The 131,219-nt window shown below is 56.6% G+C and overlaps 11 protein-coding genes across 29 annotated transcripts in view; 9 read left to right on the top strand and 2 right to left on the bottom strand.

Annotated features, from left to right (window-relative positions):
* Positions 1–12,101, bottom strand: part of BRSK1 (BR serine/threonine kinase 1) — a 15,876-nt gene extending 3,775 nt beyond the window's left edge. The window contains exons 1-16 of the mRNA XM_053914920.1: positions 11,519–12,101; positions 9,471–9,565; positions 9,265–9,350; positions 7,147–7,287; positions 4,741–4,857; positions 4,626–4,659; positions 4,472–4,540; positions 4,057–4,203; positions 3,591–3,622; positions 3,133–3,303; positions 2,338–2,435; positions 1,993–2,152; positions 1,715–1,775; positions 940–1,309; positions 453–501; positions 227–350 (exon numbers count right to left, since the gene is read on the bottom strand). Coding sequence (XP_053770895.1) covers positions 227–350; positions 453–501; positions 940–1,309; positions 1,715–1,775; positions 1,993–2,152; positions 2,338–2,435; positions 3,133–3,303; positions 3,591–3,622; positions 4,057–4,203; positions 4,472–4,540; positions 4,626–4,659; positions 4,741–4,857; positions 7,147–7,287; positions 9,265–9,350; positions 9,471–9,565; positions 11,519–11,654 — 1,890 coding nt within the window. The 5' untranslated portion in view covers positions 11,655–12,101. The remainder of the gene's footprint in view (positions 1–226; positions 351–452; positions 502–939; positions 1,310–1,714; positions 1,776–1,992; positions 2,153–2,337; positions 2,436–3,132; positions 3,304–3,590; positions 3,623–4,056; positions 4,204–4,471; positions 4,541–4,625; positions 4,660–4,740; positions 4,858–7,146; positions 7,288–9,264; positions 9,351–9,470; positions 9,566–11,518) is intronic.
* Positions 12,102–15,866: 3,765 nt separating this feature from the next.
* HSPBP1 (HSPA (Hsp70) binding protein 1) lies at positions 15,867–26,796 on the top strand. 3 transcript variants are annotated; one of them, XM_024570142.4, is made up of 8 exons: positions 15,867–16,072; positions 16,497–16,703; positions 18,868–19,072; positions 20,638–20,862; positions 23,628–23,783; positions 23,897–23,993; positions 24,463–24,574; positions 26,466–26,796. In XM_024570142.4, exons 2-8 carry the CDS (start codon positions 16,500–16,502, stop codon positions 26,538–26,540), a joined length of 1,074 nt encoding a protein of 357 aa, XP_024425910.1. In that variant the 5' UTR covers positions 15,867–16,072; positions 16,497–16,499; the 3' UTR covers positions 26,541–26,796. The 3 variants fall into 3 exon arrangements, with proteins under 3 accessions (XP_024425910.1, XP_045059436.1, XP_024425908.1); XM_045203501.3 differs by having other exon boundaries at positions 15,868–16,072; positions 16,404–16,703; XM_024570140.4 differs by having other exon boundaries at positions 15,869–16,072; positions 16,407–16,703.
* A 4,523-nt stretch (positions 26,797–31,319) lies between these two features.
* PPP6R1 (protein phosphatase 6 regulatory subunit 1) lies at positions 31,320–48,034 on the top strand. 2 transcript variants are annotated; one of them, XM_045203500.3, is made up of 24 exons: positions 31,320–31,448; positions 36,249–36,481; positions 38,075–38,261; positions 38,340–38,477; positions 38,567–38,632; positions 39,893–40,005; positions 40,098–40,211; positions 40,604–40,766; positions 40,860–41,012; positions 41,117–41,269; positions 41,795–41,859; positions 41,942–42,057; positions 42,141–42,226; positions 42,309–42,398; positions 42,481–42,578; positions 43,569–43,626; positions 43,715–43,893; positions 45,899–46,035; positions 46,122–46,290; positions 46,395–46,465; positions 46,573–46,654; positions 46,816–46,926; positions 47,022–47,093; positions 47,171–48,034. In XM_045203500.3, coding segments are annotated over exons 1-24 (2,679 nt in total). In that variant the 5' UTR covers positions 31,320–31,424; the 3' UTR covers positions 47,172–48,034. The 2 variants fall into 2 exon arrangements, with proteins under 2 accessions (XP_045059435.2, XP_024426162.2); XM_024570394.4 differs by lacking the exon at positions 47,171–48,034 and having other exon boundaries at positions 41,117–41,251; positions 47,022–47,094.
* A 125-nt stretch (positions 48,035–48,159) lies between these two features.
* TMEM86B (transmembrane protein 86B) lies at positions 48,160–53,400 on the top strand. 3 transcript variants are annotated; one of them, XM_045203503.2, is made up of 3 exons: positions 48,160–48,914; positions 49,282–49,417; positions 49,977–53,400. In XM_045203503.2, exons 1-3 carry the CDS (start codon positions 48,864–48,866, stop codon positions 50,357–50,359), a joined length of 570 nt encoding a protein of 189 aa, XP_045059438.2. In that variant the 5' UTR covers positions 48,160–48,863; the 3' UTR covers positions 50,360–53,400. The 3 variants fall into 3 exon arrangements, with proteins under 3 accessions (XP_045059438.2, XP_024425767.2, XP_045059437.2); XM_024569999.4 differs by having other exon boundaries at positions 49,177–49,417; positions 49,977–53,396; XM_045203502.3 differs by having other exon boundaries at positions 49,180–49,417; positions 49,977–53,395.
* A 788-nt stretch (positions 53,401–54,188) lies between these two features.
* On the top strand, positions 54,189–63,784 carry PTPRH (protein tyrosine phosphatase receptor type H). Of its 2 annotated transcripts, XM_024570473.4 has the most exons (16): positions 54,285–54,438; positions 55,162–55,198; positions 55,364–55,627; positions 55,972–56,241; positions 56,918–57,214; positions 57,543–57,809; positions 58,958–59,036; positions 59,370–59,402; positions 59,644–59,734; positions 60,141–60,231; positions 60,451–60,527; positions 60,614–60,748; positions 61,060–61,182; positions 61,381–61,541; positions 62,952–63,087; positions 63,205–63,784. In XM_024570473.4, exons 1-16 carry the CDS (start codon positions 54,388–54,390, stop codon positions 63,322–63,324), a joined length of 2,232 nt encoding a protein of 743 aa, XP_024426241.2. In that variant the 5' UTR covers positions 54,285–54,387; the 3' UTR covers positions 63,325–63,784. The 2 variants fall into 2 exon arrangements, with proteins under 2 accessions (XP_045059881.2, XP_024426241.2); XM_045203946.2 differs by lacking the exon at positions 55,162–55,198 and having other exon boundaries at positions 54,189–54,438.
* A 439-nt stretch (positions 63,785–64,223) lies between these two features.
* On the top strand, positions 64,224–71,042 carry SYT5 (synaptotagmin 5). Of its 4 annotated transcripts, none has more exons than XM_045203552.3 (9): positions 64,224–64,754; positions 65,807–65,930; positions 66,518–66,690; positions 68,229–68,348; positions 68,441–68,608; positions 68,952–69,119; positions 69,400–69,514; positions 69,785–69,918; positions 70,489–71,042. In XM_045203552.3, the coding sequence occupies exons 2-9, from the start codon at positions 65,852–65,854 to the stop codon at positions 70,687–70,689; spliced, it is 1,158 nt and encodes a 385-aa protein (XP_045059487.1). In that variant the 5' UTR covers positions 64,224–64,754; positions 65,807–65,851; the 3' UTR covers positions 70,690–71,042. The 4 variants fall into 4 exon arrangements, with proteins under 4 accessions (XP_045059487.1, XP_024426096.1, XP_045059486.1 ...); XM_024570328.4 differs by having other exon boundaries at positions 64,227–64,754; positions 65,828–65,930; XM_045203551.3 differs by having other exon boundaries at positions 64,231–64,754; positions 69,397–69,514.
* Positions 71,043–72,791: 1,749 nt separating this feature from the next.
* Positions 72,792–78,949, top strand: DNAAF3 (dynein axonemal assembly factor 3). Of its 4 annotated transcripts, none has more exons than XM_024570379.3 (12): positions 72,792–72,878; positions 72,993–73,081; positions 73,369–73,511; positions 73,881–73,974; positions 75,387–75,544; positions 75,861–76,043; positions 76,163–76,288; positions 76,396–76,518; positions 76,769–76,904; positions 77,775–77,886; positions 78,072–78,146; positions 78,228–78,949. In XM_024570379.3, exons 2-12 carry the CDS (start codon positions 72,997–72,999, stop codon positions 78,619–78,621), a joined length of 1,629 nt encoding a protein of 542 aa, XP_024426147.2. In that variant the 5' UTR covers positions 72,792–72,878; positions 72,993–72,996; the 3' UTR covers positions 78,622–78,949. The 4 variants fall into 4 exon arrangements, with proteins under 4 accessions (XP_024426147.2, XP_024426145.2, XP_045059870.2 ...); XM_024570377.3 differs by having other exon boundaries at positions 77,772–77,886; XM_045203935.2 differs by having other exon boundaries at positions 75,387–75,571.
* Positions 78,950–79,430: 481 nt separating this feature from the next.
* TNNI3 (troponin I3, cardiac type) lies at positions 79,431–82,678 on the top strand. The gene is made up of 8 exons (XM_024570472.3): positions 79,431–79,581; positions 79,846–79,858; positions 80,002–80,079; positions 80,523–80,564; positions 80,871–81,002; positions 81,395–81,484; positions 81,991–82,167; positions 82,554–82,678. Exons 1-8 carry the CDS (start codon positions 79,571–79,573, stop codon positions 82,635–82,637), a joined length of 627 nt encoding a protein of 208 aa, XP_024426240.1. The 5' UTR covers positions 79,431–79,570; the 3' UTR covers positions 82,638–82,678.
* Positions 82,679–84,269: 1,591 nt separating this feature from the next.
* TNNT1 (troponin T1, slow skeletal type) lies at positions 84,270–93,630 on the top strand. 2 transcript variants are annotated; one of them, XM_045203898.3, is made up of 14 exons: positions 84,270–84,307; positions 85,393–85,435; positions 85,541–85,554; positions 85,869–85,910; positions 86,127–86,171; positions 86,933–86,954; positions 88,932–88,992; positions 89,257–89,373; positions 89,576–89,653; positions 91,561–91,674; positions 91,965–92,074; positions 92,988–93,078; positions 93,189–93,229; positions 93,490–93,630. In XM_045203898.3, exons 2-14 carry the CDS (start codon positions 85,404–85,406, stop codon positions 93,533–93,535), a joined length of 813 nt encoding a protein of 270 aa, XP_045059833.1. In that variant the 5' UTR covers positions 84,270–84,307; positions 85,393–85,403; the 3' UTR covers positions 93,536–93,630. The 2 variants fall into 2 exon arrangements, with proteins under 2 accessions (XP_045059833.1, XP_053771028.1); XM_053915053.2 differs by lacking the exon at positions 86,127–86,171 and having other exon boundaries at positions 84,271–84,307.
* A 4,509-nt stretch (positions 93,631–98,139) lies between these two features.
* Positions 98,140–115,295, top strand: PPP1R12C (protein phosphatase 1 regulatory subunit 12C). 4 transcript variants are annotated; one of them, XM_024570621.4, is made up of 22 exons: positions 98,140–98,602; positions 102,158–102,288; positions 102,376–102,494; positions 107,119–107,278; positions 109,636–109,780; positions 109,872–109,946; positions 110,658–110,731; positions 110,809–110,942; positions 111,047–111,120; positions 111,368–111,526; positions 111,602–111,669; positions 112,268–112,402; positions 112,620–112,710; positions 112,824–112,907; positions 112,991–113,051; positions 113,197–113,282; positions 113,402–113,442; positions 113,526–113,619; positions 113,829–113,933; positions 114,291–114,341; positions 114,530–114,580; positions 114,658–115,295. In XM_024570621.4, the coding sequence occupies exons 1-22, from the start codon at positions 98,282–98,284 to the stop codon at positions 114,742–114,744; spliced, it is 2,346 nt and encodes a 781-aa protein (XP_024426389.2). In that variant the 5' UTR covers positions 98,140–98,281; the 3' UTR covers positions 114,745–115,295. The 4 variants fall into 4 exon arrangements, with proteins under 4 accessions (XP_024426389.2, XP_053770892.1, XP_053770890.1 ...); XM_053914917.2 differs by having other exon boundaries at positions 98,141–98,602; positions 113,200–113,282; XM_053914915.2 differs by having other exon boundaries at positions 98,141–98,602; positions 111,044–111,120.
* Positions 115,296–115,953: 658 nt separating this feature from the next.
* On the bottom strand, positions 115,954–128,239 carry EPS8L1 (EPS8 signaling adaptor L1). Of its 3 annotated transcripts, none has more exons than XM_045203856.3 (20): positions 128,219–128,239; positions 127,552–127,606; positions 125,800–125,840; positions 125,592–125,650; positions 124,837–124,998; positions 124,396–124,545; positions 123,852–123,934; positions 123,394–123,655; positions 123,024–123,150; positions 122,742–122,830; positions 122,567–122,641; positions 122,312–122,460; positions 121,535–121,676; positions 121,387–121,415; positions 119,356–119,488; positions 119,134–119,265; positions 118,846–118,954; positions 118,520–118,694; positions 117,983–118,115; positions 115,954–117,895 (listed from the first exon to the last, which is right to left on the bottom strand). In XM_045203856.3, exons 2-20 carry the CDS (start codon positions 127,566–127,568, stop codon positions 117,809–117,811), a joined length of 2,154 nt encoding a protein of 717 aa, XP_045059791.2. In that variant the 5' UTR covers positions 127,569–127,606; positions 128,219–128,239; the 3' UTR covers positions 115,954–117,808. The 3 variants fall into 3 exon arrangements, with proteins under 3 accessions (XP_045059791.2, XP_024426431.3, XP_045059790.2); XM_024570663.4 differs by lacking the exon at positions 128,219–128,239 and adding an exon at positions 128,102–128,205; XM_045203855.3 differs by lacking the exon at positions 128,219–128,239 and adding an exon at positions 127,828–127,849.
* Positions 128,240–131,219: the final 2,980 nt, after the last annotated feature.

The raw sequence follows: 131,219 nt of genomic DNA, 5'->3' as shown, positions 1-131,219 counted from the left end.
AACTGTAACTCAGGATCCTATTTTACCACTTCCAGGCCCCAAGGCACAACAAATCTCTCCTGCCTCCCTACTGTTGCAATGACCAAACCCAAACTCTGGCTGGAAAACTACTAATCCCATGAACCCCGAGAGGAAGTCAGGCCCGTGCCCAGGTGGTGAATCCTGGGGGCTTCTGTGAACTGTCTTTCTGTGGTGGCCAGGGGGTGTGCGGACCCAGGCCCCATACCGACAGGAAGGCATGGACGATGTCCGCTTTGATACTACTGAGCGGTTTGTCCTTTAGCACGAGGAATATTTGTTCTTCTTTGTCCAGGGAGATGAAGTTCCCAAACCAGGAGCGTTTTGCCAGCCTGAGCAGGAGGGAATGGTTGGGGAGGAGGGTCAGGAGGGGGCTAAGAGAACGAACCCCCCCCACCCTCCATCCCGTCTCTTCCTTTCCCTGTGGCACTCACTCTGGAGAGGACTCTGGTGTCAAGCTGGACATCTCCTCGGCGGTGGGGACTGGGGAGGGGAGAGCATGGTCGACACTAGCCCATCAGACTCGTCAGCAGCACACAGGTCAGCCGTCGCATCCAACCATGGGGTCCAGACCCAGTGTCTATTCACCCAGCCCAGGAGCTAAGCCCCAAATGGCAAGCAGCCTAATAATCCTCCGAGGGACGCTAACCCCCTGTTAGGTCACGCCCTCTGGGGGTGGTGCTTGCTTGTCATGAATCAATAGGAAGGAGAGCCAAAATATGAATGGGCGTGCCCTTTAGAGCTCACTTCATCTCTACCCAACAACTGCATCTCTGCTCACGACCCCATCTTATCCTATGATGTGGGAATCCGGGACCCTGCCCCTTGCTCTGAAGACCCAGATTTTAGCTCCCAGCCGCTTTCCTCCATTAGGACCCAGAAGTCTACCTCCCAGCCCCTGCGCCCCTATGGACCCCGTACCCTGCATCTTGCGCCGGTGAAAGCGTGGGGAGCCCAGGAAGCTGTTGCGGATGGAATTGAGACGACTCCTCCAGGCGGCTCCCCCGACGCCACCGCCAGGGCTTGGGGGCGGCGTTGTCCCCGGGGTCCCAGTGGGGCTGGCCCGGGGCGTGTGCAGAGGCGAGTGCAAGGGGGTCCCCCCGGAGGAGCGCGGGGAGCCTGGAGGGCCAGGCAGGGGCGTGGAGCGGGCACTGGGAGGTGGGGGCTGCTCCCCGGCGCCCCCGCCTCTGGGGCCCCGAGAAGGCAGCGTCTGCGTTTTGGAAGTCGGTGAGCCCCCTCCCCGAGCCTCATCTCCAGCCCCAGGCTCCGGGGAGAAAGAAAAGACCGGACTCTGCAAAGGAGTGGAGGAAGGTGAGAATGGACTACAACTCCCAGGAGGCTCTAGGCGCCCCACTGGCACACACTTAGGCAGGTGAACCCCGAGGCATGTTGGACCTTGTAGTCCTATTATCTCCCACCGCTATAGTTAACGGAGCAGGGACTTTTCCTATCATGTTTATCTCTGTAACCAGCTGAGACTGGTGCATTGTAGGCGCTCAATTAGCGTCTGTTAAATGAGTAAACCCTTCAGACACACTGAAAACCCAACCCTATGGAGGTGGAAATGGCCAATGTACTAAAATACTAATATGGCTTTGGGTCTTGACGGAAATTGGAGTTTCTGCCGCTCGATCTTTGCTGCACAGGTTCTTCACCCCCTTTACCCCTTCTCCGCTCATTGGGAGTCTGGCCTTACCCTCGGGCTGCTCAGAGGGCTGGAGGACAGGCCGGTGGAGGCTCCACTGACACTCCGGGATCTGTTTCCAGGACAAATGTTTAAAAATCAGGAAGGATGGTTTAAAGGCTCAGGGGTCCTCTCCCTTCCACACTCCTTCAAGATGAGGAAATAAGGCCCAGAGAGGGCAGGTGACTTGGACCAATCACACAGTACGGTGGAGGTGGCGTTGGGGTTAAAACCTTGAACTCCCTCCCCACCCAGGCCTGGGGATCCCACTGTAGGGGCAGGGTTCCCACCTCTGACTGTGCTGGGCCATCTCCAGGGCCCGTCGGGTGGGTACAGGGGAGCCGCCACCACCGGCATCAGTGATGCTCAGGACTTCCATGGACTTCCGCTCTGGCCGCCGCTTCCCATGACGGCTCAGCATGGGGGAGTCCACACGCTTCCGAGGGGGGTCTGGAGGCAGATCGAAAGACTGATTTGTACAGCTCTACGTGGCACTCGGACAGACGAGGAAACTGAGGCTCAAGTAAAGAGGGGTTTTGACCAAGGCCACAGAGCAAATCAGTTCTGCAGCTCTCCCCCTGCCCCCCTGGCCCGTCGGAAATCCAGGGCCTGGACTCTCAGCCCTGCCTTCTCACCAACATCATTCCGGGGAGGCAGGTCCTGGTCCTCACAGCTGGGGTACCGTTCCTTCCGATCCAAAAGCAGGTAATATATCATCTTTTCTTGGTTCTCCCTATGGAGGGTAGGAGATGGTGGGGGTCAGAGGTCAGGTCCCAGAGGTGGGCTCATCCCCACCTTGCAGCTGTGGCTCTCTGGGAGCTTGCTTAGTCCATCCAGTATCTCTATATACAGTTCCATATTCCTAGGTTCCTTTGTCTTGGTGTGCATCTCAGTCTCATTTTACTAAAAAATAATAATATCTAACATTTGAACACTTACTCTATGTAAGTACTAGGGGAGGCACCGTCTAAATCTGTCTCAGTATCCCTGACTGGTGTGGCTCAGTGGGTTGAGCGTCCTCCCAAAACCAAAAGGTTGCAGGTTCAATTCCCAGTCAGGGCACATGCCTGTGCTACCCTGTTGACGGTGAGTTGGAGGTGTGTGAGAGGCAACTGATCGACCTCTCTCACATCAGCGTTTCTCTCCCTCTCTTCCCCTATCTCTAAAAATAAGTAAATAAAATCTTTAAAAAAAGAGTTAAGTCTGTCTCATGCTAATACTTTTCTGTAGGGTTTCTGCCTTTTCTCTGCTGGTCCTACTGCCCCCTTGTGGTTCCTCCGGAAACAGCTCCACGGGGGAAGGTTAAGCTACAGAGTCTGGAGGGTCTGCACGTGCAGGAGGCTAGGCACCCCCCCCCCCCCCCCCCCGGAACAACTGCAGTTCGCCTGTCCTGGGCGGGGAGTGTGTGTTAGCGGCGCGGGGTGTCTTACTCCTCGCTCCGCAGCTCACGGTGCAGCCGCTCCCGGTCCCTGAAACAGCCCAGGGAAGCCATGCTCTCTAGGACGTCGGGGTCCAGCTCTCCGTTTGATGGCAGGCTCCGCATGGCCACCCGGCGGCCTGGGGCTGGCTCCAAGCATGGGTCCGGCTCATGTTTCCCGCCCCTGGGGAGGGGAAGAAATATCATAGGGAACCCAGACTCAAACCCTCGCCTTCATTTGAGCCCCAGGGGTCCTGGGTCCCAACCTGCACCTTTCTGGGGAACGCAGGAGTCTAGGCCCCCACCCTCCCTCAAATCCAGACATCAAAGTACCTAACCCAGCTTCATTCAGGAACCTCAGCATCCAACCCCCTAGCGAGCTCTGGCTCTCCTGCTTTGGGGCCCTTTGATATTTGGGCCCCACTCTCTTCCTCCCCCAGGCACCCAGGTGTCCAGTTCCCCTATACTCACAGATACCAGGGATGTTTCTGAATTTGCTCCAGCTGTGAGGGGGTGGGTCGTAGAGAAGCAGAAATGAGGTCGTAGGATCACAGTTGGCCACAATGAAAGTTGATGGGGTGATGTTGGGGTGTGGGGGGGGGTGGTCACCAAGAGCTGGATGGCGGTTCATGTCTCCCCCAAGTGGCCATTGAGCGTATTGCCTTGCAATCGCGCAATCCGAAGACTGAGGACCCACCAGCTCAGGGGCATCCGGGCGGGCGGGCAAGCCTGCGCATGCACCCCCCCGCTTTTTTTTTTTTTTTTGGTCGTGGTATGTTTCCAGGATAGTGGGCTCACCCAGGGACTCCCCTCCTAGCTGTCACCCCAGGGATCGACAGGCCCTTCCTGGAAACCCATCCTCAAGACTCCCCGAGGGCTTCTGCCCTCGCCTCCCAGTGTCCCTTGCCCTGTCCCCATCCCGGTCCTCCCAACTCACACTAAGCCTTTTCTCAGGCTCCACTTCAATCATGCCCCTCAGCAGGCTCTGGCAGTCTGGAGGAATGAAGTGGGGCATGTGGAAGACACCCCGTTTCACCTTCTCCAGCAGCTGGCGGAGGTTGTCATCATCGAAGGGTAGAGCCCCCTGGGGGACAAATGACCAGCCACGGTCCCAAGCCCTCCTAGGGCTCCTGGCCTCCCATCCCACTCGGGCACCCCCTGGACCATCCCACTCTTCTGTGGCCGAATAGTTAGCTCCGGGATCTTGGCCCGCTGGTGGATACCCTGCACATCTTCCTGGTATCAGTTAAATATTGGCGAGACAAGCCCTGGGGTGAAGATGGAACGTCCTGTGCTCTGTTCCCACCAGGCAGGATTGTTTTCGAAACGGGGCAGAAGTTAGGGCACCTTACCACCAGCAGGGCGAAGAGGATGACGCCGCAGCTCCACATGTCAGCCCGGCGCCCGTCATACTTTTCCCCCTGGAAGAGGGCAGAACCAGCTGTGACGTTCACCTCCCCACCAGCTTGACTCCACCCCGCTCTCCTCTACCTGCTCCACACTCACCTTAATCACCTCTGGACACGCATAGTGGGGGGACCTGAGGGAGAGAGATGACGTGAGCCTCTGTGACAGGCTTCTCACCCTTCCCCGGGACTCAGGACACGGTGCCTGGACTCACCCACAGCTGGTCTCCAGGAGGCTGTCTCCCACCTGCAGGGACGCCATGCCGAAGTCTGCGATGCGGATGTTGTTCTTCTCATCCAAAAGCAGGTTCTCGGGCTTCAGGTCTCTGTGGCTGAGACAGGCAGGAGGGGCTCAGGCCTCCAGGAGGCCTAGGCCCCCATTCGCCATCTTTCAAAGGGAGACACGTCTGGAAACTTTGATAGACAATTTCACACATGTCCCAAAATGGAGAGAAGAATACAGGGAAACCTCCCTGGCTGGTGTGGCTCAGTAGATTGAGCACCGGCATGCAAACCAAAGGGTCACTGGTTCAATTCCCAGTCAAGGCACATGCCTGAGTTGCAGGCCAGGTCCCCAGTAGGGGGTGCAAAAGAAGCAACCACACACTGATGTTTCTCTCCCTCTCTTTCTCCCTCCCCCACCTCACCTTTAAGGAAATCTTTAAGGAAATAAAATAAAATCTTTAAGGAAAAATCCCGCATTATCAACTCTGGGAGCATCTCTCATCCACACCCCTACATACACTCTCCTTCTCCCACTGGATTATTTTGTGGGAGATCCCAGATGTCATATTATTTTATCCACGAGTATTTGAATATGTATGAAGTGAGAGTTTTTGAGGTAAGCAGGGCTGATACTGGGCTGGCTCTTTAAATATTAAAATATTTCCTTACTGAATAACAAAAATAAAATACAGCCATCCCAAGCTCGTCACTGATTCCTCCCTTGGGACCCACTCATCATATTCCCTGGGCCAAGCTCCTCAAGATTTAAGGGTTAATGTCTGAGGGGAGGTGACGCCCAAGGATTCCACAGCTTCTGTTGGAAGTGGTCAGTAACTGGGTCATGCTGGTTGTTAAATATACAGACTATCTCCCCCTAGAGGTCAGTGTTTTTAATGTCAGGGTTAATGACCCAGTCTTGCCAATAGGGAGGTGTGTTGACAATTTAAATGGGCTCACTTTGTGTCTCTCAGCTTTACCCCCAAATCTGAACCCCTTCACCCTGATCCCCACCCCACCTTCAATCCCCACCCCAGAGAAGGTGAGGTGCAAACAGATGATGTTGAAAGACGAGGTGAAAGCACCCATTTTGCACTGGAATTAATCATAAAAATGTTGCATATCTAATATTCTGTTTTGAGAGTTGAAGGTAAGTCAGTGAAGAAAGGAGAATCTTTTCATATGTGAGTTCATAGGCCAAAGAAATGGACCTCAACCCTTACCTTACACCATATACAAACACTAATTGTGGAAATGGGTCCCAGGCCTAGCTGCAAGAGCTAAAACAACACAATTTCTAGAATAAAACAGAGGCGAAAACCTTAGCGATGCTGAGCTGGGCAAAGATGTCTCAAATGGGACAGAAAAAGCATCAACCATAATAGAAAAAAATCAACAAATTGGAGTTCATCAAAATTTAAAATACTGCTTTTCACAAGACACTGTTATAAAAATGCAAAAGTATGTCATAGATAGGAAGAAAATACTTGAAAAATATACATCTGATAACGGATTTGTCCCTCGAATAAATAACTCTTACAACTTAATAATCAAAAGACAGGTAACTCAATTAATAATGGGCAAAGAACCTGCATAGACATTTCTCTGAAATGGCCAATAAACACATGGACAAATGTTTGACATCATCAGCTCTCCAGGGTAAGTTAAAACCACAGTGAGCCCTGTCTAGGTAGCTCAGTTGGATAGCAATACACCAAGGTTGCAGGTTCAATCCCCAGTCAGGGCACATGGAAAAATCAACCAATGAATGAATAAGTGGGACAACAGATCAATATTTCTCTCTCTCCCTTCCTCTCTGTCTAAAAAAATCAATAAATAAAAAAATTAAAAACACAATGAGATCCTACTTCATACCCACTAGGATGCTATTGTCAAAAAGTCAGATAATAACAAATGTTGGCAAGGATGTAGAGAGATGGGAACCCTCATCAGCTGCTGGTGGGGTTGTTGACTGGTGCAGCCACTTTGAAAAATGGTCTTATACCTCCTCAAAAGGCTAAACACAGAGTCAGCACGTTACCCAATAATTCTACCCCTAGGTACGTACCCAAGAGAACTGAAAACATAAGTACACACCAAAACCTGTACATGAATGCCCACATTATTCGTAATAGTCCCAAAGGAGAAAGAACCAAAATGTCCATCAAGTGGTGAATGGATGAACAAATATGGTCAATCCACACTACGGAACATTACTCAGCCACGAAAAGGAACGAAGCACTGCCACCTGCTACAACATGGATGAACCTTGAAAACCTTTTGCTAAGTGAAAGAAGTCAGTCTTAAAAGGCTGCACACAGTAGGATTCTATTTCTATGAAACACCCCAAAAGGTGAACCCACAGAGACTGGAAGCAGATTAGTGGTTGTGGTCCGCACCAGATGGAGTAGCTGTGGCAGAAGTCCAGCGCAGACACGATCTGGCGGAAGAACTTCCGGGCCTCCTTGGGGGTTAGTCTTCCCTTCTTTACCAGGTAGTCAAACAACTCACCTCCAGAGACATGCTCCAGAACCAGGTACCTGAGGGACATGGAGGAGGCAGAGGGCTGGAAGGGGCATGTGGAGGACCAAAGAGCCTGCCTGGTCTCCGTCTTCCATCAGTCCCTTGACCCCAACACAAGACTTCAATCCCACTGGCCCCTGGAGGCAGAGAATCCCAATTCCTGTGAGTCCTTGGGAGGAACCTCCAATTTCCATGGGTCCCTGGGAGGAAGGGCTTCCAATTCCCATCAACCCTGGGTAGAGATACCAGTTCCCACCAGCCACTGGGAAGTAGAAACGCAATTCCCATCAGCCCTGAGTAGCAGAGAGACACCCAAGTCAACTTGAGTGATCAACACTTTGACTTAGAGTTGTCCTGAGAAAATAAGGCAATCAGAGATCCCCATTCTCCTAGACCCCTAGGAAATAAAGACCCCTATTTCCATGAGCCTCTGGAAAGCTGAAATTCTGATTCTCATTGGTTCCCGGGCTACACATAGCGGAATTCTTCTCTATTCTCAGGCACCACTTCACCTGTCAATATCTATGAGGCAAAGTCTGCAATTAGCCCCTGGGAGGTAAAGACTCCAATTCCCATCAGCCCCCGAGTGGAAGAGACCCTAATTCCCACCTGCCTTTGGGAAGCCAACACTCAGTTGCCATCAGCCCTGGGCAGCAAACACCCTTATGCCACCCTGAGGAGTATTAACACCCTGACTCCTAGTTGTTTCAGGAGTTAAGGCAACTCCTTTTGCACCAGGAGGGCAAAGACACCCCCCCACACACCCTCCAATTATCATAGGATTCTGAGAAATAAAGACTCCTCCACCCTCCACACCCATTAGCCCCTGGAAAGCCAAGTCTGTTGTTCCCGGAAGCATCTGGGATGTAGAAACTCAAATTATCACTAATTCTTGGCAATAATGATGGCAGTGTGCAACAATCTAAGTCAGCATCTGTGAAGGAAAAGACTACAATTCCCATTAGCCCCAAGTGGAAAAAAAACTCCCAATTCCCATAAGGCTCTGGGACCTAGACTCTACCTCCCATCAGCCACCTGGATTCTAAAAACTCCAAATCCCATGAGGCTCTGGGAGTGTATAACTGTCACTCCCATCAGGCCCTGTGAAACAAAAGCACATTTCTATGCGCCCTTGGAAGGATGAGCCTCCTGTGGGAAGCAGAACTCCCTCTGAGTGGGAGTGATTGCACCTGCAGCCACAGCAACACCTGGGGAAGCCACAGGACTACAATTCCCATGATCACCTGGGGTCACAGCAGCTCCCAGCCTGGGAAACCCACCCCAGGATCTGATGGGTGTTGGAGCCAGTTCATCCTGGGGACTGTGTGGTGGCACAGGGGAAGGGGTGGGCAGTGGGGCTCTTCCTCTCCTGCAGCCCAGCTGTCCCTTGGGTCACCAGAGTCCAGACAAAGGCCTATTGTCTGAAGCCTGGACAGCTGGACCCCACCCCCCTTCCTGGGGGGGTAATTGACTTTGAGATAGGGACTCCAAACTCCTAAGGAGTCCCGTTGTTGGGGTGCTCAGTCAGCACTTAGAGTTACATTGGGGGCGGAGGGGTCCACTGATGCTGCTGAACAGGGGTTTGGGGGGAGGCAGGGGTCCTTGGACCCCATTGCCTTAGCAAATGGGGGAATCTACTCTTAGCAAGTTGGGTCTAGCTGAGTGCTTCCACATTATCCAGGAGACAGTGTCCCCTGCAGCTTGATGGGGTCAGCCTCTGTCCCCCACTCAGGGTGGCTCAGGCTTGGCAGTCCTATTGCTGGGGCATATTCCACCCTCACCACCCAGCCAGGTCAGCGTGGGAACAACCAGGGTTCAATGTGTGTGTGTATGTGTGTGGGTCCCTGTGCAATAGGGAAGGGACTGGGCCTTCAGTGGCCCAGCCAAGAGACCTCAAGTTTCCCCAAGCCCCTCCAGGCCTTGTTTCCAGAAGGGTCCCACCTGAGGAACTTGGGGAGGGTGCATGGGAGGGCCGGGTGTCTATAAATACCTACAAATATTTCTTGTTCTCGTAGACGTCGTGGAGCTTGAGGACGTGCGGGTGCTCGATGAGCTTCAGGATGGCGATCTCCCGCTCCACCTGGGGGGTAGAGGGGTGGTGGTGACAGTGATGGTGTCAGGAACGGAGGTCAGAAAGGCCTCTCTCCCTCCCACCCTGTTCCCAAAGGGCCTCCCTCCCCTGAAATACACACACACACACCTTCATCAGCACCGATTCTGACAGCTTCTCCCGGTTCACGATCTTGATAGCGACCTTCTGGCCCGTGATGCAGTGGACCCCAAGTTTAACCAGCCCTGGGGAGCAGAATTTAAAATGTGGGATGTTCACTGATGGTGTGGCTCAATGGGTTGAGTGCCAGCCTGCAAACCCAAGGGTCACAGGTTGGATTCCCGGTCAGGGCACATGCCTGGGTTTCAGGTTCAGTCCCTGGTTGGGGGCATGCAAGAGGCAACCCATTGATGTTTCTCTTGCACATTGATGTTTCTCTCCCCCTTTCTCCCTGCCTCTTCCTCTCTCTAAAAATATAAATAAAATCTTTCTTTTTTAAAAACAGATTTTATTTATTTATATTTAGAGAGAGGGGAAGGGAGGGAGAAAGAGAGGGAGAGAAACATCGATATGTGGTTGCCTCTTGCATGACCCCCACAGGGGACCTAGTCTGCAACCCAGGTATGTGGCCTGACTGGGAATCGAACCAGCGACCCTTTCGTTAGCAGATCAGTGCTCAATCCACTGAGACACACTGGCCAGGGCATAAAGAAAATCTTTTTTTAAAATGTGGGGTGTGCTCTCAGAGCACCCTCCCAGTTCTGCTCCTAAGCCCCCCTTGCCACCTCCTTTCCCTCTTCCCCTGCTGGCTGCTCCACAGGGGCCTGGATCACCCCAACCTCAACTCCTGTGAGCCATCAGCTGCCATGACCACAACAGAGCTGTCTCCCCACTCCCTGGTGCCCAATTCTGTCCCTCTGGACTGTCCTTCCACCCACAGCTGCCCTTGATTCTCACCCCAATTCTCTGTGTAAGTTCACCTCTCCACTGGGCCGCCATAGTTTGGTCTCCCTCATCAGCCTTTTCAACCCTCTCTCCTTCAACCCATCACTTCCTTGAATTCTCTGTGCTTCAGTCTTCTGGAGACTCCATGTCTCCCCAGGAATAGAATTTCATGTTTGCTCCCTTTCCATGCCATCCTCTCCACTTGCTCCCAAACCCTCACCTTGCAATCTCTTTCTTTCATCTACTGTTCATTGCAACTGTAGCTGGGAGCATGCAAACTGCAAGGGTATACCCACTCCTCAAGGAAACCCCAAGGCCACATCCAGGAGTCCTGTCCCCAGCCCCTCCTCCCCCCAGACCCAGGTGTCCAGGCCCCCAGCCCCTCCTCCCTCAGACCCAGGAGTCCTGGTTCCTGGCTGCCTCCTCTGTCAGACCCCAGGCCCAGGGCCCCTTCCTCCCCATAACTCTGGAATTCAGGTCAGCAACACCTTCACACACTGATAACTAGGATCTGGCAGCCTGACTCTCCCCACCTACCTCACACCCTGGCCCCTCAGTTTCCTAGATACCCTAGACCCATCCCCCAGACACAGGTGTTCAGTTCCCACCCCCACCCGGAAGGAAAGAGGCCATGGCTGGTGGCCAGGGTTTAGCAACAGCAAAGGATGACCCCTCCACAGCACTGCCGGGCGCTTTGCCTCTCTCCTCCACCTTCCACCTCTCTGTCCCTGGTCCCCACACGGAGCCAGCATGCTGGAGAAGGGGGAGGATTCTGTGCACACCATCACCCCAGCCTCACTCCCTGTCACCCCGCGGCCCTCTGAGGCCAGAGGGCAGTGCAGAGGGAAGCCGCTTCCGCGGGGGAGCACCCCCGTCCGGCAGGTCACCCCGGCCTGCGGCTGTACTGCACCAAGTCCCTCCGCTCCCAATACCGCGGTCCCTGCTGCAGGCTGGCCTCCCTTCCCCACAGCGGCCACAGCCCTCCAACCTCTGCCCCTGCTGGGAGGGAGCCCTTGGGCCGCGTCACCCTCCAGGAGTCCAGGCCCCTAGCCCCCTTCTCCCCAGGACCCCAGAGTCTGAGACCGCTCTCCACCCTCCATCCTGGGGACCAGGCAGGCTGGACCCCAAGTCCCTTCTGTGTAGAGAGACCCAGGGGTCTGGGCAACCAGCCCCTGCCCTTTGAACACCCGAGTCCCGCCCTCTGCCCCCAGCTCCCCCTGCCCCCGCCCCAAGTGTCCCCTCCCCTGGCTCACCTGTCTGTCCTTTGCCCAGCGTCTTCTCCAGCCGATAGGGGCCCACATACTGGGCGTGCTGGGGTGGGTGTGGGTGTGGGTGCGGGAGGTGGTAGGCGGGGGAGCCCCCGCCTCCCTCCTTGGCCCCGGACGACATGGTGCCCTTGGTCCCGGCCCGACCGGCACCCCGGCCGCCCCCCCTACGGCCGGTCGCCCCGTCTCTCCGGTGGGGGCCGGCGACCGCTCCGTCCCGGCCCCCCCGGCTGCCCCCCACTTCTCCGGGGGTCCCCAGGGGGCTGGGCTGGGCCCCCCCCAGTCGGCGGGCCGCGGAGCTGGGGGAGGGGGGGCGGGCCCGGGGGGGTCAGGCCCCGGGAGTCAGCATGGCCCGGGGGGGCTGCGTGGCCCCCCCTCCCCAGCCCTTCCCTGGCCGGCCCCCCCTTCCTGCGCCTCCCCCCGCCGGGGGGGTCTGAGGTGCGGGCGGGCGGATGCTGCAGGCCGAGGTCCCCCCCGCCCCCCCACGCGCCCTCTCTCCTCCGCCTCCTCCTCCTCTCCGCCTCCCCCCGCCACCTCGTCCTTTCTCTCCGGCAAGCTGACATCACCATCCGGGGACTCCGGGCCCTTCCCCAAAGTTAACCCTTTCAGAGGGGGTGGGGAGCGGGGCAGGGGGCGGGCCTGGGAGCCGGAGGGAGGGCGAGGAGGTGGGAGGATGCAGGGAGGGAGGGAGGGATGCAGGAGCAGAGAGGATGGAGAGATGCCGAGCAGAGACGGGCAGGCATGTAATTGCACAAAGGGAGATGAAGTCGCACGCAGAGACAGAGATGGCAGCGACAGAGCTGGGGACAACCAGGGCCGGGCTGGGGCAGCACGGAGACTGGCAGGGATGGCGAGAAACGGAAGAGAAGGAAGGAATGGAGAGCAGAGAAGCAAGAGGATGGGGAGTTGTAGGAAAGCAGAGAAAGGACCAGGTGGAGAGTCAGAGATGTGGAGAGCCAGAAGGTGAGAGAAAGCCAGTCTGAGAGGGGACGGAGAAATAGACAGGTGGAGGGAGACGTTCAGAAAACAGCTGGAGAGAAAGAGGGAGATGTAGAAAGGCCTGCAGAAAGAGGGGAACAAAAGACAGGGGTGGACAGGTAAACAGGTGGAGGGCCAGATGCTGGGGAGCATGGGGATAGTCTGAGGGGCAGAGGCAGGGAGAAGGGAGGAATTTTGGGAATTGCTGACCAGACTCAAATCTGTTCCCCCAGCCCCCTGAGCCCACCCACCAGGGTCTCCTTTCTGACCCATATGCACCCACAGCCCATGGCAGGTGTTTTCAAATCAGCTTGGTTCCAACCTCCATTTAGGATACTCTGTGTTCCTACAGAGAATCTTCCAGAACCCCCTGAGGGTCCTGTGTAGTTTTTGGACCCATGTGTATTCTCTGTGCCCACCACAGGGTTCCCTAGATCCTCATGTGGGCCCCAATATAATTGTATGTCCTCTCTATAGCACATTTGTGGATCTGCTCATCTGGATTTCCACGCCATTCAGGACTCCCTTATATCAGGTACCCAAAGCTGTGAGGCACCCATGTAATCCCCAGGTCCGCTCCAGAGTGTACCCAGGTGCCTCCAGTCTCCTAGTCAGGCACCTTCGTTCCATGAACCACCACTGAGTGTCAAATCTGAGCCAGGCAAGGTTATATGTGCTGAGGGCCAACAAAGACACCCCCCCACACACACCATATGGTGCTCCCATTCTAATGGATGAGGCAAATCCATAAAACAAGGTAAACAAGCAGCGGAGCCCTGGCTGGTGTGTGGCTCAGTGGATGGAGCACCAGCCTACAAACTGAAGGGTTACCAGTTCAATTCCCTGTTAGGGTACATGCCTGGGTTGTGGGCCAGGCCCCCATTTAGGGGCAAACAATAGGCAACCAACTGATGTTTCTCTCCCTCTCTTTCTCCCTCCCTTCTCCTCTCTCTGAAAACAAATAAGTAAAATCTTTAACTAAAAATACAAAAGAAGATAAACAAGCAAAATATGTGGTCTGTCAGATGGTCGTGATCAGTGCTGAAGAGACTGAAGCAGGGAAGGGGGACAGGAAGTGTTTGCCGAGTGTGGTATTTTAGATACAGTGCTAACAGGAAACAGGAAGTGTGAAGGCTCTGGTTGGAATTGTACTTGCTGGGTTGTAGGAACATTGAAGGGGTCAGTGTGGCTGAAGGGGATGGGGGTGGGGCATGAGACCAAAAGAGGTAAGGAAACAGATCTTACAGGATCTCAGAAGTCCTGGTTGACTCCTGGTATTCTGTAACTATTAATAGGGTCCATTTTCATTCTCGTGTTAGAATTACATGATCGCCCTACTTAGGGGTCATTGTAAAGGCTATGGCTTTTATTTTATTTATTTATTCTTAAAGATTTTATTTCTTTTCAGAGAGAGAGGAAGGGAGGGAGAAAGAGAGTGAGAGAAACATCAATCCGTTGCCTCTCACACGCCCCCAACTGGGGACCTGGCCTGCAGCCCAGGCAAGTGCCCTGACTGGGAATGGGACAAGTGATATCTCAGTTCACAGCATGATGCCCAATACACTGAGCCGCACCAGTCAGGCCATAAAGGCTATGGCTTTTATACAGTACCTGGGACCACCATTTAGGCCACCATCATATACACCTATATTCACATGTGTGTGTACATGCACACACATATAATGTTATATACAACTACATGTTACATGTGCATATATACTATACAATATTATGTATAATTTTATATGTAAATATATATTATAGATAGACTTGTGCATAGGTATATATAGCTATGGTAGGCTATATATGGTAGGTCTCCCAAAGATGTCACATCCACATTGCCAGAACCTGTGAATACATCACCTTACATGGCAAAAGAGACTTTGCAGGTGTCATATGAATTGAGATGATCCTGGTTACCTGAGTGGGCCCTAAATGTAATCACAAGACCCCTTAGGAGAGGGAGGGAGGAGGTTCAGAGTTGGAGGAGGTGGGACTACAGCAGCAGAAGCTAAAGTGATGTGGCCACAGTCTGAGGAATGCAGGGGGTCTCTACAGGCTGGACAAGGCAAGAAAACAGATTCTTGCCCTGGCTGGTGTAGCTCAGTGGAATGCACGTGGGCTTTGAACCAAAGGGCCATTGGTTCGATTCCCAGTCAGGGCCCATGCCTGGGTTGCGGGCCAGGTCCCTGGTGGGGGGCATTCGAGAGGCAACCACACATTGATGTTTCTCTCTCTCTCTTTCTCCTTCCCTTCCCCTCTCTCTAAAAATAAATAAATAAAATCTTTTTTAAAAAAGAGAGGTTCTCTCCTGGAGCCTCTGGAAGGAACAAAATCCTGCTGACACCTTGATTTTAGCCCAGTACAAATCCACAAGTCCGAAACCCACTTAGGACTTCTGACCTCCAGATCTGTAAGATAATAAATCTGCATTGTTTTAAGCCACCAAGTTTTTTGGTAATTTGTTCATAGTAGGCATAGAAAATGAATACAATAGAGTACCCATGGGCCCAGATCCCTGTCTCATGGTTATCCTCCACAGTGCTACAAACGCACACACTCACGCACAGGGCTTATATGTTTGTTTTCCCATCTTTGCCCAAAATATCACTCTGCACACCCCAGGCCCAGCAGCTGAATACATCTGGGACTGTGGCTCCAACTAAAGCTGACTACCACCTTTTCCTGGAGGAGGGCGCTCATAGAAGACTGGAACTAGGGTTCCTTAAGCCCAGCTCAAACACCTCTGCAGACGAAGCCTGCAGGAACACATTCCCAGCCCTGAGCTTTGAATCTGGTGCGCGGAGGTTGTGAGCTTCCCAAACAACCTTGCCTGGGCATTCTGCTTCAAGAATCCCCCTCCTCTGCACCTGGTAGGACCAAAGGAAGATTCTACGAAACAAAGTGGGGTGATGAGAGAGGTCTGTACAGGAACTTGGAGAACGGGTAAAAGGGGAAACTGAGGCTAAGGGAAGGGGTGCGGTGAGCCAAGGGCTGTGTAGGTCGGATATTAGGAATGAGAACCCAGGGTTCCAGTAAATGATGGGGTGGAGGCTCAGATGAAGGGGAAAAGGCCGGCAGGTGAGGGACCAGCTAGCACAACCTGCGACCGCGTGGGGCGGGGCCAGAAGAGGGCGGGATCGTGTAAGGGGCGGGGCCTAACCGGGAGCGGCCGGCGCCAGGGCTCGGGGGCGGGGCTTAGCTGGGAGAGGCCGAAAGGCCTAGAACAGGGGAGGGACCTCAGGTGGTGGAAAGGGGCAGAGTGTAGAAGAAGGCAGGGAATATGGGTGTGGGCGGGGTCCGTTGGAGGCGGGGCCAGACCTGGGAGGGGAGGGGCGCACGTGAGGGGCGGGGCCTACCGTTTATCCCGCAGGGTGGGAAGGGCTTAAGTGTCGGGTTTAAGAGCCGGGCAAACCCCTCAGCGCCAGCTACGAAATTGGATGGGTGCGCCGGAAATTTCCGGGAGGGACCTCTACGTATTTCCGGTCAAGATGGCGGCGCCCAGTAGAGTCAGGTGGGGACGACTGTGTCTTCGTTAGCTCCGGCGCCTGGAGGCCGGGGGAGGTGAGGTCCACCGCGTTCTTGGCTCCCTTCTTTGGGGAGGAGAGAGGGTATTCGTTGACTTGACCCAAGTAGGGGCTTGTTGCCTTGAGGCGGGATAGTGTTGCTAAGAGACGGGGATGCAAGCACTAGCGATAGGGGAGGGAGGGGTTGCTGGGTTGCTAGGGAGGGTGGGTGGGGCCTGTTGCTAGGTAGGAAGGCGGGGCTTGAGACTTTGGGGAAGGGTCCGGTTGTTTTGAAGGAAGGAAAGGGGGTCGTAGTTAAGGTGCGTGTGGGCAGAGTGGTTCGGTGTCATGGTGGGGTGCCGAACTCCCCTAAAACGCCACCTTCTCAGCAGAACCCCAGAATCGACCCGCCAGGACGCCAGAGCTACTTCCGCGGTGACCACCTCGTACCCCCAACACATTCTCCCCTTCTTCATAAACAGCCCATGGCGGATCAAGGCTCGGGGGGCAGCCGCCTACCCCTGGCACTGCCCTCAGCCTCCCAGAGTTGCTCGTCAGGGGGCAGCGGCTCCTCCGCTGGGGGCTCGGGCAATCCCCCGCCTCCGCGCAACCTCCAAGGCCTGCTGCAGATGGCCATCTCGGCGGGCTCTGAGGATCCAGACCCCCCTCCAGAACCTATGAGTGAGGAGGTAAAGGGTGGGGCGCAAGAAGCTGGGTGAGGGGTGTGGGCACAGCTACATCTTGGGAAGCATGGTTTGGGGCACTAGAAGCTGGAGTTGTCCTAGGTGGGTGGTGGCAGTCCAGGTGTGAGGGCTCAGTAGGCTATAATTTGCGCCAGGTGGAGTTATTGTAGAGCGAATGAAGGTCAACTCTCAGAACTGTCTGAGGGGGCAGATCCGTGGGTCCCTTTCTGGGAAGCAGAGTAGCCCCGTGGTAGAAAGAAAAGCAAGAGCTTTCTAAAGACAGAGGAGACTGAATTCCACGTTGTCCAGCTGTGTGATCTTGGGTGTATCACTTAGTCTCTCTGAGCCTGAAGTTCCTCATTTGCAAGTTGATGATAAGAATAATAACGGCACTTTCTAGGGTAGTTCTGAAATTCTAGTTTAGGCAGGGCTCCACACAGCATCCGGCACATAGGCGGCGCTCCGGAAGGCAGCTGGGCGTTCATTCTTAAGAGCACAGACTCTGTGGACAGAGTGCTTAGGTCTGACCACAGGCTTTTTGATGGCCGACTGTGTGATCTTGGGCAAGTCACCACCTTTCTGTGCTTCCGTTTTCACATCTGTGAAGTGGATAACAATAATACTGTATAGGGTGGTTTTGCAGATTAATAGCAATATTTGTAATAAAGGACATTTCGTTAATGATAGTGATTACAGTACAGGTGTACCTCGTTGTATTGCACTTCGTGGATGCTGCCTTTTTTACAAACTGAAGGCAAGACCCTCCCCCCACCAGCAAAAATATTAGGACTCACTTTATTGTGATACTTGCTCTATCGCTGTGGTCTGGAGCTGAACCCACAGTCTCTGAGGTTTGACTGTATACAAAAACCTGTGCTCATGTAGTTACATCTATAGGACAATGAAATGAAAAACAGACATAGAGCTCTGGCTGGTGTGGCTTAGTGGATTAAGCATCAGCCTTTGAACCAAAAGGTCACTGGTTCAATTCCCAGTCAGGGCACATGCCTGGGTTGTGGGCCAGGTCCCCAGCTGGGGGCATGTGAGAAGCAACCAGTTGATGTATCTCTCACACATTGATGTTTCTCTCCATCTCTTTCTCCCTTTCTCTCCTCCCTTTAAAAATAAATAAATAAAATCTTAAAAGAAAAGAAAACAGGTATAGAAAGATTAGCTTCTTGCCCAAATTTATCCCAGACAGTGACTACAGAGCTCTCCTGTGAGCAGTTAACACAAGGACTGACAAAAAAAAAAAAAAGGAAAGAAAGAAAAAGTTCCAGCAGCCAGTTCTCAGCTCTCACTATACTTGATGGAATAACAGCATTTGATTGCTTCCCCCTCCTTGATCTCTTTCTGTATTTGGCTTCTAGAGCAACATAGTGTCCTGGTCCTCATCCGCCTCACTGGCCCTTCCTCGTTCCTCAGCCTCTGAACGATGGAGGCCCCAGGACTCTTCTCTGTTTTGCCCTCACATCCTGTGTGACCTCATGTCCTGTTGAGCCTTTACTCTGACGCAAACGTGTATCTCTTGGCCAGCGGTTCTCCCCGGGGGTGGTTTTATTCACCAGGAGACGTTTGGCAGGGTGTGGAGACATTCTTGGTTGTTGCACACGGGTGGCTGGTGCTACTGGCATTTAGCTGGTGGCAATCAGGGATGCTGATCAACCTCCGACAGGGCATGGACAGCCCCCACCACAGAACTGCCCGCTCAAAGTGTCAGTAGAGCCGAGACTAAGAAACCCAGATGCAGACCGGACCTCCTCTCTGAGCTTCAGGCAGCCTGATGTCCATATTTTCCCTTGGGTGTATAGTAGATCCCTTAAAAATAACATGTTAAAAAACAGGCTCTTATCTCCTCCTGCAGCCCCACACCTGCTACTCTGCCGTCCTCATCCCCATCTTCCAGTGACAAAAACCAAGGAGTCCTGCAGTCTCTCCGTCCCCCACCCCATCGCCTCTCTTCCCGTAGATTTAGTGACTAGACAACAGTCTGTCAGTAGAAATGAAGCCCAACAGATATGTGTTGATGGAAGGAAGAGTCAGCTCTCAGACATTGGCAGTTACTATTAGTGACTTAAAAAAAGGGAAAAGAAAAATGACTTATTCATGAATTAATTTTTTGACTCAAATTCATGATTGATTGATTAATCCACCCTACCTTGTCCCCCAGAGGCGCCAGTGGCTGCAGGAGGCCATGTCGGCCGCCTGCCGGGGCCAGCGGGAGGAGGTGGAGCAGATGAAGAACTGCCTCCGAGTGCTGTCCCAGCCCGTGCCCTCCCCCGCGGGTGAGGCTGACCTGGCCATCGATCAGCAGGAGCGCGAGGCGGCCCTGGAGCTGTTGGCCGACTTGTGTGAAAACATGGACAACGCTGCAGGTACAGCCTGGCTGCCCCTCAGCCTCGGGGGCCTGCCCCTGCTGCCTCCTGGTCCCCCTCTCTCCTGGCTTCTTCTCAGTTCACGCCCTCATGAACTGAGGCTCTACCCTCATCCTTTGTCTTGGCTTCCTCTCTCCAATCTCCCAGCCTCCAGCAGCATGGAGTGGTGAGGGTGAGGGGTGGGAAACAACCCTGGGCATGCAGGGCCTTGCAGGCTGGGGTGGGCACTGGGGGCCTCTGATGTTAAATGCCGCAGAGCCTATAGGAGGAGGAGATGGCACTTCCATTTGGAGGGGCGTCATATAGTCATTGAGGGCATGGGTTTGGCTCTTCCGGACGTTCATGTACAGGGAATCGCAGAACATGCGACCTGCTTCACCGAGTGTGATGTTTTCAAGGTCCTTCCCTGTTGTAGCCTATGTCAAACTTTATTCTTTTTTCTTTTTTTAAGATTTTATTTATTTATTTTTAGAGAGAGGGGAAGGGAAGGAGAAAGAAGGAGAGAGAAACATCAATGTGTGGTGGTTGCTTCTTGCACGCCCCCTACTGGGGACCTGGCCCACAACCCAGGCGTGTGCCCTGACTGGGAATTGAACTGGCAACACTTTGGTTTGCAGGCCGGCACTCAATCCACTGAGCCACACCAGTGGGGGCCTTTCGAACTTTATTCCTTTTGTGGCTAATTCTCCAATGTACACATAGAACACACACTGTGTACATTCTCCAGCTCACAGGCACCTGGGTCGCGTTCCCCTTTGGTGGTTCTGAGTGATGCCGCTCAGAACATGGGTGTACAAATGTGCCTGAGTCCCTGCCTTTGGTGCTTCTGGGTATATGTGTAGGAGTGGTCATTTGGTGACTCTGCGTTTAACTTTTTCACCAACACCACTTTATTTGCATGAACAGACGGTGGGCCGGGGTTTGTTGACCGTGGTGTAGTGTGTGGTTCTCCCACAGGAGAAGCGCTGACTGTCACAAAGACTGTGGGGTCCATGCTGGCATGTCATGGGTGGGAACCTGGGACCCTAATCCCCCCCCAAATACATTGTTGAGACATGCTGACCTTGCAGGGACCCCTGGCTGGGTGCTGGAGGGAGCCAGTGACTGTTGGCAGGTCCCCCAGGAGTCGGCTTGCCCTTCCAGCCTCACCTGGTGTGTTTACTAGTCTGCTCTCGCTGCCATAAAAAGGACCACAGACTGGGCAGCTTAAACAACAGGCACCGATTTTCTCCCAGTCCCAGAGGCTGGAAATCCAAAATGAAGCAGGGCTGGCTGCTTCTGAGGCTTCTCTCCATGGCTTTCACATGGCTGTCCCCTCCCTGTGTCCTCACATGGTCATCCCTCTGTGTCTCTCTGTGTCCTAATCACTCCTTATAAGGGTACCAGTCATTGAATTGGGGCCAATCCTATGATGTCATGTCACCTGAATTGCCTGTTTTAAGGCCCCCTCTCCAGATACAGCACATTCTGAAGCACTGAGGGGTTAGGGCTTCAACATATGAATTCAGACGGCACACAGCTCAGCCCATAACACTGGCCTCTCCCCTCCGCTCTCTGCGGCACAGACTTCTGCCAGCTGTCGGGCATGCACCTGTTGGTGGGACGGTACCTGGAGGCGGGGCCCGCGGAGCTGCGATGGCGAGCAGCACAGCTCATCGGTACGTGCAGCCAGAATGTGGCAGCCATCCAGGAGCAGGTGCTGGGCCTGGGCGCCCTGCGCAAGCTGCTGCGGCTGCTGGACCGGGACCCCTGTGACACGGTGCGCGTCAAAGCCCTCTTCGCCATCTCCTGTGAGTGTCCTGGGGGCTGCTGGGGAGGGGCCTGGGTTCCCAGGGGCTGGAGCTGGCCACAGAGGTGGGCCCTGTAGGGATATGCTTGGGAGCAGAGGGAGAGGGGCCTCGTTTGTTCATTTACCTCCAGTTCCTGTCGGGGATCTGTGCCGGGTGCTAGGAACAGGGTGCTGAGCACACCAACCCCCCGCTCATTAGAGAACCAGATCCTGATGACACAGGAACGTCGCTTGGCTCGAGCGCTCGGTGCCCATCAGGTTCTCATCAAGCCTTGGCCCTGCTGGCATTGCTGGTTGTGGGGAGTCCAGGCTGTTGTTGAGCAGCACCCCCGCCTCCACCCGTTAGAGATACCAGCAGCTCTCACCCATGCTGCCTCCTGGGACACAGGTACAAGGCAGGCACGGGACGATGCCAACATCTACAGGCATCTGCTCTGGGTCAGGCCCTGTGCAGGGCTTAACATGTTTAGTCCTCACACACACCCTCTGAGTCCATGTACAGGAGAGGCCAGGCCAGGGGCCTAAGTGCCAGCCCAGAGCACCCTGCCAGGACATGCGGAGCTGGGGTTCAAACCAAGCCATATTCACTAGGTCCCTCCTCTGTCTGCGTGTGCCCTGCTGGGAGCCCCTGTATGACTGTTCTGTTTTTTTTCTTTCTTAACAGCTTTATTGAGATATAATTCACAGGCCATACAATTTATCCTTTTTTTAAAAAAAGGATTTTATTTATTTATTTTTAGAGAGAGAGGAAAGGAAGAAGAAAGGGAGAGAAACATCAGTGTGTGGTTTCCTCTCATGCCCCCGGGGACCTGACCCACAACCCAGGCATGTGCCCTGACTGGGAATCGAACCTGCAACCCTTTGGTGCACAGGCCCGCACTTAATCCACTGAGCCACAGCAGCCAGGGCCAATTTATCCTTTCTGAGTGTATGATTTAGTACTTTCAGTATATTTACAAGGTTATGCAGCCATCACCACTGCCTGATTCCAGAACATTTCTTCACCCCCAAAAGAAACCCTGTACCTATTAGCAGTCCCTCCGCTCGCCCCTCCCACTAGCCTCTAGGAGCCACCGATCTGCTTGTTGTCTCTGTGGACTTGATGGTCCTTGACGTTTCCTGTAAATGGAACCACACATGTGCCTTGTGCGACTGGCTCCTCTCACTCGACCTCAGTTTTCAAGGATCATCTGTGTTTATGGCAGGTACCAGGGCTTCATGCCTTCATATGGCCGAATCATATTCCACTTGTGGATGGACCACGTTTAGTTCATCCCTTCACCAGTTAAACATCAGGGTGGTTTCTGCCCTGTGGCCCTTGTGAGTAAGGCTGCTGTGAATAGGGGCGGACAAGTTTTGGGGTGGACATTTGTTGTGATTTTTTCTTGGGTGTATACACCTAGGGACAGGATTGCGGGGCCACATGGCAGCTCGGTGTTTGTTTGAAGCTCGAGGAAAACCCGTCTCCTCTGCTCATAGCACTGTGACAGTGGTCGTGCGGGGTGTCCTGCAGTTGCATTCTGGCACTGACTCTCTGGATTCCGCGCAGACCTCTCAGACTGAGGTCTGCCCCACGAGACCACATCTACTTCAGATACCAGTCGCAAGTCCAGGCCTCCCGTACTCCTGAGGGGCCCACAACCCCCTTCCTCAGGTTCCATAATTTGCTAGAATGCCTCACAGAGGTCTGGGAAATAGTGACTTACGTTTGCTGGTTTATTAAAAAAAGATGTGATAACGGACACAGATGAATGGTCTGATGAAGAGGTACGTAAGGCAAGGTCTGGAAGGGTCCTGAGCACAGGAGCTTCTGTCCCTGTGGCGTTTGGGTGTGTCACCCTCCTGGCACATGGATGTGTGCACTAACCTAGAAGGTCTTCGAAGCCCGTCATGTAGGGATTTTGTGGAGGCTTCGGCATGCAGGCTGGATGGGTCACTGATTCCATTTGCAGACCATCTCCCTTCTCTGGAGGGTGGGGGGCGTGGCTGAAGTTTGTTTCTAATCATGGATTGGTCTTTCTGGTGACTAGCCCCCACCCAGGAGCCCACGCAGAGTCACATCATTAGAAGAAAGGATGATCCTATCACCAGGAAGTCCAAGGGATTTAGGAACTCCGTGTTAGGAGTGGGGGACAGAGACCGAATATTTATCATGTCATCTGGGAGAAGAATGGGGAGGGGTTGGATAGGAGGAGAGTCTGGGAGGGAGGAAGGAATTTCTGGCATGGGTGAGGGAAGGAATCTTGGAGGAGGTGGCACTTGGAAAGTCACATTCAAAACTGGGGAAACGGATGGACAGACAGACCAGGGGCAACTTGGCCACAAAGGGCAGACAGAGGGATTTGTTGCTCCAGAGGTGCCAAGAGCCAGAGCTGGGTGGGGGAAGGATGGGGCAGAGTTTTCTTCAAATAGCTTGCATTAATCGTATCTCAAAATGAGCCCTGTGGCTCAGTGGATTGAGCGCCAGCCAGTGGACCAAAAGCTTGCTAGTTCTATTCCCGGTCAGGGCACATGCCTGAGTTGCGGTCCAGGTCCCTAGTTGGGGTCGTGCCAGAGGCAGCTGATCAGTGCTTCTCTCGCACACGGATGTTTCTTTCATTCTCTTTCTCCCTCCTCACCCCTCTCTCTAAAAATAAATAAATAAAATCTAAAAAATAAAAAAGATAATGCATGTGAAGCACAGGCCCATAAAAATTGATGGTGGTGATGATGGTGGTGGTGATGGTGACCATGACCTTTAGGCCCACCCTTTCTCCCCTCCCTTAGGCCTGGTCCGGGAGCAGGAGGCTGGGTTGCTACAGTTCCTCCGGCTGGACGGCTTCTCTGTGTTGATGCGGGCCATGCAGCAGCAGGTGCAAAAGCTCAAGGTGAAGTCAGCTTTCCTGCTGCAGAACCTGCTGGTGGGCCACCCGGAACACAAAGGTGGGGCCTCTGGGACAGTGAGCCTGGGGTGGTCCTGAAGGACGGGGTGGGGGAAGGGGTGCAGAGAGCAGGGATGGGGAATGCCCCTATGACCCCCGAGGCTCTTCCCTCAGAGACCCTATGCTCCATGGGGATGGTCCAACAGCTGGTGGCCCTCGTCCGGACAGAACACAGCCCCTTCCACGAGCACGTGCTGGGAGCTCTGTGCAGGTGCGCTGGGCCCCAAGGGAATGAATTCTGGGGTTGGGAATGGCATCACTAGGCTCCAGCCTCCTCTTTCCTGGGACCCTGGAGTCTGGGGCTTCCCCCTGGGGAATACTGGCCCTTTCTGAGCCTCAGTTTCCTCCCCTGTAAGGGCAGGGACGCAGCAGCCCACGGAGGAGGGGGAGAGGCTCTCTTTGACATCCCCACCCCACACAAGACAAGCAGATTAGCATCTGAAAAAAATGATAGGACGAGCAGCCCAGCGAATGGGAAGCAGCCCCTGAGTGTGCAGTTGGCTTCATGCCAGGCACTGTGCTGAGTGCCGTTTTGTACCTGTCCCTGGGATGGGCTGAGGGCAGCGTGAGGTCCATGTTGTAGATGGTGTGGGGAACTGTCTTTCCTCCCCTCCCTGGTAGCACTGTGGGATGGAACTGTGTAGAGGGAGGTCCCAAGGACTGCTCTCTTGTCCCTGCAGCCTGGTGACAGACTTCCCCCAGGGCATGCGGGAGTGCCGGGAGCCAGAGCTGGGCCTGGAGGAGCTCCTTCGACACCGCTGCCAGCTCCTGCAGCAGCACGAGGAGTACCAGGTGGGGCTGCAGGGCCTGCCCCACCCCTGCCCTCCGCATCTCTGGGTCTCTTCTCCGCGCTGCGTGAATGTTTCCTTCACTTGTTTCTCTCATCCCCCATTCAGCAAACATGCCTGCTACCTCCCACAAGCCTCCTACTGTTGGCAGGGAGAAGGAGGAACTCTAAGTTTCCTAAAGGGTTAATGAACTAATTTAATTATTATCCAGATCATTTACATCAGATCCAAATATTTAGAAATTAAATATTAGGCCAATAAATAACAAGTATATGATAAATAGCAACCAACTAAGTATTTCATTAAATAAATAACAAATATGTGATAAATAACTCATTAGATATTTAATTAGATAAGTAAGTGATAAAATTCACTAGCCGGTGGAAAAGATAAGTAACAGATCCATCACTACTCACTAGGTATTTAATTATATAGATATTAAGTAACAAATAAGTGGCAAAGAGCTCAGACATTCGAAATGGTAACAAGTCACAAATAAGTGATAAACAACAACCTGTCCCTAGCCCCCCAACACCTCTCCCAGTTCCTGTGGCTTTCCCGAGATAATCTGCACAAACAAGCCCATGTGCCCATGAATTCTGTTCCTCTTCCTCCCTCCGTGTTCTGCCAAATCAGCCTGTCCTGACCACCATCGTGGTTCTTGCCACATCCCGTTCCCTAGCATCTCCGGAGCGCGTGGCTGCACGCTCTTTCCTCTCTCCTCGTATGGGTGCACGGTAGGGAGAGCCTCTCCTGCCCCCGCCCTTCTTGATGGACACATAGGCTGTTTCTACTCTTGGGCACTAACAAAACTACTAAAAGAATAACCTTTCCCATATGTTTACTTTATATGTGTGAGTATGTCTACAGAACAAATTTCTAGCCCTGGCTGGTGTGGCTCAGTGGATTGAGCACCGGCCTGCAAACCAAAGGGTCACTGGTTCTATTCCCAGTCAGGGCTCATGCCTGGGTTGCGGGCCAGGTCCCCAGTGGGGAGCACATGAGAGGTAATAACCACACATTGATGTTTCCCTCTCTTTCTCCTTCCCTTCCTCTCTCTCCAAAAATAAATAAATAAATACTTTTTTTTTTTAAAGAACAGATTTTTAGAAAGGGAAAGGCCCAGTTAAAGTACGATAAAGGTGAAGTTACAGGATTAAGAACCATTTTGTAACTACTGCCAAGTTGCTCCTCCTAGAGGTTGAACTTGTCCACCTTGCAGTCACAAGGGTACCCGACATCCTGGCCAGGACAGGGTGGCTTCATACCGTTTGACCTGTTTTTCAAGTTGATTGGTGAATCTACTTTATATTTGCATTTCTCCCACGAGTGAGGTTGGGCATTTTTTTTTCCCTTGTTAACTGCTCGTTTATATTCTTTGCCTGTTAGCTATTGGGTGGTGGTTTCTGCAGTTGATTTAAGTATTAACCATGCTACCTCATGTGATGAGTCACAATTTATTTTTTCCACCAACTTGGTTTTCTTTCATTTTTGCTTCTGGCATCTTTTTGCTGTGCAGATACCTTTTATGTTTATGCGGTCCAACCCGCCAGTGCTTGCTTTATTGGTTTATGAAGTGTGTATCCATGGAAGAGGTTCTAGGTAGGGACGAGTTGTGTTTGGCAGTTAGAAAGAGCCCAAGGGAACTGATGTGAGGACAGACCAGCAGAGTGTGGTCAGAGGCTGGGAGACCCCCGGGCCTAGTTCAGTAGTCCAGACGTAGGTGAGGAGAGAGCGAGCGAGTCACGGATCTGAGAAGAGGTCAGAGGACCCTGGGAGGCTTCTGGGGCTGGCAGGGGTCACGGAGGGAAGAGGAGCTGTCTCTAGGTGCAGGGTGTGTTGGAGGCAGGGGCCGGCCTCTGCACTCAGGGCCCCCGCTCTTGCCCCCAATCCAGGAGGAGCTGGAGTTCTGCGAGAAGCTGTTACAGACCTGTTTCTCCAGCCCGACGGACGACAGCATGGATCGGTGAAACCTGGTGGCTTCTGGCCCCCTCTCTGTGGGAACCCTAGGCCTCTTGCCTTCCTCCTGTGAGAGCCGGAAGGCCCTCGCCCAAGGGAGAGCAGGGCCTTGTGGGTGTCAGGCTGGGGCGTACCTGCCCATCTCTGCTCAGCTCCCCAGAGGGGCACTGAGAAAGGCACCAGCTATTGGACCCCACCTAATGTCTCACTCCATTACCGCTTATGTGTCCACAGTCTTCCAATAAAGGTGTTTATCCTTCTCTTCCACTGCCGCCTTTGTCACCTCTGGAGTGTGCCTGGGGAGAACAGGAAGGGGTCGGTCTTAGGGGACCTTGGGAGCCACTGGAGGGGGTGGCAGTGGGCAGCACCGGGAAATGAAGGGCTGCTCTCTAAAACCTAGAGCCATCGTCTCCTTCCATTCTCCTGGCTTCTCAAGAGGGAGCGTGGGGCACACGCACTTGCTTCCTGAGCACCCATCATCTCTGATTTCTCCTCCATTTGGGGAATCCCTCATTTTAGATTTTCACACCCCGAGCCCTAAGGTGGAAGCCGTCTTCTTTCCCAGCATCCTGCAGGGGTATATCATGTGACTTCAGCCTGACCAATCAGAGCCCGCCAGCACCCTGCTGGGGAGCTGCTGAAAGAAAGTGGGAGAGCACGTGCGCAGGGCAGTGGAGGCTGTCAGCGCTGCCAGGGTGGTGGCGCTGCCTGCATTGTGGCGGCCGGTCTGTGTTTGGGTGTGGGTGCTTTCCCAACTGCACTGCATCGGCCTTCTCAGAGATTTGCGTGGGGCGGGGGGCGCAGAGGAATTGCCTTACCTCCTTTAATAAATTGCTTTTCAGATTAGGTCAAGGAGGTCTTAGCTTTTGCAACCAAGAGCCCTGGCCGTTGTTGTTTTTCAGATGAGGAAGCTGCGCCCGGTGTGGTTAATCCATGGCCAAATTCACATGCCAGGATTCAGACCTGGGCTAATCCCGAAGCCATGCTCCCCTGCCCTGTATCTTCTTGCCTAGCTCCGTTGCTTGCCAGACTAATTCCTCTCCTGTGGGATGCACTTGTACTCCCAGGATTCTGGAGGGACCGATTATTTTCACCTTTATTCCCAAATTCAGGATACATGGAAAGGTAGTTACAGGATCCAAGAACTGGAGGTCAAATGCCACCTGTATTACTCTTAAAGCCAGTCAGAGAAAGTGGCTGTAGTCTCGCTGCTACTTCACTCCAGCGTTAGACACCCTTGTCCATCTGGTCACAGACAGCACAGGGCAAGCACGTACCTCTGCTTTCCAACCTTCACACCTGCAGCTCCAAGCCATGAACATGCCACATGCCACTGAGGTTGTGGTTGACTGTCACTCAGCAGTCACCACCTGCTACAAGGACCAGAAAAACATCACATGCAATAAATAACACTGTAAATAGCAAGGGCCAGACCAGACATGGCTGAAAAATCAGCGAATGCAAGAGGAAATGACAAAGATTAAGGCAATTAGAAGCTAACAGATGTGAAGGACAAATGCATAATTGGCATCCTTGAAACAGAGAACCCCTAGAACAGGAAAATGTACTCAAAACATGATTCAATAAAATGCCCCTGTAATGAAAAAGGTAACTGCAGGTTAAAAAAAAAAAGTTGAGTCCTTGCCCAAGTTTACTCGTCTTGCCTTTGCAGTGGACCTGTAACATGGGCAAGGGGTGGCTGTGAAAGTTGGGGAAACTGAGGCCAGATGGGACCTCGCTGAGTATTCATGCAAGGTCTGGGAGAACCTTTCCAGTCGATGGTGTCAGAGGATTCTCTGTGCGGCGACTGGCAACAGTAAAGACATGGCCTGGGCAAATGCCTGGTGGGGGACTGAAGGCAGCCTGAAGCCAGAGAACGCGTCGAGAAAACTGGGCCGGATAAAGGCTCCTGGCCCTGGTTGGACAGATATCCGGCAAGAATTCCCCAGGAGCTGGACCCTGGAGACAAAAAAGAAATATGAATGGAGGAAAATCCCGGGGTAGGGTTTTCTCTGGGTTTTGGAACGGAGTCACAAAGAACACCAGGCAAGCAGTGGCGCCTGCGCATTGGGTTGCCTGGGTTTATTCGGGGAGAGACCGTTGGCACGAACTGGCGCAAGCGCACCTTAGGCGGCGGTGGTCTAGGTAGGCGGGGTTGAGAGCGGCCTCGCCCCACGCGCACGCGCACTGGCGGCCCGAGCGCGCGCGCCCTCCCCCCCTCCCCCCCAGCACCCCCGCGCACCGAGACGACCGCGGGAAGGCGGGCTCTTCTGCGTGCCCCAACGCTGAGGGAATTGTGGGATAGTGGCGGACGGATTCGGGCGTCGGAGTCTGTGAAGCCGACTGCAAAGCCGGGAGACCCCGACGCTGTGAGGAAGGGGCGGTGGAGGAGGAGGGCCTCGAGTTCCGTCGACCGCTGCTCAGTACTGCGGCCTACTCGGACTGCGGAGGAGGGCGTCTTCCCCAACCGGCCTTGACTTTGCCGCGGGGCGCTGGACCGAGGAGACCAGGGCGGCTCCTCCGCTGAGGGCCTGCGCGAGGCTCGCGACCCCGCTGACCTCGCACAGCCCCCGGTCGGGCTCGCGCCCACCTCGCCGGCGGCCCCGCACCCAGCCGGCGCGGCCCCCCGAACTCTGGAACTGGGCGCTCGAGGGCCCCCCGTAGGCTCGAGGACGTGTGCGCGAGCCCGGGCCCCGGCCGCAGCGCCTGCGCCCTCGTGAGACCCCGCCGCCCCCCGCCCCCCGCCCCCACGAATCGGGCTCCCGAACAGAGCCAGAGCCGCTGGCGGCGGGGCGCGGGGGGGGCGCCCCGATGAGCCCCGAGTGCGAGGAGCCGCCGCCCCCCCGCGCAGGTAAGCGGCCAGTCGGGGCCCTTCCCCAGGCCGGGCACCCCGAGTCTCGCGCCCCGTCCCGGTAGCCCCGCCTGGTGTCTTCGAGTTTCCTCAGCTTTTCTCCTTGGACCCTGCGCTCCTCTTGGGGCTCCTTTCAGTCGGATTCCCCCAGTCCCTTAGACTCTTTTTCTCAGCCCCCCAGTCTCTTCCCCGGTAGGTCGTCCCCACCCCACCCCCTTCCTTGTGGGTGCACCTCTAGCCTTTTATTTAGTACGTTCCCCTTGGCCTTACCTTCCTCTAGCCCACCTTCCCCAGCCTTTTCTCCCTCTGTTCCCCTACCTCCCCCTGTGCTCTGGGACTCAACCCCACTCCTCTGCCGACCCCTACCCTCATCTTTCTTTCCTCAGACCTTTCTCGTGGACGCCCCATGCCCCCTCGGTCCCTGTCCCTTGCCATCGACTCCATGGCGTCTGATTCTCACCCTTGGGCTCAGGACGACTCCAGCAGGGAGTGGGGCTTCCCTTCACCCTGCCTGAGCTCGCCCACCCCGTGGCTGGGGCTGCTTGTGAGCTGGGCTTTGGGAGGTACTTCTGTGGAGCAGCCACCACTGGGTCCCATTGTGGGAGACAGGGCCACTGGAGGGCATGGCTGGGAGCCTGGTGCTGGGTGCCGAGGGAGGGGGACCAGCCCTGGGAGACACAGGCAGAGTGGGACAGTCACAATGACTAGCCCTGGGATAGAGGTCACTCGGGGTGCCCCGGGAGGCCCAGAGGCGAGGCACCCACTGGTGAGACGGGCTCAGCGGGTGGGGTTTTCTGTCTAGGACGGGTGCGTAGGAGTTGACAGACGGTGGTGGGAAGAAGGGCCTTCCCTGTGGAAGGGCCAGGACATGCAAGTAGGTGCAGGTGGGACCCCAGGAGCCATCTGGGTGCAGACATGTTGGGAGGGAGAGGCTGGACTATCTCAGGGGGGGTGCTCGTCCAGGCGCCTGGAGGGTGGGTTTTTCTGGCTGCTCTGTGACATGCCCGTACTTCTGTACTGGCGGCCCAGATGTCACCATTACCACCAGCCTGAAAAGCAAGCTGTTGCTGCAAAGGAAGGAGGTTGTCAGGTGCTGAACGGCGCTGAGAGTCGCACAGCAACGTCAGTGGGGTATAAAGTGGTGCTGCGGGCAGCACACCTGCCTAGGCTGCTGCTGGGGGTCCAGGGGGTGGGGGCACTGGTTGAGGAGCCGAGTGCAGGGCGCCAGAACTGGGTAGTGTGTAGGGTTTATTACTTGGCTGGGGATTACTTACTGTAGTGGTTTTCACCTGGAGGTGACCATGTCCCCCAGAGGACTCTTGGCAGTGGTTGGAGACAGCTTTGGCTGTCACAGCTGGGGGAGGGGTGCTGTTGGAGTCTGATGGGCCGAGTGCAGGGGTGCTGGTGAACACTCCACAGTGCCCCAGACGGAGCCCACAGCAGCGTGTCAGGAGGGCCACCGGGGTTACACCCTGCTCCCTTGCCCCACCCTGCTCTCCTGCTCGGGTGTGATGTCCTTTTGGCCTATCTGCTCCGTTGCTTCTTGAGTGGCTGTATGCTGTGTAGTTTGATATACTTTCACGTTTTTGGTCATTTGTTGTTGGGCCATGTACTGTTTGTCTGCGTTAGAGGAAAAGGCTGGTCCTGCCCCTCAGCCCCAACAACTGTTTTTCGGGCTCTGTGGCCAGGTGACCTTCAGTTTTCATTCATTCCACAAGTACCTCTAGCTGTGGGTCTGGTCTTATGCTGGGTCCTGGGAAACGGGCGTTTGGGGGGGGAGGCAGGTGACCCAACAGGCAGACGCTGTCACAGAGCCCTCAGACGCTGTCACAGGGTGACCACGGAAGCTGTGGAAGTGTGGAACAGGCCCCTCACGCAGTCAGGGGAGGCTTCTTGGAGGAAGTGGTGTCTGTGCTGAAGCCTGAAGGACCCAGGAGGAGCTGGGCAGGCCCGAAGAGCTGGAGGAGAGCAGAGGGAGCAGCTGGGCCAGGGCAGAGGCGAGGGCGCAGAGGAGCAGTCAGGTGTGGCGGGAGCGTTGAGCGCCATGAGGGTGGCAGCCAGAGAGGAGGTGAGAGAGGCCCAGGAGCGCTGGTGAGAGTGAGAAGCCTCCCCAGCAGCCTGGGCGGCCCTGGGCTCCCGGCTCCTCGTGGGCAGGCTCTGGGCAGGCTCATCAGCGCTGGAGGTGGGGACACGCCCTCCTTTCAAGGCCAAGCCCAGGTTTTCCCGTGGACCTTCCTGGGGGAAGTGCGGTCTTACCCTTACCCTGAGGTGTCTTGCAGGCAGGCGAGGAGCTGAGGCTCCATGGGGTTAAGTCCCTGGTCTTAGGCCACGGAGGTTTCAGTCTGGACAGGCAGGACGGGAACCCAGGCCTTCCGACTGTATCACTTTGTAACACTCACTGTTTCACTCTGTTTTCCAAATCTATTAGTTGTTGTGTATACTTTTTTATTTGAACCCATGACCCATCCTGGAGACTGTTCTAAATGAGCTCTCCGGCCCCGTCTCAGTCCTTGGCCTGATGTCCTTCCCCAGTCTCTTCTGTTTCCTAATTTCTCCATCCCCTGGGGTTGGACCAGCACAACCACCTCCCTAGGAGAGTCTGCTCTGGGGTCAGTGGGTGAGGCACCCCCCCCCCCAGGCTTTCCCGAGCCACAGTAAGGCCCCAGGCTGTCGTCCCATGCAGCCTTGGCCAGGTCCCTCGTCGGCCTCTTCTCCCAGATGGGTGTCCCGCTGCCTGCCTTGCTGGGTCTCTTGGGTTTTGTGGCAGCACCCTCCAGGGTCCTGCTGTTACCATCTTTCATCCTTGGCACTGGAAACTCCCCATCCTCTTTCTAGATTGGGCTAAGAGCTGACAGTGGGTTGGGGGAGTTGGAGGGAGGTGGTCTCACTGTCCTCTGATCTGTTGGGCCTGCAAGGGGCTGGGGGCTGGCCGGCCAACAGTGGGTTCTCCCCTCCTGAGGCTCACCTAACCTGTCTCCCTAGAGCAGCTGGTGGCCTGTGTTGGCCGAGGGTGGCGGCGGTCAGCAGGTCCCACATGGCTTCTCCTGACACTGGAGCCTCTGCTGAGCCTCTGGGTAGCCCTGGTGCCCACCCTTGAGGCCCTCCCAGGGGCATCTGTCCCCTTGACCTCCACTTCCGGGTATTCTGGGGCCAAGGCAGGTGAGGAAGGGGTGCCTACGGGCTCCCAGCAGGTGGAGCTGTGTCTGGACATAGGTGGCTGTGGCAGCAATGGGGCGGCTTTGTGGGAGCTGCAGGGGGGCCAGGCTGAGCAGGGGCAGGAGGCCGGAGGAGCACCAGCAGAGCGGGAGCCGAGGTCTCGGTGTGGACCTGGCGCGGGAGAGGTGCTGCGCGCCTGCCTAATGGCTTCCTTTCTCAGGCACAGTTTCCCCTCTTCTGTTTGCAGTGGGCCTTGGTTTTCAAACGGTCTCTAAGAGCCAGTGGTAGTCACTTCCGTTTTCTTGAAGATTGCTAAAAGTTGAAGAGGGTGGGGGTGGCGGGGAGTGTGGCTCCTGCCAGCGTGTTTGAACAACCTGAGTCACCCGGGCAGGCGGCCGAGCCTCTCCAGCCTTGCTCTTGTTTTTAGCACTGTCACCCCACGGCATGGTGGTCCCCTCCCCTCTTACTACAAGTGTCCTGGCCTCAGCGTGGCCACAGGGACACATAGGACAGGACGAAGCCAGCACCTGCCGAGCTCTTGCCTGTCATCTGTCTGACCTGCCTGTCCTCGCAGCATGGCCCTTCCTGGCCAGCAGTGCCCCCGTTTCACAGACAGGAAACGAGGCTCCCGGGTGCCAGGTGCCCGGCCCCCAGCTCACCCTCTGAGAGTGAGGAGGAGGCCCGCCTCCCCTGCCTGGTCCCCATGCCCCCAGCGAGTTCCATGAAGCAAGAAGAGGGGGTTGACCTGCCGAGCTTGGGCCTGGAGCGCATTGGGAGTTTGTGGCAGGGAATTTTTCTTTTGTCTCTTTCAATTTAAAAAAATTTTTCTGCGCTCTGTGTCTGCATGCGCATTCTGTGTAGAGTTGAGAAGTGATGTGTGCAGGGTGCCAGCCACCTCTCGGTTGCCTCTGGTGCTAGCAGCCACCTGATTTTCAGAGGCGCTTCCTGAGGTTTTGAGAGTTTAAGAGGCCACCTGGGTTTTGAAGCCCGTGAAGCAGTTGGAGTGGGGATTTGGGGGGGCGGTGCTGTAGCCTGCACCCTCTAACCATGTGCTCTGGAAGTGGGTGGGCCTGGAGTCAGGGCAGGCGGAGTCCAGGACCTGGGGTCTGTCCCTTGGCAGCCGGCAGCAGGGCCCTTCCCTGCAGCCCGCACCCCTGCTTCTGTCGGATGCAAATAGAAACGATGCTCCACCCTGTCATCTCGATGACACGGCCCAAGGGGCCCCACATGGTACACGGGTTCTCTGCAGGGTTGGTTCGGCCCTGCCCTGTCCCCCACCTGGATGGGGGCTACTTAGCTCAGGACCGTGGTGGTGAGGTGGGAAGGGGAACCTGGCTGGCTCCCCAGGGCAGAGTCCTCAGGTGCCTCAGCTCTGTGGGCAGCTGGCGCCCTGTCAGCGTGGGTGCCTCGGATGGGAAGCGAGGCCTGACCTGGCCGCGGCACGGCAGCCATACTCGCCAGCTCTGGGTTTGTTTGTTTTGGTAACAGATTTTGTGGAGATGTAATTCATACACCTTACGATTCACCCATTTAGAGCGCAGGGCTCAGCGGCTTCTGGCGCAGGCAGGGCCATGCAGCGGCCCCCACAGCGGGTGTTAGTGGCGCTGTGACTGACCAGTGCGCATGTGTGTCTTTGAGTCCATGATGCTCTGGGGGGCTTTTTCTGCACGTCCTTCCCCAGAAGGAAACCCTGCTGTACCTATTAGCAGTCACCTCCCCAGCTCCTGAGAACCGCTTGTCTGCTGTCCATCTCTGCATGGAGTCTTCCGGCGTGGGGTCCTTGGTGACTGCTTTGCTCCCTTTGCTCTGGCGGCCTTTTGGCCTCTCTGGTCCCCCTATTGCTACTCAAAAGTCTCCAACGTAGAAACAGGAGGTAAAACCACGTCAGGGTCCTTGCTTCTTGTGGCCCCAGGTGGCGGCTGCCCCTTGAGCCGATTCTGGTCCCAGGACCCCCCAGCTCAGGTTTGTGTGCCAGGTTCTGTGCTTGCTGCTGTCCCTGGGTGCTGACGGCAGCCTGGTAAGGAAGGTTCTGCGCGGTTCCAACCTCCAGGCAGGGTATCTGTAGTGCATGTGCCTTGTCACTGGGATGCAGTGGTGCAGGGCAGACTGGGAGATGTGACCAGGACACAGTGGACGGAGGTTGGGGGGGGGGGGGCCTTGGTGCTTTGAATGTGCAGACTGAGGGGCCAGAAGGGGGCTTTGGGTCCGGAACCAACATGAGACACTCAGATTTGTGTCTGTGTGGGGTGGGGTGAAGGGCGGTGAGTTCCTGTGTATCCCTGCACAAGACCTGTCCTCCCCTGCGTGGTTGGCCAGGGCTGAGGAACAGACACGAGTCCTGTCGGGACTGTGGCGGATGTAGAGCCCCTTGTTCCTGGTCTCAGCCAGGAGGTCCTCTGGATGGCTGAGGCCACTGAGGCCGCTGTGGAGGCTGGAAAGGAGAGCTGGGTGTAGCCTGCCTTGAATGGACGGAGGCTTAGAAGGTGGTCCCTTGTGTGTACTGGCTCCGCCCAGCTGCTTCCTGAGTCAGCCTTATTCTCCTTGGGCTGTTGCTCTGTCCTTGGCCAGGGTATCGTGGAGCCGAGCAGACTTGGAGGGCATCATAAGAGAGGCACTGGCGTCTGTGGGTGTGGGGGTGCCCAGCAGGGGCATCCTGGCCTCTTAGTCTGTTCACCTCAGGTGGACGTCACCAGGCAGGTGAAAGGTGTGACCTTTAGTCAGTGCCTGGGCTGGGCTTCAGGGCCCCCCACTTAGCTGGACATGAGTTGCCCACTGTATGATGGAGTGACAACAGCCTCTTGAATGGGGCTGTGGGGACAGCGCCTGGGGCGTGGTGGACTCCCAGAGGGAGGACAGCAGCGTGGGAACCTAGCTGCAAGTTTAGGATGGTCTGCGGCTGCTGGTCTGGACTGAGGGGGCTGCAGGCCCCCTGGGCGGCTGAGTCCCTGTGCAGCAGGAGCTTGGGCCCGCCCAGCACCTAGAGAGCGCTCCACAGGAGATGCTCCTGATGCCTGACCTCATCAGCTGCCTGTGCCAGGTGGGCTGGGCCACAGCCAGGCACGCGGGGTCAGAGCCAGGGCACCATCCTCCAGGGGCTGGGAGCTGGCCTGTCCTCCTTGCTGAGCCGGTTACCCCGTCTGTCCTGCTTCCTTTGGACCTGTCAGTGACTGTTCTGGAAGCCCCCTGCCCCCCATTTCCCTTTTCCCTATCTTGGACCATGGGTGGGATGGGGCTGGGGATGTGTATGTGTGTGTGTGGCATCCAGGCAATGGCACAGACTTCCCTCTGCCCGCCACCACCCCACACCCTCCACGATGTGCTATTCACCGGGCTGGATCGTGGCCTTGTGCTGGCCGTCACGGAGCCCTTGCATTGGCTCAGCAAGTGTGGCTTGAGGCAAGCCTGATGGCAGGGGTTCCAGGATGAGCACAGCTCTGGCCCTGCCCCAGGGGTCCCTGCCAGATGGGGGACAATGGACACAGGCCCTTGTGGGTGGGACTGTGGTCGCTCCGTGCACAGCATCAGGGTTTTGCCTTGAGGGCCCTGGGCACCCAGGGGGCCAAGGGTTGGGCAGGACAGTTGGCCTCAGGTGTGAAGTGGCCTCCGGGGCCTCAGGGCTCTGGACGAGAGGGGGTTAGGCAGACGCCAGGTCTAGTGAGCTAGCTGGGCTGGCCAGTGGGGCTCAGAGAATGACGATGGCCCCTGCCCGCAGGGCGCCATGTTTTGGAAGTTTGACCTGCACACAAGCTCACACCTGGACACACTGCTGGAGCGGGAGGACCTGAGCCTTCCTGAGCTGCTGGACGAGGAGGACGTCCTGCAGGAGTGCAAGGTCGTCAACCGCAAGCTGCTGGACTTCCTGCTGCGGCCGACGCACCTGCAGGCCATGGTGGCCTGGGTCACCCAGGAGCCACCGGCCAGCGGCGAGGAGCGGCTGCGCTACAAGTGAGCCCCCCCATCCCCACTCTCCCCCTGCTCGCCCCACCCCCGGTTCTGTCCCAGGGACTCCCTGTAGGGACAAGGAAACCAAGGCGGGAGAGGCCTTTGCTCAGGAGCACTCACAGCAGAACTTTTTTAAAGTGTTTTTATTGCGGGTTTTGCAGACAGCCCCCAGTGCAGGATGAGGAGGCCCTTGGGGAGCAGCGTCTGGCCAGTCTTGTTTCAGTGGTTCCCACCCCAATCCCATCTTCTTCCTCTTGGTGTTTTTTCCATCGGATTTTGGTTGTGGTGACTGTGGAGTGCCTTGCAGCTGTGAGAGGGAATGCAGAGTTCCCTGCACTGACTGCTCCCTTCCCCCCAGTGGTGACCTTTCTGCAGGAGGCAGCACAGTGTCGCAGCCACGGTGACTGCCTGGGACGGCTTGCAGGCCCTGTGTTGGTTTAAAGCAAGTCCTCTAATTCCAGACAGTGTCGATTTACCTGTAATTCCCTTGTACATTTTCCTTTTTGGAGATTTTTCCTGGTGCCCAGCATGGTGCTGGGAGCCTGGGGCACAGCTGTGAGCTGAGTTGGCATGGGCCCTGGTGGCTGCCGTCCCCTCCTGTACACCCCTCTGCCCTTCTCTCCACCTGCCCCCAGTCACTTCATGGGTACTTGGAGCCCTGGGGTGCGCTGGGGGCCAGCCGGCAGGGCTCTGTTGGGGGCACAGTTGGAACCATTGTCATAACTGTGGACTTGTGTCTGGCCTGGGCTCTGCTGCCCTTCCCGGGCCCGGCATAGCCTGTACCAGTCATGGGCTGCCTTCAGGTCCCTCCTCCCAGTTCCCTGTGCTGCCCTCTTCCCAGCCCCCCTTGCCCTGCCCTGGCTCTGCGTCTTTTGAGCCAGGTGGTGTGTGGGTGAGGGCTGCCCCTCAGTTTGCCCTTTGTGAAGTGGGGCTTCAGGGGGGTGATTGCAGGGGCCTCGGGCAGGGTCTGCAGCGTCCACTGTGCCTCCTTTTGTCCACCTGTCTATCAGAGACGCCTGCTCCCGCGTGTCTTTTTCCTCCTCTGCCCAGACCTCTGTCCACTGTCCCTCTCCCACCATCCCCCTCCCTTGAGTGTGTCCAGTGGCCATGAGGACTGGGCTGTGGCTCACAGACACAGGGAGATGCTGAGGGATCCTCCATGTTGACAACCCATGCCATCCTGGCCCCTGGGCTCCCTGCCCTGCTCCAAGGAACCCAGAGGAGGAGGCACATGGGGCCCCTGCATTTCATAGGGCACCTCAAGCAGGTTATGGTCACTCAGGCCTGGGTGGCCTGCTGGGCAGGGTGGCCCTGGAGCCGGTGTGGGGAAGGAAGGGAAGGGCGAGGGTGGGGTTCAGAGAGGTCACCGGGGCAGACTGCATAGGGGAGGCTCTGATGGTGGCTTGGGCGGGGACAGGGCCTTGGGCGATGGCAGGCAGATGTCCAGCAGGTGGTAGGCTCGGGAGCAGGTCAGGAGGGTGGACATGGCTGTTGCCTTCACTGGGGTGGTTTTGACAGGGAGGTGAGAATCTCCCTGCTCTCCCCTGTATCTGCCTCCCTCTCTGGATGTGACAGCTGCCCGCCCGCCCTTCCCAGGTACCCCAGTGTGGCCTGCGAGATCCTGACAGCAGACGTGCCCCAGATCAACGATGCGCTGGGAGCGGACGAGTCCCTGCTGAACCGACTCTACGGCTTCCTGCAGAGCAGTGGCTGCCTCAATCCGCTGCTGGCCAGCTTCTTCAGCAAGGTCATGGGCATCCTCATCAACCGCAAGACAGACCAGGTGCCCGCCGTCCTGGGCGCGCGGCTGCTGGGTGGGTGGGCGCGTGGGCCCTGCTGTCTGACGTGACTCCGCCCCCAGCTCGTGTCCTTCCTGCGGAAGAAGGATGACTTCGTGGACCTGCTGCTGCAGCACATTGGCACCTCGGCCATCATGGACCTGCTGCTGCGCCTCCTCACTTGCGTGGAGCGGCCCCAGCTGAGGCAGGAAGTGGTCAACGTGAGCTGGGGGGCAGGGGCGGGACCTGGAGGGGTGGGGCCTGGAGGCTGGGTCAGTGAGTGAAGCCCCACCTTATTTCTCACCCCAAGTGGCTCAACGAGGAGAAGATTGTCCAGCGGCTCATCGAGCAGATCCACCCATCGAAAGATGACAATGTGAGTGTCCCAGACGCTAGGCCGCCTCCTCTCAGAGTGGAGTTGGTGAGAAAAGGAAGATCGGGAATCAAGTGTGTGCCCCTTTTGCCTCACTGAGGTAGTGACAGAACAGAAGCGGGGTTTTACACACGTGGACTCTGTCTGAGCCAGGAAGTTGGCCTGTTCTCCCTACAGGGCTCAGGTCTGGGCAGGGCCCTTTGACTCCAGGCTCTGTGCCCTGCACCCTTGCTGCTGTCCTTCCTGGGGGGCTGCTTGCTCAGCCTTCTTCCCTCTGGCGCTGGCTCTGTGCCTGGATGAGCCCTGCCTGTCCTTCAGAGAATCCACCTGGAGGCCCCCATCCTCACCAGTAGCTCCTGCGGCCTCAGCTGTTCCCTGCCCACATGTGCAGGTAGTCAGTACCTGGGGCCCAGCCAGCGCCCATCCCAGGAGGGTGGGAGCCGTCCAGGCCTTTGTGGCAGAGGAACGAGGGTGCCCACTGTGAGCCTGCGTGGACCTGGGGCCTGCCTGTGTGTCCTTTTGGGTTGGACTCAGTGCTCTGCTCAGGCTTGGCTCTTGCTTTTCTCGGTGGTAGCAGCTTAATTGTGAGTAAGTTGTGTACTACACGGCCCATTCATTTGTACCGTGGGATTCAGTGGCTTCTAGTACATTCCCAGAGTCATGTAGCAGTCTGCATGTTAGTTGGGGATATGTCTCATTGATTCAGAAAGGAAACCCTGAGCCCATGCGCTGTCACTCCCATTCCCCTCATGGTGCTCCCACCCCGGCAGTCACCACTGGTCTGCTGTGTCTGGGTTTGCCTCTTCTGGGCATTCCGTAAATGTGGAGCCCCACAATGCGTGGTCCATGCTGGCCTCTCTGCCCCAGCACCGTGCTCTGCCTGCACGTGTGTTATGGCTTATTGGTGCCGCACCCCTTTCTAAGACTGATGGACGTTCTGCTATGGACAGACTACAGCTGCTTACTGTTCGCTAGTGGTAGACGTCCCTTCTTTGGCAACTGTGAATGGTGCAGGTTTCTGTGGGATGTCTCTTCTCCTTTTCCAGGAAGCCTTCCTTGGTTTCCCTGTCTGCTGTCTCTTCTCTTCCAGTGTTTGGTACCTCAAGGTTTCCTCCCTTGGTACTTGTGTCCCTGTGTCTGTGTCATTCTCCACCCTGTCCCCAAGGGCTGGGGCCAGGTGGTCAACTCATGGGTGTCGCAGCACGAGGCCATGGAGGGTCCAGTGACTGGGCTGGGTTCTCAATGCTCTCTCGGCCTCCACAGCAACATTCCAATGCATCCCAGTCCCTGTGCGACATCATCCGCCTGAGCCGGGAGCAGATGATCCAAGTCCAGGACAGCCCAGAGCCTGACCAGCTGTTGGCCACCCTGGAGAAGTGGGTTTGCTGGCTGTGCCCTGGCCCAGGGAGGGAAGCCGTCCTGGGGGCCGGGGTCCCAGGCCCTTCACCTTGATCCCCCCTCGCCCCAGGCAGGAGACGATCGAGCAGCTCCTGAGCAACATGCTGGAGGGGGAGCTGAGCCCATCTGTCCTTGTCAGCGGAATCCAGGTGCTGCTGACCCTGCTGGAGCCCAGGAGGCCACGGTGAGGGGGCAGCCTCCAGGGCGACTCTGCTACTCCCTGGGGACATGGCTCAAGGTTGGGGTGGAGGTCACAGAATGTGGCCTGCACAAGTGGCGTCCACCTCACAGTGGTCACTATGGTCCTGGAGAGGAGTCCTCCTGTTCTCACCTGACAGTGGAGGAAACCGGCCGAGTCAACTGCCCACAGTTTCCAGCTGGCCATTGGCATCCAGGGTCTCTTGGACAACCTGCCTAAGACACACTGGGGCTTCTAGCTTGCCCTGTCTGGGTCCCTCCCCTCACGACCCAGCTGGCAGCAGCCTCACATTCCTGTCCGGACATGCTCCGTGTGCGTGCACCTGTGCCAGGCTGCCTGGACAGCTCACTCTGCCCCCTGCCCTGTCCCCTCTGCAGGTCTGAGTCTGTGACTGTGAACAACTTCTTCAGCACCGTGGATGGGCAGCTGGAGCTCCTGGCCCAGGCAGCCCTGGATGGCACTGTGTCCTGCATGGGCGCCCTGCACGCCCTGCGCCCTCGGCTTGGCCGCTTCCACGAGCTCCTGCTCAAGCCACCAGAGGTGAGCTGGGCAGGTTGGGGAGGGGGTAGCTGGGAAGGTTGCACCTTGGTCCCAGGCAGCAGACCAGGAATCTAGCCTCCTTTGTGTCCGCAGCTGGAGCCGCTTTGCACGACGTGGGGCACCCTGGCCCCGCCGCTGGGCAACACGCGACTGCACGTGGTCAAGCTGTTGGCCAGCGCCCTGAGTGCCAATGACGTGGCCCTGACCCAGGAGCTCCTGGCGCTGGATGTGCCCAACACCATGCTGGTGCGGGGGGCAGGAGCACAGGGATGGGGCGGGGCTGGGGGCAGGTGGGGGTAGTGAGACCGGGTCTCCAGGCCTCTCCATGTGAGCCTGCACCCCATTTTCAGGACCTCTTCTTCCACTACGTCTTCAACAACTTCCTGCACACCCAAGTGGAGGTGTGTGTGAGCACCATGCTGAGTGTTGGGCCCCCTTCTGACAACGGCCTTGAGACGCCTGACCCAAACCCCGTTGTGAAACACGTGAGCTGGAGCTCCTGGGTACCCGCCTCAGTTCCCCAGGGTGTGCTCTGCCCCCTGTCTGTTCCTCGTCTGTCCTAGAGCCAGGACTTGGTGGGGGACTTCACATTCTGGGGGTTGGGGCTTGGACTTGTCTTTAGGTCCTTTCTGGGAGATGCATGGTGATGTTCAGGGAGGTGAGTGACCAGGTGGCCTCAGGAAGTAGTGGGTATCTGGGAAGGACCCTCCCATGGTGACAGCTGCTGAGGCAGATGGGGGTATTACACTGGGAGTAGCCTGGGGTCTCAGAGAGGAGGAGCTCAGCAGGGAGCTTGGGGTGTGTCATGTGGATTGAATGGGGACTGGACAGGTGGAGGGTGTTCCTCGGGGAACAGAGTGGGGTGTGCAGGGGCAGGTGCACCCGTGCAGACTGTTGGCAGGGGTGTGGCACACCCGCGTAGAAAGACCAGGCTGTGGTGAGGGGGCGCCTCTGTCCCTCCCTCACTGGTCGCTGGACGGGTGGGGCTGGCGGGCTGGTCTTGTAATCCTGGCTGGTCCCTCCCACAGCTGCTGCAGCAGGGCCGGCTGGTGGAGCGCATCCTGACATCCTGGGAGGAGAATGACCGTGTGCAGTGAGTGTCTCCCCTTCCTTCTGGGTGGGGGGGTGGGCAAGTGCAGGCGGCCTGTGTCCATCCTTGATCCGCCCTCACCCAGGTCTGCAGGGGGCCCTCGGAAAGGCTACATGGGCCACCTGACGAGAATGGCCAACTCCCTGGTGCAGAACACAGAGAAGGGGCCCAATGCAGAGCAGCTGAGGCAGCTGCTGCAGGGTGAGGTGGGGGCTCCCCTGAGGCGGGGGTGCTGGGGGCCAAGGGCCGTGCCCCACTGCCGTCCTTGTCTCTCTTCTGAGCAGAACTGCCGGTTGAGCAGCAGGAGCAGTGGGGGGCCTTCGTGTCGGGGCCCCTGGCTGAGACCAACAAGAAGAACACGGTGGACCTGGTGAGGCCCTGCTGACCCCTGCAATCCCAGCCTCCCTGTACCCACAGCCTCGGCCGCTCACACCCGCCTCCTGCCCACCCAGGTGAACACCCACCACCTGCACTCCTCCAGTGACGACGAGGACGACCGGCTCAAGGAGTTCAGCTTCCCCGAGGAGGCTGTGCTGCAGCAGGTGGGCCGTGGGCTGCACGGTCCTGCCCCTGCCTGCCTGCCCTGCCCGCCGTCCCTGACCACCGCCCTTCTGGCCCCTGCAGGCCTTCGTGGATTTCCAGATGCAGCGCATGACCTCAGCCTTCATCGACCACTTTGGCTTCAACGATGAGGAGTTTGGGGAGCAGGAGGAAAGTGTGAAGTGAGTACGCCCCTCTGTGTAGCCACCCGCCGTGGGGCCCTGGCCACCCATCCCGCATCCACTCTGGGTTGCTGTCAGTGTGTGAGATGGATGGGCCCAGAGGCCAGGCCTCCCATCCTCCCTCCAGAGGCCTCCGGGCAATGAGATTCATTTCTCAGTGACCAGTTCTGCTCGTTTGTATTTGCCGTGGCGGTATTTTAATGAATTGGTAAGGAACACCTTTCTTTATCATTTTCTGTCACAGGCACCTGTTGCTTTCACAATCAGAGAAAATAAGATAAAGTTGAGTAATGTTTTGTAAATTACATAGGCAACCTTGTGACAGGACCAGGTAGACAGCAAAGAGGCTGGTGGCCTTCGAATGAGTCCAGGGGACACCGGATTTGGTGGGCGCAGCTGCCGCCATATCACGTGGAGGGCGCTGAATGGTTTCTTTACCACCCGTTTGCCTGCCCAGCGGCTCCCATTCTGAGCCTAGTTCTGCCACTGTCAGCCCATCTCTGGGCAGGTCCCCTGTGTAGGTCTGGTCTCATGTGCACCTCGGCCTGAGGGGCCTGGTCTGAACAGAGCCTGCCCTTTGGGGCCCTGAGGGGAGTGCCCGTGAGCGGCACCGTGGGCGTGGGCCCTCTGAGTAGAGGAGAACACTTTTGAAAAAATGAGCCCATGATGCCCTGAGGCAGGTGGTAGGGAAGCAGAAGGGGAAAGGCCCGGCTGGCCCCTTAGGTTCATGGCCAGGGCACCCAAGGGGTGGAGTCCAGGGACAGGCAGGAGGGGACAGCTGAGATGGAGTTCCTGCTCCACAGTCCCCTCGGTCACCTCTGTCCAGGGCTGGATGGGAGGGTGGGCTCTTGGCTGGGCAGTATCCACAAAGGATGGGAGTACGGACGTGGGGTACAGAAAGGCGGTGGCAAGTAGGGGAGTCGGAAGCAGGGGCCAGCCTGCCTTGGCCATCCTGGCCCACACCGTCCTCTGCCCCCACTTCTCCCCCAGCGCGCCTTTTGACAAGACTGCCAACATCACCTTCTCCCTCAACGCTGACGATGAGAATGTGAGTGCCGCCCCGTCCCCTAGCGGTGGGGGCTGTGGGCATTGCCGCTCGCCCCACCCATCCACCCTTCCTCCCCTGCCCCCTGCAGCCCAACGCCAACCTGCTGGAGATTTGCTACAAGGACCGGATCCAGCAGTTTGATGACGACGAGGAGGAGGAGGAGGAGGAGGAGGGCCAGGGTTCTGGGGAGTCTGATGGGGAGGACAGCGCCTGGCCAGGCCGCCAGCTGGCCAGGGGCGCCCGCCTGGGCCCGCCCACAGGCGTGCGGTGAGTCCGCTCCTGCCTCCTTTGCCAGGCTCTGGCACGTTGGGGGCTGCAGGGTGCACAGGGAGCAGTTCCCATCGGCCTGAGTGCAGGGAGCATGAAGTGACTTGGGGGGGGGGCTCAGGGGGTGTTGGCTGGGGCCCTTTGAGTTCTGAGTGGCAGAAACCCAGTTCTGCTGGATGAGGCCCCTGCAGGAATAGGGTGGCAGCTGGTGTGTGTCTGGAGCACCAGGGGCCCTTCAGGTGCAATAGGATCCAGGTGCATCTGCAGCCAGTGTCCCCCTCGTCCCTCAACTCGGTGCTCTGGTGTTAGCTGTCACGCCCATGTTTCCACAGAGGCCTACGACAGCCCAGCAGTTTGTCTCTCCCCTCATTTCAGTAAAATGGCAGGTGGTCCCTTCCTTGTAGCTCCACATCAGTGAGCTGCAATCAGCTCTTTGTGCCTGTGTGCCACCTGGCCTGGTCACCAGTGACCAGGGGTTGGGGGGTGGCATACCATGGAGGTTTCCATGCAGACAGCCCGGTGCCATGCCACTGAGCCTCTGCCCCCAGGGTTCCTAACGGGGGGATTGGAGTGTCTTGCCTTTTTAGTGGGCGAGTGGAGACATCCCGAGTGTACAGCCACACACAGGGAGTGGGGCATCCCCCTGCCCCCACCGGTGCCGCCCTGACCTCTTGCTCTGTGGCTGGGTTTTGGCTCTTCTGCTTATGAGGCCCTCCCTGGGGCAGGTGTGGTGCCGTCACTGGCCACCCTCAGTGTGCCACTGTGACCAGCCAGTCTAAGGTTGCGATTCACCCGCGATTTCCTAAAAGTTTGTAGTGTTAGCTCTCGTATGTGGGTTTTGATCCTTCTGAGTGGCAGGCGGGGTGCACTTTCGTGCTCTTGCTGAAGACTGTCTTCTGCCCGCCACTGGGCTTGGGCCCTTTGTCAGCCGTCCTTTGATGGTGTATGCATGGCTTCCTGTTGTCCTCCCCGATCCACTGGTCCGGGTGCCCACCTCGGTGCTTCCTCGCTGTCATGTCGAAACCGGACCATGTTCAGGGTTGTGTTGGCTCTCTGGGGTCAGTGTGTCGGTGTCCGGGGCAGAGCCGGCCGGGGCGGGCGCTGCTGCTTCATTGTCCTGGCTCCTGGGCCCGAGCATGGGAATTCTCCCTGGGAGCGGAGGGCTTTCCTGTTGGGAGTTCTGTGGCATCTTCAGCGTGTAAGTTTCACGCTGCTTCTGTTACACTTACTCCTGAGTGTTTTTTTCATTTTGACGCTAGTGGACTTGTTCACGGCTCTGGCTTCCCGCACATGGGTCTACCATTGTGGTGTCCCTGCCACCTCCCCGTGCTGGATGCTCTGAGGGTCGCTGCCGTGCCTCCATGATGTTGGGCAGATGTGGGGGAGTGGCCCCAGCTTGTTCCTGGCCTTGGGGGCACTGGCTGTGGGCAACTGGGGGGTTTGGAGCTGCCCTTTGGGGTTCAGGGTGCTCCCCTCTGTCCCCCATTGGCTGAGTCTCTAGTTTATTCTCAACGCTGAGCACATGTAGCCCTTCCCACCATGGACAGAGGCATGCGGCCAGCATTTGCTCAGCGTCTTCCATGGGTGTACACTTTGCCCAATAGGACTTTGTCCCCCGTCTTGAGTCACGTGTCAGTCAACAATCTGAAGTGTTTTTGGAGCAGCTGGCTCTCAGCCAAGGACACAGTGGTAGCAAGAGTCCCCCTGAGTCTGTCATCGGGGGGAGTGTCCCCTTGAGAGGCGGCTGCTGTGGGAGCATCTGTGGAGGAGAGGAAGCGGGGCCATCCTGCCCATGTCGCTGGCCGTGGACTGTCCACCCCACTCTGGGACAGGACTCTCTGGCGTCCTGCCACCCTGGGCCCAGGGGTCCCTGACCTGTCCTGTCCCCACCACCCCCTCCACCCCTTTTACCACCTGTTGGTTCCTTCACTGGGGGTGTGGGCAGGGCGCCTTCCCACTCTGTCCCTGCCGCAGCGCAGTGGTTGATGGCTGGTTTTGGGGACAGGAGTGGAGGCAGCACAGACAGCGAGGAGGAGGACGAGGATGATGAGGATGATGAAGAAGATGACGAGGAGGACGGCCGGGTAGCCCAAGATGAGCTACCTGGGTCCTCTTACCCCAGCCCAAGCCCCCAGCACCCCGGTGGGTGAATGTGCAGGGTGGGTGTGGTTGGGCACAGGTGGCGGCGTCCGTCTACCAGGCTCACCACTGCCCTGCCCTTGCCCCAGGACCCAGCTGGACAGCCACCTTTGACCCAGTGCCTACAGACACCCCAGCCAGCCCCCAGGACTCCCAGGATAAGGAACCGTGGTCTGGGCCTCTTGCCCCGCAGGGACCCCTCAGCGTCCCTGCCCCAAGCCCAGCCGGCCCTGCAGTCCCCGGTCCCCTGCAGCTCAGGTGAGGCCAGGAGACGTGGCTGGGGCACAGCCCCAGGTCCTGGTTCCCCGAGGCTCCAGGGCCAACCCCAGCCACCTCTGTGGGCTGCTTCTCTCGCCTCCTAGGTCCCAGGACCCTGCACCCTCCTCTGCACCTCAGGAAGCCTCCGACGGCGGCAAAGTAGCGGAGCCCTCAGGTGAGCCGCTGCCCACGCTGCCCCTCACCCCACACTCTCCCACCCGCTGTCCTCTGGGCTGTGGGAGTGTGCTGAATCTCAGGTCTCCTGGCCTCTCTTCCACACAGCCCCCTGTCAGGCCTTGGTCAGTGTCAGGGATCTCCAGGCCACCCTCAGAGGGACAAGCTCCGCCCCCAGCTCCTTGGACAGGTGATTGGCTGGGGAGCAGCATCTGGGGGCGGGTCCTGTGAGGGAGGTGACTGAGCCTGACCCTGGAGGCTGTTCCTGCCCCCGAGCTGCTCCAGGAGGCCCTTGGAGGGTGCCCAGGTCTGTGCCTGGCATTGGTGACAATCCTGCTGATTCCCCCACAGTGCAACCAGAGACCCTGCTACCTCTGTCCCAGCTCCCGGGGCCCCCCAGCCCCTCCAGACCGTGGAAGGGGAGAAGAGCCCAAAACCCTCCAGGCTCCCTGAAAGCCAGAGGTGAGCATGGGGTGGCTCCGCAGCTGGTGGGGTGCCATCACGGCAGGGGAGTGGGAGGGCGGCCCTGACCTGTCACACCCCTCTCTTCCCGACAGTGCCCAGGCCCTCCAGCCACCTCCAGTGCCCAGCGGCTCTGCCCAGGGAGGGCCGGTGTCCCCAGGCTCCTAGTGAGTAGCGGGGGCTGGGGGCTGGGTGTCAGGTAGGCCAGCAGGCCCCTCACTCCTGTCTCCCTCTCGGTTCCCAGATAACTGCCTGGTTCCGGTGGTGGTGGCCAAATCCTCGCTCTGCACGTGGACCCTGCCTGGGCGGGGTCAGGGTGGGCCCCACGCGGCCTGTTGCCCCATCACCCCATCCCATCTCCACCCCCACCCCATGTTCTCTCCTCTGGACTCCCAGGAGGCTGATGCCAGGGAGACAGGCCCTACCCACCCCTATTTGCACTGAGAAAAGAAATGATGGAGTTTTGTCTCCTAGAATAAAGATACAGAGTTGAGTAGAGAGAAGGGAGAGAGAGAGAAAGACCTATATTATATATTATATATGTGTCGAGGGAGGAGAGGGGTGGGAGGAGAGCCAGAAAAGAGCCAGGCCCCGGGGCGGACGGGGCTTGGGCTCTCACCCAGTCCCAGTGGGGCTGTGCTGGGGTTCCTGGGCACCGTCCACTGCCTCCAGGTGCAGATGCCACACCCACACTCCACACGTGGCCTTTCAGCTCAGGTCCACCTGGGAGGCCCGAGGGGGGCTGTGCCTTTGCCCTGACCCACGCCCCAGACCCTGCACTTTCCCCGGCCCAGGGGCCAGAGGGTCCTGCACCTCGCCCAGTGGCTCTGGGGGCCGGGATTCCAATCCAGGGGCCCCTACAGTGACATTCCCACGAGGCCCTGACACACTGAAGAGACCCCTGCGTCTCCCACAGACCCTGGGGCAGGGGTGTGGTGGGGGTCCGGCTGGGGTCCCCCTCCAGTGCCTGAGGGTCTGGGCTCCAGCCCAGCTGCCAAGTGACCTTGTCCCAGCCCCCTCTCTCGGGCTGGCGTGAGTGTGTGTGTGTTTGTGCCGAGCTTCTATCTCGTGTTGCAAATATAAATAAACAAAGGAAGACGGTTTAAGACTCCTGCTGCTCAGAGCTTGGGTTTTGGGGTGGGGGTGAGGGGGCCTGGTCTCAAGAGACGTCTCCTGGGGTCCCCTTAGTGCCCCAACCTCATGGTTCCTCTGCTGGGCCCTCAGCCGCCCTGGCCACAGGGGGACCTCATGGTCCCTGAGCCCTGTACCCCCTGGTGGAGCAGTGGGTGGTTGGTGGTGGCCAGGGAAGCCAGACGGGGTGTCCAGAAGGTCTATGCCCCCCCAGGGGAGGGTGAAGAGTGGGCCAAGGTCTGGCCTGTGTGGGGAGCCCTTGGTCTGTGGCTGGCGGCCCTGATGAGTCATCACTGGGGTTTGTTGGATCAGGAAGTATTTGTGGTGGGGGCCATGGGGTGGTGCTGGCCCCCTATGAGGCAGGAGGAAGGCCCAAGTGCAGGAGGGACCCCGGGTGGTGCAGGGACAGGGAGTCTCATCCTGTCCCTCCCCCTGGTAGGGGGTCTTCCACTGGCAGAGAGACAGGATGGTGGTGCCCTGTTCCTCTGGTGAAGGAGGGCTGTGACCTGCTGGGTACAGGACTAATAAGGGGCATTGGCACCCACGGCAGAGGGAGACAAAGCAGGGTCCCAGGGGGCTGGGACAGGGGCTACAGGGGAGGAGGGACTCCTGCCTCCCGGTGGGCACCTTATCTGCCAGCACCAGGCAGGGACATCCCCGGGTGGGGGCAGCATCTCCCTGGGCTGTTATCAGTCCCAGAGTCCACAGGACACTCCTTGGGTTAACGTGTAACCACACGCCATCCCCTCCACCCCCAAAGCCATCAGTGCCCACACACAAGCCACTCTGGGGGGACACAGGCTGACATGGATGCTCGGAAAGAGGGGCTGCTCCAAAATGCTCGCTTCTCAGCCCAAGTGAGAGCCCTGGAGTGTGGGAGGGGGGCTGGATCTTGGCTCCTGAGAGGCTGGGCTGTGTGGGGCTGCTGTGCTGTCCTGGGCCCCCTGGTTGGAGTGGGGTGGACGCCCCCAGACCTGAGCCTTGGCCAGTTGGGGTCTGATCTCCAAGGACGGGGGGCTGACTGGGACCCCAAGGTCAGGTGGCTTCTGAACCCTCACCGAAGGGGCTGAAAGGGCTGGCCTGAGCTCCAGGGTCTCAGTGGCCCCCTTGTCCCCAAAGCAGCCACGCCTGGTCAGCCTGACCCCCTTCTTTCTCACCTGTGCTGCCTACTTCCTCCTCTGGGTCCCGGACGACCCACCGTCCTGGGTCGGCGCGCTGGTCAAGTGCCTGCCTGTGCTGTCCCTGGCCGGGTTCCTGCGGACGCACTCCGGCGGGGACTGCAGCACTCTCCTGCAGATGGCCCTGCTGTTCTCTGCCCTCGGAGACGTCTGTCTCATCTGGCCCCAGGCCTTCCTCTATGGTGAGCTGCGAGCAGGGTACATTGTCCCTTTTGGACCCCCACGCCAAAGGGTCCTGGGTGCAGGGGCCGGCAGGTCACTGACTGCTCCTGCCGTGAGCCAGGTGGCATTCAGAGGCACGGGGGTGTGGCCATGACCGACACACCCCCAGAGCCCTGGCCCCCAGGGCTCTGGGCCTGACCTGAGCAGGTGTGAGTGGCGTGCACTGCGCAAGTAGAGTGTGGAGCTCAGGTGGCGCAGTCTTCAGTGGAGCAGCCCTGCAGAGAAGGGGGCATCTGGGTGGGGGAGGGGGTGCGGGAAGGGCAGGACCCACGAGTGCAAAGGCCCTGGGGTGGGGGTATGCCGACAGTGCATCCAAACACCAAAGGGCAGAGGCCAGGTGGGGAGCTGAGCAGGGGGTGGGGTCGGGACAGCTGGGAGCAGGGTGAGGATGGACGCCGCATGGCACAAGGTCGGGGAGGCGTGACCACCTAAGAGACCAGGTGGGTGGTGGTGCAGGGCGGGCAGGGACGCAAGCCTCACCCTCACTGGGCACCCCCCAACCCCTCTCTCGGCCCCCAGGTGTCCTCGCTTTCACCCAGGCCCAGCTGCTCTACACCTGGGTCTTCGGCCTCAGGCCTCTGCGTCCAGGCCTCCTGCTGCCCGTCCTGCTGGTCTCCCTTCCATTCTCCGGCCTCCTACTGTCCCACCTGCAGCCTGGCATGGTCCTGCCCCTGATGGCCTATGGCCTGGCCCTGAGCACCATGCTGTGGCGTGGCCTGGTCAGGGGTGGGAGGGCCCGCTGGGGGGCTGTGCTCTTCACCATCTCGGACACCGTGCTGGCCTGGAGCACCTTCATCCAGCCCCTGGCCCACGGCCGCCTGCTGGTCATGGCCACCTACTACGCCGCTCAGTTCTTCATCGCCCTGTCGGCCTTCCAGGGCCCCAGGCTCAAGACCAACTGACTGAGGGCCCTGGCATCCTCCTGTGCAAGGACCTGGGCCTCCCAGCCAGACCAGGATGGGAAAATGCCCCTGGGGTCGGAGCCAGCCTCCCAGCATCCGTCTGCTGGTTTCTGTCCACCTGAACGCCTAACCGATGGCAGAATTCCGAGTCCACCCCCGAGTTCTGAACACCTTCCCTCGGTTCTGATTCCAGGTTCCAGGCCCCTCAACCAGACCCTCTCTGGGCCCTCCTCAGGTCCCCGCCTGCCCCTGTGACTGCAGGTGGCCTCCCATATCTGCTGGCCACCTTCCCTCTGGCCCTGGTTATTCATTGGTTGTCTGAGTAAAGGAGACATTGAAATGACATCACCTTTATTTGGGGAGGGGGAGGAAGTAGGGGAGGGAGACTGCAATGTCAGCAAAAGGGGTTTTTGTTCTTTTTCTTTTCCCCTCCTCAGAACAAGATTTATGCGGACAGCGCAGTGTTACTGCTGTGCGCACAGTAAACTTACCTGCCGCCCGGGGCTTGTGGGGCGTGGACTCCCCAGTGCTGGATGATGGTACAGATCTGAGGCCAGGAGGAGACTCTGGTCCGTGGCTTAGTTCCCGTGGCTTGCTGTCACAAGTCACCACAAACTGGGTGGCTGAAAACAGCCAAAGTTTAGTCTCTCATAGTTCTGGTGGCCAGACATCCAAAGTCAAGATATTGGCCAGACCCCAGGCTCTCGGGAGGGCCCTTCCTGCCTCTTCAGCTTCTGACGGCCCAGCCATCCCTGACATCCCTACAATCGCGGCATCCCTTCTCACAGGGCGTTCTCCCTCTCTCTCTGTCTCCCCTCCTAAGGACACTGGCCATTGGATTTAGGGTGGACCCTAAATCCAGGATGATCTCATCTCAAGATGTCTCCAAAGGCCCTGTTTCTAAATAATGTCACAGCCACAGGGACCAGGGCTTAGGACTTGGACACCTGTTTTAGGAGACACAGTTCAACCCACTCCAGTCCAATACAGTATCAGAAAAGGGGAGGAGAGGGTTGGGGAGGTGAGGAGACCCGAAGATGGGGGGCCCTTTAGGAAGAGGTAGGTAGCAATGGGGTGGAAATAAAGTTTGGAGGAAGAACCCAGACGTGGCCTTTGTCCTGGCTGTGACCTTGGCAGCCCACTGACCCTCCCTGGACCTAAGGGTCTGCCTCTGAGGACGTGAAGCAGTCAGAGCTGCTCTCCAAACCCTGCCTGACTTCTACGATGTGCTGTGAGGGACTCTTATAGCAGAGAGGAGACTTTTCCATTCATGACATATTTAAGGAACTCTTACAGCAGAGGGGAGATTTTCCATCCATGATATGCTTTAAGGGGCCTTCTTTTTTTAAGCATATTTTAATGATTATGCCATTACAGTTGTCCCAATTTTTCCCCCTTGGCCCCTACCTGTAACCAGTTCCCCCATTCCCTCCAGCAATTCCCCCCTTAGTTCACATCCATGGGTTGTGCATATAAGTTCTTTGGCTTCTCCATTTCCTATGCTGCTCTTAACATCCCCCTGTCTATTTTCTGCCTACCATTTATGCTTCTTATTCCCTGTACCTTAGCAGAAAGGAGGCTTTACATCCATAATGTGCTTATAGGGACCCCCCTGAGCCCACCCCTGATTTTTAGTCCCTGCTCTACCTTCAGGCCAGAGTCCCTTCTCAGCACAGAGGAGAGTCTTGGGCCTGATGAGTCACCAATGCATCGACACAGCCGGAGCGAGCCAGGTGTTCTGGGTGGGGCACCCTGCTCTTCAAAATCTCTGCTGTCGGCCTGGAGGCCTTCTATCAGCCCCTGCCCCACGCCCACCTGGTGGCTGTGACCACCTGCTAGGCTACCCAGGCCTTGAGGCCTTGTCCGTCATCAAAAGTGGGAGGCTCCTGACAGACTTAAGTTCCACCCCAGTGGGAAGTGCTGAGGAGCTGAAGTGTTTTCACGTACAGGTCACTTCTGAAGCCAGAGGCCAAATCAAGGTGTGGGCAGGGTTGGTTCCTTCCGAGGCCTGTGGGGGCAGGGTTCCGTGCCTCCCCACAGGCTCTGGTGGTCTGCTGGTCTTTGGCAGCCCTTGGCTTCACCAGGTCCTGCAGAGCAGCTGCCACCTCCTGTTAGTCATGGACCCTTAAAAACATGGACCTATGAAATGTTATTTGGCCATAAATAGGAATGAGGTTCTGTTCCAGGCTACAAATGCACCAGCTTTGAAAACCTTACCATGAATGTCCTGGCCAGTGTGGCTCAGTGGGTCGGAGCGTCGTCCTGCACAATTGAAAGGTGGCCATTTCCTAGTCAGGACACGTGCCTGGGTTGCAGGTTCGGGCCCTGGTTGAGGTGCGTGTGAGAAGGCAACCAATAGATGTTTCTCTCTCTCCGTCCCTTCCCTTCTCTCTAAAATCAATAAGCATGTCCTCAGGTGAGGATAAAAAAGAAAAAAAAGAAAAAAAAATCTGCCCTGGCTGGTGTGGCTCAGTGGATTGAGTGCCAGCCTGCAAACCAAAGGGTCACTGGTTCGATTCCTGGTCAGGGCCCATGCCTGGGTTGCAGGCCAGGTCCCCAGTAGAGAGCGTGCAAAAGGCAATCACACATGGATGTTTCTCTCCCTCCCTTTCCCTTTCTCTAAAAATAAATAAAATCTTTTAAAAAATAAAAATAAAAACCTTACCGTGAGTGCAAGATGCCAGTTCCAAAAGACCCTTGTTGTAGGATTCTGTTTAGCGGGAATGTCCAGGATAGGTGAATCAGGAGAAAGATGGAGAAGAATGCTTGTGCAGGGCTGGGGGTGTGGACGGATGGCAGGATTGGGGGGTGATAGCTAAAATGCAGAAACTGGCTTCTGGTTGCCCCTCCCGTCCATAGTGAGGATGTAGTTCAACATCGTGATAGGACTTAGAGAAAGTCCGCTTTTGTTACTCAGGGCCAGCTGGTGGGGCAGACAGACCTCTGCTCTTGGGGGACCCGGGAGAGGACATCTCCACATCCTCCTGCCCAGAGAAATCCGTCCATGTCAGGGTCTTCCAAGGACATCCTGGCTGAGTATTTTGCTGACGGCATCAGGGGAGAGGCAACCATGGCCTTGCCCAGGACCTCCGGGTGTGGTGGCAGCTTTGGGAACCAAGCTTGGGATCCGTGAAGCCCCCAGAAGTTCCCTTGCACTGGGCCCCCCCGAGTCCTGCTGCATTTCTTGCCTGAGTCTGCGCGGAAAGGGAGCCAGGGTCCCTGCATCCTCGCTCAATGTAGGGGAGGCAGCTCCGTTCTTCCCCGGGGGCCCCCCGACCCTGGCTCCCCACCGCTTGGCTGGTATGGACCAAGTGATCAGTGACGTCGGAGTCTGGCCTGGTTCACCAGCACGAGGTCAGGGAAGATGGGAATGGAGTGGAATGAGAGACCGGATCGCAGATGGCGGACTCCTGTACTGTGACGCAATCACATCCAGACTCGGCGCTGTGTCCTGAGCCGCCATCAGGGCCCAGGCGTCACCATGGCAGAGAGGACTAGACTTGTCCCTACCCTCCTAAGAAAGGCCATCTGCAATGTTCTGAGGCTTGTAATGAGGTATTCGCTTCGGTAAGCTCACACAGCAGGGAGAGGTCAAATACCTGGGGTCAAGTAGAACTAGAAGAGGCTGTGGACCTTGGCTGATGGAGGAAGAACTTGTCAGAACGGCCTGTGCAAAGATCCTGGTGTTTGAACAGTCAGGGGTACATACAAAGGATATGAACTTCTGTGTGGCTGCAGGAAAGCCAGGAGACTGGCTGGTACCTGCGCTGAGCGTTCACACACCTGTGGGGAAGCAGTGACCTCACCCCTGATTTTCCTCTGCGCAAAGGACTGTCCAGAGGCCATGTACCAGATAGAGGGATGGGGCGGGGATGGGAAATGTCCCTGGAGCCTCCACTTCCTCCTCCGCCCTGACCTGTGGCCTGGCGGTCATTGTCACCCGGGAAAGGGGAAATGCTGGCATTTAAAGTCCAGTTGGTGGAAGGTCCGGGACTGGAACACCTGGGTCCCTCAGGGTGTCTGCAGACATGATCGGGTCCGGAGGGGGCCTCAGGGCCTGGGGGAGCCTGCTGCTGCTGGTGAGTGTTCCCAGCCGGCTGCGTGGGGTCTCAGGGCAGGACAGGCGGGGCCACTGCTGGGTCTGAGAGACAAAGGAGAGGGAGCCCCTGAACTCAGGTCCTGAGAGAGTCAGGGCTGCCGGTTCACGGGATAAGAAAGCAGGCGTGTCGGTTGGGGAGATTGTTGGGGAGTCCTGCCCCTGGGCTCTTAGATGTGGGTGTCTGGGGTGAGAGTAAATTCTTGTTACAGAGACCCAGCAGTCCTGGGCCCCAGCCCCTCCTCCCTGAGACCCGGCGGTCCAGGCCTTTAGCCTCTTCTGTCAGACCGAGTGGCCTCTGGTCCTCAACCTCAGTCTCTTTTCCATTCCTAGTTTAGTTTTATTTTTCATTTTAGTATTATTTTTTAAAGCAGTCACATGTTGCTTGCTTTTCTGCTTCTAGTCTTCCAAGACCATATTTTTTGGGAAGTGAAACCGTTAAGTTTATCTCCTGGCTTAATCGGTGACGCCAACCCCAGCTCTGGGGTCCCTGAAATCCCTGTGCCCTCCACAGACACACCCAGAGAAGACAGCAGGCTGTTGAGCTGACCTTTGTCAGAGCTCGGCCTGGGACAGGAGACACCTGCAGCAGGGACTGGGTGGGGCAGAGGCTGGGAGGCTGCTGGCTGCCGGTCCAGCCCCACAGTCTCACCTGGGTTGGGAGGCGGGGCCCCAACTCTGACTCTCCCCTCTGGGCTCTCGCCAGGGCCTGTGCAGCAGCTGGTCAGGGGCTGGGGCTGCCGGTGAGTGATCCCTGCTGAGTCCCTCAGAGAGGTGGCACCTCGACTCCCATGAGCCTCTGGGGGGGTCTCCATGGAGGGGGGCAAAGATCCAGCCAGGGGCTGATGGGAGCTGGGCGTGGAGGGGGAGCTGCCCTGCTGACACCGACTCTCCTTCCCACTTCTCAGCCCTCAAGCCCATCAGGAACCTGAGGGTGGAGGCGCAGACCAACAGCTCCATCAGCCTGTGCTGGGAGGCGCCTGCTAGCCCTGCCTTGAACTCTACCTACTGGGTCCGCTGGACTGGACAGGGGGACAAAAACGAGACCCGAAACACAACACACACCAGCTTCACAGCAGAGGGACTGGACCCCGGGTCCTCGTATGAATTTTCTGTGTGGGTGGAGGCAGGTGGACTCAGCAGCTCCCCGGAGACCCTCAGTGCTGCCACAGGTGAGAGGCTGCCCCTGTTTAACTTTTTGTTGTTGTTTTCTTTTTTTTGTAAAGATTTTATTTATTTATTTTTAGACCGAGGGGCAGGTAGGGAGAGAGGGAGAGAAACATTCATGTGTGGTTGCCTCTGGAGCACCCCCAACAGGGGACCTGGCCCACAACCCAGGCATGTGCCCTGACTGGGAATGGAACTGGAGACCCTTTGGTTCGCAAGCTGGAGCTCAGTCCACTGAGCCACACCAACCAGGGCCCACCCATGTTTTATAAGTCCTGTGATGAAGGAAGCTCTGAAGATGTGGCAGTCAGACACTTCAGCTGATTTTTCCTTCTGTCTGGATCCTCAGCCCCGAACCCCGTCAGGAACCTGAGGGTGGAGGCACAGACCAACAGCTCCATCAGCCTGCGCTGGGAGGTGCCTGAGGGCCCAAACCCTCAGAACTCCACCTACTGGGTGTCATGGATCCAAGAGGGCAGGGCTGGTACTGTGAATCTTAACACCACAGAGACTGGGCTCACGCTGAAGGAAGTGGAGGCTGGGAGCCTGTTCACCTTCACTGTCTGGGCAGAGAGGAACGGGGTCAGCGGTGACAACAAGACTCTCACTGGGGCCACTGGTGAGACACAGTCTAGTTCAGGGTGCAGCACTGCTGGGATGTGGGAGGAAGTTGATGGGGTAGTTGGGGGGCACCTGGGAGATGAATTGCATTTGGTGACCCCTCTCCATCCTCCTCAGACCTTGAGCTGGTAGGTCTGCTTCCCCGGGGGGTGGGGGTCTGTCCTCAGCAACAAGGGTGTTCCCATGTGAAGGTCTGTCTTTGGGGACAAAGTTAGACAGTCATCCACAGCTTGTCCTGGTGGATTAGCCAAACCAACACAGCCCGCCTCCCAGCACGCACAGGGAAGGTCCCGAGTGTGAGAGGAGCCATACACCCTAGGGACGAGGTTCACATTCATGCACCAAACCAGGAACCTTTAGACTTTGGCCATTTGAGTTGAGAAGATGGAAGTCGACCTCTAGGGCTAGAAACATGGTGTGTCTAGAAGTGACAAGGGACCCTGCCTCAGGCTGCCTGTGGAGAAAGGTGGTGGGTGGGACCCAGGGCTGCAGACCCAGGACGGGGAGGACCCAGGTACTCCTGTACCCCCCTCTTTCCTGTGGTTCCTGCTCCATAGGGCGTAGACCCATTCAATGACTGGGACCCCCAGCTTTGCAGGGAAGGGCAAGGGAGCAGGCTCGGGTCTGAGGGTCCTTGAGGATCCAGCCCCTTGGGTGTCTGTCTCTATTCTCAGCTCCCAGTGAGGTCACAGCTCTGCAGAAGGGAACTCAGACCAACAACTCCATCACCTTGCGGTGGGAGTCCCCCACTGACCCCTGCCCTCACCTCTACGTGTACGTGGTCCAGTGGTCTGGTGGTGGATACCAGAGGGAGCGAGACCCCCAAGGATATCGAGCCCACCAGACAGGCAGGACCAACGAGACGCAGTATGAGGTGAAGGGCCTGGAACCCGGGACTCTGTACAACTTCAGTGTGTGGGCAGAGAGGAGCAATGTAGCCAGTTCCACACAGAGCCTCAGTGCGTCCACAGGTGAGATGGGGCTTCTTTCTTTTACCTGGTGAAGGGCTTAGGTTTGACCTTGCAGACAAGTGAGTGGACTATAATTCCCATCAGGCCATGGGGTCATGACTTTGCAAACTATAGTGATACAGAGATTCAGAGGCCTCATGGGAGTTGTAGTTTTATAGTCCATTTAGGGAAGACAGAAAAGGAGGGATGGAGAGGTATTTTGGTTTGAGGAAGGAATGGATGGGCTTATTGTCGCAGAATTGGCATCACCGGTGGCAGGGTGGGGGAGGGATGGAAAACCACCTTGGATGGTACATACTGAGTGACTCCTCTTGTCCTCTCCATTCAGACCCAGATCCTGTCACCATCACCTCATGCGTCAGCACCTCTGGGGGGTATGGGGTCCTCCTGACCTGGTCCTGCCCCCTGGGAGGCTATGAGGCCTTTGAGCTGCAGGTGGGCAGGCAGCAGAGCTCCCAGGACAGATCCTCCTGTGAAAGGGGTGTGTTTGTGTCGGGTCTGCAGCCGGCTCAGTCCTACCCAGCCACCGTCACCACCGTCTGGGCTGGAATGCGGGCCCCAGCTGCCTCCATGACCTGCCACACCCAGAGTGCCGGTGAGCAGAGCCCCAGGGGACAGGCAGGGACAGTCTCTGTAGACCCCATCAGGGCCCTGTTGTGAGGGTGTCTTACCCACCCATGGGGTCCTTTTTGTTTGCTGGTTTGTGTGTTCTACTTTCTCTCAGACAGTTTTATTGAGATATAAGTCATGTGACATACAACTCACTCATTTAAAGTGCACCGTCCAATGGCTTTTAGTATATACCCAGTAGTGTGCAACTGTCGTCAGTCGCAATTTTACAATATTTTCTTCACTCCATAAAGAAAAGGCATCTTCTTGCCCCGGCTGGGTGGCTCGGTTGGTTGGTGCATTACATGCAATGTTATTTATTTATTTTTAGAGAGATGTGAAAGGAGGGAGAAAGAGACAGAGAAACGTCAATATGTGGTTGCCTCTCATGCGCCCCCTGCTGGGGACCTGGCCCGCAACCCAGACATGTGCCCTGACTGGGAATCAAACCAGCGACCCTTTGGTTCACAGTCTGGTGCTGAAATGTAATTCTTTTAAAAAGGAAAAAAAAAGAAGTGAAGCTGTAGCGGAGGGTCACCATGACTGATGGAGGTAGGCTGTAGGCTTAAGTGACCCTAAGACCAGGCATCTAAGGACGGATCCTGGGAGATCTGGGGCACCGCCAGCCTCCCTGGGCCCCGCTGCGAGGGATTCATGCTCCTAGCAGACAGAACTACTGAGATGATGAGCCTCAGTTCTGGAGAGACCCGCCAATGACTTCCACCCTGGGGAGTGGGTTCCCAACCTCGGCACTACTGACGTGGGGCCTGGATCCCTCTGTGTTGGGAGGCCGTCCTGTGAACTGTGGCACCAGCACCCCAGTTGTGACAAGTTAAAATGTCTCCAGACAGTACCCGATGTTTCCAGCCAGGCAGAATCACCTTTGCTGAGAACTGTTGGTCTAGGTAAAGCTGGGGACTGTCACTCCAGCAGCCAGGTCACCTGAGAAAATGATGCATTTGGACCAGGCTCCTGGGGCAGTGAGACGGAGAGAAAGGTTTCTTCCCTCTCTGCACCCACATCGACCCTGGGGGCCCCTGACCACAGTCGGGAGGGTGAGGATGGAGACAGGACAGAGTGGACATGGGGAGATAGGGCCTGGACTCAAACTGCTCCCCCCGCCTCCCCTCCCAGGGGTCATCGCCGGGGCCATTGTTGGTGTCCTTCTGTTCCTCGTGCTGGTGTGCCTGCTGATTTTCTTCCTGAAGAAGAGGTGGGCCCTGGCTGGTGTGGCTCAGTGGAGTGACTGCCGGCCTGCAAACAAAGGGTGGCGGGTTCGATTCCCACTCAGGGCACATGCCTGGGTTGCGGGCCAGGTCTTCAGTAGGGGGCGGGTGAGAGACAACCACACATTGATGTTTCTCTCTTTCTCCCTCCCTTCCCCTCTCTCTAAAAATAAATAAATAAAATCTTTAAAAAAAAAAAAAAGAGGTGGGACTCAGCGCAGGGCTGACCTTCCACCTGGAGGTGGGGCTGGGGGGAGGGGCAGAGCCTCTGGTTCCAGCCTCACTCCCTGAGCCTTTCATCGTATCACCCTTTTCCCCAGGCGTGGAAAGAGCCGGAAGGAGTCAGCATCCAGGTGAGCAGCCATTTTGGGGGGCCATCCAAAAGAATCACTGTGGGGTCACACCAAGGGGTGTTTGCCGGTCACTGCATGGGTCAGAGGGAAGGATCAGTGAACCCCTCCCACACACTAGTCTCACAAGGGCCTAAACTTCCTGCCCCTTATATTCTGGGGATGTAAACAACCATAAAATACCTTTTCTTTTATCCCAAGAGCACAGGATTAAAGGTGGTTAAAATCTTTGCCCCTCTCGCAGCTTTCCAGAGAAGATCCTGGCGGGTGACTTTGCTGACCACATCAAGAAAAATGAGAAGGACAGCAACTGTGGCTTTGCTGAGGAGTACCAGGTGTGCTGAGAACACAGGGGCAGAGGGGGACCAGGCCGGGTGAGTACAGAAGGGCAGAGGGACTAGGTGAGGGCACACAAGGGGCACAGTGGACTTACACAGACATTCTCAGGTGCAATTATGTTTTCAAGTCAGTGGAATCTTACAGTGTGACGGAGGCATGGCTTTCCCCTGACATCCCCATCTCTAGCCTGCCCCTTGAGCCTCTGGAGTCACTCAAATCACCCCAAATGCCCCACAGGTGTGGTGGCACATGCATTCCTTTTCCACGGGGGAAAGAGATCTCTAGGGCGCAAGGGATAAATGGAGGGCTCTGAACAAGGCAAACAGAGTGGCTGGGCTGTCCTTCGGGGAAGGTGGCAGAATCCTGACATCTGTGCCCCCGTCCTCTGCCCCTGCCCCCCAGCGTTTGGCCCAGGAGGGCCAAGGCCAGTCACAGACGGTGGCCTCAGCTCCAGAGAACTGCCCCAAGAACCGATACAGAAACGTGCTGCCCTGTGAGTCTTCAGCTTCTGCCAACTTTGTCCCCTGGCGGGACTTTGTCAGCACCGCATCCCCAGTCCGTCCCTTATCCCCTGTGAGACATGGACTCCTGCCCCAGGCCCAGTCCTCCCAGCTGAGTTCGTCGCCCCTTCCAGAGCTCCCAGTGTCTGCCTGCTCCCCAATGTGACTTCTGTCCCCCCACTCTGCTCCTCATTGTTGGCCTCTTACCCTAGACGACTGGTCCCGGGTGCCCCTGAAGCCCCTGCAGGGGGAGCCAGGCTCCGACTACATCAATGCCAGCTTTGTGCCAGTAGGTGGTGGCTGGGGGCTGGGAGGGTGCTGAGGGAGCCTGAGGATGCCCGAGGGCTTCAGGCCCTGCCTACTTCCCTCTATCAGGGTCTCTGGAGCCCCCGGGAGTTCATTGCAACCCAGGGTCCCCTGCTCCAAACGGTGGGTGACTTCTGGCGCCTGGTGTGGGAGCAGCAAAGCCACACCCTGGTCATGCTCACCAACTGCATGGAGTTCGGCCGGGTGAGAGGAACCTTTCTTCCAGGGCCCGGGGGGCTGACTCCTGAGCTCCGTCCCGTGACCCCACCTGGGACCCTGATCTCAGTGTTGCCCTGACCCAACCTCACGAATTCCCTGCCAGAGGACCCCAACCTCCTCATCACCCCCAGTCTATCCATTGTGCACCTGTGGGGTGAGGCTGACCCCAGCAACCCTGGCCCCGGGTGGATCTACACCAGTCCTCCCTAGGCCCTGAATACAAGGGCCACCACCCAGAGATGCCTTGGGGCAGGCGCTCTGGGCCTCCTGCTTGCTGACCCTGCATCCTCCCCCAGGTGAAGTGCGAGCATTATTGGCCTCTCGACGCCAAGCCCTGCACCCATGGCCACCTGCAAGTGACCCTGGAGAGTGAGAAGGTGATGGAGAACTGGACCATCCGAGAGCTGAAGTTGTGCCACGTACGTCCCGCCAACCCCAACCCTGCCACCTCCATGGGACATTCCAGACAGTCCCCTCCTGGAACTCCCCAGGAAGCCTAATCTGCTACCACTCCCTCAAGGGACCACAGTGTGCCCCAGGGATGCCCCTGCCACTCAGAATCCAGCCCCACATCCCTGGTTCTGAGCTCTCCCTCCCCCAACCCGCCCTCCATGTAGACACAGGAGCAGAAGACTCTGTCTGTGAGGCAGTTCCACTACATGGCCTGGCCAGACCACGGCATCCCACACACCCCAGACCCCTTGCTGGCCTTCTGGAAGATGCTCAGGCAGTGGCTGGACCAGAATCCCGGGGGAGGCCCCCCCATTGTGCACTGCAGGTGAGGACCCCCCACCCTGTCCATGTGAGAGACACCCCTTAGGGACTCAGACAACAGGATTATCTGAGTCCAGGGGACCTTGGAGAGGAGGCAGAAGAGAGAAGGTAGGGGAGGCAGAGGTGAGAGGGCAGTGAGGCAGCTTGAGACCGAGGGCACTGATGGCAGATGGGAAAGAAAGAGGTGAAGGTAAAGGAGGAGAAGGCCTGAGTGAGGAGGAGGGGGGGGGGGAGGGGTGAAGGACGGAAGGGAGAAGCTGCCACAGGCTTTAAGGGGCATTGGAAACCCCTCACCAGCCCTCCAGCACGTTCCCGTTGACGACGACGTCCGGCAGGTGTGATTTCACCGAATGCCAGGCTGAGGAGGATGAGGGAGGGGCGCGCTCCAGAGGGACAGCCAGCCTCTGTGGAGGGTTCTTAACCTCTCCTAACTCCCAAAGGGTGTCCTCACACCTGCCCGGACCTGGGAGAGCGCCCCCTGGAGGTGCCGCGGCAGACTGCGTCTCCCTTCCCCGCAACGCAGAAGGGTCACCCCGTAAAAAGGCATGAAGCACTGGTTCATGGGGTGGCGAGGTGAACCCTGGGTACAGCAGGCTGAGTTAAGAGGCACAGACTCGGAAGGTCACAGTGGATGATTCTGTTTACGTGAAACGTCCCGAACAGGGCGATCCACCAGAACACAGACTGGTGGTTGCCAGGGGCTGGAGGGAAGAGGGAACCGGGAGGGAGTGCGTAATGGGCCCGGGAGGCCTCCTTTGGGGGAGAGGAGTGTTTGGGGACTAGACAGAGGTCGTGATCGCACAACACTGGGAATATCATTAATGCCACTAAATTGTTTACTTTAAAAAGGTGAATTTTATGTTTAATTTAAGATAGTTTGAAATTTTATCTTTCAGTTACAGTTGACATTCAACATTGTTTTGTATTAGCTTCAGGTGCACATCATGTTGATCAGACAATCCTGTACTTTACCAAGTGACCCCCCCCCATATTACAAGTACCCACCATGCCGCATACATGGTTATTACGATGTTATTGACTATATTCCCTGTGCTGTCTTTACATCCCTGGGGGGAATTTTTTAAATTTAATTATCATTTTGGAAGTGCATCTTCCCATGTGTGAGCCTCAGCTCTCTCACTGGCGGAGGGACCTGGACCAAGTGACTTCACCTGGCTCAGCCCCCATTTCCCCACCTGTGACATGGGCCTGGTGGGGGTGGGGGAAGAACGCCACACAGAGTCCTATGTCATTACTTTCCCCTTCAGTAGGTAACCCCACACTTATGATGTGTTTCCCTGGAACCGTGTCTCAATCAAACAATATTCCAGTCCCTGGGTGCCCCCAAAACAGATCCTTGCCATCTGTCTCAAAACCCCCTCCCATGGTCTGAACACTTCCCGTCCCTGCCTAGCGCTGGTGTGGGCCGCACGGGCACCCTCATCGCCCTGGATGTCCTGCTGCGGCAGCTGGAGTGTGAGGGTGTCGTGGGGCCTTTCAGCTACGTGAGCAAGATGCGGGAGAGCCGGCCCCTGATGGTGCAGACTGAGGTGACTGGGGCCCTTATTGGATGGGGCAGCGATGGGTGGTGGTGGAGTCCCCGGGGAAAGCAAACCAAGGCTCTAAGGGGCCCCCTCACCCGCCCCCCCACCGTGCCTCCTCCCCAGGCCCAGTACGTGTTCCTGCACCAGTGCATCCTCCGGTTCCTCCAGCAGTCGTCCCCAGCGCCAGCCCAGAAGGAGGCCATCTATGAGAACCTGATGTTCGAGAGTGAGGTGGCCCACTAGGGGAAGCTGAGCTGCATGGCACTGCAACCCCAGCCCAGCTAGACTCAAACTCTGGATCCAGACTGCAGCCCAGACCCCTGGACCCCTGGGAGAGCAGAGGACTGGGGCTCCAGACTTCTGGGCTGGGAGGAAGGCTGGTAGCCCTGGAGGAGAGAGGTCAGGTGGGAGCTGGGATTCTGGTTCCTTGAAGGAGTGGAGGCATGGGGGCTAGGATGTCCTAGTTCTTAGAGGAGAGGCCAATGGCTCAGGCTGCCAGGTCTCATGGAAACAAGCTAGATTCTGAGGAAGGAAGGAATGAGGCTCTGGGATTCTGGCCACCCAAGGAGCAAGTTAGGTAGGAACCTGCCCATGTTTTACTTCAGAAATCAAATCTTCCAGGATCTCAGGTTTCCCAGAACTCACTGCCTGTACAGATTTTTTCCTCTATCATGTAATTTATTAAATCACTATTTTCTGCAGAGATACTTGCCCCAGTGGATTTTTGGGTCTGCAAATACTCTTGGGGTGGAGGTGGATGGAGGGGATGGTATGTTTAAATACTGAGGCAAAAGTCCTAGGGAATTGTGCGGGCTGTTTTAGCTCAGTGGATTGAGTGCGGGCCTTCTGAACAAAGGGTCTCAGATTCTATTCCCAATCAGGACACATGCCTGGGTTGCGGGCCAGGTCCCCTGTAGAGGGCGTGAGAGAGGCGACCACACATTGTTGCCTCTCTGCCTCCGTTTCTCCCTTCCCCTCTGTCTAAAAATAAATACAATATATTTTTTAAAGAAAGTCCCAGGGAGGTAACTAGAGGAATCCACAGTTTTGCACCTAAAAAAACGGAGTGTTGGATGGTTGAGAAGCCTGGAGGTACAGAGTTTCATGTCCACGGCTATGTGGACTCAGTTGTTGGAGCTAGAAACATGGGGGCTTGTCTCCTGGGCCTGGAGATCGGGGAAGGTATAGGGTGGGATGATATCTGGCCATAGTGTGCTGGAGAATTCCATGCTGAGTCAGGCGTCTGGATATCCGAATACAACTGAGAGGGTCTCCTGGATTCTAAGGCTGGGTATCCTGGCCCCGGGTTCTTTGGGCGGTATAGGAAGTCAAAAGAGGGTGGACTGGACTAGAACGCACAAAATCTTGGGGAACCAGGATGAATATTCCTGTGGTTCCTGGCTGGGGGCGGGACGAGGGGCGGGACCGGGCTCTCCACTTACCCAGTATGGAACACGCACGCGCGGGCTCGCTCGCTGTCTCTCTCTCTCACACACACACTCACACACACACACATAACACAGAAACACACGCACGCGCGACCATCTCCGCCCAGCCGCGCCCCCGCCCCACCACGCTCCGCTATCAGCACCGAGGACAGCGCCACCGCCCGCGTCAGGCAAGGCCGACGCCTCCGCGTCTCCAGGGGAGGGTCCTGTGCATCTGCTGAGCAGGTAAGAAGCTGCGGGAATCCCCTCCCTAAGACGCGCCCTCGTCCTCATCCCTAGACAGACAGGGTGTGTGGGGCATGGGGTAACCCTGGGAGGGACCAACAGAGGGCGTGGGAGGGCTGGAGCCTGAACCGGGAGACAGGTGTGGGGACAAAGAGCCGCAGGGGAGGGAGAAACAGGCAGGAGCCGGGCGGGGGAAGAGAGAGATCGAGCGACCCCAGGAGACAGAGACCAGACAGCAGGCAGAAGGCAAGGGGGAAAAAAGGGAGAGCAGCGACCGGCTGATGGGGGCACGGACAGGAGAAGTAGGGAGACCAGAAGGAGGCATGGGGGCCGCGGCCATCACGAGGACAGGTGTGAAGACAGAGTTCGAGATGCGAGGTAGAGACGAACGGCCGAGAGGATGTGCGCAGCACGGCGTCCCCCAGACCCCCACATTCCCCGCAAGAATGGGAGAGACTGAGTCTCCGCCCCCAGGGCCAGCTGTGGGGGCGGGGCCAGCTGTGGAGGCGGGGCCAGCTGTGGGCGCCTGGACTGAGTGGCAAGGCCGCCCCTCCCACCCTCTCTGGTCCCGGGATCCGGGTCTGGGGTCCTACGCTTTACAGATCGCAGCAAGACCGCTCCGCTGGGGCTTGGCTTGGGTATTTAAACTCGGCCAGTAGTCGTGGCAACAGGCCGTTGCCGTGGCAACCATCCTGGCTACGTCCCTGCCCCAGCTGTCAATGCTATGGGCACCCCGGTGTGCTGGTTCCCACGGTCACTTTTGGCCACTTCCGATTCAGATCCTAGAGAGGTGCAAGGAAAGGGTAAAAATGAGCGGCATTCCAGCAGGGACCTCGGAGCATAGGAGTGTCCCTTTGGGATGGAACTAGATGCTCGAAAGCACCCCCAGCGCGCTCCCTCCGTCGCGGGGAGGTTGAAACTACAACCCCCAATATGCCTCGCGGCGGCTAGCCGATTCCTGTGCGGCCGGTCGCCCAGGGGGCCGATGGGAATTGGAGTTCTTTGTTATTGGGAGGACTCAATGATTGCATGGGGTGGGCGTGGGGGACTAGGACGCTTTGGTACCTCCGCAGAAAGGACCCTAGGACCCCGCTGCCATGTTTCCGGAGCCCTCAACCCTGGGGCCTCCAACGCCCTACATGCCTCCGGACTCGAGTCGCCTCAACCACGGCCCCGGTGAGCCAGAGCAGGGGCTGGAGCTGAGGGAAAAGGAAAGCCTGGCCAGGATTTCCAGGGAGGGATTCGGACGGGTGTACTCGGCTGGTGGGCTGGAAAATCCGGGTGGGACAATAGTTAGAGTCCTGGACCGGAATCTAAATGAAATGGAAAAAGAACAAGTGTGCAACAAAAACGAGAACTAGAGCATGGGGCTGGGAATGGAATGGGATCTTGGAGTGGTGAATTGGAGAATCCACCTGTCCCTTCTTTTAAATAAATGGAAACAGGCCCGGGGAGGCGTTAAGGCTTCCAGGAGCATCAGGAGTTGAGCAGAAATATTAGAATGGTGGTGGAAGTGATAGGCTAAATAAATAAATAAATAAATAAATAAATAAATAAATAAAGTTGATGTTGTCAGACTGGCATAAGGCATCAGGTCACTTTATAGATGAGATGAGTTGGAAGGAAAACATGGGAATAAAAAGGAATGGAAATGGTTGGAGGGAAGACAAGGCCAATATCCCAGCTTCTGCATGTCATTGGGGCTGAAACAGCTGGCGTGCTTTTTAGGGCCTCAATGTCTCTTGTGTCCATGTCTTCTGCAGTGCCCCCCTGGGCCCTGGCCACAATCGTGCTGGTCTCAGTCCTCCTCATCTTCAGCTGCTGTTTTTGTCTGTACCGGAAGCGTTGTCAGAGGCGAATGGGCAAGAAAAGCCAGGCCCAAGCCCAGGTCCACCTTCAGGAAGTGAAGGAGCTGGGCCGGAGTTACATCGACAAGGTGTGGCTTGGCCCAGTCCCACCATCCTGCCCCTTCCTGCACCCCTGCTCCTCTCCATGACTCAGCAGCCTCAGACCCTGCTCTTTTCCCTCTCATGCCCCCCTTACTCCCCATCTCCTCTGTGTGTCTAGCCCCAAACTGGATCCTGGGGACCTGGTGATGGACCAGACCTAATTACTGTTCACAAACCTTCCAGTTTAGTGGGGAAGTCAGACACTCACATGTTCACAATGCAAGGTGGTATGTGCCACATCGGAGGCTGTAGTGGGCATAGGGGTGTACAGAGGACACACCTGGCAGTGTAGAAGGTCCCAGAAGTCTTCCCTGCAGAGGTGACTTCTGTGCTGAGTCCCAGGGGACACACAGAGCTAATGGAAAGCATAGAGAAGGACATTCTAGCTCAAAGGAGGAGATATGCTGAAGACTGAAATCCAGGTTCTCAGGCATATTTGGGGAACAGTGAGTCATTTTCACAGTGGGTGGGGCATAGAGTGTGCTCTGGAGTGAGGGAGCTGGAGGGCCGGCAGTGTACGCGTAATGAGGTGAATTGGGAGCCATGGAGGTTTCGAGCAGGACAGGGATAGGGTCAGATGGGTGTTCGGATGAACCCCCTGGAATCCATGTGAAAGGCAGACCTGGGGCAAGGAGACCAGGGAGGAGGTCACAACGCAGCCCATGAGTTGGAAGAAGCCATTGGTGTGGAAAATGAAGGCTACAGGTGCGAGGACTTGAGTGAGCATTAGATCCCCGAAAGCAGAGTGTGATGACGCTCACCTGGGAGCCAGAGAGCCCTGGGTTTCCAACCAGCTGTGTGGCTTTGGGGAATTCACTGTCCCTCTCTGAGCCTCGAGTTTGTGGTCTATAACTGCATTTGCCCTCCTCCCTTCTTAACAAGTATCTATTATAATTCTTACCCACAGTGATGCCCTTAGGGTTCTGGTAGCCAGTTTTCATCCCTATCCCTTAAGCCAGTGACTTCCAAAGAGCATTGTGACAAAATCACTCTCAGTACTCCTTGAAACGCAACTTCTGAATCTTGCCCCAAACCTGCTGCGTCAGAATCTCTGAAGTGAAGGCATCTTGTCAAACTAATCAGGCAAATTCTGACTCACGTTAAATTTTGAAAATTGGTGGCTTAGGTGAAGGAGAAGTCTTCTGATTTTGCTGTTCTAGTTCAGAATGGCAAATACACTGTATATGTGCCAATTTACCTCCATATTTTGCAATGTCAAAATAATGCAGCAACTTCCACAACCCCAATACATCCATTAGCATGTGAAATAAAAATCTCCCACCTCCGTCCTGAAGGCAGTGAGATACTATTACACTTGTTTTTCTAGGATTCTCTCCATGCCTGTTTTACCACTATCTAGCCCACTGATGTTTGATAGCAGACATCACTAATCAAACACTGACTCTACTTAGCTTGCAAGTGTTCAGGTATAACCTAGAGATGTGTGAGTTTCCTTTGGCTTCTGGGCCTGGAGGATAACACTCTCAGGGGAAGAGTTCACCTGCCCTTGTCCTGGCTGCCTAAGGTGCAACCGGAAGTGGAAGAGCTGGAGCCTACTGTATCGGGGCCAGGGCAGCAGGTGGCAGAGAAGCACGAGCTAGGACGACTGCAGTACTCACTGGATTATGATTTCCAGACTGGCCAGGTGGGTGTGGAGGACGAGGAGGCTTTGGAGGGGAAGATCCCAGGAGGGTCCAAAAGGGAAGCTAAGACTAGGGGCCCCTTTTCACTGTACAGCTGCTGGTGGGCGTCCTGCAAGCTGAGGGTTTGGCAGCCTTGGATCTGGGTGGCTCTTCAGACCCCTACGTGCGGGTTTACCTGCTGCCAGACAAGCGGAGGCGGCATGAGACCAAGGTGCATCGGCAGACATTGAACCCACACTTTGAGGAGACCTTTGCCTTCAAGGTGAGCACCTGGCCTCAGGGCCCCGCACTCGGCAGCCTGCCCCCAGTCCCTGGGACACTGGGGTCCCACCATTTCCGCTTTTTTGCTGGGGGCAGCCACAGCTCAGGGGGCAGCTACCAGCTCTGGAGACTATTCCACGGGCCCCTGAGTTGTCCCTTTTGGCACTACTGACCCCTGGACTGTTCCCTTGGTTCTGGGTTGTCCCACTTGGGTTCCATGGACCCCCCTCAACTGTCCCCTAGGTCCCTCGCTGCCCCACTCGTCGCCTTCCACCCTGATGCCCTGCTTCCTTTTTGATTTTCTACTCTCCACCGGTACTCTCTCTCTGCGCTCCCCCACCCAGGTGCCCTACGTGGAGCTGGGAGGCAGGGTACTGGTCATGGCGGTGTACGACTTCGACCGCTTCTCCCGCAACGATGCCATCGGGGAGGTCCGGATCCCCATGAACTCCGTGGACTTGGGGAGACCAGTGCTGGCCTGGCGGGAGTTGCAGGCTGCTCCGCGGGAGGAGGTGAGCACGCCTGGCCTCGCTCCCGCGGCGGGCCCGCCCACCGCAAGCCCGAGCCAATCAGATCACAGGCCTCCCGGACACCCCGCCTCCTCAACCCGCTCAACCCGGTCAGGTTTCCAGTGTTTCCACCTACAAAGGAATACCTCCAAGGACTCTCCTGGTGTTAACTTCGGACCTTTCCATTCCAAAACGAGGCGGGATGGGGAGGAAACAAAGGCCGCAGAGGGGATGGATGTGCAGTGGGGGCTCGGGTAATAAGTCCCTCTTTGTCTTTTAGCAGGAGAAACTAGGGGACATCTGCTTTTCCCTCCGCTATGTCCCCACTGCTGGAAAACTCACCGTCATTGTTCTGGAGGCTAAAAACCTGAAGAAGATGGACGTAGGAGGGCTGTCAGGTGTGGGAAGCAAGGAAACAGTGGGGGGTGTGTGTGCAGGGGGGTCCTCTGGCTAAGGCTGACCGTCTCTGGGCCCAAAGGGTCTCTTCAGGGAGAGGGAGGTCCAGGCTGCCATGGAAGGCTATAAATTCAATTTGGGCACAGAGAGGAGACCTGAGGGGTGCATGGAGCATCTCTGTGTTTTTCCAAAGAAGTCTCATTCATCTTCCTCGATCTGATGCCCCCACTACTCTTTGGGGGAACTCTAAGGCTGCTCCCCTCTCTCCCCAGATCCGTATGTCAAGGTCCACCTGCTGCAGGGCGGCAAAAAGGTGCGGAAAAAGAAAACGACCATCAAGAAGAACACTCTGAATCCCTATTACAACGAGGCCTTCAGCTTCGAGGTGCCCTGTGACCAGGTCCAGGTGAGTGAGACCTGCCCTGAGCCCCTCCAGAACAGCCCCAGGCCTTTAGAAACCCCATTGCTAGCGGAAGGGAGACTTTTCAGCAAACTCCAGAAACCAGGACCTGGAGTTATCATGTTGTCTTTCTAATTTCCTTCTAGGAGGAGCAGGTTATCCCACCCCCCTAGGCCAGACCAAGGTGCCCTGCCCCCTCAGGGGCTTTGGTTACTAAGAAAAAGAGACTTCTCCACAACCCTTGAGGGACAGGTCCCTGTACTCATTTAAGAGTCCTGGAGGTTTGTCCGCTTTAGGAGGCTGCTACCTAAGAAGGCTCCTAACAATCCCTTAGCAATGGGATCCTAAGGGTGTCTCCACTGTGGCATCTGATCAGGGAGGAAGAAAGACTACAGAGCTCCTCTCTAACTGTAGGGTTCTCCTCCTTCACTTCTCAGCCCCTCCCAGACCCAGGGCCCTAAGAGGGCCCCCAGGACTTACGGAGGGAGGGTCTGTCCTTAGCAATGCTACCCAAGTCCCTCCTGGTGCCACTGTCCCGCACTCTCCTGTCTCCTCTTCCTCTTCTGCCCACCCCAGAAGGTCCAGGTGGAGTTGACCGTGCTGGACTACGACAAGCTTGGCAAGAACGAGGCTATTGGGAGAGTGGCTGTAGGGGCAGCGGCTGGCGGGGCTGGCCTTCGGCACTGGGCGGACATGCTGGCCAACCCTCGGCGGCCCATTGCCCAGTGGCACTCGCTGAGGCCCCCTGACCGAGTGAGGCCACTGCCTGCACCCTGATCCCGCCCTAAAGCCCCTGATCCCAGACTTCTGGCCAAAGCCATGCCCAGACTCATCTTCAAGCCTTCTCTGAGCATGAACCCCACCCTCACCCCTCCACTGCAACCTTTGGACCCATTCCTGCCCCCATTATGCCAATCATGATAACTTGCCAACTTCCCCACCACACTCACCCAGGAGCCCCAGGGGCCCCTGGGGGAGGGGAGCAGTTTGGCCTTCTCCCAACCCACCCACGGTCCCACCCTCTGCTTTGACAATCAGTAATCTCATCGTACTGTCCCCTTTGCCCGACACAGGATCACTACCCTGTCCCCAGTCTCATTCCGGCACTGCTCCTGGGGCCAAATAAATACTCAGCAACTTTCGTGGCCTGGCTGGGTGCTCCTTATTGGGGGAGGGGGCAGGGGCAAGGACCAGAGCCCAAGAGGTAGCTTCGCTTCCAAGGGTGTGATCACACAAGGGCAGGGGTAGTGCTGTCCATCTTTAAAATATACTAATGAAAACACCCTCCCATCCACCCACTCATCCACCCATTCATTTTTTCACTTATTCATTCCCTCTCTGAGTACTGTGAGGAATCCATGAGAATTTACTTACTTATTCGGGAATTTATCATGACTCGCCTAAGGTAATGTAGAGGAGAGGAGGCAGAGAACCCATGCTCCGTGAGGGCTGCACCTGGTGCTGGATGTGGGTGCTGACCTGACTTTGTGGAAGTCACGGACAGGTTCTCACCTGGCCAAGGCCTCTCAGCCAGCAAGCGACAGAACAACATGTAAACCCAGGCATGTCTGACACCCAAAGCCACATGGTCAAGCATCCTGCTGTCTCGAATATAAAGTAGTGGGCGTCACAGGGTGGACTGTTGTGGCCATTCAGCTGGGGAGGTAGGAGCAGAACTGAGAACAATCCCCAGCTGGGATGAAAGGATGAGCTGGATTCTTCTAGGGGAGAATGGGGGAGGATATTAGTAGGAACAAAGCAAAGAATACACTCCTGGAGGCAGGAGAGGACTTCAGTGCTTCCTGTGTTGTGCTGTTCTGACTTTGTGTAGTTTGCCCATTTCCATGGTGTAAATACTCCCATTGTAGCTGATTTCAAGTCCCCAATGTGAAGTCATCAAATATGGAATTGAGAAGAGATATCCACTAGCATACCAACATAGAGGGTATGCTAGTGTTTCCAAGGGTCAGGATGACGATCATAAAATTTAAGGCAAAGTCAAAGAACCAACAAATGAACCCCCCCCAAAACTCAATAGTCAAGATAAATAAAAAATATTTTAATGCCATATTAAAAAAATAATGAAATCCACAATGAACAAAATATTAAAAAATTTAAAGACAGGAACTGGCCTTGCACTTGGACCACTGTGCCTCATTCTAATCCCAGCCTTGGTTTTAATAAAACTTTATCTACCACGATAGCTTGTGGTCACAATTTACCAATTTAATTTTTTTTTAACTATTGTATTAAAATGGTATTTCCTCCATACGGGTATAATCTTAAGACATAGTAGTAAAATATAGTAAATAAGTGATGAGTTTTAAGTATTACCTTTAATGCAATGTATTTAATTGAAATTTAATTTTTAGTAATTTAGTAAAAACAATAATTTTTATTAATGACTAAGCGTAATACCCAGGTCACAAAATTCCTGAGAATTTACCAAGCAGGGAGGGGCCAGTGCTGGCTGGCCGGAACACATAGCTGTTTCCTACCAGGTGAGAAGCCCTGTGTGGTAGAAGCAGGGTGTGAGGGGAGAAAAGAGACACAAAACGTCTATTGTTTAAAGTCTAGGCAACTTAACTTTAACTTGGATTGATCAAAATTCCGTTCAGGTTTTTCTATTTTGAATCAGCCCAGGCTTCACCTATCCCAGAAATTTGGACCTTCCCGGGCCTCTTCCGGCACCGTCGTCATGACAACCGCGTCCTCACGCCGTCCTTTCTCCTAGGCCAGGGTAGTCGTTTCTCAGCGTTCCCATTGGCCAAAAGTTTGAAGTGGGCGGGTTCCGCTCGTTCGCATTGGTGAATTGATAGTGATGGTGCCGGCCTGCATATTCCAATTGGCTGATTGGTAAAAAGGGCGGAGTCTATGGGGGCAGCAGTTGTGGGGCGGGAGCGGGACAACTTCACAGCACCCAGGAGGGACGGAGGGCAAGTCCCAGGATATTTGGAAGGATAAAGGTGAGGGGGTGTGTTACCTAGAGGAAAGGGACGAAAAGTCAGGGACGGTGTGAGGGGAATGGGTGGGCGACTCAGAGATGATATCTGGGGATTCCTTGGATGTCTGTCCCGCAGGGCGATGACCACACCGGCAGGCTCGGGCGCGGGCTTCGGCACCGTGTCATGGTGGGGCTTGTCTCCGGCGCTGGACCTGCAGGCTGAGAGTGAGTCCCCCACTCCAGGACCACATCTGCCACAGCGGCTATCTTCACAGCCTGGCAGATGGTGCGCTAACGTTCTCCGAGGCTCCAACGGCGGGAGGGACCCCTAAGTGGGCAGCTCAGGTGGCCTCTCTGAGAACTACGAGTCCCAAAATGCTTAGAGGCACAATTCCTTCTGGAACCTAGGTCGGTGGTGCAAGTCCTGCTGGGAGTTGTAGTCCCTCGTCCTGGGGGCCGCTGCAGAGGGCGTTCTTCAGGCCACCAACCTCAGCCTGCTCTCTCCTTGTCAGGTCCTCCTATAGCCCCAGACTCGCAGGCCAATACAGAGCACGGGACCCCCGAGCTAGATGTGCTGCTGCTGGGTTCCGTGGATGGGCGCCATCTGCTACGAACCCTGGCTGGGGCGACGCTCGGGCCTCGCAGAAAGTTCCATGTGAGCTGGGATTCTGGGGTGTGGAAGGAGGAGGATGAAAATGAGAGTGCAGATTCCTGAGTCCTTCTGGGAGGGGGATCTGGAAGCCTGAACCTCTAGGTCTGAGGGAGGTGGAAGTTGGGAGCCTCTACCTATGTGTCCTGATGAAGGAAGCGTCTGGGGTTAGGGGTTCCTGGATTCGAGTGGAGAAAAAAGCCTAAGGACAGTCCTGAGTAGTGTTGGGGAGGAGGCTTTTGAGAGGCCAGACTCCTGCGTTTGAAGTGGTGGGGGTTGGTGTACAGAACTCTTGGGTCCTGCCTCCCACTCCCGAGTCTCCTAGGAGCCAGAGACACAGATCTCAGAATCATTCTGCCCTGTCCATCCTTCCAGTTCTACGTGCTGGAGAATAATCTGGAAGCTGTGGCCCGACACATGCTGTTCTTCAGCCTAGCCCTGGAGGATCCTGAGAAGATGGGGCTGCAAGGTCAGCTGCAAAGACCAATATCTAGTGTGGCCCCCAATCCCTTCCTCATCCCTGAAAGAATTTTGGCTTTTCAATGGTTCAATGAAAAAACTTTGGACATTGTTCCTCATTTTATCATTTGCTCACTCACTTGACAGAATTCCAAGAAAAAAATACACACAAAACTCTCAGAATAGTGCCAGCATTCAAAACCTGCTACAGTAGGAGTCCAAAAGAGATCAGGGGACTCCCTGAGAGCCAGTGAGTCCCCAGATGTGGGGAGGGTTTGGTGGAGCTGAGCTCAGTCCTGCCCCAAGCCTCCCACAGTGAGAGGTGTGACTCCCAGGAAGCCAACCTGGAGGAGGCAGCCTCAGAAATGAGACTGGTGGGGTGGAGGGATGGGGAGGAAAGGCAGACAACTGTAATTGAATAATAATAAAAATTAAAAAAAAAAAGAAATGAGACTGAAAGGAGGAGTGGGAAAAGGAGGATGGGTGGGGTGGCAGAAAGTGATTATGTCCCAGTAACAATTTCAGCTTTGTATGTAGAACAAAGTCTGGACCCAGGTAAACTGTCTTCAAATTCTGACTCTGCTTGCTTTCTGATTTCAGGCTAGCATCTACCGCTTCTGGGCTTCAATCTCTACATTTATAAAATGGAGATCCTAAACGTTTTTTGCTCCACAGAGTATTGTGCTATTCAAGGATTCAGTGAAAAAAAAAATTAATAGCTCTAGGCTTCTGCTATAGACTCGGTACATCTTAGCGATTGTTATCATTATTATGGATGGTGGCTGTCATTAGTAGCCCCGGACATTCATAATGCACAGCACACAACTTATGGTTCACTTTGTATACAACTAGTCTTACCTATATGTATCTAACTAAAGGTATAGAGTTGTCTTATCTAAGGTTCTTAAATAAGATGAAACCGTTTATAGAGACATACTGATATAGATATATGTGTATACAATTAAAATATATAATTTTCTTTTATAAGAACGTTAACTAAAATAAAACAGTTTACATGGTAACATTTTAACACGTATGTATCTTCATCTTGATCTATAACCTTTTCTTTCTTTTTTAACTTTTTAAAAATCGTTGCTCAAGCTCAGTTGTCTCTATTTAACCTTTTCTTTTTTTAAGGCAAGGGGAATGTAAACGTGAAATTCAGGATTGGGGTTACCTGGGAGGGGGAAAGGAATAAGTGAGGAGACCTAGGTGAGATGTAAGTTATTCTCCGCATTCTAGCTATTGGGGTGGGTGGAGAGTTTGCCGGGTGCGTTGTGCTCATTATGACTAATGATACGATTCTATAAAAAATGTGTCATATAGAACGCGTCATTCTATACACAGGGTGTGAGACACTGGTCTCATTTCTGGGCTCACTCCCCTGCTTCCCCTCACTACTTTTCTCCCCCCTCCTCACAGAGAGGAGCGAGGTCTTCCTGGAAGTGTGGGGGAACGCACTGCTGCGCCCCTCAGTGGCCGCCTTCGTGCGCGCCCAGGCCGAACGCCTGGCACACCTGGTTCCGGAGCCCGACCGCCTGATGGAGCAGCTGCCCTGGCTCAGTCTGGGAGCCCTGAAGGTGCCTCCGCCCGGCCTCTGTCAGTGGGTCTGTCCATCACTGCCTGGGATCTGGGTGGCCACTGGAAGAATGGAGGTGGGCGGTCCAATAGGGTTTGCATTGATGAAGTGGGCTGGGCACGCAGGTATTCGAACCCCAGCTCCCAGTTCCCAGTGTGGGATTTGGCCTAGGGAGTGGCTTCCACTCTCTTAGCCTGATTTTTTTCACCTGAAAATGGTGCCCACACCCTGGGATGGAGGGGGGGTCAAGCAGGAAAGGCTGCTCTCCCTGCAGCCCATTTCCCTCGGTCTCTCCCCACGCGTGCCTGGATGCGCAGTTCCGTGAGCGTGACGCCCTGGAAGCCGTGTTCCGCTTCTGGGCCGGCGGGGAGAAGGGACCCGAGACCTTCCCCATGAGCCGCCTGTGGGACATGAGGCTACGCCACTACCTGGGCTCCCGCTACGACGCCCGGCGTGGTGTCAGCGACTGGGACCTGCACATGAAGCTTCATGACCGTGGGGTGAGCAGGCTGGGACACCGCCCCCACCCCCCCACCCCCGTCCTGGGTGTGAAGGAGGAAGGGCCGGGGGCCCATATGCAGTATTCACTGAGACCTCTCTTCTTCCCACCCCACCCCAGGCCCGAGTCATCCACATCTGCGAGTTCAGGCGCTGGAGGGACACAGGTGTGGCCTTTGAACTCAGAGATTCCAGCGCTTACCAGTTGCCCAACCGGACTCTGGCGTCCGGGCGCCTTCTGAGCCACGTGCGTGTCCATTCCCTGTCCTGGCCATCTGGGGGGAACCCAGGAGCTCAGGTCCCCACAGGCCAGAACGTCGATCTCATCCGTCTCCTCTCTCCCTCCTTTTCTAGTGTGGAGAGCGCGTGGCAGCGCGAGGGTACTGGGGGGACATCGCTACGGGGCCCTTCGTAGCCTTCGGCATTGAAACGGACGACGAGAGCCTCCTGCAGACCAGGAACGGGCAGCCGGTCAAGGTGTGTGGTACCAGGCTGGGTTCACAAGGCCCCGCCTTCTGTATTTCAGGCCCCGCCCACAAATTTCTGGGCTTTGCCTCAACGGGCTTGGCCCCACCCATCTGTACTTCCTAAACCCAGTCCCAAGCCCGGGAATCCAGGCTAGCCCCTCAGATGCACGCTCTGAGCATTGCAGGTGGAAAGGATGGCATATAACAAACACCACCATCTAGTTTTTAACCCAGCGCCTGGCCACGCCCCTTCCCCACAGACTGCAGGCGAAATCACGCAGCACAATGTGACGGAGCTGTTCCGAGCTATGGCCGCCTGGGGGCACCCGAGCGCTGCCCAAGGAGACCCCGATGAGGTTCCAAGAGGTGCAAACGGAGCTTCACCTCCGGAGCCTGGTAGGTGAGGGACTCAGCTCTCCCCGGTTGAGATGGGGACCATACTCGGGTAATAAAATGGACACATTATCCCCCGGGGCGAGTGGGACCCAGACGCTGTCCCTGGCTTCAGGGTCCCGGTGTTTCAGGTACCAGCACGGACCGATTTGGTGGTTCCCACTGCCTGGACGAGTGAGCGCCCTTCCTGACAGTCGGTCTCTTTTGCTCTCCTCTCTTTGTGTCTCTCTCCCTTTCCCAACACCATTCTTAGCATTCTTAATTCCAGCGGTAGAATTCCTGCCTGCAGAAGGCTAAGAGGACAAGAACATTCTAACACGGTGCTGCGTCCCAGGTCACTTTTGGAAAGAAAACCCCTCTTCCCAAAGCTGGTCGTGCCTCTTTCTTTCTTTTTTTTTTCTTAAAATTTACTTTTTATTTATATTTTAGAGAGAGGGGAAGGGAGGGAGAAAGAGAGGGAGAGAAACATCAATGTGTGCTTGCCTCTTGTGCACCCCCTACTGGGGACCTGGCCTGCAACCCAGGCATGTTGCCCTGACTGGGAATTGAACCTGCAGCCCTTTGGTTTGTAGGCTGGTGCTCAATCCACTGAGCCACACCAGACAGGGCTGGTCATTCCTCTTTCTAACCATCCCCAAACCTGGTCCTCCCGTGTCTGGATGCCCTGTCTGGCCACGGGCCACTTTCTCTCCCCATCTTGAATCTCAGTTGCCTGCACTGTAAAATGGGTTTCTGCCTACCTGAGGGACCGCCGCAGAATTTCCCAGGAATCCACCTAGAAAAAAGGATGAGAAAGAGCTTCAAGAGGCCGAGCAGTGTTATCTACAAGCTTTGTGAGTCTGCCTAACTAACTGTGCTGGTCTTTCCCAGCAGCCCCCAGCCCAGGATCCTTCACTGTCCACTTCCTGCCCCTTGGTTCTGCCCAGGCACTCCACCACAAGAGCTGCTACAAGGGTCGTTTCCAGCTTCTCTACGTGGCCTGCGGGTAAGAGAGAGGTCCTGGGGTGTCCTAGGCTTCCCTTCCCCAGCTCCTCCTCCCTCAGACCCAGGAGTCCAGGCCTCCAGCCCTTCCTCAATCAGTGTTCCAGTCTCCAGCAAGAGACTCCTGGAGTCTCCTCCTCCCTCAAGACCAGCAAGTCTGAGCCTCGCTCCTCCTGTTTCTCTCTGCAGGATGGTTCATCTTCTCAGTCCTGAGCTCGGAGCCTGCGTGGCCCCTGGAGGATGCCTGATTGTGGAATTAGCCCGGTGAGCCAGTGGAGTGCAGGGCAGGAAACAAGGCTGGACACTGAAAGCCAGGTCCCCTAACATGTCACTTCTGGATTTCAGGTACCTTGTGGACGTGAGGCAGGAGCAGCTTCAAGGGTTCTGTGACCGGGTTGGGGAACTGGCCCGGGCAGCTGGATTCACCCCACAGCCCGGGACTAGGCCGTCGGAGAGCTTTGCGCGCTTCTACAAGTCTGAGGACCCTGCTCCGGTAGACGCAGCGGTGGATTCCGCGATTCTGCACACTGAAACCCTGGCCCCGCTCCCTGAGGCAACAACTCCTCCCTCTGAGGGCCTGGCCCAAGCCCTGCAAGGTCAAACCCCACTGTCTGAACCCCTCCAACTGCCCTCAGAGTCTCGGGCTTCACTCGAGACTTTGGCTCCTCCCACAGGGAGTCAGACCCCAAAACCGGAGAGTCTGCCTGGGCCTTCAGAGATCACATCCCCCGTCTCTTAACTTCTAAAGTCAGGTCCTGGAATTAGAACCCTTCTCTAGAACATTCAGTTCACAACCTCCACGTTCTCACTCTGCCCCAGAGGTGTTGCTTGGACTTTTAGATCCCATTTCTGAGATTCTGTATTCTGTCCCTAGAATTCCAGGTGGTTTTCTCAGATTTCTACACTCCACTCCCGAGACTCTAAACGCAGACTAGAGACCCGGCCCAGGTCTCAGGTGGTCTGAGTGGCCCCTGGGCATCCCCTGCCTCACTGGGTGTTGGGTGGTCTCCTCACCCAGGGCCAGTCAGCACCCCTGGGGTCCAAATAAAGGCGGTGGCGTCGTCTTCTCTGTGTGTCCTTGTGCCCTGTCCTCCGTCGGTCTCCAAGGCTGGGAGCGGGGAGGGGTCAGGAGAGGTTGAGAGAGGAGAGCCAAGACCAGATTTCTGTTGAGTGGATTTGCCAGTGATGTTGCCTGAGTGCCCGAGCGCCCCCACCTGCATCTTCAAATAAATCAACAAAATTTATTGGGTGGATAACCAGTTTGGGGCCCTGAAACTCACCATAAGACCAAGAAAAAGACAAAGCTCCAGCTCCCATGGAGATTGCAGTTTAGTGAGGGGATGGGGCCAGGACTCCCAGGTCTGATGGAGGAGGGGCTGGGGGCCTGGACTCAGATCAGAGTGAAGGGGCCGGATTCCCAGTCCACGGCTGTGGAGGGGTGATCCAGCTGGAGCACCGCCGGCACCGCCCCTCACGCGCCCGGTTATCTCGCATCCTGGGCAGTGGGAGGAGGGGGCAACAATATATTTAGTCGCTGCCCTCGTCCTTTATCAGTGTCCTCAGTGAGGCTTCAGCAGTTCAGACCGGGCTGAAGTCCCTGGGGCTTTCAAGGTCATCCCGGACGGACAACCCCTCATTGACTCTTCGAGTTTCTTTTCCCTTCTCTGTCTCTGGCTCGCCCTCTCAGCATGGCAGATGAGTGAGTGAAGCTGGGAACCAGGTCTCCTGGGGCCCGAGGCAGTGGGAGGTGGGGGATTTCCTCGCGGGGTGAGAGCTGGGAGGCTGGAGCCCTGTCCTGAGAAAGGAGGTGGGACAGGACTTCTGGGTGGACTCCTAGGACCCGGGACGGGGAAGCTGGAGGCCAGACCTCGTGCTCAGAAGAGCTTCTGGAGTTCCTTTGGAGAGGGACTGGACAGGCCACAGGCCTAGTATTAACTCCCTTTCCTGGTTTCTCTCCCTCCAGGAGCGGTGATACGGTGAGAGCAGGCTTGGGCCGGCCCCCGGGGCCAGGAGGGCGCTGCAGGGAGGGCTTTGGGGTGGGAGGCTGCAACCCTAGGAGAGAGCACGGACAGGGGCTGAGGGTCCTGGTGGTGACTTGGCTCCGTTCCCCCAACCTCAGGGGGAACCTCGCCCAGCCCCGGTTCGACGCCGGTCCTCCGCCAACTACCGCGCCTATGCCACCGAGCCACACGCCAAGGTGAGGGTGGTGCCAGCGCTGTGGGCAGGGCCTGGATTCTGAGTCCTAGGAGCTTACCTTGCACCTTGGGGTAAAGGGGTGGAGCCATGGCCTTAATGGGGCGGGGTTTTGATTATGGGTGGAGCCCAAGTGAATGATGGGCAGGTTAAGGGGCAGGTTTTCACTCTGGACACAGCTGGAGTGGCGAAAGCTGCCTAGGCACTGAGTTCTGTTGCTCAGGGGACCTGAGATTGCTTAAGAAGTGGTGGGCGGTGTCTAGTCGGAGTCAGGGGCCCAGATTAGTGAATGGACTGAGGGGCGTGGCCTCCCATACACTGAGGTTTGGAGTTGGAGGCGGGCTCAAAACTCGACTGCGCTTAAGGGGGCGGGTTCTGAAGCCCTTCCCACTACCCACCTTTGAATTCCACCCCCCTTACTCCTTCTTCTCCCTCTCATGCTGGCAGAAAAAGTCTAAGATCTCCGCCTCGAGAAAACTGCAATTGAAGGTGAGGGAGCCTAGGTATCCTTTCGGGGCGGAGCTTGAAAGTAGGGGTGAGGCTTCGGTTGTGCGAGTGGGTGAGACTTGGAGTGTTGGGTTTGGTGGCGTGGCTTTGCAGAGAGGGAGGAGGGGGTGGGAGCCCCGCAATGGCAGGGCGGGGTCTTGGAATGGTGGACCTTGAGGGGGCTGGACACTGGAAGACCAAAAACCGTGCCCGGGATTAGGAGGCAGCCCGGGCTGGGGCAGCCGCCTATAAGATAAGATCTTCATCCCGCTCCCTAATGTGGCCTGCGGTCCGGCCTCCCCTCTGCAGACCCTGATGCTGCAGATAGCGAAGCAGGAGCTTGAGCGGGAGGCAGAGGAGCGGCGCGGAGAGAAGGGGCGCACTCTGAGCACGCGGTGCCAGCCCCTGGAGTTGGCCGGGTTGGGCTTCGAGGAGCTACAGGTACCAGCTCAAACAGAGGTCTCCCGCCCAGTCTGGGGTGTCCTGGGTTCCTTTGTCCAGTCTTGCATCCTTGGGTCTCAGGTCCTGTCACTCTCCATCCCCTTCTGTTCAGAACTTTGGGGTCCAATCTCCCAATGTTTACCCTCATGAGCTTGGAAATATGGCCTGCAAACTGCTTACAGTCTCAAAACCCAGAGCTTGGTTTCTCCATTTCTAATTCTGTAGATTCTCAGGATTCCTGGCTCTGGAGTTCTGCTTTGTTCGCAGTTCCCCAGAGTGCAGCTTCAGTCTACTTCGGGACCAGATACCCAGGTCCCCAGTCCCTCCTCCCTCAGACCCATGGGTCCGGTCCTGGGTCTTCCCCTGCCACACATGCCATGTCTCTTTGCCAGGACTTGTGCCGACAGCTCCATGCCCGCATCGACAAGGTGGATGAGGAGAGATACGATGTGGAGGCAAAAGTTACCAAGAACGTGACAGAGGTGGGAGGCACGGGACATTCTGGGTCCCTTCAGGGGAGGGTGCAATGCCTGGGGCTGTGATCTCAGCCTGGCCCCTTGCAGCTGCTTGCGGCTGAAGATACCAGGGGACCCAGGTCAAGTCCGTGAGTCTGCCAGGGCCCAGGTGGAAGGATGACTATGATAATGCCTGGCAAGGCTGTTCCGGCAGAGGGAGGTGGGACAGGAGGAAATACGTTTGTGAAAACGTGTGGCTGGAGTGTCAAGGGTTGGTAAGTGAGCGCAGGCATGGACAGGGAACCGTGAGATGGTCAGGGATGTGTCAGTGGTTTCCAGAGAGACGAGACTGGGGCAGATTGAGGAGGGTTTGCAGCTCAGGATGAGGAGCTTGGAGTTTGTCCCGAAGGCAGTGGGAGCCTGAGGTGGGAAAAGCCTGGATGAGGCCTGGGTAGGGACAGGAGGGCAGTGGAGGGTGGGAGAGTGAGGCAAGGGGGGAGAGCAGAGAGAGGATTCTTCCTCCCCTACTCCAGATCGCAGATCTGAACCAGAAGATCTTTGACCTCCGGGGCAAGTTCAAGCGGCCCACCCTGCGGAGGGTGAGGATCTCTGCAGATGCCATGATGCAGGCGCTGCTGGGAACCAGGGCTAAGGAGACCTTAGACCTGCGGGCCCACCTCAAGCAGGTGAAGAAGGAGGACACGGAGAAGGTAAGTGTGGCTGGGCCAGGAAAGGGGGTGCTTCCCTGGCCCAGAGGGTGTGGGAGGGAACATTCCCAGGGCCTAGTCTCAGGGCAGATGGCTTGTGGAATTTGGGGGAGAAGAATTTGGTAAGGAACCCTCAAAGGGAAGTATAGGATGGGGACAGAGGAAGTACAACAGGAAAATAGGAAGTAGAAGGGGAAGACTAGAAGTGCATTAGGAGAAAAGAAGTAGCCTGGAGTCAGGTTACAGGAAGTGCATGAGAGAAATGAGACAGGAAGGGCTCCAGAGCCAGGTCCTCCGGCAGACATCCAGAACAGAGAAGTCCAGCAGGCCGGAAGGCAGGCGGAAGATATTTGAGGGAAGACACCCTATTTCTGGCCCCATTTCTCCAGGAAATTCGGGAGGTCGGAGACTGGCGCAAGAACATCGACGCGCTGAGTGGAATGGAGGGCCGCAAGAAAAAGTTTGAGGGCTGAGCCAGTCTTCCCGTGCCTTGAGGAATAAAGCTTCTGTCTGAGCTGGGAGTGGCTGTGTGTTTACTACCTGGGGGCTTGGGTGTGAGAGGTGGGAGGCTGAGGGCTGGGGTCCCCAAAGCCACACCGCATGTCAGGAGCAGAGCTGGGTTCTCCAATATGGGGCATTCTCGGCTCCTGTTCCCTACATGGGGGGCACAGAGATGCTGAGATAGAGGCCGAGTCAGGCACCCAGGGAGAGAGACGCACAAAGACCCAGAGGGAGAGGGGAAAAGACAGATTCGTGGAAAGAAGTGCAAAGTCAGCAGGACCAGAGATAGATACATGCAGCGAGACAGAGACGACAACGGAGACAGACATGAGGACTCATGGAGGGGTAACTGCAGGGACGCAAAAAGAGAACCAGAAAGTGCTAAAAAGGTAGAGACATAGATGCAGAACCAAAGAGAGACAGACACATGGGAGACCCCGAGACACAGGCACCGAGAGAGGCAGATATGCAGGGACACACAGAGAAATGCATAGACAAGAACGTGCGGAGAACCCTGGCTGCTGTGGCTCAGTGGGTTGAGCGCCGGCCTGCGAACCGAAAGGTCACTGGTTCGATTCCCAGTCAGGGCATATGCCTGGGTTGTGGGCCAGGTCCCCAGTAGGGGGCGTGCGAGAGGCAACTGTTTCTCTCTCACACAACAATGTTTCTCTCCCTCTCGGTCTTCTTCCCTTCCCCTCTCTCTAAAAGTAAATAAATAAAATCTAAAAAAAAAAAAAAGAACATGCGGAGAGACATGCCCAGTGAAGAACACAGAGACACAAAGAGAGACCAACACAGAGACCCAAACGGAAACCCAGAGAAATGCATAGAAACAGACACAGAGAGATGGCAGAAGGCATGCAGGGGTGAGGAGCTTCTCTCCAGGACTGGCTCCCCCGAGGTCAAGGTCATGACTTGGCAGGGAAGGAGGGCGAGAGATACCAAAAAAAGGTCCGTGTCAGTTGGAGGTGTGTGTGTGCGTGGAGGGTAAGGTCGTGAAGGCCTGACACCCCCCACCCCCCCGCCCCGCACACCTGCTTCCCTGCTTTAGCGCCTGTTGTCACCAGGGTGGAATCCTGGTGGCAGACAAAGGGTGGGGGTGGGGAGGGAGTGACAGAAAGATGGACAGAGAGACACAGAAAGATGGACAGAGAGACACATGCAGAGACACCCAGTGGAGAGTCACAGAGCCAAAGGAGAGAGAGAGAGAGAGACAGAGAAACAGTACGAGAGACGGACACCCAGAGAGATAAAGGAAGGAGGGCCAGAGCCTTGGAAGGAGAAAACGTCTCTTGCCCCCTGTCATTAATGAGCGTTATCCAAGGACCTCTGCGTGCTAAGCCCGGGACTTCAAAGCACAGAGTGCCGCGTGCTGTAGGGAGGCGGAGAGCACGGGGTTGCCTGACCCAGCTGGGGGCTCCTGGGAGGCACCCATGGCTGGAGAAGGGGTCGCAGCAGCCAGGAGCTGCCTGGATCATTTTCGTGGAGCCGGAGTGGAGGCAGGGCCCTCTGCTCCAGGACTAGTGTCTGGGGAAAGGAATTCTCCCCCGCCCTCTCCTCCAGGGCGGGGCCAAACTCCCCTATAAACCCCGGGCTGCTTCAGCTGCCCAGCACCTTCACGCCTCTGCAGACCCAGCCTTAGGTAAGGGCTGTGATCTCCTGGGTTGGGGGGTGGGGTGGGAGACAGGAGGGGTGTGGAGCAGAGGTATGGATGTGGACCGGGTATGGATGTGAGGATTTGGGGGTTACCACAAATGGGGGTGTCTGGATTTGGGTGTTCCAGAATGTATATAACCTTAGGACCTCAGAAGTCTGAGAATCAGGAAATCTCAAAAACTGGGGAGTGTCTAAGCCAATAGTCTGGGTTGCAGGGCTTGGGGATCAGAATCGGGGGTTCGGAGAATTGAGGACTCAGGATATGTGGTCTTGTGATTCGAGGCTTGAGAACTGGTAGTGCCATCATTTGGGGTATCATGATTTGGGCCTCTGAGTTTGGGCATCTGGTTTTGGGGTCTCATGATCTTGAGGTTTCAGAAGTTAGAGGGTGTCCAGGCCTGGGGTCTCAACTGATGTCTCAGAATCTGGACATGAGGACTCATGGGTGCATCTTAAATTGGGGGTTTCAAGGTCTATGGGTATCAGGATTTGGGGGTATGGGGCCTAGGGGATGTCAGACATTGGGGGGTCTATGTAGGAGTGAGGATGGGGCCTGCGGACAGACACTGCCCTCGAGATGGCCTGCCTCCTCCCTGGCTGTGGGTGAAGGTGAAAGGAGACAGGTGGGGAGACACCCAGCCAGCGGGGAGGGGGCATCTGGGGGCAGGAGAGGGGAACAGGTGTGGCTAATTCTCCCAGAAGGCCCCCTCCCCCTCGAGTCCCTTTTTAGGAGATGTCCTCTGTTTTGCTGTCCATGACATCCCCCCGAAATAGCCCCTGGGGGTGGGGCAGCTATTGTCTTCAGGCCTCTGCCGGTTCCCAAATACCTTCTCCTAATCCCACTCGGATCAGTTTCCCATGGACGTGTCATAAGACAAAAGAGGACAGCTGGGAGGGTGGTGCAGGAGCCCCAGCTTTGGGGCTGTGCCTGGACGGCACCTCCCAAAGGCCTGTCCTCACATGGCTTAGATAGGAGTTAGGCTCCCTCCTCCCTCAGACCCGGGAGTCTGGGCCCCCACCCCACCCCCTGAGGGACGCCACCCCACTCCCCCTGTGCTCTGTGGTCCTCAGGTCGCACCAAGATGTCGGACGCCGAGGAGCAGGAATGCGAGGAGTGAGTGTTGCTGGCGGGAGGACTGGGGGCCTGGAGAAGGGGAAACCCTTCCCCCCCACGCGTCTAACTCTCCCCCCACTCTTTCTCTTGCACCCCCGCCCTCAGGGAGCAGCCCGAAGGTGAGTGAGGTGTGCGCTGGCCTTGGGGGTGAGGACCCCACGTGATCTCTTGGGAGGGGCTGTGCAGAGAGGCGGGTGGCCACTCCCGACCCCCACCCGGACCCCCACCCTGACCCCCGTCCTCCCGGGCTTCCTGAGCCTTTCCCAGCGCAGTCTCCGCCCAGCCGATGGAGAAAGCACGCCGTGCGCATCTGCCGCTGAGATCCAGAGGGGTCCCCGTCCCCGCTGAGACTCGAACCCTGGTCTCTGCTCCACCCCCACCCCACCCCGGTGCCCCTGGGCTCCTAACGGCTTCTTTTCTCTGCCCCTTCCAGAAGAGGAGGCCGCGGAGGAGGAGGCTGCGGTGGAGGAGGAAGGTGAAGCGTGGACTCCGCTGGTTGGAGCCGGACGCGGGGACGGCGTGGGGCGCACGGCACTGCCCAGGGGTGGAGGCTGGGGTCGGGGCTCCCGATCGCCTGGCTTTCCGTTCCTTTAACAGCCTCTCCACTCTCTTCCCTCTCTCCCCTCCCGCCCCCCGGCGTGGCCGCTCCCCGCTTTCCCGCACCTCTCCCCAAATCCGCGCTTCTCCCCAGAACCCTCCCCAGCCCCCGAAGAGCCGGAGCCGGCGGCAGAGCGAGGTAACCGCGGCTGCTTCGCTTCCCGAGAACGATTTCGGGGCTTCCCCGCCCGGATATCCTCGGCACCCTGACCTCCTCGGGGACTCCCTCCAGCTCCCTAATTCCTACTCCTGGCCGGGTCTTTGAAGCCCCAGAGAGCCCGCGCGCCCTCTGGTGGCCACGAAGGGAAATCGCCTCGCAGCGGCGTTAACCCTTTCCCTTCCTTCTTAAAGGGACCGACACCCAAACCTTCTTCCCCAGCCTGGAGGAATACTTAATAGAAGGGTTGCATGTTTGCGGAAAGGCACCCCGCACCCGTCTTTTCCCCCAACCCTGTCTGTTATTTTCCCCCCTCCATATACATTCAAAGGTTGGGGCCTGGGTTGCAGAAGGGGCTGGCACTGGGAGTCTGCCTTCCTGTGTCTCCCCCGTGGGAGTGGGCTGGGGTCAGAGCTCCTGGATCACTGAATGAAGAGAGGCTTGGGGCCCCCTGCACTTCTCGGTCTTGGTGGAGGAGGTCTGGGTATGTAGAAGGGGGAGGGTCTGGGGCTTGGCCCTCTGGGTTCCCAGACAAGCCGGAGGTGGTCCCCACACCAGCTCTGAATGTATATCTGATGCGGCCACCCTAACTTCCCTTCTCCCTCCTTTCCCCCCATGCCCTTCCCCACCCCCCAGCGCAGCTGGAGGAGGGAACTGGGCTCCTGGGAGCCAAGCTTGGGGAGTTTTCTCTTTAGGCCCACGAACTCTGACTAATTATCTCTTTGTATCCATCCCCCCACCAGAAGAGGAACGTCCCAAACCGAGGTGAGACCCCAGGGACGTGGGGGATCCAAATACCACCGTCCCAAGTATGTCCCCCACCCCAGAGACTGGGTGTGAGGACGGCAAAGCACGATAGTGGGAAAATCGCAATACAGGGAAGCACAGTTAGTGATTCTTTCTTTTTTTACAAGAAAAAATTTAGTCTTTATTTTTAAAAAGGTTTAATTTATTTATTTTTAGAGAGAGGGGAAGGGAGGGAGAGAAACATCAATGTGTGTTTGCCTCTTGCTCCCCCCCCCCCTCACTGGGGACCTGGCCCACAACCCAGGCATGTGCCCTGACTGGGAATGGAACTAACGACCCTTTGGTTTGAAGGCCGGTGCTCAATCCACTGAACCACACCAGCCAGGGCAGTGGTTCCTTCTTTAGCAAACATTTCCAGACTTTCCATGTGTTTGGTGGGTCAGACTCCATCTGCTCTGTTGCTGAAACAGACCCAGATACAGTGATTGTACCAACCAGGGTACTAGAGTAGCATAGATCAGTGCTCTATGTTTGCCCTAGGCAATCAAGGAAGGCTTCTCAGGGGAGGTGATGCCTGTCTAGCTGAAGGAGGTAGAAGGGAGATTGTAGATGAGAAAGCAGTGTGGTGTGCGCAAGGTCCAGTGGCTGATCTAGGCCAGTCTTTTAGGGAGCAGACACAGACACAGGTCATTCTGATGAGGAACAGCCTGAACTAGGGGACACATGGGGAACTGATGGCCAGGAGAGAGTCCTGGAGGAGGTGACATTGGGGCCAAAGCTTGGAGATGCAAGGAGGCAGCAATCTGAGAATGAAAAAAAACCTAGAAGTAGAAATTCCCTGGGCTTGTGTGGGCAGTGGTGTGAATTTCAAGGTGGCTTGAGGCTTAGAGTACAGCAAGAGGCAGAACTATGAAGTCCACAGCACTAGGGAGCCATGGAATGGTTTTGAGCAGAGGAGGCACAGGGGCAGATCTCGGTGAGAGAGCACAGATGTGACACAGGGTCAGGGAAGGCTTGGTGGAGGAGGAAAGGGCTCAGGGACCAAGTCTATCAGGGGAAGGGCATTGCCAGCAGAGGGAACAGCATGTGCAAAGGCCCTGGGGTGCAAGAGCACAGGACATGGCCAGGGAACAATGCAACGTGGTGTGTGTCTGGGTGCGGAGCGGAGAGCTTAGGAGAGAGAGTCTGGGCTGCAGACAGAGTCAGCGAGCTGTCTGTAATTGATGATAATTGAAGTCGAAGTCGTGGGGTGAAAGATACTGATCACGAGGATGTCCTAAGAATGAATAAAATGGCTCACTGGGGGACAGGGAGGCAGACACAAGACAGCCAGAGGAGTAGGAAGCAAGTCAGGAGGCGATGCTTGCAGTCTCAGAAGCCCAAGGAAGAGAGAGGACAGAGAGCTCAGCTCACCCCACTAGCCCGGCCCAATACAAATATAATGCATGTAACTTTAAATTCTTTACTAGCCACATTTTAAAAAGATAAAACACGTAGAACTAACCTTAATATCATACTTTGTTCAATCTGTGATATCTGAAATTTCATCCTTTCAACTTGTAATTAACACAAAACATGAGATATTTTACTTTTAAAGAAGATTTTATTTATTTTTTTTAGAGAGAGGGGAAGGGAGGGAGAAAGAGAGGGTGTATGTCACACACATCTGCTGTGACCTCTTGCACGCCCCCACCAGAGACCAGGCCCACAACCCAGGCATGTACCCTGGCTGGGAATCGAACCAGCGATGTTTGGTTTGCAGGCTGGTGCTCAGTCCACTGAGACACAGCAGCCGGGGCGAGATGCTTTAGATTGTGTTGCTTACACTATGCCTTTGAAATCAGTTGTGTATTTCACTGGCAGCCCCTCTCCATTAGACCAGGCCCTTTGCAGGTGCCCAGAATCACGTGTGGCTGGTGACCGCCTCGCTAGCTAGCGTCTCGGGGACTGCCAGGGACCTCACACCGCTCACTGTCTTTCTCTCCTGTCCATCAGCCGCCCCATGGCTCCACTGATTCCCCCAAAGATCCCGGAAGGGGAACGCGTGGACTTCGATGTAAGTAACAGACATCCCGCCCCGCCCCCGGGAGCCAGCAGCTGCTAGCCCTTAGGGTACCTTCGTGCTGGTAGGGAACGGGTGTGTCTCATTAGGCATTCTTTAGGAATTAAATCCTTAAAGCCAGGTAGGGTCAAAATATGGTCTTTGCTGCCACCTGCTGGAAATGTAGTGAACTGTCAAACCCACCGATTCTCACAAGAATGTCAGAGGAGGCATAGGGTCAGATCTGGGTGACCTTTTTTTCTACCTTCTGTACTGCAGGACATCCACCGGAAGCGGCAGGAGAAGGACCTCTTGGAGCTGCAGACGCTCATCGATGTGCATTTTGAGCAGCGCAAGAAGGAGGAAGAGGAGCTCATTGCGCTGAAAGAGCGCATTGTGAGTCCAGGGAGGTGGGGCTCTCTAAATTCTCCCCTCACCCTGTGCCATCCTTTGGACCTTGTGGGCTAACGGAGAATAGGTCCCTTATAGGTCAGACCGAGGCTGAAACTTTGGAAATGAACCCAAGTCTGGCCACGCTCAAAGTGGTGGGTGGGTGGTCGTCCCTGCATTCCTCCTCATTCTCTGCTCCGCCCCTCAGGAGCGGCGCCGGGCAGAGAGAGCTCAACAGCAACGCTGCAGAACCGAGAAGGAGCGTGAGCGGCAGGCCAAGCTGGCGGTGGGTCTCTTCTTCCTCTGCTTTCCGTTTATGATATTCTCTGTGATCCTGAAAAAGTCCTCGAGCTGTGTTACTCAAGGATCTTTCTGTTGAAAAGAACAGAAACTGCAACCCAAGCTGGATTCAGCAGAAAGAGAATTTTTTTGGCTCACCCAAAACAAAAGTCTCGGGTGTGTCCTGCTTCAGGCATGGCTGGATGAAGGGACTCAAATAACTTCACAAAGATCCAGCTTTTTTCTTCCTATCCCTTGGCCCATCTTTCTCTGGATATTGCAGTGACCAACTCATACCTGTTTGCCTGGGAATTCCCTGCTCTGAGCCCTAAAATTCCTGCATCCTGTCTGTCCCAGGCAAGCTAGAACTGTTCACCTGTCCCTAGTTGGGGGAGAGTGTTTAGAACTGATCCATTATTTTAGGCTTTGGAAACATGACCTGAGGTGGCATCAAAGGAACCACTTTTGAATAAAATTAGCAAAAAAAAAAGGAACCACTTTTAAGGAACAGGAGTAGGGTGGTGTGGTAGGCAGAATAAGGGTCTCCCCAAGATTTTTACATCATGATTCCTGGAGTCTGTGGTTATTATCCTTATACAGCAAAAGGGACTTTGCAGACATGGTTGGGGTTCTGAAGATGGGGGGGATCTCGGATTACACAGTTGGGCTCAGCGTCATCACCAGGTTCCTTGTGAGAAGTGTCGGGAGGGTCAGAGAGCTTTAAAGATGGAGGAAGGGGCCAAGAGCGAAGGGAGGCAGGCAGCCCCTAGAACCCGGGGGAGGTAAGGACTTGGGTCCTCGCTGGAGCCTCCAGAAGGGACCAGCCCTGTTCACACCTGGGTTCTGGCCAGAGACCTGTGTCAGACTTCTGACCTGCACAACTGTAAGAGCATCAATTTCTGTAGTTTAAAAAAATTAATTTTTCCCACCGTGACTAGTGTGGCTCAGTGGATGGAATGCTGGCCTATGAAACAAAAGGTCGCTGGTTCAATGCCCAGTCAGGACACATGCCTGGGTTGTGGGCCAGCTTGCCAGTAGGGGGCGTGAGAGAGGCAACCACATATTGATATTTCTCTCCCCCCTTTTTCCCTCCCTTCCCCTCTCTCTAAAAATAAATAAATAAAAATCTTAAAAAAAAAAACCTTAAAAAAATTCCTCCAATTACAGTTGACATTCAATATTATATTAGTTTCGGGTGTACAGCATAATGGTGAGACATTTATGTAATTTACGAAGTGACCCCCCCATAAGTCTAGTGCCCACGTGGTGAATTTGCTTTGTTTGAAGCCACTGAGTATGTGCAGTACAGCGGCCGTAAGAAACTAACTCAGGTGAGGAACGCTGGATGGGCAAAACCCATCAAGCCCACCTCGCTGGCCCTTCCGGGGGGGAGGGTCTTGGTCTGGACAAGCCACTATGTCTGCAACATGCAGGCCACACATTCTGGGTGTGGTACCCCCTCTGCTAGACATTCTAGAACCCCTTGCTCCGGCTCAGGGCCACCAGCCCCTTTTGTGCCGCATGCCCCCACTGCCATCACCAGTTACCCGCCTTGACCCTCAGAGGACAGCGATTCTTGTGTCCCGAGATGAAGGGAGACCAAGGCCCAGAGAGGTCACACAGCCAGATTCACCACTGGCCACTTCAGGCTGGAGGGATGCAGGACAAGCAAGCTCATCTCTCCCTCATTTAAATTTTTGCTGGAGGGGGAAGTACAAAACCCCAGAGAGGAGGAGGGACTTGCAGGGGTCACACAGCCAGACTGGGAAGGGCTAGGGGGGATGTCTGCATGTCTGCCTGTCCCCATGCTACTTGTGTCTGATCACTGGGTCCGAGCCCGCCTTCCACATCCTCATCTCAGCCCCCCACAGTGGGGGGCAGGCCTTGGGGGCTAACCTTCTCCCCCAACCCCAGGAGGAGAGAATGCGGAAGGAGGAAGAAGAGGCCAAGAAGAGAGCTGAGGATGATGCCAAAAAGAAGAAGGTTCTTTCCAACATGGGTGGCCATTATGGGGGTTACCTGGTCAAGGTGAGTTCAGCTGGAGGGGGCCTGAAGTCTGGGTTCCCAGGGAGGAGGCGAATGAGAGTACAGACTTCTGGTTCCTGAGGATGGGGGCCAGGGGTCTGGACCCCTGGGTCTGAGGGAGGAGGGGCTGGGGTCTGGACTCCCTGGTCTGAGGAGGAAGTGAATGGGGTCTAGATGCCTGAGGTCCTGGGAGAGATGGTGGCCTGGATTGCGGACCCCTGGGTCCTGATGTGAGGGGCCATCTGGAGGGTTTGTGCCCCAACTCAAGATGTCCCCTTCTTCCCAATGTTCAGGCAGAGCAAAAGCGAGGCAAGCGCCAGACGGGACGGGAGATGAAGGTTCGCTTCCTGTCTGAGCGTAAGAAGCCTCTGAACATCGACAGTATGGGAGAGGACCAGCTCCGGTAGGTGGGGAGGGGCCTGAGTGTGAGACGGGGAGATGAAGGGACCCTCATCCAGATCTTGGAGGGCAGAAACCCTGGTGCTGTGTGACTTTGGGCAAGTGCCTCCCCCTCTCTGAGCCCCTGTCGCCTCCTCTGTGAAACATGTCACTGACATAGGACCCACTCTTGGTTGGGTGCCAAGACCTATGAGTCAAGGTCAGCGAGATAATAGTATTTCACATTCATGATCTCATTCTACAACAGCTCAGTGCAGTGGACTTTTATTTATTATTATAGAAAGAGGGGAAGGGAGGGAGAGAGAGAGGAAGAGAAACATTAAGGTGTGGTTGCCTCTCACGCGCCCCCTACTGGGGACCCGGCCAGCAACCCAGGCATGTGCCCTGACTGGGAATCAAACCAAGGACTCTTTGGTTCACAAGCTGCCACTCAATCCACGGAGCCACACCAGCCAGGGCCAAAGAGTTCTGTTTCTAAGGAAGAAAGGGATGAGGGATATTGGGTGGGCACGCAGCCATCTCTTTCACAGTTTTATTTCTACCTTTTTTTTTTTTTTTTACGATGGAAACACAGTCCTAGGGGAAGTCACTTGGCCACAGTCACCAATCAGAGAATGGAAGAGCTAGGGCTTGAACCAGGGCTTTCTGACTCTGGAGTCTGGGTCCTTAGCCATGACTTCATTCTCATTCAGGGGGATATGAATCTCCACTGTGGGTGGGGAGAGAGTGAGCAGAGATTTTAAAACCCTTTGCTTCGACTTCCATTGAATATTTCCCATCGCCTCAAATATTAACCAAATCGGACCAATAACACCAAATTCAGAGCCTTGCTGTGTGGCTTTGGACAGTGCCCTCCACCTCTCTGAGCCTAGGGCCTGGCCAGCCCTCAGTCCCTGACGGCCTGTCTGTTCCTCCAGGGACAAGGCCCAGGAACTGTGGGACTGGATCCACCAGCTGGAATCCGAGAAGTTTGACCTGATGGAGAAGATGAAGCAGCAGAAATACGAGGTGAGACCCAGCTCCGCTGGGGGCCAGGGCTGGGCTGGGACTGCGCAGGGCGGGGTGCACGGGCCTTTCCCCTGGTGGTGCCAGCATCTTTTTCCCACCCCCCTCCACAGATCAACGTGCTCTACAATCGTATCAGCCATGCCCAGAAGTTGTAAGTGTGACCGGGCCTGAGCCCCACACCCACCCTTTGACTCTCGGGGTCTCTCCTTCCTTCTCCATCCCCCTCACTCCGTCTTGGTGTCTGTCCCTTTCTCTTTGTCCCTCATTCTGTCATTCCTCTCTGCCCAAATGAGAACGCATTCGCCTGGCTCTTCCTCTGGGCACTAGAGCACATATTCTGCCGCGGGGGAGGGGGTCCCATCTCAGGGGGCCGGGAAGCCCTCCCTCCTGATAGGCTCCCTTCTCCTACAGCCGGAAGGGGGCAGGGAAGGGCCGCGTCGGAGGCCGCTGGAAGTGAGGCTGAAGTGGCGGCCAGCCTGGAGGCAGCGGGAACCCTTGGAGTGCTCCTCCATTCTGTTTCTTGAAATAAACGCAGCACCTGTGGTCACCTGATCAGGTTGTTGTTATTGTCCTTAACGTGCAGCCAGTATCTCACAGTTAATTAAATTCTTATCGCCAACTCCTGTTGTTTGGAGAATCCTCATATTATCACAATGATGTATAAAGTAAGACCCTCCCACACGGCTGTGGGAAGGCCAAATGGGGCGGCACTTTGGGAAACTGTCAGTGCCTTACAGCGTTAAACACAGAGCTACTGGCCCAGCAATTCCACGCCTAGGCGTCTGTCCAAGAGACTGAACACATAGGTCCTCACGAGACCTTGCACATGAATGTGGCCGCTGCATTATTCACAGTGGCCAATAGGTGGAGACAGCCCAAGCATCCAACACAGACGAACAAATACAGTGGAATATTACTCAGCCATGAAAAGAAGTAAAGAGCTAATCATGCTACAATGTGGATGAACCTCGAAAACATGTTGCTGAGTGAGAGAAGCCAGACACGAAAGGTCACATAGTGTATGATTCCATTTCTGTGAAATTTCCGGAAGGCAAACTCATAGAGACAGAAGGTTAGATTTGTGCTTTCCAGGGACTGGGGGGAGAAAGGGATGAGGAGGGGAGGGCTTAAAGAGAACAGTTGTGAAAATGTTGCAGAATTAATGATAGTTACACAACCTTGAGAATACAGTAAAGAGCACCTTAATTAGACACTTTGAAATGGTAACATTTCTTGTATGTGCAGTGTATCTGATTTTAGAAAAGCAAAACCAAAGCCTGCCCTGGCCGGGTAGCTCAGTTGGTTGGAGCGCTGTCCCATAGACTGAAAGGTTGTGGGTTTGGTCCCCAGTCAAGGCACATATCTAGGTTGCACATTTGATCCCCAGTCGGGGCACGTATGGGAGACAAACCAATAGATGTTTCTCTCTCACATCGATGTTTCTCTCTCTCTCTTCCTTCCTCTCTCTCTAAAAATCAACAACAACAACAACAACAACAACAATAATAAAAACAGCCCTGGCTAGTGTGGCTCAGTGGATTGAGCACCGGCCTGTGAATCAAAGGGTCACCAGTTTGATTCCCAGTCAGGGCACATGCCTGGATTGCAGGCCAGGTCCCCAGTAGGGGGCACACGAGAAGCAACCACACATTGATGTTTCTCCCGCTCTCTTTCTCCATCCCTTCTCTTCTCTCTAAAAATAAATAAATAAAATCTTTAAAAAAATTAAAAGAAACCCATATCCTTGGGTGAAGATTAAAAAAAAAAGCCTAGCAAAATAATTGACAAAGTTGCCCATGGTCAAATCAGCTGAGTGACAAATTAATGCCTGTCCCTCACCACTCTGTCTTTGTGACTTTCTGAATGGGACTTATGTTAGTGAGCAGGTAGGTCTGGGTACTGGGCTGCAAATTCCAAATACCAGTGGCTTCAATGAGAGAGTCAATTTCTCTGACATGTACGTGTCTGACTTGAGATGGGGCTGTGTTTCATGAAGTTGTCTGGGTCCAGGCTCCTTCATCTATGAGGCTACATCTCTGGGGTGTTGCCTTCGTCCAGGGGGTAGGTGTTATGGACAGGTTTGTGCCCCCCCCAAGTCCATATATTGAAGCCCTGCCCTCCAATGGAATGGTGTTTGGAGGTGGGACCTTTGGGAGGTGGTTAGGGGGTTAGATGAGGTCCTGAGAGTGGGGCCCCCATGGTGGGGTTTTTATTTTTTACTTTTTTATTTTTAAAAAGTATTTATGTTTTTTTAAAGATGTTATTTATTTATTTTTAGAGGGGGAGAAAGAGAGGGAGAGAAACATCAATGTGTGGTTGCCTCTTGAGCGCCCCCTATTGGGGACCTGGCCTGCAACCCAGGCATGTGCCCTGACTGGAAATCAAACCCACTACCTTTTGGTTCACAGGCCGGCGTTCAATCCACTGAGCCACACCAGCTAGGGCCCATGGTGGGGTTTTTAGAAGTAGACCAGAAGGAGAGACCAGAGCTTTAGAAGAAGAGACCAGAGCTTTCTCTCTCCACCATGTAAGGACACAGAGAGAAGGTTGTCTACAAGCCAGAAAAACTGCTCCACCAGAACCCCACCACTCTGGGACCCCAATCTCAGCCTTCCAGCCTCCCGAACTGAGAGAAATACATGGCTGTTGTTTAAGCCATGCAATCAGTGGTGTTTTAGGCCTAGCAGTCTGCATTGACTAAGACAATAAGTGCTCCACCAGCCCCCAGAAGCAGGTCAGCCATGGTTGTCTTTCACAATATATTTTCCTCTTAAGTGTAAAACGCTGTTTTAAATTTTTGTACAAATCACTCTCGCAAGGATAGCAATTAAACAACAGAAATCAGAACTGAGTTATAATGTCCTTAGCTCTGTTTCCACACTGGACAGGAGCATGAACCGGGTACTCTGTGAACGTTCTCAGTTCATCCCTTTATCTGAACCATCTTGGTGATGTAGACCAGCCTCTGTTTTTCTGCCTGTTGCAGGGGAAGAGAGGACATCTTTTTAAAAATCATTCTGAGGAAAGGCACACAACTGTAATTGAATAACAATAAAAAATTAAAAAAAAAGAAAAAAAATCATTCTGAGGTTATTTTCCTCAGCCGTGAGGAGGGCCAGCATCTCCAAGGTAAGGAATCAAAATTCCAGTGTTAGCACTGACAGAAAAAACAGGACTGAGAAGTGAAGAAAGCTTCCCCATAGAGAAGAAAAGGGCAGAGGAGAATTTTAACAAGTGGAGTATGAAAATGCCTGGACACAGCCAACGTCTTCTACCTATCAGATACCTTATGTCTGCTGTCTCAACAACTCCAGAGGTGAAGAGACTGGCCCAAGGTCCCAGAGCTAGAAAGACTGCCTAAACCACAGCTGGAATTCTTAACCACTGCAACAGTGTAGAATTTTAAAAATAGAAGTTTAAAGTCAATGTAACAATTGCTAATAGAGCTTATGGTGGGAGCAGAACCCATAGTTCCTTCTGTGGCTTGAGCAGATACCCCAAATTATGTCTCCCACAAATACACAATCACAGTCACAAAAATACAGATGTATTTATTTACACCAAAGCTTAAACAGACACCATAAACAGAAACACCCATAAACAGCACATCCCCAGCCACAGACACAATTGAACATACACACAATTATAATGTGTTACAGTACGCATAGGCACAGAAACACACACAACAACATACGGACGATTTACTGCCTGATTTTTAAGCTCCCTGGAGAAGGACGTTGAGGGGTAGGTGCATGGGTAATGTAGGGTTGAGGACTACATATCCCAAGTGCCACCGAGACCGCTATCCCCTTTGTATCTATGGCAGTGCTCCCAAGGCCTTGTGGGGTTTGTAGTTTATTTTTTTTTGCACAGGCAGAAGGACGTCGGAGTTGGTGGAGTCTGTTGCTTCTGTCCAGATTTCAGCTCCTTTCTGGGGATTTTTATGGGTCTTTATTCCAGTTGCAAAGTGCCTGCATCTCTTTCAATTTGGACTTAGGTGCAGGATACTTAAGGTGAGGATAATTACGTGCTTTATAGTACTACGTATGAGACCACTCCCCTCCAAATCTATTTGAATACTTCTCCCTGGACTACAAATCCCAGCATGGCTTGTGGGACGTAGGGACTGAACTCTATTTCCCAACGTGCTCCACGACCCTCGGTAAGACCAAGAGAAAGACAAGTCAGGAGAATCTGGGGGCGCTCACTGTGGACCTCTGCTCATGGGTTCCTTTTCAGATGTGATGTGGGAGTTATCTTCAGGGACTTTGGGCTTTTCTTGCACCTGATCACAGTGAGCCTGATATCTTGGAATGTTTTGGGGATCTGCTTAGGACCCGCTTAGCCTTTAGGGGCGTGGTCCTGCGGACTACATTTCCCAGCATGCTCCGAGGCTGTTGACCGATTGCCGTGAACTTTGTACCACAAACTCAATTTCCCAGCATGCCCCCCAGGGATGTTTGCGATGAAATGCGTTAAATGATTTAGAGGTTGCGGACTCAATTTCCCATGGTGCCCTGGCGTTTCCCACGACCTAGAGAATCCACTCATTCATTCAAAAACTTTTCGATCCCGTACTATGAAGCTCCGTTATAGACACTGGGAACAAGGAGTGCACGCAGAAAACAAATTCGCTGTCCTCCTGCAGCTTATTTCTGCTTGAAGGGAGCAGACAGCCCATAATACATAAATTAGGTGGGGTGAAGAAAGCTGATAAGGTGTATGGAAAAATTTGTTGTCTATCTTTTAGGACTCCCGCGCTGTAGAGTCCCTTTCCGACCAGGTTTCGGCCCCCAGATACTCTCAACTACATTTCCCAGCTTGCCCTGGGGGGCACACCTCCGGGCTACAGACTCCATTGCCTAGAGTTCCCCGGCCTATCCCCTCCATCAGATTTCCATTTGACTCCTGAGAGCACCGGACTTTCCAGGGTGCCTATGGCCAGACAGAGGCTGGAATATAGCGTCCGCTTGTTAGAGACTCTACTTCCCAGCGCTCCCCGCGGTTCTCTTTGGCCTGCGGACTGCATTTCCCAGCGAGCCCTGGGGCGGCGTGGTGACGCCAAGTGCTGGGCGGGGGCCGGCAGATCCTCAGGCGGGCGGTGCAAGGCGAGCGGCAGTTCCCGGCGGCCCCGGGGCGGGCGGCGGCGGCTGGGGCTCGGCGCTCGCTCGCTCGCTCACTCACTGAGCGGGCGGGCGGCGCGATGTCGGGCGAGGACGGTCCGGGGGCGGGCCACGGGGCAGCGGCGGCGGCAGCCCGCGAGCGGCGGCGGGAGCAGCTGCGGCAGTGGGGGGCGCGGGCGGGCGCGGAGCCGGGCCCCGGGGAGCGGCGCGTCCGCACCGTGCGCTTCGAGCGCGCCGCCGAGTTCCTGGCGGCCTGCGCGTGCGGCGACCTGGACGAGGCGCGCCTGATGCTACGCGCGGCGGACCCCGGCCCCGATGCCGAGCTCGATCCCTCCGCCCCGTCGCCCGCCCGCGCAGTGCTAGATTCCACCAACGCCGACGGTATCAGCGCCCTGCACCAGGTCAGCGCCCCCGCCCCTCCCCGGGCCTCGGCCGCCTCGCTCTGCGCCACCGCCCTCCCCTGTCCAGGTCTGCACCAGCAATGCCGGTCCTTGCCATCCTAGGCTGACTCCCTGTCCGAGCCCCCTTTCCCATCCCACGACCTCGAGCTCCCCTCTCTAGCCCTGAGCCACTTGAGCTGGCCTTGGCCTTTACCGTCGTGCGCCTACCTCTCCGGGACCCCAGCCCTGGCTGACGGCCTCAGTCCGTTCTATTTCACTGGCCCTGTTCTTGTCACTTCACGCTGTCCTCGCCCGACCCCGAGCGCCCTTTACCAGTGTCGCCTGTGCCTCCCCCACCGATGCCACCTCTCCTCTGCCATCAAATGCTGCCACGCTGTCCTGAGTCTGTGCCACCTCTTCTGCAACACTAGTACCCTCACTGGCCCTCTGTTGCAGCCTTCCAGGCAGGTACCACTTTCATGGAGGAGCATCCTCTCCCCTGGGCCTGTGCTTCCTCCTTCCCTGGCCCCTGCCCTGGGCCACCTCTGTGATGAGGCCCCGACCCTTTTATGCCTTTCAGGTTTCTCCTTCTCCCTCCTCTTTCTCTCCCTTCGTCTGTGCCATCTGTTGCTGACTAAGGATGCGCTTCTCTGAACGAACGTTCACACTGCCTTCTAGGCTCTGCACCTTTGAAGTGGATGCTTCGCTTGTGTGGATCACCCCGCTGCCCTCCACTCCCACACCCTCTTAATTCTACTTCTGGGCTAGTGCCACCTCTTGCCTCCCACAGGATGCCTTCTCCTAGGGACGTTTCTCCTGCAGGCACCTCCCCTCCCTTTCTCCTCTCTCCCTGTGCCCAGGCTAGGCCTGCATCGTCACCCTTGTTCTGGGCTCCCTCAAAGCACCCACCCCTTCCTGGCTTTAGGCCACCTCCTCATCCTCTGGTCATCTTGCTTTCTCTGCCTAGGTAGCCTCTCCTTCTGCGGAGTTGGCCGCTTTCTCCTTCCCACAGACTGGGTCATCTCCTAGCTTTCTGTCATGTTACCCTCCTGAGGGTTGTTTGTCCATTCCCTCCACAGCGCAGGCCCTTGTGCTTTTTTCTACACCACCCTGGTTGCTGCCTCCAGTGTCCAAAACCAGGCCCCTTGTGCCCCAGGGTCTCTCTGGGGCTGGGTAATTTTATGTCTTCTCCCCCAACCCTCTGCAGTGTGACCACCAGGGCCAGGACTGGCCACAGGAGAGCCTCCATCCCCTTCCCCATCCCTCCTCCTCTGATATTGGTCCAGCCCCAGCCAGAACCTCTGGGGCTTGGTTGCTGATGGAGCCAGAGAGGACCCTGGGAAGGGGCTTGGCAGGGCTGCGGGGCTGGGAGGGGAATGCTTGGAGAGGTCCACCTCTCAGGAGGAGGAGTGGTTCAGGAAGTGTAGTAGCCCTGAGTTCTGGTCTCAGCTCCTCAGTGCTGTGACCTTGAGTTAGCATCTTTTCCTCTGTGCCTCAGTGTTCTTATCTGTAAAATGGGGCTGGTCTTCATGCCCTCTCCAGCAGGGCGCTGGTGAGGGGGGAGGTTGTGTGTGTGCCAACTGCCTACAGGAAGCAGCCTGGGGGGTCAGTGGGGAGTCTCTCCCCCTGGCTAAGTGTTCCTCCTCTCTGTTCTTTCCCCATCCCCAGGCTTGTCCCTTGCAAAGGGCCCAGTGCCACCTGGGACATTTTCTTCTACCTGGAGGAGAATCCCACTTCCCTGAGGCCACGTAGGGTCTCAGAGGTTGGCCAGACCAGGAGAGGGTCCTCAGGCTTCAGTGTCCCCCGTCTTCTGCCACTCTCCCCACCCCTGGCTCCGCTGGACCTTCCCTACAGGGTTCCTGGCTCTGCTCTTCAGTCCAGGCCCTGTTTCCCAGGCCCAGCATCCCCTTTGGCCTGGACCCTGCAAAGGCCCTTCCAGCCTGGCACACTGCCATTCAGGTGGGATTCCTCTCCCACTTCAGGCTACCACCTGATAAACTTGCTGCCAGGGCTCTTAGGTGGCCCGAAGGTTTTTGGGGTGCCCCAGGTTCAGGGAGGAGAAGTTCCTGTCTCAGGTCTCGTGGCCAGCCAGTGGGAGAGCTAGCTGGCTGTGGGTCAGGTCTGGGCCTGGGGCCACCAGGTCGTACTGGTTTGCTGAACACGGGCCTGGTTTTAGCACTGAACGCCCCAGGGACCTAGAATCCCCCATTCCAGGGCATCCTGGGATGGCTGCCCCTCTGTCTGGGTGAGGCCTGGGGCCGTGGTTTCTGTTCTGAAGCCTGCCCCAGCGGATTCCCAAGCACCAGCCCCCTGCCCCGCTAGTGTCTCTGGGAGTTCTCAAGCCTCGGCCTGGTATACTCTCCTCCACCCCAAAGTTACCTCGTGATTTTGTGGCTAGGGGTCTGGATTAGTAGGAGGGTCTGGGGTCTGGGTCCGTAGGAGGGACTGAGAGCCAGGATTCTTAGGTCTGAATGAGGGGGTGCTGGGGACCTTGTCCCCCTGGGTCTGAGGGAGGAGGTGCTGGGGCCTAGATTCTTGGGTCCCCGGTGCCCAGGCCTCAGGCATCTTTCACACGGATGCCTGTGCTGGGCCAGGTCCTTGAAAGGGAAAGGCCCATTTCCCTCCATGCCCCCCTCCCCCATCACCATGACAACCGGGTGGAAATAAACGGAGCCCAGAGTTCATCCCGTTCCCAGGGCACGTGTGGCCCCCCTCTCACAGGCTGAGTTTCCATGACTTAATGTTCTTGGCCCTTGTAGCTTCCTCCCCCTCTGCTGAGGGGCAGTTTTGGAGGGGGTTAATATGCCCTGAGGACCCAGGGGTCCAGGCCCACCTCCTCCCTCAGGCGCACCCCGCGTCTGCGGGCGCCCTGGGAGCTTTGGACTCTTCCTTCGTGAAACAGAGTCCCGAGGGCAGGAGGAGGGGGACGCGCCCACCGAACCCCTGGGCCCAGCGCCCTGTGCGCAGTGGGTCCTCGGTGCGTGGGAGCTGCAGCTCCTCCGGCTCCGGGTCCTGGGCCCATGCTGACACACTCTGTCCCACTTGTAGGAGTCCTGCCCCGGACCCTCACTCTGCCCGCAGGGGCCCCTCAGGGCACAAGGCAGGGCCCTTCAGGTCCTTTCTGGAGAGTACCTGCTGGGTCTGAGGGAGGAGGGGCTGGGCCTCTTCCCTTTGGCCCACCACGGAAGCCCCATCCACTTGGGGGTGACCGTGGGGCAGGCCACGTCTAACAAGCATCGGTCAGGATTCCTGCACGTGCATTAGAAGCACTCCTCCCTTCTCTGTCCAGTTCCGACTTGCCTTCTCTGTCCCCATGGTCTCCACTGAGCTCCAGATGCCTGGCTCACCTAACATTTGGGAACCCAGGGGTGCCACAGACAGCTGGGTGGCTGGAGGGGCCTCCAGGCTCTGGGCTGCTGGCTTTCAGGGCTTGTCCCAGGGCCAGCGGGGTCCCTTCCTTGAATTTCATGGCCATTGGGCCCCTGGATCTGCCCAGAGGTCCAGTCGGGAGTCCAGCCTGCCCGGCATGTGGAGTCTGGATGAGCGAGCGCTGACTGCCCTGCCCCCGCCCCCCAGGCCTGTATTGACGAGAACCTGGAGGTGGTGCGTTTTCTGGTGGAGCAGGGTGCCACGGTGAACCAGGCGGACAATGAGGGCTGGACGCCCCTGCACGTGGCCGCCTCTTGCGGTTACCTGGACATTGCCAGGTGAGGTGGGGGGAGGTGGGCAGGGCCTGACAGAGTGGCCAGGGCTCAGACCCCAACCCCTTAGCCCTGAACTCCTCCCACCCCCAGGTACCTGCTGAGCCACGGTGCCAACATTGCCACTGTCAACAGCGATGGGGACCTGCCCCTGGACCTGGCCGAGTCGGACGCCATGGAGGGACTCCTGAAGGCGGAAATCGCCCACCGAGGTGGGCCCCGGCTGCTGCTGGGGGTGGGGCTCCTCCTCCCTGTGGCCTCCAGGTGCAGAGCTTGGGAATCAGCCTGTTGGGACTCAGAGGCCGTCCCCTACCCCCATTTTCTACGACTTGCTAAGCCTCAGTTTTCATATCTGTGAAACGGGGGTATAAGGACCTACTCCCAAGGTTGCGTGGCACCGTAAATGAGTGACCGTATAAAGAGTTTGTGCCACCACTAGGCACAGAGTTAGAGCTCAGACTGGTGTGGACCTGAGTATCCTCTGAGTAACTGAGGATGTTGTGGGGGTGGGGGGTGGTTAAGGGGGCTGGCGGCTCACCCAGGTCTCTGTGGGGTGAGAGATGTGGGGCCTCCTGTGCAGGTGCTCCCAGGAGTGTCTGCTGACAGGAGTAGAATGCGGGGTTCCCAGGGGACTGGTTCCCCATGCTCAGGATCACTGGACCCCAGGGGTCCTTTGTATGGGGTCCAGAACCCTCACATGTGGCTGGCCGTGTTCATTTTTCTAAGGAGAGAGTGCATTGCTTCTAGCAGGTTCTCACACACACCTAAAAATAGCTGTCTAGGAGGAGTTGACGTGAGGGCTCGTGGGGCGGGCTGCGGCCTGACCACCCTGGAAGCAGAGGGTGTGGGGCAGGTGGGCCAGAGGACACGGGGCTTGCGATGCCCGTGGGATCCCTGCAGGAGCCCTGGGCCACGAGTGTGGCTGCTGGTGTCCAGCTTCCTGGGTCGGCATCCTTGCCCTGTGGGTGATGAAGGATGTGGCAGTGCCGCCCGGGGTGGAGGGCAGGGTGTGGTCAGGACGCAGCCCGGGATGGGACTGGTCAGGGCCTGGCCTCGGCGGGTGGGTACGTCTGGGGCCTGTTTCGGTTAAGTGAGGAAAGCAGAGGCAGAGCTGGGGCATCCCTCCGCTCCTGCGACTTCTCAGCCGTTGCTACCTTCCTGGAGGTCCCCCTGTGTTGTAACAGGGTTACACGGGCACAATTCACCTGGATATGATTCGCGGTCCGCACAGCTCACCTCGTAGTGGCTGCGCACCAACGCCACGCGGTGTAGGTGATTCTGATCCTGCTGAGAGCAGCCCCTCACCCTCCAGCCCTCATCCCTGTCGCCCTCGCCCCAGGGAACCACCCCCCGGCCTTCCCTCTCTGTGGGTGTGCCAGTTTTGGATGTTCCGCATACACGGAATATCGATTCATCAGTTCTGTGCCTTTCGGGCACATTTCTGTGGGCTCTCCTCCCCCTCCCTCACCCCCTTATGTAAATCCGCCTATTTTCTTCCCCCCCTCCCTGTCTTTCCTGAAACATGTTGAGAAAGGTGTTGCTGACACTGTGGCCTCCACCGGACACAGGAGCCAGTGTCCCCTAGAGCAAGGACACTCTCCCGGGAGCCATGTGGGGTGTGACATTGTTGCTCTGTGGGCTGTGTCGGGACCACTGTTACCTGCGGGGCGGGGAGCCTTCTCTGGCTTAGGACCTGGGGTCACTCTGGGAGACGGGTCCTGTCTGTCTGCCCTGTGCCTGGTGAAGTTAACCTTGAACTGTGTTCGGGGTGTTTGTTCAGGGTGTCGGCCAGGTGCGTCTTCCTTTGTGATAGAAGGCAGTCTGCAGGGCTGTGTGTGGAGGTTGCTTCTGGGGGTGTCCACCTGGAGTTCTGGGGTGGTCTGGGCGTCTGCAAACTCTCGGACATCCTGGGTTTTTCTGCAGGGATCACCCTTAGTGCATATCAGCTTCTCAGGGGGCCCGTGCTCCTCTTCTGTGGGGCCAGGAGAAGGTGGGGGGCAGTTGGCTGGCAGGACCCTGGGCCGCGCTGCTGGGGCGGGGCACTGCTGCTCTGAAATTGGAGGCCTCTGCCGGCATGGTTGCATGACCTTCGCCCTCACACAGACGCCTCGGCAGATCCTGGACTTCAGGCTGCACCCCAGCTGCAAGGACGGCGGTGGCTTCCGCCCCACGGACACACCTGGAAGGTGGAGAGCCCTCCAGCGTGCTGCGCCTCCAGACAGGTGCTGGATGCCGTCTGACCCTGGCAGCCACTTACAGCAGGCCCAGGACAGATGACGGAGATGGACAGAGGCTGGACACTCAGGAAAAGGAGGTGTGGTCAGCAGCGTGGACGCTGCCCAGAGCACGGCTGCTGCTGCTTTCTCAAGCACGGCTGTCCCCCCTGCCGCCCCACTTCCCTTGCTGTCTGCCTCTCGCCCAGGCTGCCGGTCACTGAGAGAGTCTGGTCCGCTTAGCCGGTTTTCCCCAGCCCTCTCGTCCGGTGTGAAGGCCTCTGGTGCAGTGGGCTGAGACATGAACCTTTGCAAGGACCAGAAACCCATCACAGCCTGGCTCAGGTCACCTGCATTTGCAGCAGCGTGGAGGCAACCGAGTGTCCCTCATCGGGTGAATGGACGAGATGTGGCCCAGCCACACCGTGGAACGTGACTCAGCTTGAAAAAGAAGGAGATTCTGACACGCGGCACCGTGGATGAGCTTTATGGGACATAGTGCTGAGTGGAATAAGCCAGTCACCGAAATGTAGATCGTGTGGGGTTCCATTTATGTGAGGTGCCCAGTAGTCGGATTCACAGGGACAAAGCCGAGCGGCGGTGACCGGGGTTGGGGAGCATTGTTTAATGGGACAGAGCTTTGTAAGACGAAGCGTCGTGGCGGTGGATGGCTTTGTGGGATGTCCTCTCAGGTGTGGAGCACTCTCCCCACCTGCCGCCACAGTGGGGGACACAGTGGGGGACTGTGTGTGAGTGAGCGCGGCTGTGTCCCAGTGACACTGTTTACAAAGGGAGGCACATCCACAGTGGCAGGAAGTGGATTGGTGGTTGCTGGGGCCGGGAGTGAGGGTGGTGCCTGGGGAGTGAGTGCTGACAGGTTGTGGGGTTCAGGAACTAGCGAGTACGACGCTGCACACCATTGTGCACGTGCTAAGTGCCACTGAGTGAATTTGATGTTGTCTTTATTTTGCACCACCACACACAAACCCGTGGCCTGTACCCTCAGGCTGTAGTTTGTCAGCCCTTGAGGAGCTCCGTCAGTACACACAGGCAGATGTCCGCTAAAAACACATTTGAGCAGGATGAGCACAAACACGCAGAAGAACACCGAACTAACTGCATTGCGGAATAAAGTCAGTTAGCTTGGCCTTTGCCATCCCCGAAGTCTGGCACATTTGGCTGCAGTGGGATCGGAGGCAGGTGATTCCCTTTAAGGAAGTGGCAGAGGGGAAGCGGGAGGGCTGGTCCCCGAGTCCTCAGCACACTCCAGGCCTCTCCACTCCAGACTGGGTCCAGAAGATGGGCCCTAACCAACTAGACATTCCTGGAATAGCTGCCACTGTCCGCACCGCCTGCTGGGTGTCCCAAGGTGCTGCCTTTGGCCGTGTGGTCCAGGTGCCACCAGGTGGCGCCAACACGAAGCCCGAACTCAGATGGATCTCGTCCTCTGCCAGGGGTGGTGAGGATGGATGGAGTTCATAGTGCCCAGGTTTGCAGCATTTGCAGTACGGTTAAAACAGAATACACATTTGTAAAAGCAAATTGGTAGGTATGTTTAAATAAGTAAAAAAAAAACAAACCCAGGTGAAATTGAGTTTATTAGTATATTCCTTAACCCAGTGTATCCAAAACATCATTTCAGCTTGTGATCACTATAAAGAAAGTTATTCATGACTTACTGCACGCTGGTTTCAGACCTCAAAATCCAGCGTGTGTTTTTTTATGTTTACGACACAAAAGCCCGGGCTGGCTCCATTTGGGCTGCTCAGTGGCCACGTGGGCCAACAGCCATCGTGCAGGAAAGCTCAGCTCCACACGGCACTTTGGCAAGTGTGGGACACTTGCACAGTTGAAGAAAATAAGAGGCAGCGATAAAGCTCCCGGGAAAAAGGTAGAGCATTCCCTAGGAGAGACCAGTTTTGAGTCCCGTCTCAGAGTTTCACTGGCGAAGGAATATAGATTCTCTATGACATCCGCAGCCTCAGCTAGGCTGTTTTGATCCAAAATCAACTGACATTTTATTTGAAGCCGTACCTTGCCTTTTCCACCGTTAAGTGCAGCACAGCTTCCCACGGAGCCGATTGGCTTGCAATGACATTGACCAACGAGGGGTCCCGATTGTTTCAAGTGTTGGCATAGCTGGGAACGGATCAGCCCTGGGCAGGAAAGGTGTCCCCCCTGCCAGCCCCGACAGACACTTTGTTCAGTGGCTTTTTGCTTGGTCTGTCCTCACGAGTAATCAAAGTGATAATGGTGGTGAGACGTGTGAAGAAGGTGGGTGAAGGATTGTGTCCGGAGTGACAGGAAGAATTACATGTAGTCAGATGCTGGATTTGCTTGGCAAACTTCAGGTTTTATACATAAAAATAATGATAAAGGTGATGCTTTGGTTGAAACCAGAAAAACGCCTGCAGTTTCCATTCTCCCAGCCCACCGCCGAGACACGGAGACCCTTAGTGGAACCCAGGACTGCACCGAATATGAGAAGTTACTGAGCTGGTCTGGGCCCTCAGAGTCCCAGAGGGCCACGCGGACGGAGAGGGACAGGGCAAGGCGCAGGATGAGCTGCTCTTCCTGGACCTTGGGCTGCGAGTCTCACCTGTCACCCCTCTCGTCCTCCCAGGTGTGGATGTGGAGGCAGCCAAACGGGCCGAAGAGGAATTGCTACTTCACGACACAAGGTGCTGGCTGAATGGGGGTGCCATGCCTGAGGCGCGGCACCCCCGCACAGGGGCCTCTGCCCTGCACGTGGCCGCCGCTAAGGGCTACATTGAAGTGATGAGGTGAGCCCAGTGGGTGAGGCCCCTCCCTTTCCCCTGCTCCTTCTGTGGGGCCAGTCTCTTCCTTCTCATTGTCTTACACCCTCCTGTGGATTTTGTCCGTTCTCATTCTTTTTTTTTTTTTTTTTTTTTTAAGGTTTTACTTACTCATTTTTAGAGAGAGGGGAAGGGAGGGAGAAAGAGAGGGAGAGAAACATCAATGTGTGGTACTGGGGACCTGGCCCGCAACGCAGGCATGTGCCCTGACTGGGAATCGAACCAGCAACCCTTTGGTTTGCAGGCCGGCACTGAATCCACAGAGCTACACCAGCCAGGGCTCATTCTTTCTTAATGTATGTGCTTAAGGTCATGTATTTGCCTCCAAATACAGCCTTAGCTACATCTACATGATGTGTACGCTTTTCATTGTCATCCAGTTTAAAGCACTTTCCAACGTGTAATTTTTCTTCCTTGACCCATGAATTACTTAGAAGTATATTCTTCATTTCAAAATACGTGGGATTTCCTAGTCATTGTTTCATTACGTGTTTCCTGGCTCAATTGCACCGTGCTCAGAGAATGGGGTTCTGTGTCATTCCGGATTTCTGAAATTTGTTGAGGTTTGCTTTATTTCTCCCCGAGTGTAAGTGAGATGGAAAAGTGTGGTGTCATCAGGCACTGTGCTGTAAGTGGGCTATTAGGTCAACTTCACAGTCACGCTCGCTATTTAAATCCACGTCTTTAGGGGTTTCCCTCCTCCATCTGCTCATTCTGTCAGTTAATACAAGAAGTGTGATAAAACCAACCAACCAACCCACGATTGTGGATTTTGCCTGTTCTTCCTCCTGGTTCTGTGAATTTTTGTTACATGTTTTGAGGCTGGGTTGCTTAGTGTATGTAGTTTAAGTTGTATGGTGCACACTCCCTTTTTGTCATTGACCTTGGTCGCATCCACACTCGGCTGCCCGCTGCCTTCTGTTGGGAGTAGTGTTCTTATCCTCAGGCTGCCCACTCTCTCTTAATCCCCCTTCTCTTTTGTGACATTATGTTTATTTTTAGCATTAAAATGGAGTCAGGGTGAACCCTTTCCTCTCTGTTCCCCTCAGTGTGGAGCTGCCAAGCAGGTTTTCCAGTGAGGCGTCTAAGGATGACCCCTGACAGCTACGGCTTGTGCCCCAGCTGCTTAGTTAGCATTTGCTCCTGAAGCCGAGTGCCTCATCCCTGTTCCAGGAAAAGCCCCCGTCTGCCCTGGGTGGTGTGGCTGAGTAGATTGAGTGCCGGTCTGCAAACCAAAGCATTGCCGGTTTGATTCCCAGTCAGGGCATGAGCAGCCTGGGGTGCGGGCCAGATCCCCAGTTGGGGGCACACGAGAGGCAACCACACATTGGTGTTTCTTTCCCTCTCTCCCTCCCTCCCTTCCCCTCTCTTTAAAAATAAATAAATAAATAAAATCTAAAAAAAAAGCCCCGGGTGAAATGCTGTTGTGGCCCAAGAACACCCACGAGGCAGATGACAGCAACTGCAGGACCCAAGGCCGGTGCACTTTTGGGGAAGTAGCAGGACACCCAGCAAGGCTGGAGCACAGAGAGCTTGGGGGGCAGGTGTGTGACCGGGTCAGCAGGGCCACAGAGACACAGAGAGGGCCTTCTGTGTAACAAGGTTCTTTATAAACCGTCTCGTCTGTCTGTCCCACCTTGCTTTAGCTCTTCCTCACTGACAAAGAGCCTAACGCCAGTTCTCTAAAGCAGGCGCGTCTGCCCCAGGCCGAGTTTGCAGGCTTGCTCCGGACTTGTAAGCCCGCCTTTCCCCGAATCGCTCGGTCTAAGAGGATAAATACCTCCTGGACAAAGACATCAAAGCCGGGGTATCTCAGCCTCGGCACTGGTGGCATTTGGACCAGATTGTCCTTTGCTGTGGGACTGTCCTCTGCACTGTAGGAAATTGAGCAGCATCCCTGGCACCAACCCGCCAGATGCTGCTAGCACCCACCCCTAAGCTGTGACAGCCAAAATTGTCCCCAGACACTGCCAGCTGCCCCCCAGGGGCGGCATGGCCCTGGCTGAGAACCAGCACTCCCAGCTGCCAGGTCCCTGGGACATTGCAGTCCCGGCTGCCCTTTCTGAGGTCTCACCCTTTTCATGGGTTTGGGGCCCCCACCCCCACCTGCAGTACTAGGAGCAGGGTACCAGAGGCCACTGCCGGGCCAGGGCAGGCGTCAAAGCTGTGGCAAGGGGGCCCCTTGTGGGGAGGGGCTTGGGGTAGTGGCCCTGCTACCACCTGGCCTGGGATGCTTTTAGCTCTGTCACAGCTGGTGCTGCCACCACAGCCCTTGGCCCAGACCTCTCTCCTGGTCTTTGACCCTGAGCCTGTCTGGCCCCTAGGCTGCTCCTCCAGGCTGGCTACGACCCTGAGCTCCGGGATGGGGACGGCTGGACCCCACTGCATGCGGCGGCCCACTGGGGTGTGGAGGATGCCTGCCGCCTGCTGGCCGAGCACGGTGGGGGCATGGACTCGCTGACCCATGCGGTGAGGGCCTTGGTCCCCCTTGGGACGGGTGGGGGGGTGATGGGAAAGCCTCCACACTTCCTTCGCCATCTGCCTCTTCTCTCCCCCTCAGGGACAGCGTCCCTGTGACCTGGCTGACGAGGAGGTGCTGAGCCTGTTGGAGGAGCTGGCCCAGAAGCAGGAGGACGTGAGTCTCAGAGACCCCCTCCCCTCCTGCCAGCTCCTCCAGAGTGGGGCAGGGAGGGCCTTGGGTCCCCTGATTCCCATTCCCACTGGTGACTGAGACCCAGTGGAGGGCGTGAGGAGGGCACAGCTGGGCAGCTACAGGAGTTAGGGCCTGGGGTCCAGATGGACCTTAGGATGCAGGTGGGTAGTCTGCCCAGGCCCAGGCCCAGGCCCAGGCTGGGCCTCGTCACCCTTGGGGTGCCTCCCACCTAGCCCTGGATGGGGCCTTGTTTCTGGAAAATCAGGGAGTGGAGAGTGAAGGGGGTGGACTTGGGCTCATACCCCAGCTGTCCTGAATTTGCTGTGTGAGCTCAGGGAGGACATGAGCTGGTTAGGTGCTCAGGGGCTGGGCCCTGGCTCAGGGGAGAAGTTTGAGCTGGTTGCCCCTGGAAGGTAGGGAGACCCCTCTGGGGACGAGACCAGAGACTGGGGAGCGGGAGGCCCAGGGAGAACAGGCTGACGGGGACTGCATATGGTGCGTGTGCACAGGGGACCCAGATGTCTCCTACGGACGCGCACAGCTGGCTGTCTGCAGGAAAACTCTAACGAGTCCCCAGTCCCTCCCTGCCTCCCGGAGCACAGCCCGTGCATGGCGGCCTTCCAGACTGGGGATGTGGGACCCAGGAGGCATCTCGGTATGGGCCCCTCCCCAGCAGCCCCCTTTCCCCTGCAGCTGCGGAACCAGAAGGCGGCCTCCCAGACCCGGGCCCAGGAGCCCCAGGTTCCCTCCAGCAGCAAACACCGAAGGTACGGGTGCCGCCCTGGGGGCGGGTGGCTGGAGGTGACCAGGGCTCGGACCCCGACGCCCTCCGTTCCCCCGCCAGGAGCTCTGTGTGTCGTCTGAGCAGCCGAGAAAAGATCTCCCTCCAGGACTTGTCCAAGGAGCGCCGGCCTGGTGGGGCAGGGGGGCCCCCCATCAGGAACGGGGATGAGGATGAGAGAGAGGAAGGCCCCACAGGTGAGGGTCTGGGGGTCTGGTTTCCTGGGTCTGAGGGAGGAGGGGCTGGTTCTCAGAGGCACCTGGCATGTTCTTCTGACGGGTCCTGTTTTCTTACCCAGTAGAGCCACCCGCTGCAGAAACCAGAGCCCTCAATGGAGTTTCCTCCCCCCCGCCCTCCAGCCCTAAGGGTCCTGAGGTGAGTCTGGGTGCCCTGGAGGCTGTGGGAGGGCTCCCCTGAATCCTGCAAACCTCTTGTCTGGGCAGGTAGGGTGAAGACTACGGTTCCCAGAATCCTCCAGTACAGCTGACTACCTTTCCTGGTTGCACCTGCCCCGGGGGCTGATGGGAGTTGTAGTTTCTTTTCGGTCCTTCTGGGGGTAGCATTTGAAATGTATGGGAAGAGGGACCCTTTCTCCACAACTGAGACCTTTCTGTTTCCCCAGACCCCCGAGGAGAGCCCCCTCTCTAGGCGCTTTGGCCTCCGGAAGACGGGGAGCTCTGGTGCCCTGGGCCCTGCAGACAGGTTGGGGACTGAGGGAGCCTCTGGGGCTGGGCTGCAGCGCTCAGCTTCTTCCTCACGTCTGGAAGGGACCTGCACTCAGGTGAGTGGGGTGAGGGGCAGGGGACCAGGTCCTGCTAGTCCAGGAGAACATCCTCCTCCGTCCCTCTCTCCATAGGCCAAGGAGCCCCGTCTTGCCAGAATTACCCCCACCCCTTCCAGGAAGGTGCCAGAGTCCTCTGTCCTGTGAGTACCAAGGGCCTGGGCCCTGATCGGGTGGGAGGCAGGTCTGGCTTCTAACCTTGTCGGTGTAATCCTGAGCATCCCTGTCTGCTGTCCGGGTCTGGTCCAGCTCCCCGCTGCCCTGCCTCAGTTTCCCTTTGGCTGCATCAAGTGAAAACTCAACAGTGAAACGTACTAGGCTATGGTGATCTGGCCTCCTGTTGCCTCTCTACTTGGCTCCCACCGGTCCCTTTTCCAGCACGGGACACGGCTGCCCCAGGGCCTTTGCTCCTGTTCGTCCGCCCTCTGGTCTGTGTGTCTGTCATGTCCCCTTCTCCGGGAGGCCCCCGCGGCTACCGCTCCTGTTGCGGCCCCGTCTGCACACACACCCCTCCCGTCCCCCGTCCTTGCTGGGTTTCTCCTTCCCAGTGTGCTTTCCCCTCCTGATGTGTATTGTGATGGACTAATCTTTTTACGGTTATTGTTTATTTCGCATCCTTTCCTCTCCGATTTGATTCATCCAGCAGAGGTCATTTGTTGTGATTGCTCACGGCTGTGTCTCGGGTGCCTGCTGCCTAACGCAAGCCTGAGTAACCTTTGCTAAATGAATGAACCCACACAGGTGTGAGGGCTCCAGGCCGCCTCCCTTGGATAGCTGCACTCCTCCCTCCAGGACTCCAGAACCTGGATCCCCAGGGAAGCCAGCCGTCCCTGCAGCCTCCGCAGCACCCACAGTGGACTCCCGGGACCGCCGGAGGTAAAGAGGCCCCCGGAAATTGTCTCCCCCACTGGAACAACTACCTGACCCAGGAGGCCCCAGGGCTCTGGGTGGGAGCTCCCAAGGGAGAGTTTGTCCCAGGGTCTACTGGGAGTTGAAGTCCGCTCTCGGAACTTGCCTCCCCTAAGAGTGTCAGCCATTGGATAGGGACAGGCCCCAAAGGAGCCCTCCTTAAGGTCAGGGGCCCTTTACACAGGTCCTACCAGATGCCCGTGCGCGATGAGGAATCCGAATCTCAGCGGAAGGCTCGCTCCCGCCTCATGCGCCAGTCTCGGAGGTCCACACAGGTGTGGGGGGTGGGCTGGGGGCCTGGACTCCCGGGTCTGAGGGAGGAGGGGCTGGGGGCCTGAAGGGGCTGTGGCCTGAGCCCTGGGGCCTTGACTGCGCCCTCTCCCTGCAGGGTGTGACTCTGACAGATCTGAAGGAAGCAGAGAAGGTGGCAGGGAAGGCCCTAGAGCCAGAGAAGTCCTGCCCACAGAGCCTGGTGAGAGGCAGCGGGGCCAGGTGATCGGGCAGTGGGGGGTACAAGAAGCCCTCATCCTCTGACCCCTCTGCCCTCTCCCACAGGACCCGTCCCGGCAGCCCCGAGTCCCTGGAGTGGAGAACTCCGATGGCCCTACCCAGAGAGGTGAGGTCTGCTCTCTGGGAGGTCGTCCTCCTGCGTCCACCCAGTCCCCCCCCCCCTGCTGCAGTCTTCCCATTTTCCTGGAGTCTTGGGCCCAGGGACCCTGACACCACAGAGAGGGGGTTCCTGATTCTTGCCCCTCCCCCAGTAGAAGCGCCTGACGGGCAGGGTCAGGGACCACAGGCCGCCAGGGAGCACCGCAGAGTTGGCAAGGAGCGGAGAGGGCCTGCGGAGGTGAGGGGTGGGCCCAAGTGGGGCGAGGTGAAGTTGTGGGTGGGCCTCAGCAGGGGTGGGGGTGGGGGAGTAGGGGCACACCCCCTTGGGCATCTGGCTGACCCCCACCTGGCCTACAGGGGGAGGAGGCGGAACCAGTGGACATCAGCCCAGAGTCCAGGTACAGGGTGGGCAGGGCAGGGTCTGGGCTGTCCCTTGACTGCAGGGCTCACCCGCTAACACCGTGCCCTGCCCCCACCCTAGCACTCCCCAGGCCGGCCCTTCATCGTGCAGGCGGCGGGACCTCAAGCCAGAACCCCAGCCAGAAGTGGAAGAGCCTGACGGAGGCTTCAGGAAGGTTCGTCACCCCACCCCAGGGTCGGTGCCATTAACCAGCTCCACAAGCCTGCCTTTACACACCTGCCCTATGGCCCCTCAGCCTGCCCAGCCCTGCACTGCGTCCTCACTGCTTCACTCAACCTCACCTGTGCGCAGTTGGCCCCTCCCTGCAAACATGCGGTGGGCAGTGAGGGCCTGACCCTGTGTCCCTCCTTCCGGTGCCCCCAGCTCTACACAGAGCTGCGCAGTGAAAACGAGAGACTTCGTGAGGCCCTGACTGAAACCACACTGAGGCTGGCACAGCTTAAGGTGGAGCTGGAGCGCACCACACAGGTGAGGGCTTCGAGTCTCTGCAGGTGGCCCTGGCATCTCTGTGCTTGCATGGTGCGTGGGGGTGGGGGCGGGGGCCTCAGGACCTATCAGTGGGGGAGCTGGAGCAATGAGGGGTGGGGTCCAAGCTAGGCTCCACCTTCACATGGGTGGGGCCTGAGCAAGGATGGGTGGGCAGGGAGCTGATCTCCCAAGGGAAGGGCCCCGAGGGGTGGGAGGGGGGTCAGGGAGTGGGGTGAGCAGTGGTGCGTGGGCAGCTGGAATCCAGACTGCTTCCCCCCTTTTCCTTCTGGTCTCTTCTTCCTGGCCATTGCCATTTGGACGGTTCTCTGACGCCTGAGCTTTCTCTGTTCCTACCAGAGGCAGGAGCGCTTTGCCGAGAGGCCAGCCCTTCTGGAGCTGGAGAGATTCGTGAGTGGGGCAGCTGGGGTGGGGCCAGACGTGTCCCCAACCTTACAGCCCTCTGCGGGTGTGAATGGAGGGGCCACACTGACCCTCTAACCTGGCCCTTTGACCTTTGCCCACCCTTCTCAGCCCTACTCAGCCTCTGGCCCTTCCAACCCCAGTCCCTTGCCCTCACCCTCCCCCATTTATTGCAGGAGCGCAGGGCCCTGGAGAGAAAGGCCGCTGAGCTGGAGGAGGAGCTGAAGGTGAATGATCATGGGGTGCTGTGGGCCGTGGGCTCAGCCTGCCCGGTGCCACCAGCTGACCCCATTCCGTCCCATAGGCCCTGTCCGACCTCCGGGCTGACAACCAGCGACTCAAGGATGAGAATGCAGCCCTGATCCGCGTCATCAGCAAACTCTCCAAGTGACTCTGGAGGACTTGCCCCCGCACCCACATTTATACAGCTGCTTCTGCCACATGCACCCCTTCCCCTGCGTGAACACGAGTGACAGGGCTCCTGGGGGAGTCTCTGAGAAGCCATAACCTCCCCTCGGGAGCTCCAGACTGGGAGGGGAAGGCAGAGTCCCCAGGAGCCAAGGGGGGCCACCCGAGGTCAGGATGGAGGTGGGAGGCCAAGCCAGGTAGGGGGACGTTGCCAAGGGGGACCCAGGGCTGGAGGCAGGACCATGAAGGAACCGAGGACCAGGAAGTGCCAGGACTGGAGTGGCTGCCCGGAGGTCCCCTCTCACGTGTGATGCCACCCAGTCACCCCTCCTGCTCCTGAACAGGGATCCGAGAATGTGCCAAGTGTCCTGCCGGCCTCGGCCAGGCGGGCCTGTATATAGGGTCCGTGTGCAATAGGGAGGGACGTCTTCTATTTTTTGCTGCCCCCTCCCCAATACTGTCTGGGGCAGGGGGGGAAGGTATTTTCGAGACAAAGCACAGGCACCACAAATAAAAGTCGTGAAGTTGCCACTCCGTGACTGCGTCCCTGGCTGGAGGTGGGGTGCTGCCCTGGTGCTCTCTGTGAGTGTCGGTGACCACGCTGCAGGGACGTGCGGGTGGTTTGCTGATGGAGGTAGGTAGGTGTGAGCACCCAGTGGGGGGAGGGGCTTCAGGAAGAGCCAGCTGGAGCTGAGGCCCCAACCAGGGCTGATGTGGTCACAAGCGAGGTGGCTGTGTCACGCTGGGGAGCTCAGATCTTGTCATCTCTGCTTTTGAAACAGTTAATTGTCAACATTTGAAATCTTGAGTAATTCACATAGAAAAATCTGGAATTTGACTTCCGAAAGAATAGGAAGCTGTGACAGTGTGAGCTCTTCCGTCCTGCATGGTGACAGTTGGCTGGAAATGAGTAGGAGCCATTTTCTAAGGTGGGGTATTCATTCTTCCATTTATTCATTCATCCTTGGTCATGTTCAACATGCCAGGCCCTGTTCTACCTGTTGCTGATACAGTATGAATGAAAAAGGCAGAGATCTGAACTATCTTAGGAGGAGAGGCGTAAGGCCTCAGACAATAAAATGAGTGCATTTCAGGTGGTGGTGTTGTGGAGAAAAAGCAGGGGAAGGGGATAGGGAGGCAGGTGTGCACACGTGTGTTAAGTACGTGCACGTGTGTGTTTTGTTCGGGGTGGTCAGGGTAGGCCTCCCTGAGAAACTGGCACAGGCAGATACTTGAAGTCATCAGAGAATGAGCTATGTTGGTATTTGAGGAAAGAGTCTTCCAGATGTTGAGAACAGCAGCATGTGCAAAGGCTCTGGGGTAGAAGTGTGCCTGACATGTTGAAGCACAGGAGGACGCTGGTGTGGCTGGAGGAAAGTAGTAGGGAAGTAGCTGGGGTTGGAGAGGTGATTAATAGCGGGCCATGTAGGGATGTGGCCCTGGTGAGGACTTGAGCTGTGAGGTGGGACCTGCATGTGAACAGGATGCTCTGGTTGCTGTATTGAGAACAGTCACAGGGGTGGCAGTGAGGGACAGAAACAGGGAGACCAGCCCAGTTTGCTCATGCGGCTCAGTTGTCTGGCTTAAGCCCCGTCCTTATTACAACCCCACCTGCCCAGACATCCTGAAGGCATCCCCTCCACTATTCCCCGAATCATTCCAGTTAGCAGCCAAGATGATGGCAATGAAGGGTTTATCGAGGAGGGAAAACTGGTTGGATCCGCTTGCATCTCTGGTTCTTCTGTTAGAAATGAAGGTCGGGGCACCAAACAAGAAGTTGAAGGGTTAGACACCTGTGATGGCCGAGGGTGTTTCCAGGAGGAAAGAATGGTGTGAACCGGGCCTGGCGGTGGGAAGAGGGAAGCAGAGCACTGGGCCCAAGAAGTGGGTGTGAACCTGGCCAGCCACAGGCCATCTGGTGATGCAGGTAGAAGCTGAACACCATGGGAGCCTCCAGCAGGAATTGTGTCAGGGGAGCAGAAGGAGCCACGGGCCATCTGCCCAAAACTGCAGGAACGTCCAGTCTGAACCTGGCTGGCCAGAGAGAAAAGGAGCTGGCTGTACTGGAAGAGGTAGGATGCTTCCTTTTGAGCTGTCATCTCAGGATGAAGAGTGGCCAGAAAGCCTGTGGCACCTTCAGGAGGCTGCCACTTCTCTGTGGCTGGACCCCTGGCAAGAGGTGGGGAGCAGTGGGGAAGTGGATGCTGGGAGGCTAACCTGGGGATGAGGGCAGGCTTCCCCGAACTGGGTCATTGATCTGGTCCTGGAAGGCCAGAACACCAGGCAGAGAGAATTGCTGCTCCAGCAGCAGTAACCAGGAAACGCAACACCCCAGTGGTTGCAGAGGTTTGGAGAAGGGCAGGACCAGAGCGCATGTAAGAATGAGGAAGAGATGAGATTGAAGAGGTGGGTAGGGACTAAACCTCTTGGGGCCTCAAATACCAGGCTACAGGGCTAAGAGGGCATTGGGGAGCCAGAGAAAGATTTTGAGCAAGGGATGGGCTGGGATACTGAGTGTTCAGAAGATCCTTCTGGAGTGAATTGGAGTGCTGGAGGTCAGGAAGAAGCCTGGGTTGAGGCTCCAGGTAAGAAGAGGATTCAGAGAAAGTAACCAAGGAAGGCGGGGACGTTTCGTAGACAAAGCTGTAACTGGGGTGAGGGGCGTGTTCCTGAGCTCCTGGTAGGAGGTAGAGAGGGGACAACAGTTGACAGGGCCTGAAGAGGAGGCTGTTTATAGACTGGGCAGCACATCACAATACGCAGGGTTCCTGAGCGTACCCTTTGCCGAGGTCCCGAGTGGGAGCACAGTCCCTACAATGTCTCGCTGCCCTGCCCCCCTCCCGCTCCTCGTCAGTCTGCGAGCGCTTGCTCAGAGACTCCAGGAAGAGTGGCCCATTTCATCCACTGGGACGACGAAAGACCAGGTTCACTATCTTGAAGGGGATGCACTTCCCTTGGCGGGCGGGGGGGGGGGGTTCTGCAGAGTCCGTTCTTCCATAGGGCACGGGGGAACCTGCTGTCTGGATACAGCGGAGGGCCAGGAAGGGTCAAATGACCTCTGTTTGTATCTCGCCTTCCACCTTCTTCTTTTGCTTTTCCATCACTGCCTCCAGCTCTGACATTTTCTCTTTGTCCTGGAAGGCAGAATGGAAGTGAGGATTCTGGCATCAGAGCCCTGGGCGCCTGCCCCGGTCCCATCCCCGGAAGGGCTGCAGGCTCACCTCCAGCAGCGCTCGCTGCACCATGACTTGGCTGTACACACGGGCGCCCTCCTCCGGGCTCACCGCTTTGAACTCCACCTTCTGTAGCGAGAAGATCTGTGCGCCCGTCAGCACGCCCAGCGCGTCCACGGTCCTGAATGAGGGCAGCGGGGCGTGGTCAGACCTACCGGCCAATCAGAGCTCAAGCTCTGCAATCCCTGCCAATCTCTTCACGCCCGGCCAACGCTTTGTCCAATCAGCAGCATTCTAGCTAAGCAGTTTTGCTAACAGCTCTTGAATCTTCACCCACCAATCACAGTGTGCCACCCTACGGGCGGGGCACCCTACGTTTGGGAAAGGTGGGACTTCCCTGGACACTCCAATTGGAGCCTTGGAAAACATGCCAATCACAATCTGTTATTCACTGTCGCAACCAGACCCTCGCTTTGGGCCAATCCCAGTTCCCCTTGGTCCGCCACACCCCACTCTGGGCCAATCAGAACACTCCGCCCCTAGTGCCCAAATCTCAGGCCTCCCCAGCAGGCACCCACCACTCACCCGGAGCTAAAGCCCTTGGCCTGTAGCCAGGCGCGGACTTCCGAGGGGTTCGAAAGTGTGCTGAGCTGCGGCTCCGGGGTGCGGGGCCCCGGGGCTGTGCGGCTGGGGCCCGAGCGGCCCTGAGCCAGGCGCGCCTGCAGTTCCTCGTTGACACTGACCATCTGGCAGAATTTCTCTGCAGGCGGGAAACCAGGAGGAAGGGCGGACTCAGGCAGAACGGTCCTCGTGATGGGCCAGAATCCATCTACTCTTTCTGAGCCTCAGTTTCCCTGCCTGGAAGGCGAGACTAGGGTCTGTTCTCCTGAGGGGGTGCTCCCACCACTCACCCTTCTCGCTGGGGTCCAAGTTGTTGAGGCTGTCACAGCTGTCCCAGTGGGACCGAGCAGGAGCCACAGCTGGGGCAGGGGCTGGTGGAGGAGGGGGAGTGCTATTCTCCTAGAGAGGACCAAGGGGAGAGCACCTGGATCAGAGAGAGGACTCTGAGTCCCAGCCCCTCCTTATGGAGATTTCCGAACCCCCAAGCACCTCCTCTGCCAGTACCCTTGTCTTGACACACCCCTCGTTCCCAGGACCCAGGATCTTCCCTCAAAACCCGGGAGTCTGCCCTGGCTCACCAGGATGCGGGCAGGGCTCTGGCTGCGGTCCCCTTGGGGCCCCGGGTGAGGTGACAGGATATTATAAGGTACGTATCCTTCCTGCCCTCGCTGGTCCCGAACCTTCCACCACTTGCGCTTGTCATCCAGAACCTGGGGGAGGTAAGAGGAGAGGGTTCAGAGCCTGTGCCTGCAGTTAGGGTTGGGTGCACTCCAGCCCCTCAGCTCCCCCATCCCTCTAACCTCCAACACGTCCTGATGCTTGACGGAGAGCTCGCTGCTGTTGCGGGCCTGGAAGTCATAATTACACAGGACCCACTTTCCCGCTGCCTCCGGCTCCGGCTGGGGCTCAGCTTCTGGCTCCAGATCTTGGTGACTAAGGAGAAGGGGGAGGGCTGAGGATAGGAGCCAGCCCGTGCCACTGCTCTGGGCTGTCGGGTGTTGGTGTGAGCTAGAGTTAGAGCCAAGCAGAGGCCAAGGCAGGGGGCCAAGTTAGTACTGTTAATAGAGACTTAACATTGGAATAACAGCTGGAATATATTTTACTTCTTATGTGCCTGACACTGTGCTGCAAGCACATGCTATGTGTACTAGCCTCACCTCCACTTTATAGATGAGAACATTCAGGCTAAGAAAGATAAAATGTCCCAAATCACACAGCTGGGGGCAGATGCTATTTATCGAGTGTCTCCTATGTACTGGGCTCAGGCATAATGATAATGCACAGCGACAATGAAAACAATAGTTAACACTTACATAGCACTTACTACGTGCCAGACAGTGTTGTTCAAAGTCTGGTACATGCATAAGCTGATACAATTCTCGAGACGACCCCTGGCAGAACCATAAATTTGGACCCCCCTTTCTCTTCCTCCTCCCAGGGACCCCAGTATTATTTTCATTTAACAGGCGAGGTGGCAGAGGAACAGTGATGTAAAGTGACCCACTGATGCAAAGGTCTCAGAACAAGAAGAGGCGTAGCCGGCATGGGACCTAGGCAGGCTGGTCCCAGAGTCCATGTCCTGAGCAATTCTGCTGTCCTATGCATGCAGCTGGACATGAACCTGAGCTCTGCCATGGCCTTGAACCCGAAACTGAGAACCTGTACAAACTCATGGACTTCTCACTCCTCCAGGAAGGGATCATTATGCCCATTTTTCCCTCAAAAAAACCTGAGGCTCTAAAGCTGAGGGTGTCTGAAGCACCGCGAGACCAGGCAGTTGGGGGAAGGGAAGTGGGATTTGGGTTCTGACCCCCCAGTAAGGAGGGACCTCAGCCCGGATCAGGCCTACCTGTGCAAAGGAGAGGGGGGCTCTTCAGGGCCGCGACACCCCCTGTGTGGGGCCGGCAGCTCCCAGCACGCTGTCCCTGCTGAGATCCTCTGCCCGGGCCCTCACCTAGACCCCCCTTTGCTCCTCCAGCCTTGCTGCTTGGTTTCTTCTCATCCCACGTGGCTCCCCTCTCATCTGCCGCCAACTTGCCCAGGGACCCTAGAGTCCTGGCCCCTCTATCCCCTTCTTCCTCCAGGACCCAAGAGACTGCACCCCTACTGCTTGTTGGAATCATGAACTTGGACCCCCAGTTCTTTCCTCCCCCAGAAATCCAGGAGTCCAGGTCTTAAGCTGTAATTTCTTCGCCCTTTTAACTCTGAAAGGCACCTAGTCTGACACCTGGCAGGGACTGAGACAATCGCTGCAAAGCCTTGGGAAAGTGAGGGCCTGGCCTCTCAGCCTTGACCTCTCCCAGGGGCCCAGAGGTACTTCTGCTTCCTAACTTTCCCCAAAACTTGCCCCCCAGCCCTTGAAGTCCCAAGCCTGTTTCTCTGGGTGTCCAAGGTCCCAAATACCAGACTTGAGCTCCTCTTCAAAACCCAACTGTTTAATTCCCAGCCTTCCAACACCCAGGGCTCTGTCCTGGTAGAAACCCAGGCAGGGGGTTTCCCAGATCCTGGGAAACCAAAATGCCTTCTAGCCCTTTGGGGTCTCAAGACTACCCACACCCAGCCCCCTCCTCCCTCAGACCTTGGGATCTGAGCCTCTATCTCCCTCTTCCCTTAGACCCAGAAGTCTGGGCCCGCCCCCTCCCTCCCTGCTCCTCCCTGCTCCTCCCCCCTCTCCCAGCCCCGCCCCCGGCCTGGTCACCACCGCACCCACCTGCGAAGAGCCGGGAAGACAGAAGGAAAAAGACAGAAAAAGGGGGGGCAGAGTCAGCGCCGGGAGCCCCCACGACGCACCCCCTTGTACCCCCCTGCCTCCCCCTGGGGCTGACACTCACCCATTGACAGCGATCTGGAGAGCGCTTTGCTGCAGGAGATAAGAAGACAGCGTGTGAGAGGGAGGGCGGCCTCTTCCCAGACATCCCAGTCCTAGCCCTGCTGTGCCACCTGTGGGAGCCTGCTGCCCCCTCCAGGCCTTAGGCTCACCTGCCTGCGCCGCCTCTCGTGCTGCAGTTGCTTCTCTACTGGGTCCTCCCAGGGGCGGCCCTGCGGGTCAGTGGCAGGGGGCTCCCAGCCGCTGTAGAACTCCGGGATGTATGGGGCTCCCTCCTCCAGGGGCAACTCCAGCCTGCAGCCAAAGACGGGCTGAGGGATCAGGGACCCTGGCCGGCCCAACTTAGCCTTGTCATTAACTTCACTTTTCCCCGATCCCTAAACCTCACTCTAACCCAGTTATTCTATCCTCCCCTCTTTTTGCCAAGCCCTGCCCCTGCCTCTAAGCTCCGCACCCCCATGACATCAATTATTTCTAAATACACTGATTTCCACTAATGCTTGCCCCAGCCTCTGAATCCAAACCGGGTTTCTAGCTACACGCATCCCTCCCTGGCTCTGCCCCTACGCCCTTGAGGTTCTCTGCCTCCAAGAACACAGACTCCGCCCTGTTTCCAAAACCACAGGCCAAACCTTTCCTAAACCACGCCCTTTTATATAGCTTCGTCCTGTAGTCCCGCCTTTTGTTCCTGCTGGATTATTTGATACAATTTTAAACCTCTCACACTAATTTCTGGCGTTTCCTCCAATTGGATGCTGGCATTTGTCCTAGGTTCCACTCTTTCTTCATTGGCCACACCCTCCTATCTACGACCAGCTCTAACCCTTCCTTCCCTGTCTCACCTTTCCAATCACTATCTCCCAGCCCCTTTTGCCCTCCAATCACCACGCCTCTGTATCCAAGCCCCGCCCCTCAACCACACCCCTCACCCCGGGCGGGTCCAAGAGTCCCCCAGCGAGGTCCAGAGCACATTTTCACTTGGGGTGACATTGTCCCTCAGCAGTGCCACAGCCTCGGACGTCAGGTGCGGCCGCCGCACGCTGCTCGCCAGCTGGGGTCCTCCCGACATCTCCACAATCTGCCAGGAGGGGCAGGAATGGGCAAGCCATCACACCCTCTAGAAGTGGAACCCTGATTCCTCTTGCTGCAGGGGGGGACAAGAGGGCCGAGGGGGATGGTCTCACCACGTGCAGAGGTCCGAAGAGGAAGTGCAGCAGCTCTGGGGAGGAGGGGTTGGCGATGTTGCCGTGCAGCCGCGCCTGAGGAGCCGGGGAGGGGCTGGCATTAGTGGGCGGACAGGTCAGGTTTGTCATCCCCCCACTCCCTGCCTCTGATGCCCCGCGCTGGACGCGTTCTCACCAGCAGGCTGAAGGCGTACTTGATTTTCTGAAGCACGTCGGTGTACTCGGCCTCGCTGGGCGGCTTAGCCCGCAGTGTCAGGAGGCCCTCTGTGGGCAGGGGGGGTAGGCAAGGGGACAGGGAACACAGAGACAGTGTCAGAGAGAGGGGGAGCCCCAGAGAGCTCGCGATGGGGAGTCAAACGGGCAGGGGGTGCGAGGGGAGACACTAGAGAGAAGGAGGTTATTTGGAAGTGACCAGGGGAGGGGGTTATTTGGGATCCCGCCCAGTGACGCCCCTCACCCCCGGCCTCTCGGCGCCGGGCTCTGCGGCCGCGCTCCCGGTGCTCCAGCACTCTGGCCGCCTCCGCTGACTTCTGAAGCTTCGATACGAAGCTCTCCACGTCATCGAACACGTGGTTCAGGATGTCCTGGGGGACAGAGTCGGGGGACTTGTGAGACCCCTGGGTTCCGGACCCTCATCACTCCAGTCACCCAGCCCAACCCAGGCCACACCTTCTGATGCCGGGCACTGCTCCTCGTTGGTCCCGCCAGCCACGCCCCCAGACGTGTCCCCGCCCCTCCACGCCTGGCTCACACCCCCAGTTGGTCCTGCCCCCAGTCTAGCCCCGCCCCTGGGCATCTGGCTCCGCCCCAGGTCCCATCTGGCTCACCACATCCCGTTCCGCTTGAAGAGCGACCAGGTCTGGGCCGCGGGGACTCAGGTCCGGGGAGGCCGGGTCAGTGCTCCTGGAGGTCTCCGTCATGCCCGGCCTCAGCGCCGTGTCTGCCTCAGGGATGGGGACCGTCTGGGGTCCCCCGCGGCCCATGGCCAACTCCGCTGGGCTGATGGCTGCGCGGACCGAGGGGCGGCGCTGCAAGGGCGGGGTCTCCGGGGTGGGCGAGGGGCGGCGCAGCAGCTCCTCCTGCGTGGCCCTGCGGAGGAAGAAGGTAACCTGAGGCTGGGTCCCCCGAGGACGTTCCATGGACGGGGAACATTTTGGGGCTTAAAACAGACACACTTGCCCCATTTCTGCTCTAGGATAGTGGTAACAGCCCATTTCTCGGATGCGGAGACTAGAGGCCCCACCCGTCCCCTCTTCTCCCTGGCCTCCTAGCCCAGCCTCCTTACTTGAGTGCCGCTGCCCGACGATCCCCACGGCCAGAGCGGTAGCTGTGCAGAGCCCCCTGGATGTCCTCGTGGATCAGCTCCGCCTGTCAATCACACCGTCAGGCCACGCCCCCACCCCACCCTCTGCCCTCCAGGGGGACGCGAGAGGGATGCGCTCGGTCCCAGACCACGTCCTCGTTCACGCATGTGTACCACGCAGGTTCATGTACTAGACTCACACCTTCGCCCCAAATCTGTCCTACCTAGGCTAAGCACCCGCCCCCCCGCCCCAGAGGCCCCGCTCAGGTGGCTCCCTACCCCTAGACCATATTCATCCCAGTTCTGGCTGTCCTCCAGGCCCCCTCTCCCGTGTTCTGTCCGAGACCTTGACCATGGGCCCAACGTACCCTCAAAGCTCCCTTCTGGCTAGAAAGTCTCTCTAGGCCACGCCCCTCTGCTGGCGCTGACCTTGCCTTTACCCCAGGCCCCCTTTTCCAGGTTTGCGAGGGCCTGCACCGGGTCCCAGCCTCTTCCTCCCCCGTGACCCTCGACCCTGCTTGCTCACCCCAAGACGGAGGCCCTGGAAGAAGTGCACGTCCGGCTGCAAGCGCTCGGGCTCCTGGCACACCAGCAGCAGCAGCGAGCGGCTGCGGCCCGGCGGCATCACCGTGTCGCAGCGCACGATGGCGCCCAGTGGGTACGACTCCAGCTCCTCCTGCGGGGCGGGACGGCAGGTCGGGGCGGGACGGCAGGTAAACTGAGGCTCAGAAGCGATGACACTACTACTCGAGGACTGCACTGCCACCAGGTGCAAGCCCTGGGCAGGGCAACCCCGCGACATCCCCCTTTTAATAGGGCTCACAAAGGAGCGGGTCCCTTGCCAAAGTTCCCAGAGGAAGGACACACAGAAGCCAAGATTCACACTAAGATTCCCGAAGTCCCTAGGGCCAAGCTCTGCAGGGCTGCTCAGTCCAGCCTCGTCTTCCACCCACATGCCCCCTGGCACCTTGGAGACGGGGTCCAGCAACGTGACGTGATCGGGAGATATGCGCAGCAGCATCTCCTGGGCCCAGACGCGGCCTTGGCTGTCCATGACGGACAGTTTGCGCGAGGCGTCCTCCACGGTGTGCACGCCATCCTCCTCACCCAGGCAGAATGTCACCAGGTGCTGGCACGGGCCACGGAGAAAGCAGTGAGTCCCAGGATAATGCTGGGGGGCTGGTGCTCAGAATCCTCTGGAATCTGCCTGACAGCTTGTAACTAACCACACCTCCTCCAGGAAGCCTTCCCTGATCACTTGCTCCACCTATGGGTGCCTCCACTCAGTGCCCTTTGTTTCTGTTTTAGCAGAATGACTAGCACCTGGGTCTGTCTTTCCACGGAGACTGGAGGCTCCTTAAAGGTAAGGAGTGGTCTGGATTATATCCAGTCCCTTCAATGCACCTCTACCTGCATCAGAGCACCGGGCACCCTTCACAGTACTTCTGGACCTTGTCTGAACCCTACTCACCCAGGATTGCGTCTGATTTGTGCCTGTGGCCACACTGTCCAGCTCAAGAGCTGGTCCAGAGGCCAAGTTGGCAGATTCGAGTGGAACTGAGTTCCGTCACTGATTCCATGTCAAGGTGGAGGAAATCCACTTTGTAGGTGAGCAAACTGAGTTTCCCAGGTTCTTTCTTCTTGGAAGCCCAACTGCCTTCAACAGCCCCATCTCTCTTTGTCCCAGAAGAACCCCTGTGGCAGCGCAGACCCCAGACTCACGTTGACTAGATATTGGGACACATCGGCCATCACCATAGTGGAGTACCGCTTCCTCTGCTCTGTGTGTGGTAGGGGGAGAGATGGATCAGAGGCTTGGTCCTCAGTCCCCTCCTGCCTCAGACCCAGGACTCCAGGCCCCCAGGTCTTTAGTTCTTTTTTACTTCAGACCTTTTCCCTTGGCCTGGGGTTTCTTTGCCCATAAACTCACCATAAATGGACTTGGCACTTGGTTTGGAGGCAGCTTCTGGGCTGGTGAAGGAAAATACGGGTGAGAGGGACTGTGGGAATTTGGGGCAGATCATGGGGGTATCAAATACCCAGAACAGCAGTAACTTCATTTGAGGGCACTGGGGAGCCATAAAGGGTTCTGAGCAGAGGAGGAGAGGGCAGAGCTGGACTGTAGTAGGACAGGCGAGGTGATGGTACTGGGCAGTGGTGGGGAGAGTTGTCTCTATGGACACACAGACCTGGGTTCAAATCCCCTGTGAGCTTCTGCCTTGCCATAAGACCCAGGGTAGGAGACGTCACCTCTCCTGCCTCAGTTTCCCTTTCTATAACATAGGGGTTAGTTACCCTATAGCTTCCATCTGGTGGGGCTCGTGGGTGAATTCAATGAGATGATGCAGTTGGAGGGTTCTTCAGCCTCAATAACTTATCATCATTATTATAATGCTAAGGGCTTAGCACATAGTTGTTGCTTAATAAGTGGGGATTTTTACAATAGTGTTAGTGTTTGGAGGAGGTAGAGAGCTATCTTCTTCCCCTTCCATCCCCATGGGCCAGGCTCTATCCAGCCCAATCCTCCTCTGACTCCTGCCTTTGACCTCCTCTTCAAGGTCACCTTCTCCAAGACGAATTCTTTTTTAGCTGATCTTAGAGAGAGGGGAAGGGAGGTGGAAAGGGAGGGAGAGAAACATCCATGTGAAAGAGAAACATCGATTAGTTGCCTCTTACACACACTCTGACTGGGGACTGAACCAGCATCCCAGGCATGTGCTCTGACCGGGAATCAAACCCACAACCTTTCAGTTTATGGGACAATGCTCCAACCAACTGAACCACACTGGCCAGGGGTCCAAGAAGAATTCTTGAGTCTCCATTTCCATAGAAATAACTGCGATTCAGAACCCAAGTGGGGTCAGGAATGAAGGATGAGCCTTGGCTGGTGTGGCTCCATGGATTGAGTACCAGCCTGCAAGCCTAGGGGTCAGTGGTTCGATTCCCAGTCAGGGCACATGCCTGGGTTGCAGGCCAGGTCCCCAGTAGGGGGTGTGTAACAGGCAACCACACACTGATGTTTCTTTCCCTCTCTTTCTCCCTCCCTTCCCCCCTCTCTAAAAATAAAATAAGTAAAATCTTTAAGATAATTTTTTAAAAAAGGAATGAGGGATGAGAAACCCTTCAGTCAAAGTTGTACTCCTTATCTTGCTGCTGTCAGTCAGCTCTCCCCACAATTTGATTACCTCTGCACTGGAGAACTCACTACCTCACATCTCCCATGCAGCTATTCCCATGTGTCTGACTGTCCTCCCTGCTCACTCCAGGAGACCTGAACTTTCATTATAAACACCGCTGACTTCTTAGCAAAAGGTCAACATTGAATAAGATAACAACAATAGCAATAGCAGTTCCTGTGAGTGGAGCCTCTGCTGTTAGTCAGGTTCTCTGCTAAGTCTTGTGCGTGCATTATCCCATCAAGCCCTGAAACTTGGCGGGGACTGGGGCTCAGAGAGGTGACGTCCTTTGGCCAGGGTCACACCACTGCTGAATGTAAGTGTCCGAATTTGAACCCAGGTCTGTCTGCTCTGGAGCAGAGTTCTAACTACAGGTTGGACTGGGAGGGAGGCGGCCCAGGCTCCCTTCGGAGTGTCCAGAGGCTGCTGCAAATGCCCTGTGGGGGTGGGTGAGAGACTGGGCCGATGTGCTGGGTTTTGGGGCCCAGTGGTCAGGGGACACTTACCTGGTGGTGGTGCTCATGGTTTCGGAGTGGGCAGCTCTTGCCACCGCGAGGTGCCCTGGGAGGCAGCAAAAAGGTGAGGGCCTCGCCTGCCCTGCAGAACCTATGATTCCTGGCTCAGCCCCTCCTCCCTCGGACCCAGGAGTCCAGACCCCCAGCCCCTCCTCTTTCATACCTAGTACCGTTTCCCAAACCTTTCAGAAATCCATGCGTTCAGTTTCCTAGTCTCTGTGTGCCCCACTTTTCTCCTCTACCCAGGGCCCTGTCTCCCAGTCTCACCCTCTCAGGGGCCCAGTCCAGGCTCCGAGGTGCTTATCCCTAAGAACCTGGGGTCCCTTTGATGGCTGGTCTCCTCGGCGAGCCACTCATTCACTTCCTCAGTCTCTATAGTCCTATGTTCTTCCTTTAAGCTATGGGTGGCCCACTTTTCAGCCCTTACCTCTTCAACACTCAGGAATTTGGGTCCCTCCACCTTTGCTGAGCCCAGACCCCTGCTCCTCCCCTACACCCAGGTGTGCCCACCTTCCAGCCCCTCCTGGGCCCCCCTCCTCACCTGCCCCGTCAGGCTCTGTCAGAGGAGAGGCCCGCTCTGCTCTCCCTTCCAGACCCAGGGCCCCTCCTTCCTGCTCCCTCCCTGGGCTGTCCCGCCTCCACATACCTGAGCACTCACCTGGCACTGCCTGGCTGGAGTGGCCCCTGGGCGGGGCTGGCAGGAAGACCCAGGGCGGGGACTGGGTTAGGAACCTTGATTGTGTCCTTATAACAACAAAACAATAACAACATCAGTCCTCTGAAGTCACCACTGGTCCATCTCTCCAACAGCCCCTTTGATTCTCCTAATACCTCTGGGCAGTCGGAAGTTTGATTTCTACTTGTTCATAGTGCCAGAGAGGGGCTGGCCATGTGTCGAAGGGGGCTGGGCTTCTATTCCCAGGGCTAGCGTCCTTCCCACTGCACCCCTTCCCTTGACCCCGCCCCTCCCCTTCCTTTGGAAATTTCCCTCTGTAAATCCAGGATGAGGATGGCTAAGACTCAACTTGCTCTGTGCCCAAGGTTGCACGTGCGGTGAGTCGATGAGAAGGCAGACGCAGACGTCGAAGCTCAGACCCCGGAGTGCAGGAAGGTGGATGGGCCCAGTCTTAGTCTTTTTCAGCAGTGAACCCCACCTGGTTCCCACCACCATCATCTCTCACCTGGACCCGTGTCCACACTGGTCTCCCTGCTCCCTTCCTTCTCTCCATCTGTCTAGTCCCAAAGTTCAAGTCCTAGAAGCTTAAGTCAGCCCATGTCACATCTCTGCTCGAAATCTTTCATTGGTTCCCCTTCCTCCGAATAAAAGCTGAGTCTGCAGGGTGTTCAGGGACATCATTCCAACCTCTTCTTTCTCCCCTTCGTCTCTATTGCAGCACACCAGCCTCCTTGCTGCTCCCTGATCTCTCAGACCCCATCCTACCTCAGGGCCTTTGCACCTGCTGTTCCCTCTCCCTGGAATGCCGTTCCCTTAGCTAGCTTCCCCTCCTTCAGGTCACACTCGAATGCCACCTTCTCAGATGGGCCCCCTGAACACCCTATTTAAAATCGCAGCATCTCTTACCCTCCTGTCCTTCTTCATCTCTTCCCTCACTCCGTACTTAATTTTTTTCTTCAGAACGTTTATCATTTCCTAACACACCATATTACCTGTTTATTTTTTAAAATCCTTACCTGAGGATAATGTTCATTGATTTTTGAGAGAGAGAGAGAGAGGGAGAAGGAGGGAGGAAGGGAGGGAGAGAGAGAGATGTGAGAGAGATACATCAGTCGGTTGCCTCCCGTACATGCCCTGACTGGGGATTGAACCTGCAACCTTTTGGTGCATGGGATGATGCTTCAACCCACCAAGCCACCCGGCCAGGGCTCATTGCATGATTGTTTCATTATTTCGTTTAACACATGTGGACCCCACAGTCAATGCTGAGTGAGGCTGGAAGCAGGAGAAGAAGGAGATGAACGAACAGAGACAAGAGGGACAATGACAAGAGCCCAGGGGTGTGGGTTCAAGTCCTGACTTAGCTATGTCATAATTTTGGTCATAAGTTTTTGTAGGCTTCAGTCCTGAGTACGTTATAGGCGTGTGTGGATAACCCCCACAACTGTCTGTGAAATGGATCCTATGAACGCCATTCGTATGTGAGGAAAGGAGGCCCATACCAGTGAAGTCATCTGTCTGCAGCTAATACACAAAGGAGACATGTTGGTTGAACCCCGGGCCTGCAACGTAAACCGGTTATCCTTTGGTGCTGGCCCCTTTCTAGCTGTGCAACACTGGGCAAATTACTTAACCTCTCTGTGCCCCAATCCCCCTAAACATGGGGGTCACAGCGTCAGGAGGGTTAAATAAGATTATGAAGCATTCTCAGCTCAGTAGTTGGCAAACACAACGCAACAGAGGAGAGTTACGATGACAGAGATGACAGCCTTTCTTTCCACTTGTGCTAGAGTGGAGGACTGTGGAAGCCCAGCTGAGAGGGGCAGGGCAGGCTTCCTGGAGGAGGAGGAGGGGCGGCCAGAGCTGAACCTGAAGGGCCAGTTTGGCAGCCCAAAGTGGCCTAGAGTACTGAGGAGGAGGAGGAGTGTTCCGGGCCAGGGCGCTGGCGGAGCCTCGGAGGGGAGGGCCCAGGAGCCAGGGAGCTGTGCACGCCTGGGCGCACCTGCCTGCTGTGCCACAGGGAGGGGGGTCGGTGCATCTTGTCTCCGGGTCCTATCACTTTGTGTCCCTGTCACATCCACGTCACAAATGCTTTGTGAGCTTGGCCTTGCCTGGGTTGGGGTCTGAGGGAAGGAGCAGCCCCCTTACCTGCTGTGAGGCAGACAGGGTGGGATCAGCACCCCATCCAGAGGGGAGCAGATAGAGGCTCAGAGCGGGGAGGCCACTAGCCCATGGTGAAGGTGCTCCGGGGCTGGGTCACTAACGCGCATTTAGTTGAGTCCAGGCCCCTGTCTTCACGTGCAGGTGGAGGAACGGTCCTCAGGGGCACCTGGTGGGAGTCAGTGGCCTGGACCCCCTGGGTCTGGGGGAGGAGGGGCTGGGGGCCTGGGCCCCTGGGTCTGGGGGAGAAGACTCTTTCTGAGCAGGCATTCCCCAGGCCCAGGCCCCCCCATCCCAGATGTCTGGCACAGCTGGTGAGACCGAAACCCTGAGCCTCCACCCTAGTTCCAGGTCCCAGGGACACCTTCCTTGTTCTTTGGCTGCAAAGGAGGCCCCTCCCTCCCTCCAAACCATAGCAAGTGGTTTCCAAATTCCAGTGGGGCTCCCACCCTTGTACAGCCTGACTCAGTAAGTCTCACATGGAGCCAGCAAATCCCCGTCTTGGAGACTCTCCAGGGAGAAGCCCCTGCAGCCGAGAACCCAACCCTTCTGCCTGCCCGTAAGGCCCTTTCATTGAGCCTGGGGCCAGTGTCTGAGTTTACCTCTGTCCCCAGACTTGTTGTTGGGGGGACTGGACTAGTATTTATTCTCTGGGTTGGGGAGCCCAGGAACTAAACGGAATTGCCCATGGGGCCTTCACGGGGCAAGAGCCCTTGTCTGTCATGTGTGGAAGCACCCCCACGTCATCCCTCACCCTCTTCTCCCAGTGCATACCCCTCCCTACCCAAGTGTAGGATGAAACATTTTTTTTTCAATTAAAAAA

This window comes from Desmodus rotundus, chromosome 12 (genome assembly GCF_022682495.2).
Source record: "Desmodus rotundus isolate HL8 chromosome 12, HLdesRot8A.1, whole genome shotgun sequence".
Classification (NCBI taxonomy): Eukaryota; Metazoa; Chordata; class Mammalia; order Chiroptera; family Phyllostomidae; genus Desmodus; species Desmodus rotundus.
Note: the sequence above shows the minus strand (reverse complement) of the source record. Positions and strands in the feature narration are given on the sequence as shown.

Bases quoted from the DNA above. Each gene is read 5' to 3' on its own strand.
- PPP1R12C (XM_053914915.2), top strand. From the start codon at position 98,282: ATGTCGGGCGAGGACGGTCCGGGGGCGGGCCACGGGGCAGCGGCGGCG. The intron at 110,732-110,808 runs GTACGGGTGCCG...TTCCCCCGCCAG, and splicing joins TCCAGCAGCAAACACCGAAG to GAGCTCTGTGTGTCGTCTGA. The intron at 112,908-112,990 runs GTGAGAGGCAGC...CCTCTCCCACAG, and splicing joins AGTCCTGCCCACAGAGCCTG to GACCCGTCCCGGCAGCCCCG.
- PTPRH (XM_045203946.2), top strand. From the start codon at position 54,204: ATGTACCAGATAGAGGGATGGGGCGGGGATGGGAAATGTCCCTGGAGC. The intron at 55,628-55,971 runs GTGAGAGGCTGC...CTGGATCCTCAG, and splicing joins GACCCTCAGTGCTGCCACAG to CCCCGAACCCCGTCAGGAAC. The intron at 56,242-56,917 runs GTGAGACACAGT...CTCTATTCTCAG, and splicing joins GACTCTCACTGGGGCCACTG to CTCCCAGTGAGGTCACAGCT.
- DNAAF3 (XM_045203934.2), top strand. From the start codon at position 72,997: ATGACCACACCGGCAGGCTCGGGCGCGGGCTTCGGCACCGTGTCATGG. The intron at 73,975-75,386 runs GTCAGCTGCAAA...CCCTCCTCACAG, and splicing joins TGAGAAGATGGGGCTGCAAG to AGAGGAGCGAGGTCTTCCTG. The intron at 76,905-77,771 runs GTAGGTGAGGGA...GGTCTTTCCCAG, and splicing joins AGCTTCACCTCCGGAGCCTG to CAGCCCCCAGCCCAGGATCC.
- TMEM86B (XM_024569999.4), top strand. From the start codon at position 48,864: ATGGATGCTCGGAAAGAGGGGCTGCTCCAAAATGCTCGCTTCTCAGCC. The intron at 48,915-49,176 runs GTGAGAGCCCTG...TTGTCCCCAAAG, and splicing joins ATGCTCGCTTCTCAGCCCAA to CAGCCACGCCTGGTCAGCCT. The intron at 49,418-49,976 runs GTGAGCTGCGAG...CTCGGCCCCCAG, and splicing joins GCCCCAGGCCTTCCTCTATG to GTGTCCTCGCTTTCACCCAG.
- PPP6R1 (XM_045203500.3), top strand. From the start codon at position 31,425: ATGAGGGTGGCAGCCAGAGAGGAG. The intron at 42,058-42,140 runs GTGAGGTGGGGG...TCTTCTGAGCAG, and splicing joins GCTGAGGCAGCTGCTGCAGG to AACTGCCGGTTGAGCAGCAG. The intron at 46,927-47,021 runs GTGAGCATGGGG...TCTTCCCGACAG, and splicing joins AGGCTCCCTGAAAGCCAGAG to TGCCCAGGCCCTCCAGCCAC.
- TNNI3 (XM_024570472.3), top strand. The intron at 80,565-80,870 runs GTGAGGGAGCCT...TCCCCTCTGCAG, and splicing joins CGAGAAAACTGCAATTGAAG to ACCCTGATGCTGCAGATAGC. The intron at 81,003-81,394 runs GTACCAGCTCAA...TCTCTTTGCCAG, and splicing joins TGGGCTTCGAGGAGCTACAG to GACTTGTGCCGACAGCTCCA.
- EPS8L1 (XM_024570663.4), bottom strand. From the start codon at position 128,204: ATGTGGAGGCGGGACAGCCCAGGGAGGGAGCAGGAAGGAGGGGCCCTG. The intron at 127,607-128,101 runs GTGAGGAGGGGG...GCTGCCTCCCAG, and splicing joins GACAGAGCCTGACGGGGCAG to GGCACCTCGCGGTGGCAAGA. The intron at 119,266-119,355 runs GTTAGAGGGATG...TACCTCCCCCAG, and splicing joins AGCATCAGGACGTGTTGGAG to GTTCTGGATGACAAGCGCAA.
- SYT5 (XM_045203551.3), top strand. From the start codon at position 65,852: ATGTTTCCGGAGCCCTCAACCCTGGGGCCTCCAACGCCCTACATGCCT. The intron at 68,349-68,440 runs GTGGGTGTGGAG...TTCACTGTACAG, and splicing joins ATGATTTCCAGACTGGCCAG to CTGCTGGTGGGCGTCCTGCA. The intron at 69,919-70,488 runs GTGAGTGAGACC...TGCCCACCCCAG, and splicing joins TGCCCTGTGACCAGGTCCAG to AAGGTCCAGGTGGAGTTGAC.
- TNNT1 (XM_045203898.3), top strand. From the start codon at position 85,404: ATGTCGGACGCCGAGGAGCAGGAATGCGAGGA. The intron at 86,955-88,931 runs GTGAGACCCCAG...CCTGTCCATCAG, and splicing joins GAGGAACGTCCCAAACCGAG to CCGCCCCATGGCTCCACTGA. The intron at 91,675-91,964 runs GTGAGTTCAGCT...CCCAATGTTCAG, and splicing joins ATGGGGGTTACCTGGTCAAG to GCAGAGCAAAAGCGAGGCAA.
- HSPBP1 (XM_024570142.4), top strand. From the start codon at position 16,500: ATGGCGGATCAAGGCTCGGGGGGCAGCCGCCTACCCCTGGCACTGCCC. The intron at 20,863-23,627 runs GTGAGTGTCCTG...CCCCTCCCTTAG, and splicing joins AGCCCTCTTCGCCATCTCCT to GCCTGGTCCGGGAGCAGGAG. The intron at 24,575-26,465 runs GTGGGGCTGCAG...CCCCCAATCCAG, and splicing joins AGCAGCACGAGGAGTACCAG to GAGGAGCTGGAGTTCTGCGA.